Source organism: Ambystoma mexicanum, chromosome 2p, assembly GCF_040938575.1.
Source record: "Ambystoma mexicanum isolate Mex_15411 chromosome 2p, UKY_AmexF1_1, whole genome shotgun sequence".
NCBI lineage: Eukaryota > Metazoa > Chordata > Amphibia > Caudata > Ambystomatidae > Ambystoma > Ambystoma mexicanum.
Genome location: NC_090923.1, coordinates 365,989,893 through 366,134,071, shown reverse-complemented (window position 1 = coordinate 366,134,071; position 144,179 = coordinate 365,989,893).

The following is a 144,179-nucleotide window of genomic DNA, read 5'->3' as shown; positions in this document are numbered from 1 at the left end:
GGTAGCACACTGGTAAATAGGAACAAAAGTATAATGTGGTAGAGGATGCTTTATGTAAGCTCAGGTGGATGCAATATTCAATGAATGCAGTACAGAAAATACGCAATATGATTTCAACCAAACAATGTAATCACTTTTCTCTGGCTACTCCCCTCCCCCCCTTGATGCAAGGCAAGGAAATGGAAGGAAAACACACAGTTCTCAGAAATGCAATCAACTGTAATTCAGTTCAATCCAGCAAGCTTAAACAGAAGTTTGAAAACACAGGCAAATGCTTTGATAGGTGCTAGCAATGAATGAGAAATATGCTGGAAACGCTCTTAATTCCCTTTTAGAGGTTCAGGATGAGTGGTATCTAGTTAATATTAGTCCAGGCTCACACTAGCAATGATGCAGGGATAGTTAGCAGGTTAAACGAATTTCTGGCAAATAAAATCAGGCAGCAGCAGTTTTTTTACATGTGAAGAAATTGCAAATCGCGGCAAAATTCGCGGATGCGCCGAGCGCTATTACAAAGGAACCGCAAGGACTATCTCTACCGTTTTGGGGTCCTAGGAAAGCCTGGGATCTCAGCTTCCAAATGAAAGTTATTGCAAGTCTCTAGCCCAAACGGTTGCGGAGATATGAGTAATTTAGTAAAGGTCGTTTTTGGTTTTGTAAATTTTAAACGCACACTTTTTCAAAATGACAAATTTTACTAGAAATGACAGGTGACAGATAGGAGGCAGTTCTACTTAGGTTAAATAGATTGAATTAGATGAATTTAAACTAAGAGATGTGTTCTGAGTTTTGCTAAGTACTCACAAGAGATTTTGAACAGGAAAGCGACTTGGTCACGATCTTCAGTCTGGTCAGGTCTTTCCGGATTCTGCTCACAGCGCCTGGTCTGGTCTCGGCTAGGCACAGCACTGCTTTCTCTCTGGTCTGGTCTCTGCTAGGCACAGCACTGCTTTCTCTCTGGTCTGGTCTCTGCTCTGGATAGATTGAAGTCTCTAGTTTGGCTTTCTGGAGTTTGATGGAGGTAAGTATGGATTTTTCCGGCAGGGCTTCCAGCGGCAGATGAAATTGAATGTCTCTATGTGTCCTGACTCTCTGCTTTTATCTGTTTCTTGAGAATGGGTGTGTGTGTTGCATCACTAGACTTGCCCCTCTCATTCGTCATTGGTCAGGCTTCCATTCCTCCGCTTGATTGGCAAACTGAACTGTGAGTCAGATTGATGTCATTTTATGATCTCTTGAAACAACCTCCCTTATCATCTGTGCACCCAAATATATATATGATCAAAATCCATACTTCAGAGTTACACAGTTGTTTGAAATTACATATACATGGTGTGGCTGAATTTAGCCATGTCTATGTCCAAATCTGCTCATTCTCGGAGCTTGCATTCAAAGAGTGTACATAATTGACTTTTTAACTGCTTTTTCAATTTCCGACATGGACCCAACTTTACATACATGTGTGCAGGGGGTAGGGACATTAACTGATGAAGTTTCAGATTTTTAACATGCACACATTTAGAGTAATATCCACTTTTCCGCTAAAACCCCCCTGAACATACCACCGGTTCCTACCACGTCTTAAACTGTGGGCAGAAAAATCACAAGAATTATGGTATCATTTATAAAATTTTCACATGTCCGCACTATGAATTATCCCCCTTTTTATAAAACCATATCCTTGCTGCAGGGGTGTGTCTTTTCAGGTCACATGGTACAGAAACCAGTCTTTCCAGTTTCTGCCAAGCCAGCTTGCTTCTCACAGGCAGTGCCCCTCCCAGCTTCTCCAGGAGGAAGCCACTTTTTACGACGTCTGTAATAAAAACCTTTGCCTGAGTGGAGAGGGCTTTGTTCACTCTCTGGCAGAGCACAGGAAATTCAATTATCAGATAGATGGCATATCCTTAGTATGGGCAGCAAAAGGAACATTGGCCTGGGAACATAGTTGTGACTCAAGTTTCACTCCTGATGGGATCCGTTGCTAGGCAAAATCAAGTTCCTTAAGCCAGACCTTCAGCTAACTTTTTGTTGCTTTTAAAATAACTTGTAATTTTACACATGCAGCTAGAATGCTGATTCTAAGTGCAAAACTATGACATTTCAACAGTTACAAAGGCATGTGACACCAAACATAGGTCACTCATTTAATTTAACATTTTCGATTTTGGTGGTTTTAAATCCAGTTGCAGTTAGGCTTAAGCTGCTGACTCCATAGCATTTTTGTTATAAGCATTGTTTTTGGGCTCTTCATTTCCCAGATTTTGTAGGCACACAAAACTCCATTCTGCCAAATGTCTGCTGGTGTTCAGTGAATATTTTGCACATGTTGCAAGGTTTGAAATAGGCATTTTGCTTGCCTTCAGAAAAACACACAGTGGGTTTTAAAACGCCGGCTTTTGGATAGTGGTGAGTACTGGTACTGCACCCATTTTTGGGATTTTCTTGGATTAATGCATTCTAAACAGGAATGGTTCTTACATGGTAGTAAATCCTTGCTTAACATTGTTTTGATGGGGCTCCTTACAGTAAGATGGTTATGTGGAACCCCACAAAAAGGGTTGAATCTTTAAAGTGGTCCAATGAGTCACGATTTCAGCAACTTTTTGACATCAGTAAAAGTGGATTTTGTTAACAAAGACCTTTCTTTACCCTGGTGGGTGGCAAGTTAGGTAACCATTTTGGTGTGCGCACAACTGCGCAGCTTTCCTGGATTTCGGCGCACATGTGGGTTTTCCGCCATCTTGAATTTCCTAAGCCCACAGCACCAAATGTTGTAGCAGGGTAGCTTAAACGTGGGTCAGGACACCCTACACTAGGCACACTCCGACCGCTCCCCAGTGACCATCTCCCTCAGTTGGGGTCCAAATCATAACAAAACTCGATCATGGAAAATTAAGCCACAGTCCCTATTCGACACAGCCTTCAGGACGGAACTAGATACCGGCATAGATTACTATTTTGAATTAAATACGGGTTCAGTCCGCACACAAGCCAACCTCTGCTAATCATTTAAGTCCTACATTAGAGGCATAGCCATATCCAAGGAATCCGGGATTCTTGGAGTGATCCGAAGAGACACCTTTAAGAGTGAAACAGCACTTTCTTCCCTTGAGGCCCAATACGCCTTATTGCAGGACCTTGATATCATAGCTAATATTGGCATAGAATTAGACGCATTCCGCACACATGCAGAGCACGAGAGGAAGTTTATTGATAACCCCTGCCTTGCTCGAAGATATGGGGAGAGGGAGCGGCCTGGCCATGTATTGGCTAGTCTCCTCCGCCAATAGACTGGCTCTCCACACATCCCGTCTATAGAGAAATCTGATGGCACTTTAGCCCTATCGCCGCAAGATATTAATGCAGAGTTCCTATCCTTCTATGAATCCCTCTATTTGAATGCAAATAGCGTCCCTACGACAGAGGTTGACGCATAATTAAACAGTCTTCCTCTTTCCATTCTCTCTGACAAGACTAGCAGCTGCCTTGATGTACCAATTACGGCTGATGAAATATCTAAGGCCATTGACTCCCTAGCTTCAGGCAAAGCCCCAGGTTCCGATGGCCTCCCGATCGAATTTTCCAAACAATATAAATCCCGCCTGGTCACCCAACTGCATGTGCTGTGGGAGGAGTCCTGCTAGGTGGGTACATTGCCCCCTCCCTTCGCAAGGCTATAATATCTGTTCTACTTAAACCGGGCAAACCCCCACCCAATGCGGCTCATACCGTTCTTTCATTAACTGCAATGTCAAGATTTATGCTAAAATACGAGCCTTGCAATTGTCCCCATACATGTCTTACATCATTCATCCAGACCAGGCTGGATTTATCCCCAGGCGGTCCACTTCACTTAATTTGCGCCGTCTGTTTAATATTATCAGCCAAATTGATCAGAACACTCAGGTAGTGGCAGCTACCCTTGACATGCAGAAGTTATGGAATTACCTCTGGCGAGTCCTTGAGAAGTGCAACTTTGGGCCCCGTTTTTGGTCCTGGGTCAAATTACTTTACTCTGATCCGATGGCCAGGGTCCGCACTGAAGACAGATGTTCATCTCTCTTTCGAATAGCTAGGGGCACAAGACAGGGCTGTCCCTTCTTGCCTTTAATTTTTGCCATTGCCATAGAATCATTAGCGGACAGGATGCGGCAGATCCATGCACACAGAGGTCTGAGATTATCTGGTTGCTGGACATTATCTCCTTATATGCTGATGATGCCTTATTCTTTGTTCGTTCCCCAGCGGACAACATCTGGAAGATGTGGTCCACTTTGGACAGATATCAGGATTTAAGGTAAACTGTTCAAAATCGACTCTATTCCAATTTACTGAGGCCACACTTCCCCTTCCCGACCCTCTGGGGTTTACCTGGTCACAAACAAAACTTACCTATCTCGGGGTAGTGGTCGCCCGCCACCCTAATTTAGTGTTCGAGGATAATTATCAGCAGTACCTGACGGCGCTCACTAGGAAATGTTTGGGCTGGGCGAAGCTCCCAATTTCCCTGGTTGGCAAGTCAGTATTCTAAAAATGATTGTGCTCCCTCAACATTTATATCGATTTCTCAACCTGCCCTTGTGGCCCGGCAAAGATTTCTTTCAACCACTGAACCGCACAACCTACACATTTTTGTGGCACTCTGGTGCACAGTTCGCCTCAACCTCGATGCATTAACTGCTCCCATGGTTAGTGGCGGCTTCGGTGCTCCCAATTTTGGTAGCTATTGGTTGGTCGCCCAGGCACAATTCGCGTTGCATTGGTTTAACATTACAAATCCCCCTCCACATGCTAGGCTCGAGCGTCTTGCGGTCGAAGGACGGGATATCTGCTCCTTGGTCCTTTCTACCCTATGCCTTAGACGCGACTCACTTGACCCTGTAGACAGTATGTCCCTTGCTATATCTAAAATATGGAAGTTACCCAGCGCTTCTCCTCCCTTTCACAGCAGCTTGCCTCTCTGGAAATTTTTCCCGGAATCCCCCTGTATTCCCTCGTCTTTAGTACACCACTGGGCTGCTATGGGCTTTGAAACTGTTAAGGATATCTTTGACCAGGGTAACTTCCTAGAATGGCCAAACCTACCTGAGACCTTACGGCAGAAACCATCCGTTTGGCTTCAATACTCGGGCCTTCGCCGATTCCTCAAGAGGAGATATCCTAATTTCCCCACTATACCCCCTGATGACCCTATATTTGCTGAAATATTTAATGCTAACGCTTCCAAGGGGAAGGTGTCCAGATTGTATGCTTTACTGCAGACTAGAACTACTCCTCTCTGTTTGATAAACTCAAGCGCTTATAGGTGGAGGATCTAGAGGTGGACATGCCGGATTAATGCTGGAATCGCATATGTGCCTGTACCCATAACGTATCATTTAACTCTTGCTTTAAACTAATTCAGTTTAAAACTTTGCATAAGTATCACTACACCCCGATTAGATTGCACCGCATGTCACAGGACTACTCCCCCAGGTGTCCTAGGTGTGGATCCGAGAATGTAACATACATACATATGATTTGGTCCTGCCTGCACCTGGCTCAATTCTGGGAGGAGATCTGTTCCACCATATCTGATATCCTGGACTACACTATTACCCGCCCCACTGAAATGTCTCTTTCATGAACTCCCTGGGCTTGGTCGGGACTCCAAAAAACTGGCTGGGCTCTGTATGCTCCTCGCAGTACGCTGTATTCTATTGTGCTGGCTCCGTCCAGGAGCACCTACTCACGCACAATGCCTCAGCGATGGAAGAGGCCTGGTCGGACCAGCAGCCTCTGATGTCCAAACCTAGGAATATCTGGTCCCTGTTTCGCTCCTATATTTCCTCTGTTGCAGCTAATGAAGATGATGGATCAACTGAAACCTCTTCTCCCATCCGTGTCTCTACCTGAATTGAAGCTATAATTATTGTTCTACATGTGAGATTCAATTGCCATGTGATGTGACAACCCTTTCACCTGTTTGTTGATACCGCATTCCAACTGTATATGACAAATCGGTAACTGCCAAGTATTGTTTATTGCTCACGCTTCCGTTGTTATGCCAAGCTTAATAAATACAGTAAAAAAAAAAGAAAAAGGAAGCACTGCGCATCAGGATGACAACATGGGAGTAACTGTCATGATGCATGTCCCCAGTCTTCAGGGCCAAACCAGCCTTCCCAATTTGCAGGCTTCCATTGGGGCTTTAAAGACCACAAAACGTTATTAGAGGCTCTCCTGTAGCCAGTCCTGGCGCCTTTGGCACCAGGCTCATACTATTTGACCACATGGAATGAGGTTCCAGTGAACATGGAGGCACACATAGCCCAGTCCTGAAGAACTGAGCTATGCAGTCTAGTTTCTAGGGTGTGGCTGGGTCTGGAACTATTTTACCTGGGACTACTTTACTTGGGCTATGTGAACCACACCCAAAGAGCAGAACACGCTTTGCGTTATTCTGCACTCCTGCTGCGTAACGCTCACCGTGCCAGCTCTGCTCCTGCTTGCCTGGACTTCAGCCATACCCTGTTATCTTCATCGGGGACCATGGACCATCAGCACCTGTTGAAAAAGGAAAAACAAGAAGAAGAACATTAGTTAAGTTCTTACCTGAGAGAAGCAGTCTTTCCAATTCCATCCGAAGGGCTCTCTCTCCCGCCGCTCCTGAGGACCACCGCACCTGCAGAAAGGAGACAAGAAGGGAGAACAAAAACTTACCCGGAGGCATCAGTCATCTGAGGATTCCATCGAATCGGTCCACACGGTCGCTGCTCCGGAGCATCACCGCACCTGCAGAGGGAGGAAAAAGAGACACCAGGTTAGCCGCACAATAGAAAAATACCCATTTTAAAATACATCTCGATGCCGCGCTCACATCCACCTGCATAAATATTGCACAGCGCCGCATTTATGAGTCCATTGCTTAATCTGGCATCTCCAAGACTGCTCCTGCAAAATAATAAGGACAATAGGGAAACTTTGTCAACAAGAAGAAACACATTAAGCAAAAACAGTTACCATGAACCAATTGGTACCAAGACTTACTTACAGAGTCACAGCTGGTCTGGATCCCACTTACAGGCCGTAGGATCAGTGAACGAACTAGTTCCAGTGAAAGTGCCTATGAACATTAAAGCACCCCTGCATTCAGACGCAGGACGGAGAGCCCATCGTTAAAATACCTAAGGATAGCGCCCAAGCGTGAGTGAAGCAGTGGGACAGGAAGAGACGTTCATCACTCAGCTTTGTGCAATGCCCCTGTGAAGACCAGGTGAGCGTAACAGTAACAAGCAGAAAGAACAGTGATAGTCAAAGCTGGTGAAAGTGAGTCCAGATGAAGGGAACTAACCCATAGTTCTGGAGGTGACAATGTCAAGGCAGTCTGGATTTCTTAGAGGAATGAGGTGGCAGCATCATTGTGCTAAGGAGCAGGGAGGACCCCAATTAGCATCCCGTAAGCGGACACGGAGCAGACAGACAGGGAGCAGACAGGGCCCTTAGCAGTGGGCCTTAGCAGTGGGCCTTAGCAGTGGGTGGGCCTTTGCTGAGAGGGCCGGCTAAAGCCTGCCGGTCCTTGGTTGGATGGAAGAAAACACTCAGCAACCAATGGGACTGCTGCACAGGGAAACGCAGTTCAGCCAGCCTGCCTGCACAACAAAGAAAACCATGATGGCCATCTTGGAAGGGCTAGAAATCAGTCAAATAAGCAGGCAATAGTGGGAAAACTCATGCTTTCAAAACAGCAAGGCAGCATCAGGTATCAAAAAAGCTCAAAAACAGCAGCACGATAAAAATGCCCAATAAAACAGTGCTTTTCCAACAATTTCAAGCAAATTGTTGATTTTTTTCATATTTTTTTCAGGTTCAATAATTCCTTTGGAGGTGCAGTAATGCACAGAAAGTGCACCTAACTAATGGAGAAGTCAGCAGCCAGGCACAAACTCCACATGTGCAGGAAACAACAGATGGCCAGGAGGTTGGAAACAGGACCTCACTCTCAGTTAAAAGCAGATGAAAAAAAGATAGAGGTTTGGGAGGAAAGTCATCTTGTCTCATGTGGAACTTTGGTATGACCTTTTGTCTAAATGATGCAGCACGTCTCAGTACCACTGAGTACTGAAAAAACTGTAGGAAGGGCGAAGTACACAGGAGGGCCCCCACGTCCTGTAGCCGAAGTGTTGCACACTATTAGCTCCCCTTCCTGGTGTTGAACTTTAAAGTCAGTTTCATTGAAGGCCTGAAAGGATGGAAGCCCTTAACTCCAGGAAAACACAGAAATACCTCATTTCTAAGCATGTTCTAGTACGACCTCAATAAGTGGAGGCTCCACAAGTAATTTATTCTTTTTGAACTTATATTGGATTTAACAATTAATAATTTTTGACAAACAGAAGTCGGGGGACATGTAGTCAGTGAGATTTGATACATTTCTATGATATCAGTTCGTGACAGATGTATTTCTAAAACTAATATAATGGAAGATTCCACAATATTCTAAAAAACCTCTCTGTTTGCTTCTTTCCTCGCTCCTCACATGAATACTTTAATGCACAATGAAGGCTCTTCACAGCACTTTGGTTACAATACAGAATTGTATTCACTTGAAGTGTGACCAATTAGCCCCGATGACGACCCCAATGGGTTGAAACATGTGTTGGCTGTAAGGGATTGATCATAAATCTTGTAATTGTTAGGCAGGAAAAATATTTCCATGGCAGACAAAATATGCGCATAAACATTGTTTATTTGTTGTACAAACCAATGGTGCAAATGTATGACGCAAAATAATGTCAACATAAGTTTTAATCGCATGCATTTACCTGAAAATGTGATGTTGCAAGAGTATTTGGAGTATACTGTCACTGGCACATGGCCTAAACCGGCCGTTTTTTGCCATTTATGTGCACATGCTTTGAGCTAGAGAAATGTTGAATAAGATCAATGTTATAAATTAAATTCAGCACTGATTCACAGGCAACTGAATGTTGAGTACTTCCTTACTGAGTTATATTTATTGATTGAGTGTTGAGCGCGCCAGAGGAGAAAACCCAGTATTTCTTATTTGCAAAGGGTGGTAAGGGTTAGCCACCTTTCTACCTCTACCGCAGCTCAAACAGATATTGCTCAATTCCTACGCTATACCTATATAATGAGTGGTTTCTAGTCGCACTCCGCATTAGGTACCCCACTTCTAACTCCCTTGTTGTAAGTGGCCACATATTTAGCTTGGCCCTTAAGATGTGCGTTCAGCATTCAGAAGTCCTTACTTTGGTGACAATCAATAAATAGCAGTATTGAATTGACCTGGGATTATAGTGTTGTAAGGAGGATACATTCCCACTTCTTGAGAGAAGGGCCTCTAATTCAAACTCTACAGATCTTTCTTTTAGGAGAGTCCTGCGCTGCCTACGTGTTAAATATCTCAGCGCTATTGCTTCTTTAAACTTCCATCTTTTCAGAAGACAATCTCCACTATTATACCAGAGCCTTGGGTTCTTGCCATTATTTTGCACAGTCTCTCTCAAGGCAATCCCAATATTTGGGTTCACAGAGGTACCCAGTTGTACATTCAGATAACATTCTAAAAAACCTCTGCTGGGCTTGCAATCATATGCTAACAACTCCCAACTGATGCGTCCCCTGGGGTTCTACTGGGGAGGCATGTGATTCTTCGTAGGCCGGAGTTCAACAACATGTCCAGACAACTACATTGTGATGCCCCCCAAATCTCTGCACCATATGAGATAGCAGTGTTTATCTTGGACCCAAGTACCTGGAGGCACTAATCTAAGCGTTTGCCTCCGAAGTTGTGATAGAAATGTAAAATGCCTCTCAGACCCAACCTAACTACCATATTTAGATGGCTTCTCCATCCGTGCCTTCCAGAAAAAATCAAACAATGGTATTTATATTCTTTCACCACCTCCATCGGTTGATTATCCAGGGCCCAGGTGTATGATGATTTCTTCTTACCAAATTCCAAGCACCTGGTTTTTAGAGTATTCCGTTTTAAGCTGTGCTGCTTGAAATATTTATTAGAATATGCCAAACTCCTCTGAAGCCCCCTTTGCATTAGGTTCATAAGCACTGTATCATCCGCATATAATAAGGTGTTATATTTTATGCCGTTCATAAGCGGAGGGTTCAGACTGCGAGACTCCTTATAGGGATTGAAATTGCTGAGGAATAGCGAGAACAATAATGGGGCCAATGGCCACCCTGCTGTACCCCTGCATTTGTCACAAAGCATTCTGAGTATTTATGACTTGCTGCACACCTCACCCTGGCTGAAGTGGTCTCATAAAGCAGGGTTATTCATTGTTGGAGTCCTAGCGGGACCTCAATTTTCCTTGATTTTGCCCATAACTAATTGCGGTTCACTGAGTCAAAGGCCTTCGTAAGGTCTAGGAAGGTCACATAAAGGTTCATTTTTCTCCTTCCATTGTACTTCTCCACGATTGTGCTCAGCATAAAACATTGATCTTTTGTGGAGAAACCCCGAAAAAAACCTGCTTGTGTATCTGGGAGTGCAGAGTTATTTGATGCCCACGCCTCCAGACGCTCGGCCAGACATCCTGAAAAAATTGTACTTGAGACGTCTAGGAGAGCAATGGGCAGTAGCAATGTGCATCTAGAGCATTGCCCTTTTTAAATAGGGGGACGATTAGGCTATTATTCCATCATTCTGGGGGCGGAGCTATTAGCGATGGAATTAAAGACCCTATGTAGGACTGGCAACCACCAGGCCACTGATGCTTTAAATACCTCTGGTCTCAATCCATCTGGGTTCGCCACCTTACCATTCTTAAGATTTCTGACTTGCACTTCTATTTCTTCCTGGCTAAACAGCACCCCGCTATGAGTCTCCCTTCCAGTGTCTGTGGTTACTTGCATCTTAAGGATCTGACTAAAATGTGAGACCCGGTGGTCACCGGGAATCTGTTCACCAGGGCCTGCATGCGATATCCCGAAGCCCTGTTTTACCAACCCCCGAATGTTCTTGTGTTATTTTCACAGATTGTCTTATCCAGGAGATCCCATTGCTTTAGCAAAAAAAGGTTTTTTCTTTTGTTTCAATAGCAATCTACAACTTCTTTGAGCTGATGAAGCTTACCCCTAGGGGGCACCTTTTCATAGAGGCCACATGAAAGTTCCCCTTTTGCTCGCCTGCATTCTGTGTCAAGCCAAGGTGCATTCATTTTACTGCTACCTAGACTGGTGGGTCCTTTGCCAGAGATACAGAGAGCAGTACCAAGGATACGCGACTGCAGGAGAATAAAGTCATTTATCACTTCAAGGGGCAGTTTAGATCACAGCATTGTTCCCCGGAGAGATTGGGATTCAGTGTCTTGAAGCAGAGCTGTAGCCTCTAGTTCCCTATACTAAGCATTGGGTTAAACTGTGTCAGAACGTCTGACCTTTTGGGTTCCAAATTTGGTGTGTCCATCAGTGACCACTCCACAGGCTGTGTTGGACTTCAAATCCCTTTGACCTTCCATATGAGAAGCAATCTACCAAGCATTAGTCTGTAAGCAAACTCCTCTGTCCTGCCTTAAATGTAGGTTTGGGGGGGAAAGTCCCTGGCACACCTTCCATTTAGCTCTACATATAAAGATTTGTTCATAAATAAATATATTAAGCGGCCCATTGCCGAGACCCATCCGTAATACTTCTTTTGTGGATTCCACATAGCTCCTCAACATGTATTTTATCCTGGGGGGTGCCCTTATCTTGGCCCCGCTTTGCATTAAATTCCCCAATCAATATAAAATCACTATCTTCAGTATTCGGACAGTATTCAGGGATAAAAAAAATCCTCCCTTAGTGTACAAGACTGCTTGATTTTAGGGGGAACATAAATATTTTTTATTATCAATGTATTACTCTGATGAATGGCTGTGCCAGCGATCTTTACTGCCAAACAGACAGGGTTATCTAAAGACCATCCTACCGCTAGGTATTGCTTCTTTACCATAGTCACAAGACCTCTGCGCGATCTGCCTTTTGCAGATCGCACTGCTTTCACCATAAAAAACAACATTGCAAAAAAAAGAATTACAAACACTGTGCATCCTGCAACCATGTTTCCTACACACACATCACGTCATGGGTAATGAGCCAGTGAATCCATTCGATTATTTCGTAAATCTGCGATTTTCCAACTTACAATTTGTACGTTGGAATCTTCAATGCACCTCGTCCCCTGATGTGGATTTACACCTGCCAAATCATTCCTACACTTCTATAGGACACACACATACAGCATTACGTTAGACACGTTCTTTTGCTTGCTTATAAATAAGACTATGAGAGTGTCTAAATTGATTAGGACTGCACCTAATCAAACTATTCTGAGTTGTCCCTAGGGCCTCGGTTGATGCAGACTCCTGGGGTCTTTCTTGAACGAAGTTGGCCTCTAACCAGGAATCATGCTTAGGACATATATTAAAGCTTCTCAGAGACCTTAAGAGTCAAAGGGTTACAGGATAGCAGAACGGCTAAGCCAAGGTCTATACAGTGACTATGTTGCTGTAATCTGTAGGGTATTTTGTGGAGATTTGGGGCCTGACGGTATTTTATTACCGCCGAAAAATAACTTAGCAATAATCACTCTTTGTATTCAGATTTGGCCATGTGCAACAATAATACAATGGACATGCATTATTTCAGCACCCAGACCTGCATATTTGGTATACGTGGTTGGTGGTATTTTGGTGAGCATAATTCCCTTGTTTTATTTGTGGCCCCAATGTCCAGAATCCCTTATCTTTGCTTAGATTTTTCGTGTGATCACTAGAGAGACCTCAGACCTGCATTCTAGGAATACCACATTTTCCAGTGATAGTGTTGGTGTGCCACCATGGGCGAACTCACTGACTTATTTACGACAGAGAGCTATATATGGTAGTCTTGTGGTAATTTCCACTACCTTATATACGGTAGGGAGCTATGTTCAGAGAGTCTCTCTTCCCGTTGGCTCATGTACCTCCAACGAGCTATGCTACAGTCACTCACAATTATTCATACTGATTCTGACATGCATACATCTGTCTTAAAATGACCATTGCACTGTTTAAAAATCTCCCCACAACATCAGCATTGTAATGGTAAACAATAAACATCACCCGTCTGTTTTCAAATATTTTTCTGTATTATAAAAGTTGTATTTAAACACGATCTCATTCTTTACAGAAATAAAATGGTACAGTCAAAGCATTGTCTGTGACACACTGCAAAGAGAGTGGCGGAGAACAGAACTCAAATTGCAACATTAGCACTTGATTAAGACACGCACAGGAATCCTACACTGACTGCATATTACCGTACACACTCAGCTCCCACACTTCTCATTACCTTATCTTTTTAGTTGTTCTCTTTGGCTGTTCTCTTTGTGAATGTGGCTCCCTTGGATTAACTCCAGCAAAAAGGAACGCTTGCCTTCTCAAACCGGGGTCATTGCCTGGAATTCTCAGCTTTTGCAGATAGGAATGCCTCAGCCAGTGGAAAGGTCCTTCTTTCAGCTCTCCCCAATCTCGACTGCCAAATCTTGACTGTAGCAGGACGCAGGGATCTGCCTTCAGTCAGGAGTCCCACAGCCAAGTCTTCTCCCCAGTAGTGCAGAAAAATGTCTGCCTGTCTTTTTCCCCGATACTGCCCACTAAAACTTTCATCTCAGCCCTCTGTATGACGTGTCCCAATGAAATCCATCATCTCTCATCCTCCTACTCTCAACAATAGCTTCGCTTATACATTTGCAATTGTTGCAAATCTGACTTCCTTCTTCCTGCAGTTACTGTGCACAAAAACACGGAGGAGCAGGCAGAGAAGAGAAGAAAAAAAAAAATCTGCACACACATTTAAATGGCTTTCAGAGTATGCCTAATTCTGCAGTGGAGAACACATTTTTTTAGTGGGTTATGTTAAATAAGGTTTTATTAGTCAGGTTAATGGTTAATAGGTTAGCTGTTAATTTTCAAATGTGTCTCTAGCAATATAGGCATTTCAGGTGAAAATAGTGTGCATTTTTAAATGAGCACGTGTGCTTTTAACTGTAAAAATAGATTTGCATCTTATATGTTAAAATCGTTTTTGACTGAATAGTCTGTCTTTCCTTGTTAATCTGGTACCCCATATAGCAATGCACCGCACCCTTGTGGTGGTGCTGCAAAAAAAAATGTGCTACTTGTGCAGTAGTGCTGTACTCTGTGCTGTAACATGCCAAATATCCTTACATATACCCTCCTTTTGTTTTTAGAACTTGGCTATAATCCAAGCCAATTCCTAAAAACAACTTGTTCTTTCTTTTTCTTTTAAAATGCATGTGTATTGGGATATCTTTCTCTTCCTGACGTAGTCAGTAAAATCAGTAACATTTTCATTTTTACTGATAGCACAATCAACCATCCACCCATGATTAGCACCAGGATAGCCAAACCCACTATTGAGCGTTCCCCCCAGGTTCCCCAATTAAATCTTTCCACTTCTATTATGCCCAGATTACTAATTGTAATATTGTTTTTTCGCAAATTCATTTTCATAACATGTCTTTCTTTGTGATTCAATAAATATTCCACATCTGGATCTATTGGAAAAGTATCCCTTTGAAAAAAATCAATATTTTCCACTTGGCTTTCCCAAACATCATTTGTTACATGAAACAATGTTAATCCCCCAATTGACACAATTGCATCCTTTGGAACCTGTAAATAAAAAACATTATATTTTACCTGTTTAACCACGTATGTTCCATGGTTTAAATGTACTACCGTCATGTTCTTTAAACAGGTGCTGACCAACCATTTACCTCTGACCATCTTAGCCTGTGCCATTTCTTCACTCCCCATATTACTAATAATCACTTCACATCCCTCTGATATACTTGGGTCAGATTTCAACCCACAAATAGCATCTGTGGCATCAGGAACAAACGGTTTACCTGGACACATATAATTTTGTTCTTTAAATGTTACACATGTTTCCAGGTTTGGTATTAAATAAACTTCAGGTTCCCATGACTGAAATGCCACCACTTCTGGAGTCTTAATCTTAATGAATTTGTCCTCTTGCCAAAATCCCACGTTGTGTACCCACTTCGTTTGATAAATAAGTTCAGGGGCTACAAATGGGATGCATAGCAAAAATCCGATCTCTAGTCTTTCCAAGTCCACATATAACGGCATTGCATTCCCCATTTCGAATGCAATTTTTACCTGTATAAGGTCAATTTCCCTCCTGGTCAATCTTTCTATCATTTGACGAATGATATCCTGCGAAACAAAATACAAGGGAATATGTCCTTGAATCAATTGTGAAACTGCAGTTTGAACTTCTCTCATATAATTCGTTAATAGTCTATCAACAGGACTCATTATGTTCAATATTTCATTTAAAGTTCTGTCATGCTTAAGTATTATTTTAGTCGCCCGTTGCATCACATCCGCTTGTTCATTTAGAATGATTGCAGTTTCATTTATGAATCTCACTTGTTCATCCAGTCCCCCTCTAATTCCATCTAACGTTTTTTGTATTATTTCTAGGTCAATACTCAGTTGTTGTGCTTTAGTACTCAGTGTTCCTACCGAAATAGAATTGGCTGTTGATATTGTGGTACCTATTATTGCTCCAATTATAGACATTACCATTGATATCGCGAGCATCACCGCACCTCTCTTTCCTCTCTTCTTCTTAATGTCTGCTGAATTCACGAATGTTTTTTCCAATTGCATTAATATATCTCTTATTGACTGCTTAGTGTCCTCTTTTCTTATTTCCAGCCACTCTTTAGTCTGTTCAATCTTAATTCCGGTATTGTTCAAGTGTTTTTCAATCAAAATCTCAGGATTTAACGGAATGTATATATTTTGGAAAATCATCCTTCTATCACTCATGATGAATCCTGGTGCCTCTTCCACCGCGATACCAGATGCTGGTCCAGGTTCAATGACAACCTGTGCTTCTGAATTCTTGAAGATCCCTCCAAATATCATCATCATTAAACATGTCATCGGTATCATCTTCAATGCTGATCGCTTTGTAGCCTTGGTCTTCACCCCTCTTTGGGGCTTTCCCGGAATCCGTCCTCGCGGGCTCCAGGACTCCATCGTCTCCCGTGGCCTCTGGTCCCAGAACCTCCGACCAAATAATGTTAATTTTCTAAATCAAAATAGAAAATAAACAAATTAAGTACATAGCACAATACTAATTTCCACCTTTTGCCAAAAATAAAACATGCTTGGTAAAAATATTTAGTTTATATTTTTTTCTGTTTTTTTTTCTGAAATCAAATACAAGTTAAAAGAAAACAAGCATATATAAAACAGCATTCAATATTTAATACACTTTCTCTCTGCACACCAACCACGAGCTTCCGTTATATGTGCATTTATTTATTTATTTATTTATTTATATTATATATTTTTACATATATTACAGTGTTTATGTGCCATCATAACAATCAACTTTTTTTTTTAACTACTTCTTTGTCACTGCCTCCTGATTACACCCATTTATTTTCTCAAGGGACTCTATCTGTTTCTACATGCTCAAGCTGCCTGATCTCATGCCTGGGATGGCATGGTTTGATTTGATTTACATGGACAAACTGCTCTATTGCTGTTTCACCTTCATTTTTCAAAATTTTATACACTACAGGAGAGACCTTATCTATAATTCGAAATGGCCCCTGCCAGGCCGCTAGAAATTTAGAATTTTTCTGTTTACTTTTTCCAAAATGAAACTTGTACACCTGATCCCCTACACTGTATTCCTTTACTGATGTCTTTTTATCATAATATGACTTTGCACTGTCAGCAGCTCTTTCCAGATTTCTCTGCACAAAAGCAAATGCATGTTGCAAATGCCTCCTCAGTTCATCAATATATTCATGAACTGTGGATGCACTCACTAGAGTTTGCTCATGTGTTCTGTATAGTAGGTGTTTTGGTAACACCATTTTCCTACCTGTCAAGACCTCATGGGGGCTAACACCTGTTGCTTTGGCAGGAGTCGACCTGATTGCCATCAGAACCAACGGTAAACGTAAATCCCAGCTGGAACCTGCTTCTGCCACAAATTTCTTTAAAATATCCACAACAGACCTATTGCTTCTTTCAACTGTACCTGAAGACGCCGCCCGATATGCGATATGTAGTTTCCTTTTTACACCTAGTATTTGCCATACCTTACTCATTAGAGTACTTGTGAAATGACTTCCTCTGTCTGACTCAATTCTTTGTGGCAACCCAAACCTTGAGAACACATGGTTCACCAGCAATGTGGCTGCTGTTTGCGCACTACAATCTGGTGCAGGAATGCATTCAATCCACTTTGACATCAAACATACCACACTCAAAATATAACGGTGTCCCCTGCTCGACCTTTTTAAAGGACCTACATAGTCTATTTGCAAATCTGACCATGGGAGAGTTAGGCCTCTTTTCATCAATGGTGCTCTATGCATTGGTGAAGCAGGTTTAAATTGGGCGCATACTAGACATCCTCTAGTATGTAATTCCACATCTTGGGACATATGTGGCCAGTAAGCATAATCTTTTAGTATTTCTAATGTTTTTTGTGAACCTCTATGGCCTGCAGTTATGGCATCATGTGCATGGTGTAGCATTAGTCCTCTGAATGAAAGGGGTACTACCCACTGTATTTGCCCTGTTATGGACTCTCTAATCATGAGTCCATCCTGTAATCTAATTCGTGTTTTGTTCTTTAATAACACCCTCAACTCTTCTTTTCCCATACAATCTTTTTCTGTTAAAGGATTTTGTTCAGGATCTATCAAATGATTATAATAGATTCCCAAAATTTGATCATTCTTTTGTGCCTCAATCAAATCTTGGTCTGGCGTGTCATGACTCCACTGCACCACCGGTTGATCTACCTCCTTTGGTGCTTTAGAACGTGTCACTGTATCAATTTGTATTTCACCCATTAAATAATCAATATGTAGCAATTCTCCCATCACAGCCCCAATCTTAGCCAGATGGTCTGCCTTATCATTTCCCTCCTTATCCTCTCCTGGTGTTTTTAAATGCCCACGAATTTTTCTCCAGTATATTGTTAAATTATTTTCTGACACCAATTTGTCTATGGCTTGTATCATTTTTCCATGTTTAAGTGGCTTTTTGTTGTATGTAACCATGCCTCTTGCTTTCCAACCAGGCAGATACTCCACAAAGCTATTCCGTGCATAGTCAGAATCAGTCACCAGGACAATTTCACTGAACTTTTTATCAACTGCAGTAGCAATTGCTTTATAAATGGCTGCCAATTCCGCCACCTGACTGCTCCTATCTCCAATCCTCATCCCTATACTGGGAACGCCTTCACATTTCAACCAGACATTTCCTATTCCTGCCACTAATTGTTTATTACTGTCATTTTCAATGTGAAAAGCACAACCATCCACATATACAGTTGGCAAATCCTTGCATGTTTTTTCATCAAAAGCTTTGTGTGGTGATTGTTCAAATTCCTGCAAACTAGTTTCCACTTCCATTTCATTTGGTATTTGTTCAGCTGCACAGTCATGTAAGTCAGCTAACCCTTGAGCAATTGGGCTCTTTTTATTTTGTCCATATCTCACTTCTACGGGAAAACCTTGTAATGCCAGCGTCCATGAAGTGATTCTGGATTGCGCTAGATTGCCTGATCTAATTCTTTTACTCTCTAAAAATTGCAAAGGTTGATGATTTGTTTCAATAATCACCTTTTCTCCCTGAACAATGGGGCGGAAATGTTGTAGCGCCCACACAGTGGTTAATAGGGCCTTTTCACATTCATTAAATTTCATTTCAACTTGGGAAAATGCCTTACTTGCATATGCAATGGTTTTGTGATTCAAATTGTGTTTTTGTGATAATACTGCTGACATACAATGTTCAGAAAAACCTACTTCTATAAAGAAATCCCTGTCCTTTATGGGGTATGCTAAACATGGTGCCTTTACAAGACATTCCTTCAATCTAGCCACTGCATCAGACTGCTCTCTTTCCCATCTCCAGGGAGTATTTAGTTTAAGCAGTTTAGTCAATGGTTGAGTGATTTCTGCATAATTTTCAATGAACTTTCTGTTATAGCCTGTCATCCCTAATAAACTTTTTACTCCTTTCACATCTTTAGGATCTTTTAATCTTTGTATGGCCTCTATTTTCTTCCTTTGTGGATTTAGCCCATGTTCAGTCACTTCATGCCCTAGAAAGTTCACTTTTTTCTTGCACCATTGTGCTTTTTGCAAAGATACTTTGGCGCCTGCTTTCTGCAATTGGCCAAGTACATGTCTTATTTCATCAAAATGGCTTTTCAGGCTTTCATTTTTTATCAGGACATCATCCACATAAACTATTGTTCCTCTTTCCGCTGCATCCGACATGGCCTTTCTCAAAAATATGCCAAATTCACTCCCACTATTGATGTACCCGAACGGAGCTCTAAGCCAGGCATATTGAGTCCTGTCAAACGTAAAGGAAAATAAGTGTTGTATCTCCTCTGCCAATGGCACACACCAATATCCAGAGGTGAGATCTAACGTGGTAAATACATTTGAACCATGTATCTGAGCTAGGCCCTGATCAATGAATGGTAGTGGCCATCTAGATACTGGTACTCTTTTATTTAACTCTCTTAAGTCTGCACACAGCCGCCATTGACCATTTGGCTTTAACACACCTAAAATAGGCGTATTGGATGTGCTATGAATGGGCCTGATTATTCCCCGTGATTCCAAATTTTTAATAATCTCTGCCAATGATTCTAAACATGCCAGCGGTAGTCTATACTGGCGTACAAACACTGGATTTCTGCTACAACCTTCTGGTAGTGTGGCCACATGTAAATCAGTTAAACCACAATCATAAGCATCTTTTACAAATACATCCTTAAACTCCATAAATATTTTCCTCAGGTCGTCCCTATCCTTATCGCTGTCGCATGCATCCGCTAAGGAGATCTGCTCTTCTACCATTCTGGAAAATTCTGGAAACTCTTCTGGTAAAGGAATCTCAGCGCTTTCCTCTAACTGTGTGGCTGTGTCTTTTTGTAGAGCTGCCACTTTTAAATATTTTGGCATATCAGCTTCCACTTCAATGGGCTGATTTCCTGTTTCATTTTCATTTAAATTAAATATTATGCAATCCTCTTGATGGCAGCACACTGTCTCATTTGAATCATAAGGATACACAGAATGAATTTTAAATATTCCTTTGGGCTGAGAGTCCAGGTGTTCTGGCAACTCGCCCTTGGCATCTACATATTTTTCAGGAATATTCCCAATCACCATGTTATTTAAATCTGCCGTATAATGTGATTTTTGTATGGCCATTCCTAATGGGGAGTTTTCCTCTAAATGAATATCCTGATAACCTTTATTATTTACCATGATTTTTACAGATCCCTCACCAATGTCTACCAATGGAATGTATTCATAATCCAGGCCTTGCTGTTTTATGGATTCATTCAGGCATACAAATGCATCAGAGCCTTTCATCTGCTGCCCATTTTTGCATTTCAGTGTTATTGCAAACTGTTTTGTAAATGCAGGAATAATAGTATCTTTCCTTATTTGTAATTCGATGGCATAAGGAACCAGTTGTGCACAATGATAAGCCCTTCTTTTGTCTTCAAATTCAGGTGCCGGCCCACCTAGGCGTGACCATATTTTTTGATTAAGGAAATCTAACACCATACACATTCTGTGCATGATGTCATTGCCCATGTAAAATTCATTTTGTGCTCCATTCACTATCCATACATTATGGTAAATTGTTTTCTGCCCAATGCTAATTTTAAGCATGCATCTGCCTGCAATTCGGTTTTCAAAGTCTGGATTGTCCAACCCAGAAACATATTGGTTTTTAATCCTAAATTTCGGGATTTCTTCCCTCTCCATAATTTTTTGCAACAATTTCTCATTAATGAAACTCCTTTCATGTCCAAGCGCTAAAGTGGCTTTTATTGTTTTAAGATAATCATTTATACCAACATGAACCCATGGTTGCTCATCTTCCATGTGTATTTCTGCCAGAGTGGTAATGTGTTTTTCTGAATCTGTTTTAGGAACAATATTCTGTTTGCATGTTTTCTCTTTTAAATAGAAACGTAATGTGTGCTCATCTATGGCAGTCTGCCAATCTTTCCTTGGGTCCAAGTATATTTGTACAGGTAGTTTTTCATTGTCGCTCTGATCTTTGTCTTGACACATTAATATAACAGTGACACTAGGTATGCAGCTATTCTGGAGATATACCTCCACAGCATCATTTGTTTTGGCAACGGTGTGACATTCTTTTATATTGCTGTTTTGTGATTTTAGTTTCTTAGGCCTCAATGGTTTTTTGGTTAAGGACCACAGCACTCCATTCACCCCATCTATGAGAGGAGACAATCTTTTCAGGCAATCTGTCCCCATCAGAAATGGAATTTCACAAATAGATGTGATCAATACCTCTTGTTTCATTCTGTGCTTTCCTATTTTTATGTCAACCTCAGTTACACCTATGATGGACACCTCCTCCCCATTAAAGTTATGCACTGGACCTTGATTTTCCTTCACTGTGATTTGATTCTGTGGAGATCTCCCTTCATTGATACTCTTTACCAGCTCCTTGGACATAATTGTGGCCTGTGCGCCAGTGTCAATCATAGCGAAGGTGTGGCATTTTTCTTCTACAGTGATGGGTGCATAATATCTGTCCTCAACTTCCTCTAATACACATAAGAAATGTGAATTCTTACTGATTTCAGGACTCACCTTTCTCAGATCTTTTTCACTTTTGGCTAAGCACATTGGTAAATGAAAAGACATTTTTCCCTCCTTTCTACCCATTTCTGTGTGAGATATTTTATTCATTTCTCCATGTTCAGAGGTTTTTTGGAGTGTGGCCACTGTTCGCCCATCCATCTGGGTAACATCAGAGACCACATTACAACCTTCCAACTGAACATGTGTAACAACATCATTCAGCAATTTGTCATTTTTTAATTCTGTGCATTTGTGATCATTTAGTGTAATACCAGCCCTTTCAACCTCTTCAAAAATATGTGGCTCAAAGAATTCTTCATGTGATTGACTTGTACCCTCCTTGTGAGTATTTCCTTTTTCTGTCTGTGTTTGGTCATTGTTTTGCTTGCCCAGGGAAGGAGCTATGGCATCCCCACTTACTCCCTGTTCACTGGTATTCCCCATGCATGAGTCATTTTTCTTAAATCTGTTCCTTTGTTCTTTTGGAATTCCTAATGTTTCTTTTTCATTTGTGCAAATCTTTACTGTTTTATTTAGCTCTAAGTTAAACCGTACCTCTTTTTTAGAAGTATTTGCACTTTCTATCACAATTTCATTTACTGGTACTTTCATTTTTAATCCATTAGGCATCGCAGAGTCGTTATGCAGAATTATATCAGAGCAATCTGTCATTTTGGCACTGCAGTCATCATGAGTACTTAGTCACTTTTCGGAAGCCCCCCGGTCATTGCTATGGCCATCAGCCCCCTCTTTGGAAGGTTGTTTTTGCGCTGTATAGAGCTTTCCTATTTGCTCAGCTAACATTTTCACTTGGGCCTCAAGGCACTGGAACCTTTCCATCTCTCTAGGATCCTCTTTCTGTGGCCTAGGTCGATATTGGTTGTTTTCCCCCTGATTGGATCTATTCTGATACCTCTCATGTGATTGATGCCGGTTGGGATGGTTTCTGAACTCTTGATTCATTTGTGGAGGGGAGCGGGTTGCACCCATCCTTTGATTATAGTCCCCTGGTGGGGAATCATTGTACTGGCGTGGACTGTAGTTCACGTTTTGCCTCATGTCCTGTCTCTCAGATTGTGGGTACTGGCCCCTATGTTGATTTCCATTATCAGTAAATCGATCCACATATCGGGGCCTATCCTGATTACCATATATCATGGTGCTGGGATCAAATCTGCTCTGTGTCCCCAATGACTGGTAGGGACCATCATTTCTTTGATCTTGATTTTGTCTCTGGTTATTGTTCATACCTGCCATATCAGGCCGATATCCTACCCGGGGTCTATCCCCTAAATATCTAGGGCTGATGTAGCTCTCTCTATTACTAGGATCATGTGTTTGGAACATTGGTACAGGAAATGGCGATCTTTGTTGATTACCCCTTTGTTCAGGTGTCACATTATTTTTACCTTGGCTTTGAGCAGACTCAAGGGACATTTTGGCTGACCTGATTTCCATTACTGTGGCTGAGGGTTCTTTAGATTTAGGCCTAGTATCTTTCATTTTATCACTTTCTCTACCCTGACAATAGAGTACCTCATATAGCTTTGTGCTTTGATGTACAATCCATTCAAGGGACTTGTCACGGTCAAATTCACGGACCAATTGGGATATGATGTCTTTCTGTAGCCCATAGAAGTATGCAGTTTTAAACTCATTGGAATTTGAGTCAAAAGATACATCAAAGCGAGAGAATGCTCTTTTTAAGTCTTGTAAAAATTGGCGAGGGGATGTATTAGGTCCAGCAGTAATTGTGTACGCGACTTTCTTTGCCTCCTGCAATGACTGAAAAGGAGAAAAATGACGCCTAATTTCTTTTTCAAACTCCAGCCATGTCATATTCTGCTGTTCATTTAATCCCCTTATGATGCTGGCCGTCGGGGCATCTAAAGTTAAATGAAAATATTGTCTGTACTGTTCCCTAGGTATCTGGAGTGCTTTAAAAATTTCATGCACCGCTTCTAAGTGATCCTCAATGCAGCATTCACCTCCCTTTTTAAATGGTTTGATCAGGGCTTTAATGGATTTCATTATTTTTATGGGGCTACTTGTTGCAATGCATGGAATTGCACTATTTTGTGATTCAATCCTGTTTTCAGGTGTATGAGATTGGTGGCTGCCCCCAATGGGAGTATCAAATCCCCCAAGGGCGCTGCAACCAAGTTCAGTCACCGGCCCAGTCACTGGGGCACTAGCTCTTTGGGCAGAGCTAGAATTCACCTCCACTCCATTGAATGTGGTACCCTGCCGCCTCTCCTGGGACCTGGGAATGCACATTTGCTGTTCTAAGTCCTTACACTTTTTAAGGAGTCTGTTGGCTTCATCATGCAAATAATTATTTTCATCACTCATTTTATTAATCACCTCCTGCATATCGCACATTTGCATTTGGCATTCATTGAACTCTTTATTTCTCTTGTCTCTTTCTTGAATCATTTTAATCATTTCTTGTTCTGCACTCTGGAGATCACCTTCTTTTTCGCAATGTTCTTTTTGTAAAATCTGCATTTCTGAAACAACCTCATCTTTATCCTGCCTAATGTGATCCACTAAGGCTTTTAAGTGTGCCAATTCTTGCTCACTATCTTCAAATTGTTTCTTGCTTTTGGATAACTGAGTATCAAAGTCTCTGCATTTTAATTGCATGTCTTTTTGGCATACATCCAATTCTGCTCTCAACATTTCCTGATTTTTACTTGCCCCCTCTAATTCAGTCTTTAACCTGTTAATTAGCTGAGTATCATTCTCTTGCATTCGCAGGGACTTGTTTAAAATAAACCATATTTTGCCGCATTGCCGTATTAAACAGTCTTTCTCTGCACTTTTATCAGCTGCATTCAATAATCTTGTAAGGCAGACCTGAATTATGCTGCCTTCTGCAAAAATATTGTCTAGTTTTTCTTTCTGCACCTCACCCTGAATGCGGTTACTCCATTCTAACGTGCTATTCGAAGACCAATTCCCATGTGCAAATAACTTTGCCTCTAAATATTGCACTAGATCTGAGAATGTGGTTTCCCTTTGTGACATTCTGAAATTCGTTTTTAGTGGCACACTGCTATTATAAAATGGGTTCCCTTTAATGTGCAAATGGCAGTGTGAGACACGCTTGCCACGCCCAGTAGGTACTCTATGATCACTTTCCCGGCCTGCAACGCACCATAAATATGTAGGGTATTTTGTGGAGATTTGGGGCCTGACGGTATTTTATTACCGCCGAAAAATAACTTAGCAATAATCACTCTTTGTATTCAGATTTGGCCATGTGCAACAATAATACAATGGACATGCATTATTTCAGCACCCAGACCTGCATATTTGGTATACGTGGTTGGTGGTATTTTGGTGAGCATAATTCCCTTGTTTTATTTGTGGCCCCAATGTCCAGAATCCCTTATCTTTGCTTAGATTTTTCGTGTGATCACTAGAGAGACCTCAGACCTGCATTCTAGGAATACCACATTTTCCAGTGATAGTGTTGGTGTGCCACCATGGGCGAACTCACTGACTTATTTACGACAGAGAGCTATATATGGTAGTCTTGTGGTAATTTCCACTACCTTATATACGGTAGGGAGCTATGTTCAGAGAGTCTCTCTTCCCGTTGGCTCATGTACCTCCAACGAGCTATGCTACAGTCACTCACAATTATTCATACTGATTCTGACATGCATACATCTGTCTTAAAATGACCATTGCACTGTTTAAAAATCTCCCCACATCATCAGCATTGTAATGGTAAACAATAAACATCACCCGTCTGTTTTCAAATATTTTTCTGTATTATAAAAGTTGTATTTAAACACGATCTCATTCTTTACAGAAATAAAATGGTACAGTCAAAGCATTGTCTGTGACACACTGCAAAGAGAGTGGCGGAGAACAGAACTCAAATTGCAACATTAGCACTTGATTAAGACAAGCACAGGAATCCTACACTGACTGCATATTACCGTACACACTCAGCTCCCACACTTCTCATTACCTTATCTTTTTAGTTGTTCTCTTTGGCTGTTCTCTTTGTGAATGTGGCTCCCTTGGATTAACTCCAGCAAAAAGGAACGCTTGCCTTCTCAAACCGGGGTCATTGCCTGGAATTCTCAGCTTTTGCAGATAGGAATGCCTCAGCCAGTGGAAAGGTCCTTCTTTCAGCTCTCCCCAATCTCGACTGCCAAATCTTGACTGTAGCAGGACGCAGGGATCTGCATTCAGTCAGGAGTCCCACAGCCAAGTCTTCTCCCCAGTAGTGCAGAAAAATGTCTGCCTGTCTTTTTCCCCGATACTGCCCACTAAAACTTTCATCTCAGCCCTCTGTATGACGTGTCCCAATGAAATCCATCATCTCTCATCCTCCTACTCTCAACAATAGCTTCGCTTATACATTTGCAATTGTTGCAAATCTGACTTCCTTCTTCCTGCAGTTACTGTGCACAAAAACACGGAGGAGCAGGCAGAGAAGAGAAGAAAAAAAAAATCTGCACACACATTTAAATGGCTTTCAGAGTATGCCTAATTCTGCAGTGGAGAACACATTTTTTTAGTGGGTTATGTTAAATAAGGTTTTATTAGTCAGGTTAATGGTTAATAGGTTAGCTGTTAATTTTCAAATGTGTCTCTAGCAATATAGGCATTTCAGGTGAAAATAGTGTGCATTTTTAAATGAGCACGTGTGCTTTTAACTGTAAAAATAGATTTGCATCTTATATGTTAAAATCGTTTTTGACTGAATAGTCTGTCTTTCCTTGTTAATCTGGTACCCCATATAGCAATGCACCGCACCCTTGTGGTGGTGCTGCAAAAAAAAATGTGCTACTTGTGCAGTAGTGCTGTACTCTGTGCTGTAACATGCCAAATATCCTTACAAATCTCTGCCATGCAACTGCTGCACTGCCAACGCCAACTGGGAAGAGAGAACAGGGCCATCTCTAAGAAGGTTTGGTAACAGAGAAAGATTCAATGGCGGTACCATTGCAGGCCTCAGGAAAATAGGAAAACCAGCATTAAACCAGGAAAGGGTAAGAAGATTGCTGAGCCTAGAACAACTGCTAATTTTTAAACCAAAAACCACACAAATTTGGATTAACTGAATATATTGCATGGCCATAAAACTATTTGTGCCTGTACATTCTTTGAATGGACACATCTACTTTATATATAGGATGCATTTATGAAATTGCATACCTTAATCACAATAGTGTAAAGCGCTCTATAAATAAATAAATCAAATCAAATCAATAACTAACCTATTGAAATGATGCACAACAGTAGATAATTGGGGTAGCTACTGACCTTCTACTTGCATTGTAAGATAAATATGAATACTCTCATGAAATTAAGGCTCACGTAGCTTTATAGAATCCATAAATACGTAGGTTTTCCATACTTATGTTTATGCAGGCCATCTATCGACAGATAGTTACATACTAAATTTGAAGACAATCAACACCCATCATGGATGAAGCAAGAATTTCTAAGAACATCATAATATAAGATGTATCTTTAATACTTTCATTTCCACTGATAATAGATGGTATAAACGTACACATTATTTGTATTTTATCCCATTAGGTCCTTATTTATTAATTCATATGGGATTTAATAATCAATGAATAAATGAAACATACATGAACCCAGTGAATAAGGTAAGAATACATGATCATACTCCATTGAAATTCATAATCAGTGTGTATTGACAAAGAGATTAACAATTATTTCGCATTTTTTTCTCTAACATCAAATAATTATTGCACTCAAGAATAATGCAAATTTCATCACCAATTGCTGTTTCCCCTGAAGAACATCTCAGAATAGCATAGCGGATTGAAACATGTTGGGCTAGGTTTTTGTGAACTTCCCACAATTCTTGTCTAACATAACGTTGATTTTTTTGTTTTGAAATGTTTTGCCGTATTTTATTTGATTAGTTTATGTGATGTTGGTTTGTATTGTAGTTTCTTTGATGTTTGATTAATTAAAAATGAATATAACGTATAGAGAGAATTATTCTTACAACATTTCTCAGCTTATGTGTCTGAAAAATGTATGTGTATTCTTGTGTGTGAGAAAGAAATTATTATTAATAAAATTAATAACACATTAGAATCATTTACCTACGCACTCACTGATAATAGGAAAACCCGGCCAGCTGGGGCTTATAAGGGGAATCGGAAGCAAGGCATACGTAACATTTGTGATTGTGACATGGTCAACACATTCATGCCCAAGCACCCATCTGTCAGAACCCTGACCATAACCTGAGCAGACAGGCATTTGTTTGGGAGTTAAACAGATTCAGAACCTGTTGGATAAACCTTAAACCTCCTGCAAATTTGGTTTTATACTTGTGGGAGGATGTACAACTCTTCAGACACTTGGAAGACATTTATTAGGGAGTTTGACACAAGTTACTGTCTGTGACAGAACTTGGAAAAGCCCACCATAGGTGACAGGGTTTTAATCCCTTAGGTTTAGCCTGAACTACCCAAAGGTTTGATAGCAATGGCTGAGCAGCCAGGCTTAGTCTAGGAGGGGCAGGGTCTGTAGTGAGTACTTAGAGCATATAATTGGTTCAAGGAAATAAGGACACACTAGCAGTTATATAAAAATAGGTATTTATTTTATATACACTAAGGCTTTTGAAAATAAGTTGTGTAAGTACTAGCCACAGAGTAAAATCACAGTAGAATAAATTGTATCACAATTTAAATCACAAATGTAAAGCAACACAATGGTTAATGAAAACTACTTATACTAATAAGTGAACTTAAATAAACTCTTACAACTTTAGTTAACTCTTTCTTAACCACTCTTCAAAAGTCCAACCCTATACTAAATGAGTCACAAAGTGTCACAGGAAGCACTGGGGGTCCAGTTACCCAGGGTTGAGGAGGAAAGTGGTAGGTAGGCCGTAAACAAAACAACGTCTGTGAGGATGTCTACAAGATTGCAGGTAGGTAGTAGTTGTTTTGGGAATTTAGAGACCAATCAGTGGTTCACCCCAAGGGGACTCATGGTGCCTTTGAGGGGGCTGCAAGTAACAGCTTAACTGCAGCCCTCCAAGAACACCTGAGCAACTCAACAAGACCAAGGTAAGTACCTAGGGTTGGAACAGTACCTTATCAAGATAGGAACTTAGTGCAGCAGGTTGGTCCCCAAGGTGAGGTAACAGTTGTCCCCGGTAGAGGTTTTCTGGCCTGGATGGCTGAAGAAGGAACTTTGGAGGGAACAGACAGATCTACTTGAGCAGTAGAATGACCAGCTTCACAGCAGTGGTGCGTTGGAGCCCTTCACAGGCTTCGATTCAGTGATGGTTGCTGTCCGGGAGACTTTTCTTCCGTTGTCAGTCCTCGACTCAGCTGAGGGACATCAGGGAGTGGAAAGTGTCAGTGTATGCCCAGAAGAATGCCCACGAGGCTTCGGCCAGATTTGTGCTTCACACGAAATTGCACCACAAAATGGCACATGTCCCAGGACATTGGGAGTTTACAGCCCGGGAGGGTCACATCGCTTTGTGGGATGGTGGAAAATGCAAGTGGTCTTTAGACTGGTTGGTCCCACCACTCTATGGGAGGAAATCGTCTTCAAGAGATCTTCCCTGTGTGAGAAACCTGAAGGTGTATAACCCGCTAGTCCCTGGGGATTTGTCCTCCAGGTGGCCAGGTCACGGCCATCACTTTTGGATCTAGTTCCTGGGGGTGGATCAGTGCGGGTGGATCACCTGGAAGAGGGGTTCTCGGGGAGTGGAAGTGGGACACCGGAGGGTGAGATGCGGTATCCCCTTCCCAATAACACCCTTTCCCCATCCTACTAGGTAGGATACCGACAGATCACTGTGAGGGAACACAGAGTAACACCCGAGCCTTATACCTTACATGTCCGAGGACAAGGGTCAGGCAGAGTCAGGCAATTACTGATAATTACACACACCTGACTTCCATCACACTTCCCCACAATGATAAAAGGCGTAGCATGAAAGCACACTCTGAGCAAGGCAAAACACACTAGGAAACAGCAGTTCTGAGATGGCAGTTTAATACGAGGAGGAAGATGGCAAAGGAGGGAATTGCCTTTGGCCTTTTCAGAGAAAGAAAACTGCTACTTTCATGAACCCTTGAGAATATGAAATATAAGACCTGGGATTAAAGCTGAAGAAATGTGCATTGTGTGTAGAAGGGACCTGGGGCTCTCCTGCATCGATAGCTGAGGCAAGGAGGAGTGATTTCCGCTGTGGTTCTCTCCTTGGCTCCAACAAGGCCACTCCAGTAAAGTCAGCACAGCTGTTGAGTCAGGGAGGCTGATAGCAGACTGGTCCGTGTTAGAACCAAGGTTGCAAGTGGCAACATTGTATGAAGAAATATGCAAGGAACAGAGTGTAAGGCGTATGTGCTGAGTGACGCTAATATAATTGAATATCCAATGAGTGACTGAACTTTTGAAACCAATGCAGATGCCATATACAGAGTGGTCCGGCGCCATGTGTGAAAGTAACAGTAGTCCTACAATGGGTCAAGCTAAATCCTGTGCTCATTTGAAAGTGTTTGATAGCTGATACAAACTGTAATTGGTCTGAGACCGACAACGGGATACTTGTATAAAAAGGATCTGAGCCCGGAAGAGGGGTACCCAGTGTGAACCGTCAGTCACCCAAGAAAAGATATTGCAGTGGCAGATGTGAAACCAACTGAGGGATGCCAAAGAGTTGAAATTGGTCCAAGCCCAGCTGAGGGAGACTGATTGTGAAAAGGGATCTGAGCCCGGCTGAGGGGGATTCTGAGTGAAGAGGTTTTGGTACATCAGTCCCTCTGAATCAAGAGACTTTGTTAACCTAAGAGACTTTGGTAACCTAAGAGACTTGGGCACAGAAGCCCCTGATGTTGGTAATGGAACTGTGTCCTTGTGCCGAAGAAGCCCAAGAGTGTGTTATTCTCGGGTGAACCACCTTGTCCCATTCTGAAAACATGGGGTAGGGAGGCCAACGGCCTGAATATCCTGATTCTTTCTTTTTCATGAACATTTCCACTACATTATTTGTAGATTAGCGGTAAGGACTGGCAATAGGTTTTTTAGTATAGGCCTTTTATTTTGATGAGACTCCACTAGGACTGCATTATTATTGATCGTAGCTTGTTCGCATCTTTAGGTTTAGGTCTAGATAGGCCTTTATCACACCCTTGATAAAGTTCAATAAACACACTTGGGCTGTGGTCACTTGTGTCTGTCTTACTTTGATACCATTCCTTCCTTACATATCGTGTCAGAAGTGGGATGTGACTCAATTGAAGCAAATAGGGGAACCCTACAATTCCAGAAGCTTAGTCATAGAGCCTCCAACCCCTCTGTTGCCACAAAATAATCAATAGGCTTCGATATCTGTAGCAGTAGAGAGGCTACTATCCCTCCTGGGAAAAGAGGAATGATTCCCACAGACTTAGTTTTGATACCCCCTCCTTGGTGTTATATAACATTGGCCCCAATATCTGGCCTGGCCCGGAAGTTCGGTATAGAAGTTCTATCAGGCATCATCGATCCTAATTTACGGGGTGTGTAAGGAACTCATGGTCGCAACAGTAAAGACAGTCACAAGTGATCACAGTTCAAGGGTGTTTATTGAACGTTATAATCGGTGAGAAAAACGCCTAAATTAAACCTAAAGCTAAGATGTGAGCAAGCTACGACCATCAAATAATAACAAGGCAGTCCTAGTAGCGTCTTGTCAAATAAAAAGGGCCTATGCTAAAAATAAACTATTTCCAATCCTTACCACTAAGTTACAAAAAGAGTGTGGGAGAATGTTCACCAGAAAAGAGAGTGTTCACAAAATGATAAGTAAGGATGGTATGGCTGTGTCTCCCTTCCCCACGTTTCAAGCACAGGACAAGGTGGAACTTCTGAGCCCAGCACATTCCTGTGCCTCTCCAGCATGAGATGCACAGTTCCAGTTCCACAATATCAGAACCTTCAAGGGTCAAGATTCTTCCTGCAAAAGTCTCTTGGATTAGAAGGCCTGATGGATCAAAACAACAAACAAAAGTTCTTTCGGTAATCTTGTGCCTTTGGGTGATTGCGCTTGGTTCTCCCTCCGCCGGGCTCAGATTATCTTTGCCAGATGCGCTCCCCCCTCCATCAGGTTCACCCTCTGCCGGGCTCAGATCATCTTTGCCAGATGCGTCCCCCCCCTCCATCAGGTTCACTACGGCCTCTCAGATATCACTCGTAATCTTCAAGAGCTTTACTGTCCATTTAAACAAACCTCTAACGGTTTCCCTCTGGTCGACCCACTGCTCTCGGGTGTATTATTCTTCACCCCTCCTCGTAAAATAGCAAACAAACAAAAGTTCCTTGGGCGATTGCTCTTCACCCCTGGGATCTCTCTCTGCCAGGCTCCTTCTTGCAATTTGGACCTCCCTCTGCCGGATTCACTACAGCCTTCTTCAACACAGTTCATGTAATTTTAACACAGTTCGTGATTCGCTTATTTTCATCACAAAGCGCAGGTTCCCTTCTCCTAGCTTTTCTTTGGCATCCCTCTGGCAGGTTCACACTTGCCTTATTTCACAGTTCACAAGCTACGTTCGGCATCCCTCTGTCAGGTTCACACTTGCCTTTTTTTACAGTTCATTATCTTCTCAGAAAGCGGGGTTCCCTTCCCCTAGCTTTCTCCCAACCATGACTCAGAGACTTTCGATTGTACAAAGGATGTGTTACGCTCACCTGGTATCAACGGGGGCGCCACACGATACTGGATGGAGGTCTAAGCGCTATCCCGGACCCCTCTCTGCTTGGTTATGTGCCAGACGTTGGGTAGCGTCTTAGGTGTTTGTGCGTTGAACTCTCCGTCCTGCGTCTCTGTGCAGGGGCGCGTGGTTGGTGAATGTGTTCTGTGGACCTAGTTGCTTCACTGGTCCGTGTGCCCTTAGGTCGGGTCCAGACCGGCTGTGACTCGGACTCTGCTTGCTGTCTTCCAGGTGAGTTATGTCTTTTTCGTCTTTATTCTATCTCTTTCTTTCCCTCCGTTTTCTCTGTCTTCTCGATGTCTTGCTCCACTACGCTGTCCCCTAACAATGTGTCTTTTTGTTTAAACAGGTATGGTTGCGATCTCAGAGTTGCCGCGCAGATGGCAAAGACCACGGTGAGTTATTGATGCGCGGAGCGCTGCACTGTTTATTGGTGTTAATTGCTAACCTGTGTTCTCTTCCCTTCTTTGTACGGGTTGCAGTGATGTTCCGGAGTGATGAGCGATCGAAGAGCTGCTTGCCCAGGTAAGTGCTTTGTTAATGCTGACCTTGTTCCTTCTCCTTGCAGGTTGCAGTGAAACCCGGAGATGGGCGAGGTAAGAGAAGCGCAGGGTGCTGCCAGGATTCGCTGCTTGCCCAGGTAAGAATTGTTATTAATGCTGTACTTGTTTCTTTACCTTTGCAGGTTGCGGCAAACTCCGGAGATGGGCGAGGTAAGCGAAGCGCAGGATGGATTCAAGACCGGTTACTTCACAGGTAAGTGTTCTTGCTCGCTAATGCTGTTCTTGTTCTTCCAGATTATTAATGGAATCCAGATCTAGGGCTTCAGGATCGGGCCGTAGGAGAAGCAGATGAGCAAGAGCTGGACACAGTGAGCGTTACGTTGCAGGAGTGCAGAATAACGCAAAGCGTGTTCTGCTGTTTGGGTGTGGTTCAAATAGCCCAGGTAAAGTAGTTCCAGGCCCAGCCACACCCAAAACACTAGACTGCATGGCTTGGTTCTAAAGAACTGAGCTGGGTAATAGGTCTCCATGTTGGATTAAGGTCCAAAATTGGTATTGCTTCATTCCTGATAATGAGCCTGGTTCCAAAGGCGCCAGGACTGACACGTGTATGTTTCTGATGGAGTTTTAAGGCCCTTGGGGCAAGTGTGAAGGGCTTTAGTCCCACTGCTGCCAGGGGGCTGGTATACCTGAGGGGGTCAGGGGCATGGATCGTGACAGGATGTGATGTGACCTTTGTAGGACCACTCTGACATATCATGTCACCCTCTCCCAGGGCCTTTTGTTACTTGCAGTTTTCAACACTCAAGGGGCCAGCGAGAGTCCTTCGACTGAGCACTCCTACGGCGCCTGACCACTCTGCAGCTGGCACTTCTCTGGGCTTTCAAAAAAGTTGGGATACACACAAGTTCTTTGTTTCAGGCTCCTGCGTTCATCAAATGTTGCCACTTGCAATCTTGGGCTCAACACATGCTTGCTATCGGCTTCCTCCTACTCACCAGCTCTGTTGAACTCACTGGTCTTGCCTCTGGAGTCAAGGATGGTACTACGATAGCCAGCATGCTTCCAGTCTTGTGTTATCAATGCGGGAGGCCCCTGTGTACCATTGACATCTGCTCCTCCACACGCCAGTTGTAACTCCCGGTCATAATATTTCCCTTTCTGAGCCTACGCGGGTCTGAGTTGTAAAGGGCAAAGGTATCTCCCCCTTTATCGTTCTTCCAGGTCTCGCCGCCTTTCTCCTCCGTTTGAACTGCCGGTTCGGCCTCCACGCACGTTCGGCCTTGCTTGAAGATTGCTTTCGTGCTCCGTCTTTTATCCCTGTGGGAAGATAAAGGGCCGTCCGGTGTGAGTGGTTGTCAATTGCCTGACTCTGCCTGACCCATGTCTTGGGACATGGCAGGTAAACGGCTCTGGTGTTAGTCTGTTGTCTGTTACGTTTAAGAAAGTGTTTGTGTCAGAAAAGGGGGGGTTAGGTATACTACAGGGTTGGAGGGGGAAAGGTGTTACAGGGAATGTGGTACCACCTCTCGCCCGTCAGTGTCCTATTTCCACTCCCCGAACACCGTCCATCCAGGTGATCATCCCCCACTGGTCCACCCCTAGGAACTGCATCCAATAGCGACGACCGTGTCCTGGCCACTTGGATGACAGATCCCCGTGGACTAGTAAGTGAGACACCTTTGGGTTTCTTACAGGAGACATAAAGGTTCTCTTACAGGACTATGGTCAGATCCCATTTGAAGTACATCATGGAGAAAAAATTGCTTACGCATTTCTTAGAAAAGATTTATTTCCCCATTTTGGAGAATGTGAAGCAGAAGAAACAGAGAGAGGTACCTTAAGCTTTGGGGGATGGGGGTGTGGCCTGAGCTCATGCGATGAGGCTGTGATTTCAACAAGCTCCCACTGTCATACTTTTTTTATCCTGACTCACAGAGGCTAATACTGATTGCTGTGACACAACAAAGAGAAATTCTTGCACAAGATATTGGCGCCTACCTGCTCAATCCTGTTCCGACAACAATCGGAACACCGGAGCTATAGAAACTCTGATTGAAAAAGTGGTACTGGGCATTCCAAGATGGCTGACGCCACGGCTCTTTAGAACTACGGAGCAGCTGACAAAGCGGTTGCCCCTGCTGCTTGCTGCGGGCTGCCGGCGCCTGGCTCCTTTCAGCGTGGGCCCCCCTGTGGTGACCACGAGCCGCTGGGTTTGCTCTGGGCATTACTGCAATTTTCTGTCCACATCAGTGAGGTGTGCGGGCTGGGAGGGATGCTCTGCTCTCGCCTGTTGTGCTGGGTGCTCTCTTGCGCAATGTGGAGCTACTAAATGAGCACTCCCTCGTGAGGAAGACCACTGCAGCTGTACAATGTGAGCTGGAACGCTGAGGTGTAGGACTACCCTCCTTGGTGCCCCGCTTGAATTCTTTTGCTCCAATGTACCTACTTCCACGGTTTGAGAACCCTGAGACCAGCATTTTTCTTCTTGTTGCTCCCTGGGAGGCACAGGACCTGGACCTTGGTCTCCCACTCCTGGCCACCTCCTCTGGTGCCCGAACTCTATACTTGGAGACTTATGGAACCTTGCTGGTATGCTGGGTGCCCTTATTCCCCCCAGCTGATGAACCTAGAAAGTGTGTGATCGCCAGCGGGTTTACATATCTTGGAACTCCTCCTCGTGTGAGTACCAGAATTGTTGGCCCACTGCCTAGGCCTTGTACTTTACTGTTGCTGACTGGAACTTTGTCCGTTCTTTACTGTGCACTGTGACTACCTAAGGAAGCTGGGCCCCGCAAAACACTTTTAGCACCTTTATACCCCTACAGCTGCCCTAACAATCTTATTCAAGTACCCCGAGCACCACTGTCCTTTGGATTTACAACAGTCACATCTTCACGGATATAACAAACAAAGTGTTGTTCTGCCTTGCTACTCAGGGGCCACTTGCCTGATCCTCACTGCCTGCAGCCCCTTTGGAATAATGTCACTCACCAAAAATAAGGGCAAGCCAACCATAATGGATTAATTTGGTGGCCAAAATAAAACATGTGAGACCCCTCTTTTTCAATGTGGTACAGAGCTTAGATAGTTTGCTCATAAGCAGGCCATTGATCCTGTCCACAGTGCCGCTGGCACGGGGTGATAAATTGAACACATCCGGTGCTTAATGCCAAATAGTGCTGTGATCTCCTTAAACAGTTGATTGAAAAATTGTGTGCCGTTATCGAGCCTTAACACATTGCATACGCCCCATCGGGGAAAACTTCACGGACAAGAAATTTGGCAGCACATTTGGCATGTGTGCACAAGGTCCTGCTTCAACCCACCATGAGATGAGGCAGACGACAACAATCAAGTACCTCATTTTTCTCCCATGTTGACATAATCTATGGAGGTCATTACAACCTTGGTGCTAAGCGCACCAACTTTACCACCATGGTGTAAACTCTGTTTACACCATGGTGGATGGCGGATTTACCGCCCCATTCCAAGGTGAGTGGGGCGGTAAATTCCCATTTCCCATTTTCCCTTCCCCATTCCCATTTTTGCCCCATAGGGCATAATGGGAGTGGGGAAGGCGCTAATTACGCCGCCGTAAATTACGGCGGCGTAATTAGCACCATGGCAGGTTAGCGCCATGGATTTTAACACCTGCTAGAAGCAGGCGTTAAAATCAGAATCAGGCGTTAAGGGTTAACAGTGGCGTTAACCCTTAACGCCTGAGTTATAATGAGGGCCTATGGGTAGCTCGCGGTACAGTCTAATAGGGCAGGGCAAGGTGCCTCGTAAGGTCCGGAGCATCATGCTGTGCTACACCTTTGACATGTGGTGCAATGTATGATCATGTTTGTGAGGTGCTCCTGAAGATTGGGGACAAATCAATCTTCCTGTATGTCTGCTGCAATGTGTTGTTTTGAGCTGTGTGTGGGGTGGTGAAGTTAGGCAAAAGCTATTGTCAGTAGTTCATATGGCATTGCTGCCTTGGGGGTTGGGGACTGTTTGCACCCTCTCTTGGACCACATTTCCTTTTCTTCACTGGGCACTCTGTTTTGCAGCTCGATGAGCTGTGCAATAGGCAATGCTGTATATAGGGTGTTTGGATGATCGTGTTTTGGTGACGTCAGGGCATACTCTCAAATTATTGGGACTGGAAGATAGGCCAGCTTTTTGGCCGCAGCGTCTGCGGCTGCGTTTCCCAGTGAAATTTCTTCTGTGTTATTGGTGTGGGCAGAGGGTTGTGACAAAGCAGATATTAATATATCTAGGAGCGGCATGTTGTACTGAGGAACCGTCTGCTCTCCAGGAACCCCTCCTCTTCCATCATGATAACCCGGCATGCACTGTTGTAACGATGTATGCCGAGTCCAAATAGAGGGTCACGTGGCAACATTGTGACACTTATAGTGCTTTGATGAGCACCACAAGCTCTGCTGCTTGGGCTGAATAATGCATGGGTAGTCTTTTCAACACTAGTGTCTCATAGTCACCTCCCTCGAGGTGCACTACTGCGGTGCCCATATGCCTTTGGCCTGTCTGTCTCTTGATCAATTGTCGCTGACCCGTCAACAAAGAGCTCCTCCACCTCCTCCAATGGGCTATCCTTTGCTTTAGGAATGTCATCCTCCGCCCCCTCCTATGTGGCACAGTCATAGAATTTCAAAGTCTTCGTCTGTACACATTTCTGTCAAGAAAATGGCTGGGTTCACTGTTTTATATTGCACAACATAGATGTTTTGGCTCGAGAGAATAATCTCATATACTCTCTGTGTGCTCATTGTAGATTTCAATCTCTCCGAGATGGCGAATACTGAATGTCCATGTACAAAGTTACTGAGCATCCCATATTTATTGTGGAACTTTTTTCGATCACTAATACAGCCACAGCAAGTGCTTGTTCGCACGCAAATTGTGCTTGCATAACTGAGTTGAGTGTACCACTGTAATAAGCCAATGGCTTGTGGCCCATTGTACTTTTCTGGGTCAGCACGGCGGTCATAAGTTTGCTGTTGGAATGTAAGAATATGTAGAATTTCTGGGTGTAGTCTGGGGTGGCAAGGACCGGGGCTGTGGATATTACTTCAAATCATTAACATTTTGTATCATGTCTGCTGTCCATTCGAGTTTGTGGTTGTCTTTCTGTGCTTCCTTGAGAGCTTGTAGGAGTAGTCTAGTGTACGTTCTACAGTCCAAAATCCATGCTCTGCAGTAATTGCACAACCCTAGGAATATTTGCATCTCTGGTCTGGTGTGGCGCTCACAGATGCCGCTCTGTCAGGTATTATTCTTTTGCTGTTTGCTGATATCAGCTGGCCTAAATACAGTACTTCTTGTTGGCAGTACTGGAGTTTGGCATTGTCCACCTTGTAACCCTTGCAGGCCAGGAGTTGGAGAAGAGTTATAGAGTCCCTTCGGCAGTTCTTCTCACTGTAGCTACACACATGCAGGTCATCCACGTACTGAATGAACATGCTGGGCACTTCAATGTTTCCTCGGCCAGCATGTAATATTCCGCTGAAAATGCTTGGGCTCTCACAGTACCCTTGGGGCAAACAAGTGTGTTCATAGCACTTTCTGCCATGGGTAAAGGCGGTGAGGTTTTGTGAGTCAGGGTGTAGAGGTATTGAGAAGAAGGCGCTTTTTAGATCTACCACTGTGATGCGGGTTGCTTCTTTGGGGATGCTACTGAACCCTTATGGTCCTTTAATTTAGGTAACACATCGTATGATGGATGGGATGCAGAATAACTCTAACACCAAATAATAAGACCGACTCATGAAGTTGGTGAAGTGTCTCGTCAAACTGTTTTATTTTCAATTGTCTAAAACAGGGAGTTACAACGGACCTCAACGGATGTCGCACAGCATAGTCTCAATGCATTTCATAAAAAAGCATTCTTATATAGCAAGACTTGTCATATGTGACGCCATACTATGTGGCAAACAAGAAAAACCTATGCGGGTTGTAATAGGTCTAAGGAAAACATCTAAGTATACTTTCTATATAGGGCTGGGTAGTGATTGGGTCTCTACAGTTAGGTGGACAGCTCATACCCACTCCTAGTGCAAGTCATCTTCAACAGTTTGACACACAGTACATCATTGGCTCTCAAATTATAAGGCCCTTCGTTATATGACCTTCTACAATTGGTTGGCATGCTTGTACCCTTCTGGAATATTCGATTCACTAGCAGCACGTAAACCACCCAGGTGTCAGTGGGTGGACTTGACCACGTCTCCCCACCCAATTAGCCCAGCATCTTTCAACACTCGTGCCTTCTGTCATGCAATTTGCCTTTGAACTCGGCCTTGTAGTAGCTTCTCTTCTCTGGGAATATAGGGGAGTGTGAGCATATGCTTATCAAAGTTCTGGTCTGCATTCCCACTTCTATTTTCATCCTTGACTCACGTGAAGGAGACTGTGAATCGGCCCATGTTATAGCATTTAATTGTCTTGAATAAAGAAACTTGGCACTCATGGTGTTCTCTCTTTGCAACTTAATAAGGGATGCCTTGTCGTCCCACATTCACTGGACTGATAACTAGTTTTGGTTGCTTCAGCCTTTGACACCAGGCCAAACAGCTTTTCTTGGTCTGTCTTCGAGCTTCAGCTAATTTCTTTGCTTGCTGCAACACACGCATAGCTATCAATCCTTCTTTCTCCGTGGGTTAGAGCTTACTAAAATTGTGACCTCGAATATCCAGATTCTGTATAATGGCAGCATCATCTGCAGTCTATTCACTACGTATAGCCAGCCTTAGGCTTGCTTAGTCTACTTGCGTTGCTTCATCTGTATAGTTCTAAAACGGCTTGCATTTTCTGTAGTGCTCTTCAATCCGCATATGAATGTTTACTCAATTCTTTATTTTGTCATCAGATTCTATAAGGACTATGCATTTTCTTCTTTGACTACTCTTCTCAGTGCGTCACGCTCATTTCTTGTGACGTCATAAGCCCCTCCTTCACTCGTCTTCATATTCCTTTGGGGATCTCCTACAGGAGACTGTTAGTTCTCCAGGGATACATTAGATAGGGTTTTCTTAGTGGATACATTGTCTCGAAGACTCTCCTCTGAATAGTCACAGTCACTGGTGTTGTGCATGTTGCAACTTCTTGTTTCCCGCATACAGGTAGCATGGGGCGGGACTTCTATAGAGGTATTTGCTGCTCCTCTACACTCCCCCCTCTGGTGGATCCATCAACGACACCTTCATCGATCCTTACATCTAGACATCCTCTTTTGAAGAAGTGCTTCTTTGGGGTCCAGTTCTTTACTACTCCCTTCAGGAATCCTGCTGATGTCATGTGTTCATCAACACTCCAAGTCATGTAGCTGAATTGTCCATTTGGATTACAGTAGACCCATCGTCCTACGTACTTCTTATGATTCTTTGGATACAGGAACTTTGTTCCCTCAGGTGCTACAATACTAGCCTCTATGTACTTTCTGATTTCTTCATCTGTCAATTCCTTGGGTTTAAACCCTGTTTCGACATTGATCATTATCTTCATTCCTACTGCCTTCTTTGTTGTCTTCCTGCACTGTGAGGTCATTATCCTGATCACACAGAATCCAAACATCGCCATCACCAGTATTGCTCCAAGAAACTTGAAGATACTCGCCATCCAGTGTGGAATCCATGAACAGATAGATGCAAACCAACTGTCACCTGCAATATCTTGAAAGTGCACTTCAATTTACAGGGGCACCCCTTAAATACATGAGACCCATAATCACCATAAATGCACCCCTGTAGGGAATTAAAAGCCATGAGTCTATCTTTAAGGTAATAACAAGACTTTAATCTTTACAGATCATGAGGATTGGGGAAATGACAGAGGACTCTGCCATTTCAGACCAGCATTCTGTCATCATTCACTGGCTTCCAGGTCCTGAAGACTGATGCTGGACCTGGGGCATAAATACCCTTGACTTGGTCACTGGATACCAGCAGAGCTCATCCAAAATTGTCTTTCTTTCCATACAAGGGATGCTGCAGAGTCTCCAGTGTGCATGGCCAGGTTCCGTTTGGGACAAGCTACATAATATTATGCTGCATATGCAGGAATACTGTCTTGCTCTTGTTTAGCATAATTTACTATGTCATAAACATTCATACATAAACACATCTTTACGCCATGCTCTCTGCACTTAACTCAATAAACGTATGTTTGATCTGGTCCAGTAATTCCTACAAAAAACACTGTATTCCCATAGTATTCAGTCGTGCATTGAATCTTTTTTAGTCTCCATTGGCTTGTGATTGACAGGACCAGCTGCTGAGTTACCTCGTGCTCTCTGCCAGCCTGCCTGTAATCTATATTTAGCACAGCCAGACTTTCCTGTGTGCTTTGAGCAAAGCTAACTTACAATGTAATCGTTTTCCATATATGCATCCATCTGAATAGTTGTTTGCACTTATGTTTCAATCACAACTATCTGTATTTAGTGGCCCTCCTCGCCCCTAGATTCTTGTAGTGCTTAGAAAACAGTTAACAGAAATCTTGCCAGTTCTAAAGCGCTTGGAAAGTTTGGAAATGAAGGAAAGCACCAGGCTCCTTCTCAACATCCCCCCCTTTCGTTACTTCTACAGTAACAAACTCATCCCCATATCTACAACCCCAGAAATATTAGTTTGAGTTTGGATGTTTATTGTATGGCAATGTGTTTTAGGTCCCCCAATTGATACCGTCATCTTTGCACTATTAGGGACTATAGGAACACATCATTGGAGACCCCATTGGCATGTGCAGAAGAGAACCAAGAAGAACATGATCACAGGAACCAGTATTTTTACTGCTGCCCCGAGCCGTTACAGGACCCAATTAAAGGCAAGTGATAGCCTATCTGTGTTCTGAACTCCACCTTATTCCTTCACTTGAACAACTGGATTGTGCACCGCCTTGGTGACATGGGATAGTGACCCATTCTCAGCATCCTTCGGGGGTAGAAAAGTGCAGCAGCTGCTTGTACCCCAGGGAGCCAAAAAAGATGAAAAAGAAAGTATCCGCTGAGCTAAAAAGTCAATACTTGTCAGGTATTCCTCTGAGCAGTGTGGAACAGTCTTTTGACAGTTTGATCTTTTCTTTCTTCCCCGTTGTTGAAATTGTCCTTTTTCTGGCAGCATACCAAATTCTCGTGTGATCTGCAAGCTTCTTTCTGCTTCTTTAGGTGCTAGTGTGACTGTTGGCACCTCAACAGGCATTTCTTCTCCCTTCAGGTGTTCATCCAGGATAACTAGTAGCACTGAGTGCAGGGTGGCCAGTGAATATCTGGCCCTCCAAGATGGTAGGAGTTGCAAGTAGGCTAGTCAGCCACAAACCCAGTAGTAATCCATCACTGCTGCTGACCAGCTCAGGATGCCTGGTTTTACCAGACGTCCTTAGCGGGTCCCGCGAGCGGCCCAGCATGCAAAGAACAGGCCCGTCATTAACAGGCCCGTTGTTAGCATGCTTCCCATTCCCATTGAGCCCTATTGGGCTCAAATGGGAATGGGGATGGACCGGGCTCGGGTTCCCTGAATGGGGAAATACCGGGCCCTCGTAGGTCAGAATGCACAGTATTTACCCATTCAGGGGACCCGGACCAGGACCCGGGTTTGGGGTTAGCCATGCCCTTATCAAGGGCATGGCTACCTCCAGACTCGTAATGAGGCCCATAGTCTCTATTTGGGATATTGCTTCTCCGCTGTACTCGATCAGCCCATCTGCCAGGCACATCACTGTGGTGCCCTGTCATTTGCCATTGTCATTTGAGTAACCTCCCAAGGAGAAATATTGTCCTTGTTGACACTGGCGGTATTTCGTGTTGCCATTGCATAACGCTGGGTCTAGATCAATGCTTCTCAATTGCACACTATGTGCCTGGAATGTGCCCTTTATCCCTTATAGTGCAAGATGTACCAAGCATTGTGCCTCTGTAATTGGGACTGGATGTGGAACTAAAAACCTTAGGAGCCCCTGATGTGTGCCGTCATAAGTGCTTTGTAACTTAAGATGACCCTCAAATCCATTATATACTACTTGCTTCTGTAGCTTCAAAATGAGACGTAAAATGCAAATTTCAATGTAACCACTAAGATTTCCTCTGTAACCAGACATGTTTGCTGTTGTGCGCTTTAAAAATACGAATAAATAAATAAAGTGCACATACGTAACATCTTTCATTGATTTCCTTCCTGCAATGCGCATATCAGAGTACTAGCTATTCAATGTTTCTACATTCTGGACGTCAGAAATAGTGTCAAAACCCTACATCATATGTAAATCATACGTAATTCATACTTCCCGTTTCATTACTCTAAGGAAACTTGTAGGGGTGGCCGTCAAAAAGTGAGACATTTTGTATTTCCTTTTTTATAAACATATTAGCATTTTTTCTTTCCCAACTGTCCACCCTCCCCTCTTTATAAGGACACCCTATATAACAAACATCTCTTCATCCACTCCAACAACCACAACCATTGTCATACAAAACAACATAGTACTTTATATAATACATAGTTCCTAGAACAAATTACTTTTGTTTTAATCTAATCCCTACATAACAGGGAGGTCGGTCAGCCATTTTTGCTTATTCCTGGAGAGGAGAAAAATGGTTATCAGGAAAGAGAGAGAAAAAACAACAAAAGAGAGAGAAAAGAGAGAAAGAGAGAAAGAGAGACAGAGCGAAGGAAAGAGAGAGAGAGGAAGAAAGATAGAAGGTGAGAGACGGAGATGGGGAGAGAGAGGGAGTGAGGGAGAGAGAGAGAGAGAAAGAGAGAGAGAGGGAGAGCGAGAGAAGGAGAGAGAGGGTGAGAGAAAGAGGGAGAAAGAGGGAGAGAGAGGGAGAGAGAAGGAGAAAGAGGGAGAGAGAGGGAAGAGAGGGTGAGAAAGGAAAAGAGAGAGACCCTTTTTCCACTAGGGCCGACCGGATCCTGGACCTTCCGAAAAAAAATAAAAAAATAAAATAAAAAATAAAATAAAAATTGACAAAAGAAAAAAAAGAAAAAGTGAAAAAAGAAAAAAGCAGGCATGTGCCACTGCACACCACCCTGGCATGGATCCTCAAAAATGTCTCTTCTTTGGCTATGTCCTTACTAAACATTGCCTGGTCTTGGGTGCTCTTAGGAGAGATGCACCCACTATCTAACTCCTTCATACGGACGACGAGGGGAGCACAGAACACCACCTCATATGGACCTTTAAGCATGGGGCTGATCAGTTCCCCAGATAATAATGGTCCTGTATGGTCAATGCTGTGTATGGAACTATGGTCTTGCTTTCTACAGGGGTGGTCACTATTTCTTCCCCCCCATTACTGTGTCCCACTACAGCCCCTGTGTGCTTCAGTTCCGTCCCTTGTTCAATTATTTATGACCCATCACCATATAATATGTCTCCTTCTGTCAATTCATGAGCCATTCATCAGAGTGGGAAAATAATTCAAACTCTTGTAAATAATCCGGAGTTGCTAAAACAGGGGCCGTATAATAGTTTAAGTCCTCAAATTGTCTAGTCATTTTGTCTGTCCATTAAAATGTACTTTTAAGTCCTCTGTCCTTCCATGAGACTTTGTAACAGTGGCCTAGTGTAGACTGCGTAGTCCAGGATCCATGCCCTACAAAAATGACATAAGCCCAAAAAACTGCTACATTTCCTTGACAGTACTGGGCCTAGTGGCGGTGCATACTGCCGCCTCCCTATCTGATAATTTTTATTTTTTTCCCTGTTACAAAAATGAGTTGTCCCAAGTATAGTCCCTCCTGTTGGCAATATTGTAGCTCCTCTGTATCTGCCTTGCATCTTTTGTGAGCCAGCAATTACAATAATGCAACAGAATCCTTCCTGTACTGATGTTTATTTTCACTACATCCCAACCGATCATTCACATACCAGATGATTTGTGCTAAGCGCCTTACTTAAATGTAATCTGTACAGGGGCCACAGCTCTCAGTAACCCAACATTGTGTGTATTAACAGTCCATAATTGTGCTGGCACATATCCCATGTTCTCCTCAAAAATAAAAACATCTGAGTTACTACTGCCATCAGGGGGCACTGTACCTCCATATACTGCATCATAATATCACAGGGGATGCAGACGCCCAAAATAATCTCTCCATTTTGTTCACTGTCCTCAAATAACTCCTTATCTGTTATTTCCTTTTAATACACTGTCGGGTATATACATAATATTGTGCGCCACTTGCACCTGTCCTGGTCTTTTCCAATCAGGACTACTATTTTTCTGACACTACTAGTCCTTGCAAATCTAATGACAATATTGTCCCTGCCACCATCTCGGGTGGCACCATGGCACTTTGTCACAAGTTGAAGCAGTGCATTTACTAATACCTTAATACCATAACAACAAATATTATATATATATATATATATATATATAGAGGAGAACATCAACTGGACTGTGGAAAGGTACACCTAGCTGGGACCCTGACTCCCTTGCTATTGCATTGATTATTACCATTGCTTGAGTTACACACATCCATGGAGTGGAACACACTACCCCTTGATCTGTGACTAATACAGTTATATTTATTGTACTGAGCAGATATCTACCCAAGAAGTTCACAGGGGAACTCTCTGCCTATAACAAGGGGCTCGTACTACCTCCCTTCCCACTTTTATATCCAGCTCTTCAGTCTATGGAACTGTAAAAATAGCCCCAGAGAATCCCTGCATGTAAAGAGTTTTTACCTGATAATGGAAAGTTCCCCTCCATGATGCATGATTTGGTTGCACCTGAATCTACCATAAACATAAATTGTCTGTTTCCTATTTCCTCTTCCACCAAGGGCTCCTCTTCAGGGTTTGCAGTTATCAATAGGAATGGACATGCACATGCTTTCTGTGGGCTGTCCTAATCAGAATATGTATTTGGCCGGGGGAATGAAAAAGGGCCGCCCGTCATTGTAACTCCTTGGAATGGGACGCCTGTTCCCCCTGCTATTCTGTTAGACTGTGTTCCCTCACCATGCTGTAGTTGTTGCCCTTGCCTGTCAGCCCCACAAGGGAACTGATTTTGACCCCCCTCACCATATTGCTGTTGTCTCCTTCCTTGAGGCCCTTCGAACCCCTGCCCTGAAGGTGATGGCCCATAATAAAATGTCATCCCAGGCCTGCTCCTGCATTCCCTTGTGAAATGCCCCCATTTCCCGCAACACCAGCACTGTGATGGTCCCAATTCTCCTCCCCAAGACCCTATCCTCCCAAAGCCTCCTGCTCTTGCTCCTCGAAATCCTTCTTTTCCCCTTGGTGCTCCTTCATATTGCCACTGTGGGTTTGGGGTACTGCCCTCCTACCCCATTGTCCCTGTTCTCCTTCACCCCAAAGTGAAGCAGTTGTGGCTTTCCAAATTTGTTGAGTATCTCCTGTCCTTTCCCCCTGAGCCGGTGCCTTCACTGGTGCTGGAATGACAACCTTATTTAGATTCTTTTCCACTAGTTTTGCCTCGTCCATTTGCTGCTTCTGGGCTGTCTCCGTGTCCTGTTCCTTGATTCTCTTACAATTGTGGACTATTATACTTTGTATCTCTGGCCACCCTTTGGCTTCAATTCCCACAATTTGATCTAGTGCCTTCTGGACCGCTTTTGGTAGTCCCCTCTTTACAATAAAATAGAAAAATGGTACTGTCTCAACTCTCCACATTTCCTGTACCTTACGAATAAACCTAACTGGGTCTTCATCATCACCCATTGTGCACTGCATTAAAGAATGTAAGTCAGGGGTATCTAGGTACATCCTTCGTAGAGCATCCCATACCCTTGCCCTTACCTCATCCGAGGCTTTTTCATCATGTCCATTATCTGAAAGACTTACCTCGGCCCTTGCCCATATGTCCCCAGCCTGGTCCCCGACTATGGTGACCAGTAAACTCTTAAATTCTCCTACTGCTAAGGCTACCCCTGCTGTTTGGTTTTCAAATTCATAGATCCATTTACTAGCTCCATCTATAAGCTGGGGCAGAGCTTTAGTCAAATTATTTCTGTCCTTTTGAGGCCATGGCACATACTGCGTCAACCCTACTTCTTTATGTGTTAGAGGCATCTGCATATCTATTTTGCTTTCTACCCCTTTAGTATTCTTTGGATCTTGTACTACAATGATTAAATCTGGTCTATTTCTTGGTCTGTCCCTCCCCTTTGCCTCTTGTGGCTGGGGCGTGTTTCTCGCCACCTCCTTTCCTTGATCTCCTTCTTGCCCTGCCTCTTCATTATTTCTACCACCTTCATCTTCCCATCCATTATCCCTTGCTTGTTCTACTTGTCCCAGGACTATCCATACACTCTGCCCATCATCTTTTTCAACACAAACATTTCTTATTGCCAGAGGGTTTAACCTGAACAAAAAATCTCCTGGATTCCAATCCCCTGTTTTCTGCACCAGTACCCTTATTTCTGGTGATACTTCTTCAGGTTCTTGTAACCTGACCAACCTTTCCTGCAATGCTCTTAGCTCATTGTCAATGTCTACTTGTGGACCCTCTGGGTACACTAATGCTACGGGCATATTAGAGCTTGCGGATGGGTTATATGGAGGTGCAAAAGCTCTTGAGCCCCCTCCTAGTTGCTAATCCTGCTAATCCTGTTGACACTCTCTCGACCTCTGGAGGCTTATAAACTGGGTTTTTATACCCTACTGCAGGTTTAGGCGTTACGGGGTATATCCGCCTTACATTGGATCTCTTTTTCACCTTCCTGATCTCCTATAAACTCAACTAACTTACAGAGATCTAGAATCTCTTCTCTTTTTTGGGACTTGTTCCCTTCGTATTTTGTTGCTACAAAGATGGACATTTTTTCTAGCATGTTTCCGTTATGGGAGCCCTGCTCTGGCCAGGAGCAGGACATCCCCCCTTCCTTTGTTTCTACTATCAATTGTTTATTTATTCTGTCACAACACAGTGGCAGAACCCTATGCATGTGTTTTATTGGAGTTCCTTCCTCCATAATATTGCGCATGTCCCTAATCCTTCACTTAAACCCTACTGCACGTGCTTCAAAAATACAGATCAACCCACTTTTTCCCCCACCCCTTTTACACTTTCTTCACTTTGATTTCACACATACACACACACCGCGACTCACCCACCCACCTTCCTTCCTTTTTAACCACAAAAGACAGCAAGAGAAAATATAAAAAAATGACTACAATCCAGGCCCATTCCTTTATACCGAGCCACTACATAATACACTTATTGCTTTTATCGTCATAAGAAGAAGAATGTGTGGTACTGTTACCTCCCAGACCTTATATCCCTTTTCTTCCCTTTCCATTATAAAAAGAAGAAAAACTGAAATATGTGACAATTTCAATGCATAACCCACCTCTTATCCAATCTACTCCTCAACACATCACCTGAAATCCAATCTCTTATTCCTTATCACCAAAAGTCCTATTTCATACTTCACCACCAGTACTGCATCACCAAAAGTCCTATTCCATCTATTCCATTGACCTCGTACATCACCATACCATATCTTTCACATCATCATACCATATCTTTCACATCACCATACCATATCATACACATATATGTTCCTATTTTGTTATCACCTGCAAGAGTATACTCACGTGGGCGTTGTTCACTTGAGTTTCCCTATGTTACGAACTCCCCATGCCTGTTGTTCTGGAGCCACGTCCTGCTCCAGTGAGCAGAAAGGATTTCTTTTAAAATGGCTTCTACTCAAGTCACTCAGGATGCATGGGTTTTTTGAGTTAGGAGTCTGATCACTACAGTTGTGCATGGCTGACCTGCCTGGGGCTTTGCAAAGTACAGGGGAAGAAACTACGGTCCCGTCAAGATGTGACCATTGAAAGGGAACCCCAATTTACAGGGGCACCCTTAAATAAAGGGGACCCATAATCACCATAAACCAGAGTAAATGCACCGCTCTAGGGAATTAAAAGCCATGAGTCTATCTTGCTGTTGATAACAAGACTTTAATCTTTACAGATCAGGAGGATTGGGGAAATGACAGAGGACTCGTCCATTTCAGGCCAGCATTCTGTCTTCCTTCGCTGGCTCCCAGGTCCTGAAGACTGATGCTGGACCTGGGGCTTAAATACTCTTGACTTGGTCACTGGATACCAGAAGAGCTCCTCCAAAAAGATTGTTGTGAAGATTGAAGCAGTTTTGCTGAACAGCCTATGCTCATCTGGAATAGAATCAAAGGTCTCTGTTGATTTAGAAACTCAAGTGATCTTCTCTTTCTCAAATGGGCATCTGCTTTTGGAAACTCTCAAATATTCAGGTCACTCTGAGGGATCACTAACGCTGGAATATGAATGATCACTATGGAACACGTTCCTCCCCAATCTTTAGGCAGTTTCATGTAGGCTCTGGATCCACCCATTTAGGAGACATCAACTGTAGTCTTGAAACCTACCTTAGCTCCTACATGCTTCTTTCCTTCTCTTCGAAAGCACAGTGTTGCATTTGCCAATGGAATCAACATCATCAGACCTGATTCATTTTCTACCCATGTCAACAGCTTGCCATGTTCAGCCCGAGACTACAAGCACTCATCATTAACTTTTTGTACCTCTTTTTTCTGAGTTGCACCGGACATCAGTCCTTCTTCCCATCCTTTGTTTTTTTAATAACATATTTTATTGCCATTTTATAAATACGAACAGGACAACAAAAATAATACTTGGTTTACAGGGTCAAACATACAGGCGATCACATATTTTCGGTGCTTGGCTCTCTCACATGTGATATAATCATATTAAACATATTAAGTCTATGGGCTCCTGTCAGCTGATCAATTTGATTTCTTTAGTCCATCAAGTCTCTCGCTTGTTTTTATTTTTTGTGTCTTCAGTTGTCCTCCCATCTCTGCCATATCTTACTCGCTTTCCCTGGGCACCCCCTGGTGGTATACACCCTCGTCTCCATTGGCACACACATATCCACGTCTGCTACCCATTTCTTGTATTGTCGGGACGAGGCTGAGCCCCACAGTTGGGCTATATTCCTTTTTGCAAGACCTGTGGTTGTTGCGAGCATGAGTTTTTCAAATCGGGATATTTCTATATCTGCATCTATCCCCAATAGTAGGAATTTAGGGTCCATTGGTATCGTTCGGCCAATTACTATTGAGAGTCTCTCACAGCATTTCTGCCAGAAGTTCTGGATTTGTGGGCATTCTCATAGGATGTGGTAGAAAGTCCCTTCTGTTTGGTGGCAGCGTAGACAGTTGGGATCTGTCGCTCTCCCCCACTGGTGTAAGGCCTCTCTTGGGTAATATACCCTGTGTAGAATTTTTAGCTGGATCAATCTGATTCTGGCCGAGATTGCTGTCTCCCTGGGATACATGAGGGCTGTGGTCCAGTCCTCTGGTTGTATTGGGCCCATATCTCTTTCCCATTTTTCTTTAAGATCTCTGAGTTCCACTGTGGCGAATGAGGCAATCGCATTATACATTGTGGATGTTATTTTGGTGTCAATCCTCTGCATTACTATATTTCTCTCAATCGGAGTACATTCAGGTACGTCAGAGATGTCCAACCCAGTTGTAATGATTGCGTGTCTCATCTGCCTGTAATGAAAATGTTCAGTAGCTGGTAGATTGTATTTGTCTCGTAGGTCTTGGAAAGTTATTATTTCTCCATCTTGTATTATGTCTTCCAGTTTTACTATCCTGGCTGCTTCGCAGGTTGCCCATTTGGCGAGTTCCCTAAGTTCTGGCACATGCCTGTTGCGCCACAGGGGCTGTTTCAGTGTGACCTTCCCTTCCCATCCTAGATATCTGTGTGCGTCTGTCCAGATCCGTGTTCTTTGGCCCATTGTTGTGTTCGGGGTTGGTCGTGTTTTCTTTTGATAGAGACTCTCTAATGGAGTAATCCCTTGTCCCATCCGGCTGTCTGCTCTGATGTGTGGTAATAATGGATCATTATGCAGGATATCATTTACCACTGACATTTGGGCTGCCCAGTAGTAGGTTTGTAGATGGGGAAGTCCGATGCCCCCCTCCCATAAAGAACGTTGCAGGGTTCTCAGTGCGATTCTAGGATGCCCTCCTCCCCACAACAGTTTCCTGAGTGTGTCGTCTATTTTGCGGAATTCCTTTTTGGGTATGTATAGTGGTGCGTTCTGCAGGACGTATAGGAACCAGGGTAGGGCCAGCATCTTAAACAGTGCAGCTCTTCCGAGGAGGGTGAGCGGGAGGGTCATCCAATGCTTCACGTCGTCCACAAATCTATCTCTGATCGGGTACAGATTCTTAGTTGCATATAGTGTGAGATCTGTCGTGATCTGAATGCCGAGATACCAGAATTGTTCTTTTTAAATTATATTTGGGCAGTTATTTAAATCCGTTGCATCAAGGTCCTTGATCAGGAACAGTAGGGATTTATTGTAATTCACCTTCAGGCCGCTAAAGGTTCCATAACTGTCTAGTATGTTTGTGACGATGGGGTATGAGGCTGCTGGGTCGCTGAGATAGATCAACAGGTCATCAGCATACAGGGACACTCTATCTTCCCAGTCCTGGGCCCAATGGAATCCCCTCCATAACTGCGATTGTCTCAACATTATCGCTAGAGGCTCGATTGCTTTGCCGAGAGGGGACAACCCTGTCTGGTTCCTTTACCCAGCCTGATGCTGCGAGAGGTCCAACCATTCACCCTGATCTCCGCCGTCGGGACATTATATAGGAGTTTGACCCAGCCCGTGAATTGGCCACCAAAACCCATTTTATCCATTATATGCCATAGGGTGTCCCAGTGGACCGAGTCGAAGGCTTTCTCAAAGTCGATGGTGAGGAGAGCCAATGAGTCTTGTAGGGCCGGCGCTCTTTCAATGGCAGCGTGGAGCCTGTGAATGTTCATTCGCGTGGATCTCTGCGGCATAAAGCCACATTGGTCCGGGTGGACGAGAGAGTCTATCTCCAGCTGTAGCCTGCTGGCTAGTATTTTCGCCAATACCTTGGCTTCCGTGTTTATGAGCGAGATCGGTCTGTAGGAGCTACACGCATCTGGTGGCTTGCCTTCCTTGTGTATCACCACTATAGTGGCGTTTCTTAGGTCTGGAGGGAGCACTCCTTTTTCTTTTGAGTGGAGGACCATTTTTAGCATGTGGGGCGCTATTTCTCCGGAACCAATTCTTTTCCATGTTTCTACTGGGAAGCCATTTGGTCCCGGGGTTTTCCCGCTTTGTAGCTGGGCGATGGCTGCTATCAGTTCTTCCTCTGTTATTTCTGCTTCCAGATTTCTTCTCTGTGTTTCGTTCAGTGATGGGATATTCAACGTGTCCAGTATACTGGGATCCGATGGGGACACCGGAGGAGCATATAACGTCTCATAGTACATTGCGAAGTCCTCCGCAATGCCTGGGTCAGTTGAGGTCCATTCTGAGTTTGTGGTACTAATGCGGCGCACTTGGAGGTGTCGTGCATCTCTCTTTTCCAGCCAAGCTAGCATCTTGCTAGCTTTGTCCCCCGTCTCATATAGTCTGGCGCGCATGGTTCTATGTGCCTGTTTCGCGCAGGTCATCGCAACATTATGTAGCTTCTTTTGTGCCACTATTAGGGCCGTGTTGTCTTCGGCTGCTGCAGTGCTTATGTATTTTGCCTCTGCGTGTTTCATCTCTGCTTCCGCATCTTCGACCTCTTGCCTATGTGCTTTTTTATGTGCAGCCGTCCAGCTCAGCACTTCGCCTAGCAGGGTTGCCTTATATGCTTCCCATATTATCCCTCCATCATTAACAGAGTCTTGATTCAATTCAAAGTATGTTGCGGTCGCCTCTTGAATCTTCTCTGTCAGTTCTGGGAATCCCAGGTAGTATGTGTTGAGCCGCCATTTTGGCAGGGGCTGGGGTCTTTCTGTCTCAAGCAACATCGTCAATGGTGAGTGGTCCGAGATTCCTCAGGGGTGCAGAGTTGCTTCTGTTACTTTATGAATGCTTTCACCAGGGAGAAAGAAGTAGTCCAGTCTAGACATTGAAGCATGTGCGCCTGAGTGAAATGAATATTGTCTCTCCGCTGGGTTGAGGTCTCTCCATGCATCTCTCAGGCCCAGTGTTGTTGTGAAGGTAGCGGGCTTGGTTAGCGTTGCTGGATTTCTTCCCCTTATGTGTGTGCGATCCTCATTTATGTTCATCACATTGTTGAAATCTCCACCTATTACCAGAATATCTGCTGTGTTATTAACTATGATTGGGGTGATGTCTTCTATGAAGGCAGCCATGAGTGCCGGGGGTGAGTAGACCGCCAGTATGGCAATGGTTTGGTCCCAGAGCATGCCTTGTATGCATGCATATCTGCCTCCAGGGTCTTGGAGTACATTGGAGATGTCGATTGGGGTTCTTTTGTTTATCAGTATTAGAACTCCTCTCGAGCCCATGGAGAATCCTGCGTGGATTGCCGTCCTATATTTAGTTCTCTTGAAGAATTGGTACACTGTTCCTGCCAGGTGCGTTTCGGTTAGTAGCACTATGTCTGGGTGTGTCGGTTTATATACTGTATTACTAGCCTTCTCTTAATGCTATTTCCCAGACCGTTCACATTCCACGTCATGAAGGTAAGTTTCCTAGTGCTATTTCCAGTTGAGCTCATTGACTTTTTGATGCCTGTCTGTGAGCGGGTGGCCCACTCTTGCGCAGGAGGACGTTTTTACTGAGTCTGTTTGAGATGCCTTATTATCCTTTATATTCACTGTGATTGTTCGCGCCGTGTTGTTCCAAGTGCCAACTGATAACCTATTCAACTCCCAACTCCCCCTCCCCATACTCCAACCCCAACTGAAGCATCTGTCGCCCATTGAACAGAACATTAAACTAAACTATCTAATGATGAATGGTTCTTGTCACCTTGGTGTTAGGACAACTGTGGTGTGTACTTGATACTGTGCGGGGGTTGTATTGTGACGAGTCTTGGGCCACCAGCTTCCTTATGAAGTGCGTCTGTTTCCTGGCAGATGTGTGTCTTAGGCGATTTCAACATGATGTTGTGCAGAAAATTTTATTCCCTTCTTTGTCTATTGCTTGTGTTTCAGTCGTCTCCTCTCTGCTGCATTTCCTCCATCTCTTGTTGTGATGGCTCTTCCGGTGGTCGGTTTGCTCATGGCCTGTTTCTTCGGGCCTCTTGCCTCTTCCACGGGCCCCAGTCTCCCTCCAGGTTTTGCTCTGCCCAGGCCCATGCCTCTTTAGGGTCCGCAAAGTGTATCGTCGTGTGATTATGGTATATTTTCAGTTGTGCTGGGAAGAGTAGACTCTACTTCACATTCAGTGCCTGGAGGCGTCTTTTGAGGGGGTCGAAGGATTGTCTCGTCTTTTGCACTTCTCTGGTGAAGTCTGGAAAGAAGCCTATCTTGGAGCCATTGTATGTTATCATACCCTTTGTCCTGGCCATGTGGCGCACTGCGTCTCGATCTCTGTAATTGAGGATCTTGGCTATCCCTGTTCGTGGTTGCCCTCCAGGAAGCAGTCTACCAGTTGGGACCCGATGTGCTCTTTCTATTGAGAAAAACTTTGACAAGGATTTGGGAGCAAATAAATCTGCTAGCCATTGCTCCAAAAAGAGCTCCATGCTTGCCCCTTCCGCCTTCTCAGGCAGGCCAAGAATTCGGATGTTATTTCTTCTTGATCTTCCTTCCCCCTCCTCCACCCTCTCCTCCAGCACCTTAATGCGCTTGAGTACTCTGTTCATGTGTTGTCCCATGCCCCTCAGTTCGTCTTCTGCAACTGATATGCGAGTCTCAGCCTCTCCAGTACGGGACGAGAGTTTCTGGAGATCATGGCGCAGCAGGGAGACTTCTGTGCTTATACCGTCCATTTTGACTTCCATAGATTGGAGATAGCGTTAATCACATCTCTTAGGGATAGGTTTTCATCAGGGTTTTGTATGTCATCAGGCCTATTTGGTTCTGTTGTCGGAGCTGGGGTGGATGTGGTATATTGCTCCATTTTGCTTTGGTTGGCTGCTTTTCTTGCCTTTTCTTTGCCCATTACAGCTGTTGCAAGTTGGCCCTTTGCTGCTTTGTAGAGAGCAGGATTTAATGCCAGGGTTTGAGGCGAATGGGTCACCCTACGCTGCTTGTGACCATGGATAGCGTGGTATCCCAAGTTTGCTGTCCGCAGTGCGGCCGCTTTCTTGCCTGTTTGGATTTATCACCTTATTGTGTTTAGTTGATCTTGCTTAATGCGGTGAGTGCAGATTGGGTGCTTCTGTCTGTGGGTATGATGGCACTGCCTTCTTCTCCTGTCCCTTTGTGGATGAAGTTGTTACAGTGGGTTACTTATAGGGAGTGCCTCGATCCTTGTACTAATAATGGGTGTTGGTTCCAGGATCTTTCTTTCACTGGTTGGATCAAAGCTTTCCCCTTTTCCTTCCACTGTATTTCTGTTCTAGACCTGTCATCTCAGCCTCTGGACTTGTTTATCCCGCTTTGCACTGTCTATGATCAGGGTTTGTGAGGTCAGATTGGCGCTGCGGGTTGAGGCGTTTGCGGGTGTTCTCTGTTGCCCTCTTCCCTCGTTGCGGTAACTCTCCGCCCGACGTTCAGCTCATGGGCTGTGCCAGCGTAAGTAGGTAGAGGGGGGTTTGTTTCCTCCCTCCCGGCTGGTTTTGTGATCGGTGCTTGTATCCCGCCTCCCCTTCTCCTTACCGGCTAGTTCCAGCCCCATTGGGCACCTCTCGGCTGCAGCGTCCTGTTGACTCTGCGCGGGTGCTCACCATTATACGGAGCGCCCGCTGCTGCTTGTGTCTTGCCCGGCTCAGGGGTTGGGAGCTCGTGATACGTTTTGCTTTCCGGGGCCACACTTTCCGCCTGGAGTTCGGGTGCGGAGTGCAGCGGATGAGCCGGTGCGAGGGCGCCTGGCTGCTTCCCAGGGTTGTTTAGTCCCACGCCGGAGTACTGGAACCTCTCCCTCGCTCCGTCTGCCTCGGGGGCATCGGGATGTGGGGAAGCAGTTCCCTTTGGCGTTCGAAGGCTCTGTCAGCAGCGATGTGGCGCAGCGGAGAGGTCAGTGTGTCACTGCTCTTGCCGAGTCTCGGGGTGGCTTTGTCTCCCTTCTGCAGCTCCCGCCTCAGCCGTTGCTTGTCTATGCGGCTTTTCCACTTTCTTGGCGCCCAGCGGCCATCGGTTCGCTTGGATGTCGATCGCTGCGGTTTCTCCAGCAAGCTCACCCAGATCTCGCCACCGGTTTGCTCTCACACTTTATCCTTCTGTAGCCGGAGATACGCGGTCATGAATCGTGTTATTTGTGTTCGCCTTCACATTCTTTTTTCTGGAGGATTTTGCAGGATTCCGCTGGTGGCCCGGGAGCACCGAGAGATCACGTCTCCAGGCCTAGCCCCTTCCCATCCTTTCTTGGTATTCACTCATCCATAAACTAGCATCTGAGATCATTCCCAACATCCAGGTGCCCAAGGTGTTTCTATTTCATTAGGACAGTCCGTCCTCTTCATCTCTTTCATGTTCAGAAAATCAGGTTGCTGAATGGTTTTCATCTGTGTTCAGAGACCGACCCCCCCCGGCGCTTGAGTTGATCTGAAATGACAGAGATACTTGCGGTCATACATGTAAAATATGCACATAATTAATTTCCTAACATTTCTGCTGTACTCTGGGCATCCCTTCTATTCATCGATGGAGGAGTCAAAGGCGTTCTCATTCGCCTCCCTGTCACTAGTTTATGGGGTGTGCGGTTGTGGTCCGACCTGAGCTGATTCCTTAGGGCATATAAGGCAAAGGCCAGGCAATGTAGCCATCCCTTCTTTAATGTTAACTTAATCTTGGCAATCCTTTCTTTAAGGAGGCCGTTGAGTCTCTCACATAGTTCATTTGCTTGCTGGTGATAAGCAGAGAAAAGGTATTTTTAACGTTCAGTAACAGACTTATCTGTTCAAATACTTCATTGACAAAATGTGGCCCATTGTCGGATCTCAGCACCTGTTGTGCTTTTACCGGGCCATGTAGGGGAATACCTTAGACTTACCTGTACCCGGCCCGACTTTCACAATAAGCTGTTGGACTCAGACAGGCAAAAATAAGACACATAACAACCAATAGCTGTGGTAAAAATGATAAAAGGCTCGTTATAGGCCATTTATTTACTTGACATAGGTATATATATATATGAATACAACACACCAAATAAACATATAGTTAGTTATACAATAACATGGAAAGAAAACAGCATCACTGTTAATGCGACCGCAGAAGACACCTTCATCTTGGCCCCTGCAACACTGCTTAATCCCAGAGCGGGTAGGCAAAAAGATCACACGCAATAACGGGGTCTGGAGGGGAGCGTCCTCCCAACCAATAAGACTATATCACCCAGGGATGCAAGTTTTGACTGACCTTTTCTGGTGTACAAGCCTCTTCTCTTTTATGGGGGCATATCCCTGCCTCTTTCAATTATGGCTGCCATCGGGCAAAGAGCGCATCACAAGTGGAAGGGGCAAAGAGTGGAAAGACACAGCCAGAAGTGGAAACACCCAGCTTCCTGCTCCTTGCATTTATTCCCAGGACCCCTTATCACTGCACCTGGAGAGCGCTCTGACTCCTTTTTCAGTTCTTCCATCAGCGGACAATACCATAACTATTCTCCACAGTAAGTCCATTCGGCAACAATATTTATGTGACCTTGTTTTGCCTTCGCTGCCGAGATGCATGTCTACTGTGCTGAGCTCACTGAACTGAAGGAAAACATAGGCTTTATTACAGTGATGGAAGGTGAATGTCCAAGATGCTGCGTACCGGCACCATGTTATTTTAGCTTGACTCTCGCATAAGCATTACAGCACCTCACACACCCCATCTTGGGAAGACTTCACATACTCGAAACTTTGCTGCGCAAGTGGCATCAGGGTGTATACACAGACCTGCTTTGATCCACCTGGAGAAGGGCCACACCACCACTATTAAATACCTGTATCCATTACACACCTGCAGCATATCAACATAATCAACATGTAAATGCTGAAAAGGACCATTCAGTCGAGGAATTACTCCTCTAATCGTTTGCAGTGTATGCCCAGCTGTAAACTTTTGACATACGTTGCAATTTACTAAACAAAATGCAATGTGTTCTAACAAATTTGGCACAAACCAGTCTTCCGCAATTGTTACAGCAAGACTTTCCATAGTTACATGCGCAGGGTAGTGCAGCTGTTGAAGCGCTACCTTTAACAATGCTATTGGCATCACCGGCTTTCCAGTGCTATCCTGTCGCCATAATGCTTCTGTGGGGAATAAAAAACACCCCCTTCGCTTCCATAATTCCTGCCCTTCCTGTGGTGTACTGCCTTGAATCTCCATTAATCGCATTCTCGGTAAATGATTAAGGGCCTCATCACGACTTTGGCGGTAATGCGGTGGATTATCTGAAGACGTAAATAGTGCTAACGCCAAGGCCCTCGCGGATAATCTGCCAGATCACGAGGTATCGTGCACGCGCCCCGGTCCATGGCGGTATCGCAAATAGCGCGAACCTTTAAATTCGACGCACCGTGCGCTACCGCCATATCGCGCTCATAGCGCGTGCGAAACGCGTCACTGCCGGAACGGGAAATAAAGCGGCGGCCATCTTGGAAATCACAATCTGTCGGATATCACAGCCCCTGGAAGCCATCCACGCCATCCAACCCCAAAACATGTCTCAGGAGCGCACTAGGGACACGACCGCCCTGGACAGGATGCGAATGCCCAAATTCAGTGACCAGGAGCTAACTGTACTGGTCGAGTAGGCCGAGATACACCACGAGGAGCTGCAGCAGCGCAACACAAGTGGCCAGCGCAGAGCACAAATTTGGCGATCAATCAGCCAAAGGCTCAGTGCTGTGGGGCGCATGCCCCGGGATGGGGAGGATTGCCACAAGCGCCTGAACGACCTGCGCGTGCGAGTCTGTGGAATTCTGTCACAGCACCGGAGTGCAAGTAGGGCCACTGGAGGAGGCCCACCACCACCCCCACCCGAACTCACACCTTGGGAGGAGAAAATGACAGCCCTGATAGATGCTGGCACCATCGAGGGCATTGGTGGAGCAGAGGCAGGCACTGGCATCGACCCAACTGCAGGTGAGTCCCACCCCCGAATGCATGCAGCTGAAAGTAGCACACATGCAGACCCTGAGTGAATGAATGCGAAGAAATGTGTGTGAGGTACTGCATACACCCATAAGTGAGGCCTACATCCATTGAACCGTAGTGCTGCCTAGACGACCCTGCACGTGCAGTGCATGATTGACAGGGGCAGGGGATAGACATCCATAGCCATAGGACAGCTACGTAGAGTTTGTCTGTGCATGAATACACCCCCAAAACCCAGAGCGCAGTGCACCACAACCAGGCATGCAATCTTGTCACTCCAACATTCCCATGCAGTGTACCTCCATACACACTCACAACAAGCACCACATGGCGACTGAACAGAATGCAAGTTGTATGCGTGATTGATACTGTCCTCAATCACACTTGTTGGCATGAACTGCATCACACAAATATATGTAGCATTGAACTGAAACCACACCCTATGTACCCCACAGGCACATGTCGATCCCAACGGGACGAAGATGATGGGGAGGAGGCCACACCAACACAGCGCCCGCGGCAGCGCGCCTCCACCAGCACCACCACCCCACAAAGAGGCCGTATGGAAGGGAGACGACCCAGGCCAACACCCACTTCACCCCAACGCAGCCCCACCAGACAGCAGCAGCCACATGGCCGCAGGGAGGCCACCGCCAGCTCGCCCCAAGCCACCAGTCACAGCCCCGATGCTGAGGGACAGAGGTCTGGAACTAAGCCTGACATGGGAGCAACACCTCCACGTGGCCATCATGCCGGAGGACAGCACTCTCCCGGAAGCAGTGAGGCCGAAGGGATGGTCACACTCCAGGGAAGCCCAAGCCCAGGCACACACCATGCACTAAGTCGACATGTGCCTGTGCGTCGTGTCTGCACACCACAGCCGGACGTGGACACGCCAGGCAGCCCAGTCCAAGCAGGCGCCATGTCGCCATGCAGCCCCCCCGACAGCACACAAGTCCCAGGCCAACACAAGACACACCAGGGGTGCCCTTCATCACTGGGGCAGCAGTGATGGGCCGACTTGACATTATTGAGGCAAAACAGGCCAGGGTGGAATCAATGGCCAAGGTGCAGAGCCGGCACATCAAGGCTGTCAGTGCAGCTATACGGCATGGGTGCAAATACATAGCGCGGGACAATGTGCGCACACGCAGAGTCGTTGAACAGTGTACCACTGCCCTGACAGGCTTCGGGCAATGAGTGAGGGAGATGACGGAGGCAGTCTCAGCACTTGCTGAGCAAACAAGGGAGGGAAACAACCTCATGCGACAGCACATGATGGCCGCCCCTTCAGTCCCTTCGACTATCGACCACACCCACAGAGGGATCCCTTGAGCCATCTCCTAGGTGCCGGTCCATGCGCCACCTAAGGGCACGCACACCAGAGGGGCCTGGAAAAGGAAAGCGCCCACGACCATCCTAGTGGTGCATGGCATCGTTGTTGGTGCCCTGATAAGACACATGTGCCTATCTGCACAGTTGGGAGTAGTTCACTGGAGGGAGGGGGGATTGAGTGCTGGGTGTTTACTGGAGGGAGGGGGGATTGTGTGCTGGGTGTTTACTGGGGGAGGGGGATTGTGTGCTGGGTGTTTACTGGGGGGAGGGGGGATTGTGTGCTGGGTGTTCACTGGGGGAGGGGGGATTGTGTGCTGGGTGTTCACTGGGGGGAGAGGGGAGGGTGTGCTGGGTGTTTACTGTGGGCAGGGGGGTTTGTTGGACAGAAAATAAATCACGTTAGAAAAATCACAATGCATGGACAGTAGTGATTGTTACTAATGCAATTTAATGTTGAAGTGACATATTTCCAATTTACCCATTACCCATTTCTAAAAGAATCCATCTATCAATCCCTGTCTTGCCAACCTCCCCTCCCTCATCCCAATCCTTTGTGCATGTTCAACACCTTTTGGCACTTCATCGCCCTCACTACCATCCTCAGGTGGCTGCACATGAGCATCAGGGGGCAGTGGCACATTTCTGCGACAGCAGATGTTGTGCAGCATGGCACATGTCAGTACAATTTTGCCAACTTTTTCTGGTGCATACATCATTGCCCCTCCCGTGCGGTCGAGGCACCGGAAGCGTGCCTTCAGCAGTCCAAATGCCCTCTCCACGCAGATCTGTGTACGGGCATGGCCAAGGTTGTATGCACGCTCCGCCGCCGTGTGTGGGTGACGCACAGGGGTCATGAGCCACGTGTATTGGGGATATCCAGAATCACCTGCAGAGGAGAGAAAGCCGGTATGGGGACAAGGTAAGTCCAGTGGGTGTACAGTGCTCTGTCATCAGTGTGATTTTGCCATATTTGTCATTTGGCCTATGACATTGTGGCGTGTGCTGTCCTACGGGCACGATTGAATCAATGGGGTACTCTCCACTTGGGACGCCTATGTTTCTGTATGTAACAGTACTCATTCACTTGTCGCAGGATAAGGGGGCCCCTCCATCTACTTCTGCATGACAGAAGTGGCTGCCTCATGTGTCATTGCAAATCCATTTGGCTACAGTTGCATTTGCTGGTCGTCACTATTCTGTACTGTTCTCCCTGCATTTCCCTGGCCATTTTGGGGACAGTGTTCGTGGGATGTACATTGTCATTACTCGGCCTACTTATGTGTGGTGCATTTGTGGATGTGCCAGCTTATGGTTTGGAATTTCATTACTGTCGGATGGCCAGGGTGGGATTTCTTTACTGTCTCTGTGTTGGGAGCCATGGTGCTACTCACACAGGAGGCTTTATTGTGGTGGGGCTTCCATATGTCACTGTGCCACAACATGTCTTACATAATGCATGGGTGTGTTCTGCTGTGTTGGACATGTCCAAAGTTTATTGTGCAAGGTGCATGAATATGAATGCAGCAGTAATGCTGCTGCCTATTGGGAATAATGGATTCTGTGACAGGCACCATCAGTTGTGGATTGACATGCTTTATGGTATACATTTGTACTCACCCCGTAGCCATGTGTTTTGGCCACGGTGCCTTTCCATGTACGCCGGCAGGGTACTGTTGCGCAGGACCATGGAGTCGTGGGTGGATCCTGGATAGCAGGCACAGCAGTGGCTGAAGGTGAGGTCAGGTCCACATGTCATCTGCACGTTGAGGGAATGGTAATGTTTATGGTTTCTGTAGGCAGCCTCATGTGCCTGGGGTGGTACGAGTGCCACATGTGTGCTGTCCAGGGCTGCTATTACATTCGGGACTTGGGCAATGGCATAGAATTGACCCTTCAGCTGGTGCACCTGTGCCTGTGTGGCTGGCAATGCAATGTGTTCGTTCACATGATTCAACAGTGCATCAAGCGTGATAATGAGCGCTACCAATTCTGCCGTTTGCGCTAAAAAGTGAGACGGTAGTCTTGCACTTGCACTTGCTACAACCTCAAACTCACCATTTGCTCTATGCCTCACTACAGCTGTGCCAGAATGCCTTTCTCCACTTGTTTGATCAATTTGCGAAAAACCATCAATAAAGAGAATTTCCCCTCCTGCTAACGCATTTTCCTTTATGCGCGGTATATCATCATAACACTCTATGCGATTTGCACAATCATGCACATGCTCACCCTGTGTGGCAGGGTTCACTATTTTATAGCTAACAATTTTAATAGCTGAGTTTGAGATCATCATTTCATATGACAAAGCTCTCTGGGATCCCATTGTACCTTTGGGTTTCTCTAAAATGGCAAATAAAGCATATTCTACAAAAAGCGTCATAGAGCAGCCCATTAGAATATTTGCAGAATTCTCAATTGTGAACACGGCGGCTGCCAATGACTGTTCGCAAGGAAAGTGCCCTTTCATAACTGGATCTATTATCCCACTGTAATATGCCAGAGGTTTGTACCCTAATGTAGTCCTGTGTAAGCACTGCTGTCATAAGTGTCCCATTGTATTGCTGGACTTGGCTCCATTAACTCCTTTTGAATGTGGTCAATATCACGCTCCGGATGTCTTCTCTTTTGTTCCAATTCTTCATCTAATTCTCTTCGCTTTTTCCCTTCCCATCTCACTCTTTCCCACTGTAATATGCCAGAGGTTTGTACCCTAATGTAGTCCTGTGTAAGCACTGCTGTCATAAGTGTCCCATTGTATTGCTGGACTTGGCTCCATTAACTCATTTTGAATGTGGTCAATATCACGCTCCTGATGTCTTCTCTATCTTTCTCTTCTCCTATTCTCCTTTGGACTATCATTACTGCATTAAGCGGGCGGTTCGTATATTGGATTACTATTCCCCGTCACCGCTTTCAATTCCCTTAAGGGATACAACCCTTCGTCTTCTGTACTAGCACCTTTCACTTCAGGCGAGAGAAGGAGAGCAGAAGGCTCAACAACTTCCTCCTTACACTGATTAAGCATTCACTCCTCAGGTGGTAGATCCTCTCTATCTTCCTGGTACATTTTCCAGATCTCTAAAATAGCTAACCTTTTTAACAATTTCTTCCCAGTGTTTTCAGCATGCAAGTATGTGGTTATGTGGTCATGTGTTGCAATACCGCTTTTGAAAGCGACCCCCCTTGTGGCCATGGCATGAACATCTTATCTGCCATGCCTTTCACCCATTCCTCACTATACTGTTTGAGCTTGGGCATGTGTTTTGGCAATGTCTTACATAAATGCATCAGAGGAGTAATGTCTTCCATTGTGACAGCGTTTACTAAATATCTTTATGAAAACAACAAATATGAGCACGCTCCAACAATCGCCGGTCCAAAACTTTATTTCTCCAATTATCTCAATCTACGTCTGGGTCGGTACCAACAGTTTCCCTAGACAGACAATATGACTCCTTGACCTTCTTTCGGTTTCCTTACACATAAGTCGCTCTTCAACACCATCTTTTTTTTCTCTACACAAACACACAGACAGACTAGTCGACTCTTCACATTAAATCGTGGCAATCACCCTCATCATCTTACCCCTAATTAATTCCCTGATTACAGAGTTTAGATTGTCTTATTATATGGACCTGTCCATATGTAGCCTATTCACCCTGATCGTGATTTAAGGCAACCTCTTCTAAAAGCTCTTGGGTTAGGAATCTCAGACACCGGCCCTCATTCAGAGTTTGGAGGTAAGTAACATCCCTTACCGGCATGGCATAAATAGCGTGTCTGGGCTGTCACCAGTCCGCTAATAGAGGACTATTCCAACTTCGCGGGCACAAGCTTTACGCCATGCCGGTAAGGTCATTTGCGCCATGCCGTAAAAGGCACCCAAAATGCCCTTAGCGGTATCGCTCATAGCGCAGATAACACTATCGACATTGTTCAATGCGGCATTAGCGGGCACCGTAAATAGCGGTGACCGCTAACAACGGTCACTGGTATTTACTGTCACCGCTAATAAGCGGAACCGGAAGTAGCGTCAGCGCACAGGAACGGGAAGGAGCACTGCAGCCATCTTTAAAAACACAATCCATTGCCACTCTCACCACACAGGACCCCTGGGACTCTGCTGGTTTTCGGAAAAGATACACCCCCAACACCACTATGCCCAAGGCCCTGAAGAAGGGAGCTGCCCGCCAGCGGAAAGAAAGGTTCAGTGAGGGCGAGCTGCAGATGCTGGTAGACACACTGCAGGAGCATGCTGCCACAGTGTTCTCAAGCAACATGAAGAGAGAGGCTGTACTAAAGAAGAAAGGGATCTGGGCACTTGTTGCCCAGAAGGTCAGTGCAGTGGGGAACACCCCACGCATGGATAAAGACTGTCGCAAGCGCTGGGACGACCTGTGACTAAGGGTGAGAAACATCCTCTCAGTGAACCGCAGCCAGGCCACGGGAACAGGAGGAGGTCCCAGTTCCCCGATCAAGCTCACCCCATGGGAGGACATCTGCGCCAGCATGATAGGGATGAAAGGCATTGAATATTGCCTGTGTCTAGATAGTTTGTCTAAGTCAGTATGTGTACATCATATGTCTGGCATCAAGATAATCTCATTTTATGCATGACTTTTTTAACATGGCATTTACTCGAATAACATGGGGCTGCATTCACTTCTATGTGACACAATTGTTCAACCCATATGCTAAATATATGTACCAATATTGACGTTGAATATTGCCTGTGCTGAGATAGCTTGTCTGAGACATCTGGCAAGATTTGCTTTGTTAATTTTTGCCAGCATTAGCCAGTTTGTATATTTACTTCAGTTTTTGCATACGTTGTCATTACCCGACTAGCAGTACACCACAGGTTATCCCAAGTTGTTAAATCTCCTTTGGCATACATTTAATAGACAGATACGATAAGCACCTCAGGGCTGTCTTTTACATTGATCCCCCATTTTTATAATACATTTTCCAGACTTGATCGACGTTTCGCGATCATAAAACAGTTACCATGGCAACCTTTCCAAACATCCTGTTAAGTTATACCACAATTAGGGGGTTGAATAGGCGACTTGCCTAAATTTGTTTTTTAGCTATTCTGGAGCACACACAGGTTTTTAGCAGTATTATACGGCCCGGTACGACGCAGCTTTTCCAAGATGGCCACCATATAAAGAGTATAAAGAGCCTGGCAACGGCATTAGCAACGCTTCGTTTCCTAGTCCCTCGTACACACGGAATGACTCAGCAATCCTTGTTTGTTTTAGCAGTGCTCTGTCTGCTATACGCGGCCTGCTCGTTTCAGCAGCCCCCTGTCAGCTATACATGGGCCGCGAGTGCCGCGCGCGACTAAATCAAAAAGATATGCGGCACGCGCTATATGATTTTTCTAACCAGTAATACACAGAGAAGCAACACATTGATACTATGTCCTCTTCTAGGACACTTTTTCCAGACCTTTTCCTGCAGTGAGACCAAGCCTGACAACTGCCTCCACCTTGAGGTAAGCTTGCTCTAGCTGTTAGTTTAATTCTTATGAAACCGTGCTTTGAACGTGAGGACACTATATTTAGTATGTCCCCCTCTCTTATTTCACATTAGGAGCAATCCGGACCACTACTATAAGAGACGGTCGCCCATACATGTGCCTAGGGTCAATTAACCCCTTAGGTGAGATGTTCCTCCATGATATTTCTCACATGGCACATTTAATGTAATTTAAACAATTTTTTTTTCACTTGGGCACTCCCCTGATTAATTCTCCATTTCCATGTCCACAGCACTGTACAAATTTTCCTCTCATACAGCCCCCGTCCTGATGAAGGCCGTGTCAGATACGAGGCTCATTTAGCCCACACAGACGGCCGAAACACCTCGCACCTTTTAAAACCACAGTGTACCATCACTGTTCTCCGAAAGAACATTCTGTTATTTGTTTTGTTGTCTTTGTTAGAAATGTTAATTTGTTCCCTGTTACACACAGCCTATTAGACTTTGGCAGTACACTATTCATTTCATGTTCTGATACACAATTCATTGACCAATTAGTGTTTATGTTATTGTGTTTTATCTCCCAGTATGATTGTTATGGAAAACATGTATGTTTCTTGACTAAATGCAAACTGCCTAATCATAAAAAATCAAGAAGCTAACCTTACCGGGTATTGTATATAGAGTGTTGTGTGCATTCATTATGGTCATAGGACTGGATGAGAGTGTTAAAAGTGATTTGTTTTGACCTATTCAGGTGTGTTTTTGTTATATACGTATACCTAGCATACATAAGGGTTTGGTGTGCTTTATAAATTAATAAACAAACAAACAAAGGAAACTTATTGGAAGTCATCAGAAAGGTGCACACCTACTGGGTCACAGATGAAGATTGAATGTTGCCATAAACAACCAAAAAAACACATTACTTTGTATTATGCAATATGTGACTTGTAACTTATAATATATATGAAGTAATGTTGTAACCAGTTAAGCTCAGAGTGACGCTCTTTTGAAGAGAGCACTTAGAACTAAACCACTTGTAGGAAATAGCAATTGTGACAGGTACTATAAGATTAAATGAGGTGCCCAGAATCAGACATTTTGATTAAGTGGTGACGCTGGGATCTCATTCCAGTCTGCAATATTGACCCTTAACTAGAACAAGCCCAAAAGAGTTGTTCACAGCAGGTATTATTTATGGGCAGTTTGGTTTATTCACTAGACTTGGCTGATGCCTCAGATTCGACAACTCTGTCTGGAAGAAATACTTAATAAGTATTCATATAATCAAGTATTTTTTTAAAAAAAGGGGTAAAGTTTATTTAAACACATACTCGTAAGAATACTTTAAAAATGTACTGTCTGACAACAAAATTGATACAACAAATGTACATACATGCAATTAGAAAACACAAGATATACACAAAACATACACAATATATACATCAGTTCAAAAAAGCACAACAGGCCAAGGATGCCAATTGCACAGACCGTGCATCCTGTAAAGAATGTCAGGGAGCCACACCGGGCTTCAAACGTACCTTTTTGTCACCACTTCAACTGTTCAACTCAAAGAAAAAAGGGCAATGACCTCATACGCTAAAGCTTATCTAAGGGAGAAAGCGGAATTTACTGCTATATTTGTATTTAACAACATTATTTCACAGTTGTTCTTGTGCAGAAAGAAGAAATTACTAGTGAATAGTTGACTCTCGTATAATATCCTGTTTGCAGACCCTATTTACAAAGTTGACAAATCACATAATAAAGCAACATAGCAATTTATTTATTATTTAATTTCTTATTGTGAACTCTCGTTTATTTCAAACTTTTTGTTACATTTCTTATTACAATTCATTTACACCTCCATAAAATATTTATCTACTCCCCTTTGTCAAAACATGAATTCAAGAGTCCGCTGATTGGGAACCATCGAAAAATGTAATCTACTCAACAGTTAAGATTTTGGGCCTCATTACAACTTTTCCGGTCCGGACTGCGGTGATTCCGCGGCAGCGGTAACAAAGTTTCCGCGTCCGCAAGGTTGCGGAAAGATCGGGCGATTACGTGCTGTCAGTCGCGTGCACTAACCGCCGCCACGAAAACACCCATGGAAATGGACATAGCGGCGCCACAAGTAGTGTAAAAACCGTATCCGCCACTGTCGCAACGGATCGCCAAACAGGAAACAGAGAGGTGGCCATCATATAAAGCACAATCCTTTGCCATCCAGAGTCAGCACAAGCAGAATCCACACTGTGAGAAGCCAAAAGGGACCACCAGCATGTCTGCCAGGATGCCAGCCCAGAGGCAGCGCAAACAGCGCTTTAGTGAGGCGGAGCTAACTGTTCTGGTCGAGCACATAGTGGAGCATGCTGAGATGCTGTTCAGTGCCGATCAATGGCGTGCTACACAGCAGCGGAGGAAAGAAGTGTGGGCGGAAGCAGCACACAAGTGCACCGCTGTGGGCGTGACTGTGAGGAGCGTAAAGGACTGCCACAAGCGGTGGGGCGACCTCAGGTTGAGGGTGCGGAACCTGATCTTCACACACCGCCAACGCAGCAGTGGGACAGGTGGAGGACCCCCTTCCCCACTGAGGCTGCAAACATGGGAGGAGCGCTGCAGCAGTGTCCTCCACCTTGAGGGCATCCATGGGATCGGGGATGCTGAGGCAGGAGTGAGTCCATGTGCAGATGCTGGTAAGTGCGCAAATATGAATGCCATATGAGTATATGTTGAGGCCAGGAGTGGGCCAAAGGACCCATTAACAACCCCCCGCCCCCAGGCAATGCATGACTGGGCCAAAGGAACCATTAACAACCCTCCCCCCAGGCAGTGCATGACTGGGCCAAAGGACCCATTAACAACCCCCCCTCCAGGCAGTGCATGACTGGGCCAAAGGACCCATTAACAACCCCCCAGGCAGTGCATGACTGGGCCAAAGGACCCATGAACAACCCCCCACCCACCCCAGGCAATGCATGACTGGGCCAAAGGACCCATAAACAACCCCCCTACCCTAGGCAGTGCATGACTGGGCCAAAGGACCCATTAACAACCCCCCCCACAGGCAGTGTATGACTGGGTCAAAGGACCCATTAACACCCCCAACCCCAGGCAGTGCATGACTGGCCCAAAGGACCCATCATGAACCAGATGGTGACCCATATCACTACAATGCATTTCCGGCAACAAGCATATGCATGTAAATGCTACTATTAAATGATCAACCTGTATGATGCATGTGATGCACCCATCAGGCACCACCACAAAACTAATTGCATGCCCTCTTTGTCCCCACAGGCGGATCAAGTGACAGTGATACCGCACAACAGCCCAGGCAATCCGCTCCTGCACGTGTGCAAGCCAGCGCCCCTGCCCAGGAGGATGCTGCCAGCAGGTCTGCATCTCTGTCCCTAGTAGCATCTGCCACACATGTGCCGGCCACCATCACCAACATCTCCACCATCTCCATGGTGCATGGTGCAACACAGGTGTCACGGGTACCCATCATGCCCATTCAACCCTCCACAGAAAGCATCTGCACAGCAGAGGAGGCAGCATGTAGCGACAACAGTGCCCCGGTACTGTAGTCTGATACAGGGCCACAGGGGGAGGTGCCCACCCTGGATGACTTGGCATCGTTCCATGAGCTGCAGTTCAGCCCCACATCAATCCACAGTTCTATGAGGTCACCTACCCCCTCAATGGCAGAGCTCAATTCCCTCATCCACCGGATGGAGGAGCAGCAGGCTACCCTCACCCAGCTGGTGGAAAGGCAGCTTGAGGAATCCAGGCGGCAGCAGGAGTTTTACAGCACATCTGTACGCCGCCTCTCAAGGTCCATTGGACGCTTTGCCAGCACAATAGTCACCCTGGCACGCCATGTGCGGGAGGGCAATGACAACACTTCGAGGATTCTTGAGTCCATGTTGATCGGCCAACAGGCATATCTTGCACATTTTCCACCAATCCCAGCTTCAGTGCCATCCACTGCATCCACCCCATCCAGCTCCACCTCAGCCAGTCCACGGAGGTGCTTGAGTCGGCTAACAGGGCCCTCGGGCAAGGATGTATAAGCGCCGAAGCGCACACGGAAATGATGGCATGTGTGTCAGGCACTGCATGACACATGGGGACTCGAAGGGTGTGATGGGGGTGGGTATGTTTGGATGGTGGGGGTGGTCCATTAGGGGGTTTGTGTCTTGGGGCCTGGTAGGAGGTGGGTACGTTTGGGTGATGGGGGTGGTCCATTATGGGGTTTATGTCTTCGGGCCTGGTAGGGGGTGGGTACGTTTGGGTGGTGGGTGGGCACAGGTGTACAGTTTCCCTAACCATTGCACCTCCACCCCTGTTGTGATTTCATAAATGTATCCTCATTTGAAAAAAACACTAACATGAGTGGACATTCATCATTTCATTTGCAGTTCAACAATTTATTTACTGTCATCACCATATCCATGCAATGCTGTGAATGTGCAGTATCTCAAAAGTATATGCAAATCAGTGCATCCCGTGTTCGTTGTCCATCTAGTGGACCCCCAGGAGGAGGTTGAGCCATCCCCATCTCCATCCCCATCTCCATCCCCATCTCCATCCCCATCCCCATCTTCATCATCTGCGTCTGGGGGCATCGGAACGTTCCTGCGCAGGCACAGATTGTGCAGCTTGGCTCACACAAGTGTTATTTTACCCGTCTTCACTGGGCCTTCAGTAGTCCAAATGTCCTCTCAATCATGCCATGTGTGCGGACGTGTGCCCTGTTGTACACCTCTTCATGCCTGTTCCTTGGCCTCCATACAGGCGTCATCATTCATTCATCATACATGGCGTGAGTGCATATCCAGCAACATCTACATGGGATGGCCGGTGCATTGGCAGCTGTACTCACCCAATAGCCATGTGCTTTGTCCAGCATAGCGTTCCATGTACGTGGCAATGTGGAATTCCGCAGGACCATTGAGTCATGTGTTGAGCCTGGGAAACGTGCGCAGCAATGTGTTATCACTTGTGTGGCATCACATACCATCTGTACATTCAGTGAGTGGTACTGTTTCCTATTGCGGAACACCATCTCAATTGTACGTGGTACTGTCAGCTCGATGTGGGTGCAGTCAACTGCACCTATGCAGTTTGGCATGCCTGCAATGGCATGGAAGGCCAATTTCGTGGCTATGACCTGGGGGAGGGTACGGGGTAGGGCAATCTGTTCAGACACATGGCGCAACAGGGCATCCAGTACCTGTACCAGTATTTTGGAGAAACGGGGTTGTGATAGGCCGTGCAGTTCACCAACTGTGTGTTGATAGGTACTGGTGCCAAGAAAATGCAGTACTGATACTACCTTCAGAAGGGTGGGGGTGTGGCGGTGGGGGTGTCTATGTGGCTGCTGATGTTGTCCTCTATCATGGCGGTGATGTACAGGATTGTTGGACGGTCCAGCCGGTATAATGTGTGGATCTGTCCTGGGGTTAGGTTCCAGGGTGAGGCCCTGATGCGTGGTATTGCAGGCTGCCTGCGGGGTGGTGCCGGCTGGATAATGGGGTTTGCCACGGGTACAGCGTTAGCTAGTTGGCGCCTGCGCCTCCTACGCCTCCGCCTCCTCCTCTGCACCATTACTGCCATCATGTGCAGTGCTGCCTGTTGGTTGAGTAGGACGCGTCCCAATGCTACTAGAGCTGCTGCCTGCATGGCTCTGTTTTGAGTTGGCCTGGGTGTGGTCCTTTTGTAGGCTCCCAGTGGCCTGCTGGGTCCAGCTGGGCTGATTTGGTGCACCTGTGCCCTGATTCAGGTCACCAGGCACTGTTTAACATCTTGTTTGCGATGGCGGCGGTACCGCCACCGTGGTCATGGTTTTAGCACCATTTTTATGGCAGTGTTTCCATGTCCGTGCTACTTGTGATGCTCGCTGTGTTTAGTATTGCCGGTAACGGAGGGGTTTCTGTGCAGGCAGAGTTTACGGGTGCTTAAACTTCGCGGTGGCGGTTTATGGTGGTGCTATTTCTGGGTCCGCAGGTCATGATTGGACGGAAGCGGAAACGATGCCGGTTCGGTTATACCGGCAACATTCAGTCCGGACCGGAGTAGTTGTAATGAGGCCCTTTGTCTAGAAAGTCAATCACTGCACAGTTTAGCTTAAAGTTATTGGGCCTCATTATGACCCTGGCGTTAAGGGTTTAACGGCGCTGTAAAAGGTGTCGGCGCCGTTAGACCCTTAACGCCTGATTACGAGTTCCCTTTGCGGGACCCGACCTTAACGCTTGCATCTAGCAGGCGTTAAAGTAGAGTGCTGCAAAGGGACTTTGGAGCTAAGTACAGTGCCGCAATTTGCGGCACCGTACTTAGCGCCTTCCCCATTCCCATTGAGCCCTATGGGGCAAAAATGGGAATGGGGAAGGGTCCATGGTGAATGGGGAAATACCGCCCTGCCAACCTTGGAATGGGGCGGTAATTCCGCCATTCACCATGGCGGACCCCGGCATGGACCATGGTGCTAATAGCACCATGGTTTAGCGCCGGAGTCGTAATGAGGCCCCTTGCCTGCTAATAGCATGGACCACCACTCCTCCATGTTGCTATTAGGGGGGCGAAAGAACTTTAAAAAAGTGTTCCTTTGACTGTTCAGGCTTAAACATTCTGTGATTAGAAACATGTTATGCAAAAGGTGAACGTTTGTAGTATTATTATCTTCACCTTACATGGATGTCTACAAGTATACCAAAATGCTAATGGATGTGAACCTGACAAATCGCATGTCATAAATCCGACCCAATCTTGCGGAATGTTATTCATAACACCCACCCCCACTTTTTCTCACCCACTCACTTACACACCAATACCAAGCCTACACCAAACCTCTCGCACTATGCCCTCCCTCTCGACCCCACCAACATAATCCCCTCCCTCTCTACCTCACCCACAAACCTACCGCCACTCTCTCTGCACTGGCCACCCTACCACCGCTCTCTACCACCACCGACCCTGCACCGACACTCTCCTCCACCACCCACCCTACCCCACCCCCTCTCACTCTTACTCTTTCTTTCTCGTATTTCCTCTTGCTCATCACGGTGGCACCAGCTATCAATGGCTTCCTCCCTTGCTCTATTCCCCTTCTCGTTCTATTGTACACCTGCACCCCTTATTGCATCCTCCTTTCAAACTTTGCACTCTCCACCTTAGACCCTGGTGCCTATAATTGCAAATGCAAAGAAAAGCAGTAAATGCCAAAACTATTGGCATTGCCGATGCTTGTTTGGTTATAGTTTGTCTCCCTATGATAGCAAGGGTGTGCCTAGATGTGGGTCTCTTGCTCGCTGCTACATAGAGAACCAAGCTGCTCCTCACTGATGAGGCCCAACAACGCTGAAACATGTCTGGGGTTGCTTGTGTTTCTATAGCAACACCACTTTTGCCTATGAGAGTGCTCTCCTCTGTGCAAAATTGTTAACTTGTTCAAATTTCACTTCTCGTCTGCTTGCTGAGAACTGTTTGTCTTCCCACCACGGGTGAATACCCATTGTCTAGCTCAGCCACCTCATGTGGTTGAGGACCACAAAATTGAGCTATTCTGGTCTATAATTTTGAGGATTTATTCTGTTTTTCTGCAGTGGCCCCTTGTCGTCTTAAGTTTGGAATGTGCTCCTTGTCTCTGACCTTGGCTGCAAGCTCTGGCCTGGCTGCTTTGTGCATCCTGGTTCTGCCAGGGAGAAAGGATAGACCCCTAGGGAACACCACAAGTAGAGAGAGGGAAAGAAAAGAGGAAAGACCCCAGTTGGACACTCCTATCGCCCACAATGAATATGGGCGATAGGAGTTTGGGGAAGGGCCCAGGTGCTGATGCCATTCTGCATCAAAACGGGGTGACATGTTTGTTGGAATTGTGACTCTGTAGATTTGCGAATGTCCTGTTTGACTCCTATCGGATTGCCAGGGAGAAAGGATAGACCTCTAGGGAACACCACAAGTAGAGAGAGGGAAAGAAAAGAGGAAAGACCCCAGTTGGACATGAGAGGGTCGGTCGGTGAGAAAGGTCCACCAGGCCAGGGCTTGATCAGTGATACCCAGGTTGTAATGGCAGTGATTGAGCAGGATGGCATGATTGACCATGTCAAAAGCAGAGGATAGATAGAGGAGAATGAGGGCAGAAGGAAGATTAGATTCGAAATTGGAGAGCAGATCTTCACATGTGTTCAAGAGAGCAGTTTCTGTGCTTATGGTAACTCTGAAGCCAGACTGGTGGTCATGGAGACAACCAACAGATTCAGAATGCAGATTGAGCTGGGAGAGGGCCAGCTTTTCCAGGAGTCTGCCCAGGAAAGGAGTGATGGAGATCGGGTGATAGTTAGCCAGAGAGGAAGGATTGGCTGAGGGCTTCTTTAGAAGGGGGTGCACAAGGGAGCGCTTAAGGGGTGAGGGGAAGGTTCCAGTGGCAAAGGAAGGATTTCAGAAATCGGCCAAGGCTGGGGAAACGGTGTCGATATGGTCCTTGATGGTTCTGGATGAGCAGGGGAGATTCTGCTTTGACAAGACTTTCATAGGTCGGACTTGTCTAGAAACATTGTAAGGGGTGAACAAGGAAAAGGAGGTGAAAGGAGGAGGAGAGACGCCTCAGACGGGTCAGGAGTGATAGAGGACTAATATTAGTGCACTCCTACTAACACTTTCAGTCCATCTGCAAGCCATGACGGCATCCAGGAACATATGTATGACAACCAGCTCTGGTCTTCTCCTGTGCTTTTGGCTTCTTCCTCCAGCTTGGCGTGCATCGTTGATAATCCTGTCAATACTGCTGTTAGTGTGCCATTCTCTCTGTCATTGGCAGGCACAAATGTGCAACAGGAACGCCTGATCTTGGCTTAAACTCCTCCTTCCATTGCTGTAAGAAAGTCTAGAACATATCTGTTTTGGAGTGCCATCAACCTTACTACTCGGAGCTCTTCTTTTATCGGATTGAAGCAATTAACTGTAGAGTTTATTGTCTGCATCAGCTCCTATCTTGTTATCTGCAACCATTTCGCGTTTGTGCATGCCTGGACACCTGGAACTACTGGCGCGAAAAAAGTCTCGGTCCTGCTGAACAACTGATGCTTAGGTATTATGCATCGTCTAGTAATGCTTCTGATTCTGGTGAGAAAGTTGTCTCTTTTCACTCTACTCATCTTTCCTTCCTTCCCTTTTCCTCCACTTCTATCAATCTCGTCTTTCTCTTTTTAGTATCCGTCTTAGGAACGTTGTCTATCTTCACATCCTTCTGTGGTACTACCAGTGCTGGCATATTGATGTGCACCAACGAGCAAACTCCTCCCCAGTTGGGGGGCAGCTTCTTACATGCCCTGGATCCACACGCCCAATAGTGGTCCATTAATACTGCTGTGCCAACCTTCATTGCTGGATGCTTCTCTGTGAACTTACACTCAGTGGGCCTCATTACGACCCAGGCGGTAAGTTACCGCCTGGGTCGTACCTTTACCACCATGGCGTAAACTACGTTTAAAAGCAGGTGTTAAATCCTCCATGGCGCTAAGGGACCTCGGAATCAGGCGGTAAGGGTCGGCGCTGTTTACGCCGCCGTAAACCCCTTACCGCCTGGGTCCTAATGAGGCCCAGTGTTATCTCCAACCTTTACAGCACCTTCATTCTGGTAACATAATGCTGGTTTCTTCAGTGGTATTATGCACATTGGTCCAGCTTCATTGTCTACCCAAGTGAGCAACTTGACGCTCGCATCCCATTCTTTCAGGCACTTGTTGTTTTCTCCTTGCACTGTTTTCACTGGGGCTTGTACTAGGGTGTGTGGTTAATTCCTAATACTCCCTCTTTCATCCTTCTGCTGTGTTTACTTGGCTGTACACAATCATCTGTGGTCTTTCCCAGCATCCTGGTTCCCCTCCTATTTCCTTTACCCCCCTCTTCGGGCAGGGAAGTTTCTTCAGTGTTATTGTTTTTGTCTTTACTTTCTGTGGGCTATCAGTTATGTATTGCATAGCTTGGTATAACTGCCAGTAATTGTTCATCATGTCAAGAGTCTTTATGCAACTGTCTTCATAGGGGAATGTTGTCTGAGCCATCCATCTCAATGTTGCTGTTTTCCCTTGGAATCTTCCTCAGGTTGTAACCATGAATAGGTACATGAGGCATTGTGTCCTTGATGCTGGTCTTTCAGTTTCTATAAACGTTCTGGAGGCACTCATGGCATAGGGCATTAGTGAGCAGACATCGCAGCTCTCCCCAGTGGTCTCTTTACCTACTTTGGTCATGTGCTTGTACCACATATTGTTAGACACTCGAGTAGTGTCAGTTAGATATAGGTCCACCCCTCCCATGTCTGTGTCAGCACTGCACTTACCTCTCCTTACCATGCTTACAATGCTCCCCTGTCAACCTGAAATGGCTGTTCCTCCTGCTGGAGTTGGGGTAAAGGTAGTAGAGGATACAGTGGTTTCACTATATACAGGAGATATTCCCAAAAAAAAATAAAATACAAAAACCCCACTTGGAAATAAGAGACAAGACAGGATAAGCATATTGTTAATAGTCCCCTCCATTACCTGTGCTGCGTGAATCCTAATGCAGCTTGAAGATATCATTTGTCCGCCTGAAATGTGCAAAAATGAGCCTTAATATGTTAGTGTTGTATTACTTCAAGCCCCGTTAATCATATAATCTGTCATGGCAAAAATGAATAGCTGTTCCCACACAGTTTTAATTCTATGATCTCTGAGGGCTATGATGACAGGTGAGTTTCCTTGTTTGAGGTGTGGATAAGCTTGGGTCAAATATGCTATGAAGACGTGATAATACACATTAGGAGGACAAGCTCGGAATCTGTTGGACCTTCTAATAAATTGGACAAATTGGCTTTGGAAGGTATCAGGTTGAGGATCAGAGGGCATCATGGAAGAAATGCAATAAAATAGTCGCACTTTCATCAGTGGCAGATTTAAGGCAAAGGGCCCCATGGGTAGCACCTGACACAGGGCCCTAAGTGGGCGGGTCATGGAGGCGGAGCTTTGGGTGGGCGGAGTTAATTGTGGTAACAGTGCACAATGGCAAACTTTAGGGACACAAGCAATTTTGTATTAAGTTGTCTTCATTACAGTTACCTAGGGGTATGACTAACTGGAAACAGCTGGGCCTCCTCAGCAGGCTTTGCTATTAATGCTAAATATTGTAAACCTATAGAGCATACGCGTCCTTGTAGAAGAAAAGTGATGTCATTCTGTTTGTGCGGGCGTTGCTGCAGCCATGCATTGCAAAATGGCAGAATTGCATAGTGTTAAGCTTTTGCTGCACTGGTTGGAGAGTGAAAACCTCGGATCTGTATAAAGGTGTATTAGTATGGAATTACAGAGCCCTTTACAATATTTTATACCTGCGTGTACTTTAGATGCAAAACAGATCAATGTGGACAGTGTTAAAAAACAAACAAGAAGATAATTGATGTTTGTGACAATAGTGTGATGAGCTGCTTGTGATCACTGCAGGACCAGATGCTGTATCTATTAGTTTATTAATTTGATTTTTTCCCCAAAAGATGATAGAATGCTGTGACACTCCCCAACCACACCCACACCCCTATGTGCCCGATTTACAAAACGTTTCTAATGGGATTTTTCCACTGAAAAGTGATTTTGTAAATCAGGCCATATGGCACCCTCTAGGGTAGGGCTGTGCTCCGTAAACTTCCTAAATAAAGGAAAAGTAAAAAAAAAAAAGCAACACAGAACGTGCTGATATGGATTGTCGTAATATTTTAAAACCTTTGCATTGCAGCATGTATTTTGAAGGAGATACTGAAATTTTATATAAAAAAGCCCTACCCCTGTGACAACTAACATGCAAAACACGCCACTAGAACTGAGTTTATTTTTTCATCAGTGACCAAACCCCTCTTCATTTTGCACCAACCTTGTTTGGCTTTGTTTATGCTGTGAAAGCTGTCACATAAAAGCCTGCCATGTTCCCTCAGGGCTGACAAGCAGTGTCAAGATCCACAATGAGCCACACAGCGATGGCACGTGTGCTCTCTGGGAGCAGTCACGGGGAAAGCAAGCAGAGAACTTGCCGCCACAAAGCAGGCCCTCCACAGTATAAAGGGCCCTGTACTTTGTGGAAGGGGCGGGCCCTACCACAGGGTCCTGCTCGTCATTTCTCTGGCTGACGACTGTTAGATCCACCTCTGACTTTCATGATGAATGTGTGCAGAGAGAAAAATAACAAACAGACAGTGTAACCTCACTCTGGATGTGTAGGAAGTCCTTGCCCTAACTCTGCTGCCCGTAAGCGAGTAACCATTGGGTGTACTCTGCTCAGCAGTGCTTATTCCAAATTGTCTCTTTGCTCTTGTTGTTGTGGATCGTTGGCCCTGTTGATGTCATTGCCAGGTGAGGCCACAACTTTGTAGGGCATGATGTTGCCAATATGATTCCAAACATTTTCCCAATTAGTTTAACTGCTCTCTCAGTCACTGTCTCCACTATATGGAGACCCGTGAACCTGGGTGCCTCCCATCGTCTAGTGAAGTTCCTATGGAGGACCTGGTATCCTGGGTATACAGGTGGCGGCTTAAGTAAGTCCTCCTGGCTGTTGACGCTGTCGTTATCCTCGCCGACTTCAGGCCTCACCTGGTGTCGTTGTATCTGGCGAGAGATAAAAGAGGCACTAGCAATCAAGGACGTTGCATATTCATACATTTCCCAACCCAATACAGTTGCTACACTCTCAGCGTCCTTCCCTGTTCTAGTGGGAGGAGCCAGGGGAATTTGCATGCACTGTCCCGTTATCACCTCATGTGGGGTTAAATAGTGGTCGGGCCCGGTCTTGCTGCACAGTCTGAACAGGGCTAGGGGTAGGCAATGCAGCCAATTCTTGTTGAGACTCATTTTAGTCTTGGTTATGGATTCTTTAACCAACTCATTGAGGCGTTCGCACAACCTGTTTGTATGTTGGTGGTAAGCCTAGGAAAATTTGTGATGGATGCCCAGCAAGGTTGTAATGTGCTAAAATATCTCATTGGCGAAGTGAGGGCCATTGTCAGACCGCAGGACCTCACACGCACCCCATCGTACGAATACTTCCCGGACCAGGAATTTCGCTGCTATAAGGGCGTCAGGATGAGAACAAGGACCAGCTTTGATCCAATGGGAAAATTGACACATGACCACTATCATGTAGTGGTACCCTTGGCAGACTTGGATCATGTCAACATAGTCAACGTGGAGATGTTGGAATGGATCAACTGGGCGAGGTATGGCTCCTCTCACTACCCTCAATGTATGACCTGCAGTAAACTGCTTACACGTCAAACAATTACTCATGAATTCAGCAACATGTTCCGCCAATTTAGGACAGAACCATGTTTCTCCAATATGGGCAGCACGCACCTCCTTCCCTGTATGGGTTGGATAATGTAATTGTGTCAGTGCTGTCTGCAACAATGCGAGTGGCATAACCACTTTCCCTGTGTTGTTTTATCACCAGAGGGTATCTGTTGGAGATGTTGTACATCCCCTTCCAAGTCACAGTTCCTTTTCCTCCCTGGGTGCAGCTCCCTGCAGCTCCATAATTTGTGTTGCTGGTAATATGTGATACCCCTCTTTGAGCATCATTGTTCTTGCATAATAGCATGCGTGTGATGAAGCCTCCATTTCTAAAATGTCCCCAAAATATGCAGTGCATTTTGCTTCCGCGAGAGCCGCTTCATTTCCTCTTGAGATATGATCCTCCCCTTTTGTGTGTGCTTGGCATTTCACAATTGCCAGTCGCTCTGAGAAATGTATGACATCTACAAATCTGCCCAATAGGATTGTGTGTTGTACTGGTGACCCCTCAGCAGGTCTGAAGAATGTCACATAAGCTGAATCTGAATAAATCATCACTTCCTTCCCCCTGCTGTGCTCCAATGCCAAGATTAAGCCCACTATTTCTGCTGCTTGTGCTGAATAATGTGATGGCAGTTGTGCGCTTGTCACTACCTCACTTGTCCCGTACTCTCTCTCTCACTACTGCTGTCCCAATATGTCTTTTCCCATTTGTCTGATTGATTGTTGAAGACCTGTTAATGTAAAGCACGTCTCCCCCCTCAAGTGCATGCTCCTGTACCTTGCAAGTGTCACTGAACTCTTCTAGGTTTGCTGTGCAGTCATGTGCGTAGTCACCCTCTTCTAGAATGTCAGCAATGAAAGTCGCCGGGTTGACAAACCTGCATCGCATCTTGAGAGCGGGGTTAGATAGTAGCACCTCATACCCAAGGCTCTCTGTGTTGTCAGTGTGCTCTTTGGTCTTTCCAGTATTGCAAAGAGCGCATGCTCCACATAGATCGTAATGCTGCATTCCATAGTAATACTCGCTTGATTTGTCCACTGCGAATGCAGCTTCAGCCAAAGCTTGTTCACATGGGTAGTGTCCTCTCCTTACTGGGTCTAATTTCCCACTGTAGTAAGCTAGTGGTTTGTGCTCCAGGCTGGTCTTCTGTGTCAGCACTGCGTGGGAGTGAGAGAAGAGAAAGAATTCCTTTTGATAGTTTGGGATCCTTAATACTGGAGCTGTGCATATTGCTTCCTTCAGCTCGTCATTTCTGTTGTCCACCGTAATATCTTCTCCCCTTTCTGTGCTTCCTTTAGTGCACAAAATAAAGGCTTGATGTAAGTGTTGTAATCAAAGACCCATGCCCTGCAGTAATTACATAACCCCAAGAACTGCTGCATTTCTCTATTGTAGGTTTTTCTGCCTTTCGTATTGCCTCTGTCCTCTCTGGTGTTTGTAGATCATCTGTCCAATGTATAGCACTTCTGTCCTCAGTTTGGACTTGTCCACCTTGAGACCCTTGTCTGCTAACACTGTCAGCAGGTGTACTGAGTCATTTCTACACTGTTCTGCTGTCCTGCTGCAAATCAGTATGTCATCTACGTACTGTTTGACTATGCTCTATACCTGCACGTTGCCTAGGTCCATCTGGAGGACCCTATTGAATATGGAATATTCATAGTACCCTTGAGGAAGTCTTGTATGTTTCCACTTCTTATTTCTATATAGAAATGAAGTTAATTCTTTTGAGTATGGGTGTAATCGTATAGAAAAGAAGGCATTCTTTTAATCTATGACTGTGAAGTAGGCAGCTTCCGTGGGGATGCTGCACAAGATTGTCGCTGGGTTTGGTACTAAAGGATATTCTGCTTTTACAATATGATTAAGAGGGCGCAAGTCCTGTATAAAATGCCATTACCCCACTGTTGCCTTTTTGACAGGGTACACAGCTGTGCTGCATTGTGATTCTGATGGCACTGGGATGCCTTGCTTCACTGGTGCTGCAATGGTTTCATAGATACCTTAGTCTGCCTCCCTTGAGAGTGGGTATTGTTTAACTCTTGGTAAAATTGCTACTGGCTTCAGCTTTATCTTCACTGCTCCTATCGCCTTCATAAGCCCCACATCATAGGGACTCGTTGTCCTTAAGATGCTGGGTAACCTTGCCATGTCCTCGAGAAATGTCGGTGGTGCTTTCAGCACCATCGCCATTCTCTGTAGTACTTCTCTGTAATGTATTTTCACCCAATATGTTATGCTCTTTTCGAACACCATCGTGTGGTCTGATCTGTTGTCTCTGAATAGTTCTTCATCTTTGACTGTGGTGACCCTATACCCCTCTGCTATGGTGATCACTGCTCACCATGTTCGCCCTGTGTCATCTGTCCCATGCACTGCTATCCAATCATCGCCCACGATCACTGGCCTGAATAAGTACTAGTTCAGAAGGCGCCACATTTTCCCCATAATCCCTGAAAGCCATACTATTATGATTTCAGTCCCATATTGGAACAGCTCCTCATCCACTGGCACCCCCCTCTACTCTTCGCCCACCATAGGCTTGGATGATTTCTCTCCCATTGAGAAGGTGCATCCCTGGTCTAGAACACACAATCCCTTGTCAGTGAATGAAATGATCACGTTGAATCTGCTTATAATGTCTCTCCCCAGTATATTTACAGATGTATGTTGGGAATAAAGTAGGGGCAAGTATAGATCATGTTCACCTATAGAAGGTGCAATATTGTCTTAAAAGGAACCACTACCATCACCCCAGAGAATCCTTGAGCATTCATGGCATGGCCTGACATACTATATGTCCCTTCTGGATGCAGGATTTAGTCGCCCCTGTGTCTACAAGAAAGGAAAAAGTCTTGTCACCTATTGTTACCCATATGCGTGTTTCCTCTGCAGGGTTGGGTGTAATCAATATGATGGAACTGTAACACTTACCTGATGCCCTGCGGCAGTGTCATGACTTCTGATGACGGGTGCGTGCATTTTCCTAACCACTCCTTCCCCACTGCTACACAGATGGCAAAAACAACCCTACGTGCGGTGTAATAGGGAGTGGTTGGATGAGATCCCCTCAGCGTAGGTTAGTTAGGTCCCCGTGCGGTTGATGAAGGGCCCTGATGTTGTGGTTTTGTAGCTGAGGTGAAGAGCCTAGGGGTAAGATAAGGGATAATTACTGACTGCACTCACTTATATTCTTCCAAACCTCCCCTCTCCTCTATGCCACCTGGTATGCTGGCTGGTAGACTGGCTCACCTCTTATTGTGCTGATATGCACCCAAGCGTGCAAGCGAAGGCTCCTGACAAGTTTCTTCACTGGTGGATGTGCGGTTCAGTCCAGCTGCGGCTCGCGTGTTGCTGGGGAAAGGAGCAGCCCCTCTGGTGTCCTCATGTTGGTGGGCAGCGCAAGACTGCTTTTATATCCGTTAATGTATGGCAAGCACTATGCACGACTATATGCCTCTTGAATGTCTGGCATGCCCTGCGCAGAGAAATGTCCTGCTTGCTTAATGTCCCGTGTTGTCCTTTGCAGGTGGACATATGGATTTGCTGTCACTGAAGACTCAGAGGGCCGAGATTGTCACGTAAGGTGGGAAGTAACTGTGAGATGCTGCGGTGTCCCTGCGCTGAGTGATTTCTGACCAGATTGTCTTTCCTTCCGGGAGGGCACCGGCAGAGCCCCGAGGAGGAGCGTAGCAGAAGTTGGAGGCAGGTGAGTAAACGGAATGAAGATCCGGAATGAAGATCAGGTATGTATAGCCGGAAGGCACGGGCCGGGAAGCAGAATCTGCTGGTCGCGTTAGCAGTAATAACGCAAAACGCAGGGTGTAGCCCAGGGCGTGGTGTTATGGGCCCTGGCTGCACCCTGTGCTTCTAGACCATGCGGCCTGCAGGAGCAGCACTGGAGACTTCTTGGGGCCATCTTAGTTTTTGGGTAGTGTCCAAACCCAGTGGCAACCTTGGTTGTGGCACCTTCCATGCCTTTTCATTGATCAAGTGCCTCATGGCCAGCCAGCAACTAGATAAATCCAGCCTCCCTCCCTCCTATGCTTGCGAACATCTAAGGGTGCATGCATGGTATCCTGAAGGATCATGACAGGAACACATCGAGTCTGTCTGTGGGCTGTCCTATTGTGGGTATAAGGACATCCTGTTCTCCAGAAATAGGTTGCTTCCCACTACAGTGACCCCCAGGTTCCTAATTGGAGTCGTTGTCATGGTGTCTGATCGTGCCACTGTCCCGTCATTTGGCTGTGTACTGTTCTGTACCATATGCATTTGTCTGCTGTGCTGTGTATGCGTGTTGTGTGTTGCCCTGCATCTGTGGCACCTGCGGTGCCTGAGAATACTGCTGCATAGGTGCTTGCATTTGTGGTGCCTGTGCCATGGGCTGGCATGACTACAGGTATGCGTTCTGTGCTTGTCCTGGTTGTGGTATCTGGTCATGCGTGTAATACTCATCCTGTTCCCCCTGCTATGCTGGCTGGTATGTTACGCTCACATGGCTCCCACAGAGGCATCGATCGGAACTGGACAGCTGCGGTCTCCACCAATGTGACGCGTAGGGCCGAGATGACGGACTAGACTGGCCCACCTAGCTTCATTTGCTTGGCCCGTAGGAATATTCTTCTGCAAATGGAGAAAGGGAATTAAGCACCCGTGGAGTTGAGCGTAAATCCCCCCACCCCCGCTGTTCTCCTCACGGATCACCTTTGATGTCCCCTCTTAAAGTCTCACCTGATGGTTTGAAAAGATGAGCTCTCCATCCTGAACTGAGCGCAGGGGTGCGTTGATAACCAGTTGCTTCACTGGCTCGAAGGAATTGGTGAGTTCCAGAACAATATTGACTCCGAGATTCTCGGCAAGACGCCCTAAGTATAAAGTTCGTAAGAGTTCAAATGCCTGACTTTCACTCTTGGCCGATTCCTTGCAGGTTTCAGCTTGACCCTAATGAAGAGTTCCTCGTGGCAACCGGTAGTATTCTAGTAAGGATTTGTATTTTCCAACACAGTTCGATAAAATAATGTCGATATGTAACCTGTTGCTTTCTCCCTTATTCAGGTGCTGAGAGAAAGTATGAAGTCTCGGGGAATAATACCTCCGGCGGTAAAATCAGATAAGTCCATTGTGGTGAGGAGGGTTCCCCTTGTTAGTCCCTTTGTTTCACCTTGCTGTCCTTTTGTTTCCCCTTAGGGATCGGGGATCAGCAAAGATGCAGTGGAAGCTGCGCCGACCCGTGAAGAGGAATAGTACCCCCGGTGGTAAAATCAGGTAAGTCTATGGGGGGGGTAACTAATATTCCTCTGTGTTTTGGCTCACCTTGCTGTTCTTGTCTTCTCCTTAGGTGCCGGAGTGCGGCGGGAACATGCAGGAGGATGCAGTGGAATGTGAAGATGCTGCGAAGGCCGGTGAGTTCAACGCGCCGCTGCAGCAGGCGAGGCGACGCACATAAATAGCATCTTTCTTCCAGCTCAAAGGCGCGATGAATCGGGAATTCAGGTAAGGATCAAAGGTATTGCTCTTGTTCTAACCTTTTCTCCTTCTTTCTCCCTTTTTCTAGGAGCTCCAAACTCGAGGCGGGCGTGGCAGAAGGCTGGATGCAGACTTGCAGGCACGGTGAGCGTTACGCTGCAGGATTCAGAATAACGCGAAGCGTGTGCTGCTCTTCGGGCGTGGTTTAAATAGCCTCCAAAGTAGTCCCAGGTAAGTATTCCTCCCCAGCCCCTCCCGAGTAAAAAAATAGTCCCTAAGTAAAGTAGTCCCTTCCAAGCCTCTTTTGGCTTGGAGCTCTTGCAGCATGGTCTGCATCAGGTAAGTTTGCAGCATGGTCTGCATCAAGTAAGTTTTAATCTATGAGCCTGGCACCTATGGCGCCAGAACTGACTCTCCATATGAGCCTGGCACCATAGGCGCCAGGACTGGATCAAAATAGCCCCTAGCAGGGGTTGTTGGGCTTGCTTAGGATAACTTGATGCCTGCTTCCGGGGTTGCTGGACTTGGTCTGGGTCTAGGTATCATGACAGCACTCCCCCCCCCAACGCCCCTCCTAAAGTCGTTCTTCCCTGTGGTTTTGGTTTGTCTGGGAAATTTCTGTGGAATTATTTCACCAATCGGGTGCATGAACATGGTCACTAGGTTCCCATGACCTTTCCTGTGGTCCGTAACCTTTCCAGTCGATTAAATAAAAGAGTTTTGACTTTATCAGCTTGGAGTCCAGGATGTTCTTAACTTCAAATTCGGGTTCTCCGTCTACAAGGATAGGGTCTGGTGGCTTGGTTAGTCTTGTCCCTGGTTGCACTGGCTTCAAAAATGACACATGAAAGACGGGGTGAATTCGCATATTAGCAGGTAAGTCCAACTTGACAGCCACCGGGTTGATAATGGCCTTAATAGAGTAAGGTCCCAAATATCTGGGGTTAAAGGTCCGTGTTACCTTTAGAGGTATATGTTTTGTGGCTAACCATACTTGGTCCCCTATCTGGTATTGTGGAGTATCACTTTTATGCCGATCAGCATCTTTCTTGTATTTTTCTTTCGCCTGTTTTAAATGTGTAGTTGCTTCCTTAAAGGCTTGTGTGATCGTAGCGTGCAGATGGTCCACTGCGGGCATTTCTAAGTGTTGGGGTAAGTCAAGGTCGAATAAGATATAAAAGGGGCTTTGTCCAGTTCCAGAGTGTACTGAATTATTGTATGCATATTCGGCGATCCAAAGAATGTCTTTCCAATTACTCTCAGAATGATGTAACATACAACGCAGGTATTTTTCGAGAGTCTGGTTGGTCCTCTCCGTTTGACCATCGCTCTGGGGGTGGTAACTGGTCGATAACCTCACATCGATTTGTGCCAATTGACAGCATTTTTTCCAAAAATGTGAAATTAATTGACTCCCCCGGTCAGAGACCAATATGGACGGAAATCCGTGTATGCGACCAATGTTTTCGAGGAACTCCTTGGCCAGGATTGAAGCTGAAGGTAATCCCTTTAAAGGAATAAAGTGGGCCATCTTGGAAAAAAGATCCACAATAACTAGAATGGTGTTAAATCCATTGCATGGGGGTAGATCAGTAATAAAGTCTAACGATAAGGTGTGCCATGGTGTAGGCGGAATGTCTAAAGGTTGTAAGAGTCTAACTGGTTTTTTCTTTTGACTTTTGTTTTGGGCGCAAATGCCACAAGACATCACAAATGATTTAATATCCTTTCGCCAGGTGGGCCACCAGAATTGTCTTTTAATTTTAGCTTCAGTTTTTGCAATACCTGGGTGCCCCTCCATTAGGGTATAATGATAACGGGAAATGACTAGCTCTTGTAGTTCCTTGTGTGGCAGAAATTGCCGCCCTTGGTAGTAAGGCAGATCATTGGTGACAGAGTAGTCCGGGCCTTTCTTTACCCAGTCCTGCAGGGCTGTAGGATCGAAGAGTTGCTGGATCTTTACCTGAATGTGCTCTAGTGTCTGTAGAGTAGTCATGCCAAGAATCCTTTGTTTGGAAATTATAGGTACTGGTTCTGGGTTCACTTCTGCCTCTCCCATCCCCATTCGGGATAAGGCGTCTGCTTTACCATTCTTACAACCCGGTCGATAGGTTATTACGAAATCGAACTCGGCAAAGAACAATGCCCATCGGAGTTGACGTGACGATTGGGCCTTGGCTGTCTTTAAATACTGTAAGTTCCGGTGTCGGTGATCACAGTAATGGTATGCCTGGCACCGAGAAGATAGTGCCGCCAAGACTTAAAGGCGGATTTAATGGCTAATAACTCCTTGTCGGTAACCGCATAGTTCAACTCGGGTGCCGAGAACTTTCTGGACCAAAATGCTACTGGATGAAGCTGGCCAGCTTCAGGGTCCTTTTGAGACAGGACGGCTCCCATGGCTAGACTGGATGCATCAGTTTCCACCATGTATGGAAGTTCAGGGCGCGGGTGCTTTAATACAGGTGCAGACGTGAATTTCGCTTTCAGCTCTTGGAAGGCATTTTCAGCTTCTTCAGTCCACATAAAGCGTTTATTTTTTCGCAAGAGTGCTGTGATGGGATGTACAACATGTGAAAAATCCGGGATTAATCTGCGGTAGAAATTGGCAAAGCCGAGCATGCTTTGTACTCCTTTAACTGAACGTGGTGATGGCCACTTAAGGATTGCGTCCACCTTTCGTGAGTCCATTCGGACTCCCCTTAGGGTCAGGATAAACCCAAGGAATTCAACTTATGTGGCATGAAAAACGCATTTTTCCAGTTTTGCATATAGTTTGTGCTGGCGCAATTTCTCAAGGACTGCTCGGACATGCTTCACATGGTCAGATTCTGAAGAGGAGTATACTAGAATATCATCGATATATACGACAGCACAAACGTCAATGAGTTCACGAAGGACATCGTTCATGAAGTATTGGAAGGCTGCTGGTGCATTGCAAAACCCGAAAGGCATCACCTGGTATTCGAATAACCCATACTTAGTGCGGAAAGCAGTCTTCCATTTGTCGTCTTCTTTTACACGTACCAGATGGTATGCCCCCCGGAGATCTAATTTAGTGTATATACAAGCGTCCTTCACTTGGTCTAGTAGTTCAGGGATCAGAGGCAATGGGTATCGGTTCTTAACAGTTATCTGGTTCAATGCGCGGTCGTCTATGCACGTTCTGAGGTCACCTTCCTTTTTGGGCAACAAACAGAACAAAGCTGAACATGCAGGGGACTTGGATGGGCGAATAAAGCCATTGGCAAGGTACTGGTCTAGGTATTGTCGTAGGTGAAGGTTCTCAGGTTCTGTAAGGGCATAGATCCTGCTACAAGGGGGTTGTGCACCGGGTATGAGATTGATTTGACAATCGTGCGATCTGTGAGGAGGTAAGGTGTTTGTCTGTTCTTTTTGTAAGACATCTTGGAATTCTTGGTATTCTGGAGGTAGTTGCATGACTGCTGTGGTTACTGTGGCCAGGCCTGCGTTCTGACTTTTCTTTGGGTAACAGGTTTGTGCACAATCCGGGAAGGTTATTCTCTTCTCTCGCCAATCAATACAAGGATTATGTGTTTCCAACCAAGGTATCTGCAGTATTATTTGGAACTGTGGGGCTTTGATTAGATCAAACACAATAGTCTCTCGATGCCCATCCTGACCCAATAGTGTCATCTCTGCGGTGGAATGAGTTGCAGGTCCAGAGGCAATTTCAGTTCCATCGACTGTGGTGATGACATCTGAGGTGGTTTTTCGACAGAGAGGTAGATTCATCCTGGAAGCCAATTCATAGTCCACATAGTTTCCTATGGCCCCGCTATCAATGTATGCCCTTACTGCGTGCATACGCGATGGCTGCCCTGGATCTACGAGGACCATTGGTATGATGGAATGCGAGGTCTGAGTATCCTTCTTCAAGCTCAGCAAGCAGACCTCTACGCTTGTCAGGCGTGGTCGTTTCTCGAGTCTGACTCCATATGGCTTTTATCAGCAGCTCCTATCACCTTCTTGGGTGGTTTTACAGGGCAATCCTGTAGAAAATGCCCAGAAGTTCCACAATATAGACACAATTGCATTTGTCGTCTCCTTTCTCTTTCCTTCTGGGTTAAGGATCCTTTAACCCCTCTGATTTGCATGGGTTCTGAAGCATCTGCTCCTTTGGGGTTAGCATGGGTTTTGACCAACACCCGATTCTCAAACTTGGCTCGATCAGCCTTTCTGTTCTGAAGTCTGTGATCTAACTGGACCACTAAGTCTATATATTCAGCACAGTCTTGAGGTGGGTTTACGACTTGAGCGAAGACATCCTTGAGTTCTCCTCGAAGCCCTCAATGAAATAACGTGATTCATTTTACTTCAGGCCATCCAGTTTCCACTATCAACCTATTAAAGGTTGCGATGTAGGGTAGAAGGTCCTGGTTACCCTGTCGTAGGGACAAAAGTTCGTTATCCAGGGCCTGTCCTTGGGAGTGCCGGGCAAATAGTCTTTCCATGCTTGCTTGAAAGCCCTGAAAATCCCGAAGAATTGGGTCATCCTGAGTAACTATTGGAATTGCCCAATCAGCTGCACTGCCGCTGAGATATGACAATACAAAGGCTACCTTGGCTTGATCATTTGGGAAGGCTCCAGGTCTGCATAAAAAGTGCAAGCGGCATTGGTTCATAAACACAGCGAACCTTTTGGGATCTCCGGCAAAGCGTTTGGGTGGAGCTAATGGAATATTTCCTGGTAGGTTTATTTGCACAGGGTTACTCGATAACACAGGAGCTGGATTTCCCCCGGAACCAGGTAGGGGTGCTTGTCCAGCATGGCTTTGCAACAGTTGCCTAGCAAGGTCATCAGTTCGCTCCTTTGACACAATCAGTTCTCTCCTAAGAGCATTGGTTTCTTGACGGGCGGAATGCACTTCAGCCCTCAGTTCCCCCAGTAATTGGGCCAATTGGTCAGTCTCTGAGGTATCCATAACGCCCGGGATGGAATTTGTGGGTAGGCTTCGCGTTCTGTTATGCTCACCTGGCTCCCACAGATGCGTCGATCGGAACAGGACAGCTGCGGTCTCCACCAATGTGATGCGTAGGGCCGAGATGACGGACTGGACTGGCCCACCTAGCTTTGCTTGCTTGGCCCGTAGGAATATTCTTCTGCAATTGGAGAAAGGGAATTAACCACCCGTGGAGTTGAACGTAAATCCCCCCTCCCCCGCTGTTCCCCCCACGGATCACCTTTGATGTCCCCTCTTATAGTCTCACCTGATGGTTTGAAAAGATGAGCTCTCCATCCTGCATTGAGCGCAGGGGCGCAGTGATAACCAGTTGCTTCACTGGCTCGAAGGAATTGGTGAGTTCCAGAACAATATTGACTCTGAGATTCCCGGCAAGACGCGTAAGTATAAAGTTCGTAAGAGTTCAAATGCCTGACTTTCACTCTTGTCCGATTTCTTGCAGGTTGCAGCTTGACCCTAATGAAGAGTTCCTTGTGGCAACCGGTAGTATTCTAGTAAGGATTTGTATTTTCCAACACAGTTCGATAAAATAATGTCAATATGTAACCTGTTGCTTTCTCCCTTATTCAGGCGCTGAGAGGAAGTATGAAGTCTCGGGGAATAATACCTCCGGCGGTAAAATCAGGTAAGTCTATTGTGGTGAGGAGGGTTCCCCTTGTTAGTCCCTTTGTTTCACCTTGCTGTCCTTTTGTTTCCCCTTAGGGGCAGCGGTTCGGCGAAGATGCAGTGGAAGCTGCGCCGACCCGTGAAGAGGAATAGTACCCCAGGTGTTAAAATCAGGTAAGTCTATGGGGGGGTAACTAATATTCCTCTGTGTAGTCCCTTGGCTCACCTTGCTGTTCTTGTCTTCTCCTTAGGTGGCGGAGTGCGGCGGGAACATGCAGGAGGATGCGGTGGAATGTGAAGATGCTGCGAAGGCTGGTGAGTTCAGCGCGGCGCTGCAGCAGACGAGGCAACGCGCATAAATAGCTTCTTTCTTCCAGCTCGATGGCGCGATGGATTGGGAATTCAGGTAAGGATCAAAGGTATTGCTCTTGTTCTAACCTTTTCTCCTTCTTTCTCCCTTTTTCTAGGAGCTCCAAACTCGAGGCGGGCGTGGCAGAAGGCTGGATGCAGACTTGCAGGCACGGTGATGCAGAATAACGCGAAGCGTGTGTGTGCTGCTCTTCGGGCGTGGTTTAAACAGCGTCCAAAGTAGTCCCAGGTAAGTATTCCTCCCCAGCCCCGCCCGAGTAAAAAAATAGTCCCTAAGTAAAGTAGTCCCTTCCAAGCCTCTTTTGGCTTGGAGCTCTTGCAGCATGGTCTGCATCAGGTAAGTTTGCAGCATGGTCTGCATCAGGTAAGTTTTAATCTATGAGCGTAGCGCCTATGGCGCCAGGACTGACTCTCCATATGAGCCTGGAACCATAGGCGCCAGGACTGGACCCAAATAGCCCCTAGCATGGGTTGTTGGGCTTGCTTAGGATAACTTGATGCCTGCTTCCGGGGTTGCTGGTCTTGGTCTGGGTCCCCCGGGGGTAGGCATCATGACAGGTATTGCATACCCCCTTTCTGTTGTGCCATTCCCCTGCTCCTGCACACTCTTGAGACATGCCCTAAATGACCACACACTCAACACTGGGGTGGCTCTCTCCCCTGCCCTTGGAAACCCCCAGGAAATCCCTGTGGTCCCTGCTGCATTTGCTGCCCATATCCTTGAAACCCCCTGGTAATCATCCTTGATTCTGCTGCATCTGTTGCCCAAACCTGCATCCTCTAAGTGGTCCCCCCTTCCTCGAAACCCATGCAGCGTATTCCTCCACCCCATGAATCCTCCCCTTGTGGGTGGAAGTGCATACTGCGTCTGTGGGGCCCCTTGTCTTCACGTGTTCGTCAAGACTGCCCCTTCCATGGCATATTTAGATAGCTTCTTCTGTACTAACTTCACCTCCTCTTTCTTCCTTTCCTCGCAATTTTGGTGTACTATCGTGAGCTGTATTTCTGGCCAAGGCTATGCCTCCATTGCCACCAGTTTCTTGAATTGCTTTTACACTGGCTCTGGCGCAACCATTGGCATAGTGGGAGGGTAGCTCAGCGGCAACGTGCTTGCCTTGGAAGCAAGACGATACGGAGCAACACAGGTTTGATCCCTGGGTCTGTGCTTAGAAACCTCTGGGTATTAAGCGCATTATAAATAACCTATCATATCATACTATGTGGTAGAATAATGCTACTGTTTTCTCCCAGCTCTTCAATCACCTGAATGTAGTGTAGGGGGTCTTCGTCTTGCCCCATTTTGCGTGCCATAATCACACTAATGTCTGACGTGTCTGGGTACTGTGTCCTTAGAACTTGCCTTAGGGCCGCTCAGCAGTTTGCGAATGGCGCGCCATTGTGCACCGTGTCCTGGGTGTTTACTCTTAGGTACCCCGCCCTTCTCCATACGTCATCAGCAGCTTCCACAAGGATTGCTACTAGTAGCTCCTTTACGTCCCCACGGCTAATTTCTGTCCTGCTGTAAATCTTTCCATCTCATATATACATTTCCCAGCACCGGCGGTTAACAACGGTAGCCTACACCTCATGTTTTCCTTGTTTATGTGCTTCAATGGTATGTACTGAAGTCACCCCCCTCCCTTCTCCAGCAGAGGCAACTGTGTGAATCTGATGTACCAGTTCGCTCCTCGTTTCAATTGGATCTCCCAATTTTGTTGCCCAGCGTCATTAATGTCAGTACATGCTATGGCCGTCTCCCCCTTCTTTCGCCCTGGGAGATCCCTAAAACTCTGCACGTATGAGAGCAAGCCGTCCAGACTGTGTGATTTATTTTTAAATGTATTTATTGAGCAAAAAGTGATAATATATCAGCACCAACCCATATGCAGTAATTAAAAATATAACATTGTTCGTTCTAGGTATTGTTATGATAACAAACAGAACCTCAAACATGAAGGAGAGAAAACATTTGCATGGTAACTGAGAGGTATTATGCTTTGGGACTACAAAGTGGCTGAGTGTGGAGCATATGTTTAAGCGTGGGTGAGGGTAGGGGTGTGGGAATCATCGTTACTCGCAAACAAGGATGCAGCACTATGATTAGTCGGGGAGCTCATGGCAGTTTATCGTCTGGCAGATTGAACGCATTGTGGATGAGGGATTTCCAGGCTACAAAAGTGTTAGTGAGGTAGCCCTCGTATGAATGCAGCGCTGTAGCCCATGCTCTTGATTCGGCTTCACACCAGGTTTCAAAGTCATTTAGCCACAGTTTTAACTGGGGCTTCTTGGGGATTTCCAGGACATGGCAATTCTCTTCTTCGCAAGTATAAATGCTAAGTCCATAAGTTTAATTACATTTTTATATTTGCCCAGCCTAGAATATGTTCCCAACAGACACTCCTCCGGGGACCGGTCGTATCTAGCAACCCCAGCCACCCTGCAGGTCCGTTCCATATTGTCCCAGAAATACTGCACCTTTACGCATTTCTAAAACATGTGCATCAAGTTTGCTTCATCTTGTAGGCACCAGGGAAAGGTGGACAGCATGTTTTTATTAAATCTGGCGACTTGGCTGAGGGTCATATAGGTGCAGTTAAGGACGTTGATCTGCAGTAGCCTGTACCTAGCGTTACGGGAGACATTTTTAGGAAAAACAAGTGCCCGTTCCCACCTCTCATCACTGATTGCAGTACCTATATCAGTTTCCCACCTAAGTTTCAGACCAGGGTTTCTATTACTAGTGCTCTCAAGTAGGTAACCGTATAATCTGGCTACCGGTCTCCAACCATCTTCCAACATGTAAACCAGGGCCAACAATGTGTATTCTGTTGGTTCTTCAGGCCACCCACTCCACCTATGACTTGCCACCCCTTTCACTCTAATGTACCTGTGGAGTTGTCCCCCATGTAGGCCCACCTGCTGTCAGAACTACCAAGTCTTTGAATGTATCGTTCTCATTCAAATCTCCCCAAGTGTATATGCCATATTCCTCCCATTGTCTGGAGGCGATCAAGTCCTCCCTGGTTGCACAGATGTCCGCAACTATTGGCACATTGGGGGCGTGAGGGCGGGACATAATGAGCACCTTCAATGTCCTAGACCAGATCTGTCTACCTATCTTGACAAGCAGGGGTAGGGAGTGCATGCAGTTTTTCGGAAGCCACAATATTTCTTTAAGTTTGGCTGGTGCCACTAGGTTTTGTAGCATTGCCGATTCTGAGGTAGGACCGTCAGATAGCCATTTCGTAACAAAGCTCAGTTGGGCAGCTAAGTAATACAGCTCGAGCCTTGGTAACTGCACATCCCCATCATTGTAGGGCAGGTTACAACACAGCTAGGGATAGTCTATGATGGCCCAAGCCCCATAGGAATTCTCTGATCAATGTTTTTAAAAGACGGAAAAAAAGCTACCTGTATATAGTAGTGAAAATTTGTGAAGAAATAAAGAAACCTAGGGAGGACAATCATTTTAATTATGGCAATCATTCCCATGAGCGAGAGTGGTAACCAAGACCAGAAGGACATAGATTTCTTAAGGCCTCCCACCACCTTAAGTGTGTAATGCTCATGTGTAGCAGCCAGCGTATGTGTAATCTGGACACCCAAGTATTTAAAGGAATACGTCTCCCAAAGGAGGCCTAGGTCAGGTAGATCTACCATGTCTACCCTACGAAGTCCGCCCAGAGGAAAGACACAGGATTTCCATCTACTGAAGGAGATCCCAGATAATTCCACAAACCTGTCTAGCACATCAAGGACCATGGGGAGATTGTGATGCGGCTCACACTGGTAAAGGAGTGCGTCATCTGTGTAAAGTGATACCAAGTGTCGGGGCTCACTGATCAAAATACCCATGTTCAGGTACTCCCGGCGCAGAAATGCTGCCAGTGGTTCCATGGATAATAAATATAGCATGGACGAAAGTGGGCAACCTTGACGGGTGCCCCTGCATATATTCCACACTCCAGAAATCTGGCAGCCTGACTTCACTCATGCCGTTGGCGGGGTGTACAACCACACCACCCATCGGAGGAAACTTTCCCCTAGCCCAAAGCTCTGCAATGAAGCCAGCAGCCACTCCCATTATACTGAGTCAACAACCTTGATGGCGTCCAAGGACACCGCTATGTAGGGCTCCTCTCGAGCATTAGTTTGGTTGATAATGTGTTGGAGTCTGCAGAGGTTCAGGGTGGGGTTGCGGCCTGATACAAAACCAGTTTGGTCTATGTGTATGAGGGAGGAGATGTGCATACGGAGGCGCGTTGCCTATACCGGTGTGAGTATCTTAATATCGTAATTGAGCATGGCAAGGGGGTGGTATGAGTCGCAACTGTCCATCGGTTTCCCTGGTTTGGGGATGGGTATAACTAGAGTTTCTCTTATGCTGGCTGGTATTAGGCTTTTTCTGTATTCTGCCTAGAAAACCTTCAGGAGTATTGAGGCTAGAGTAGGGCCGTATGCTTTGTAAAACTCTGGGGGAGTCAGTCCCGTTGCCAAGTGTCTTACAAGTGGCAAAGGACGCAATAGCCTCCCCCATTTCTTCCACAGTGATAGATCGATCTATGGAGGCTCGTTGGTCGGGGGCAAGCTTTGGGAGCAAGCTTCGGAAGCCAAATCAGAGAAAGAGCTTCTATTATGTCTTTTTGAGGAACTAGGTGGTCGTAGCTGTATAGTTGCATACAATAGGTAGTGAAGATATTGTTGATCATCTGTTGTGATGTCCACGGTGCACCATCCAGGAGCTACGTGGTCAGGGGTCTGGGGTGTTTCTGCTTACAGAGCCGCACCAATAGTCTCCCAGGTTTGTCTCCCTCTGTATGGGCTCAAGCCGCCTGTGTGACATAGTCGAATTTAGCTGACCTCCCCCATGCCTCATGACAACGAGAGAGGATTTCAACTAATCTATCTTCGGTCGCTCAGCAGTTTGGACCTTGGGTTTCTAGTGTTTTAATCTCCTCCTCAGTAGCTTCTAGCTCCTCCCACAGTTTCCAGCGAATGCCGCGGCACTCGCTATGACCTCCCCTCTTGTTACTACTTTTATTGTTTCCCAGATAGCACCCCAGCTATCCACACTCCCGACATTACAATCGAGGAAGTTAGTCAAGGATTTTAACAGCTCACTCCTAAAGGGTTCATCAGTCAGTGCGCTAGTAGGCAGGCGCCATGTCGGGATAGGAGGTCGGGGGCTGGTAAGGTTCCACTCTGCCATAAGGGGGGGAGTGATCCGACAGTGTGTGGCCCAAGAATTCTACGTTGTGGAATTCAATTAAATGCCCTGGCCCAGTAAAAAAAATAGTTGATTCTAGTGTGCAATTTGTGGGGAGGAGAATAGTAGGAGTGCCCTCTAGCTTCCGGATTCATTTCCCTCCAGACATTAACCAAGTCTAGGTCAGTTAAAATGGTAAGTAGTGCAGTGGTAGCTGGGGAGAATGGTCAGAGGGGATAAAGGATTGGTCAAGTGTTACATCTCTCACACAGTTGAAGTCACCACCCCACAAAATGAAGCCTTCCCGCCTGGGTATAATAAGGGAGCAGAGTTTAGGTTTACCTGCATGAGATGGGATTGCGTGGTTTGGGAAATATGAATTAATAATGCAGATTTCTCTATGGTTGAGGTAACCCTGTATGATCAGGTGTCTCCCATCCCCATCCCTTTCCCCCTCCAGTAGTTGGAAGTGCAGCAATCTGCTGATCCAAGTCAACACACCTCTTGCGAACTTAGAGTACGTTGCTCCGTAACCAGTTCTGCCCCATCGATTCAGGAGCACCTCCTGTTCCTCAGCTAGTAAGTGGGTCTCTTGGAACAGAGCAATGGAAATCTTCTTGTGCTGCAAGTAGGATTTTACTCGGTTTCTGTAGAGGTAGGAGTTCAGACCACGCACATTACAGGTCAATATTTTAACTGTGGCCATGGTGTTGTTCCATGTTGGACAACTCCAACAGGCTCATGAGGGCCCTTCAGTCACTCAGAGCGATCTTCACGCTCAGTCCCAGCTCCTTCCAGGCAGGAAGTTTAAGAGATTGGTTTTCAGTGCAGAAAGCGTTATTCCAAATAGTGAATAGTAGCATCCATATCGTCTACTCATCATACCGATCCTATGACCCTGTAAGCCGTACTGTGTGAATTAAACAAAAATTTCACGTAAACAACACAACTTTGTAACAGTGCACAACAAACCCATGTTGGTCATGCATTCTGGTATTTTCAAGGCCTAGGGCAGCGTGTTTGTACCAGCTAACGGGACCAGGAGCGGGCCGGTGCCCAGTGTCACCTTGTGACCGGGTGTCTAAGACCAGCAGTGGTTAACAGGATTTTGCCCACTGTTCAGAGAAGGACATTCAAGGTGTTTTCTGATTTGATGCTTCACAACCATACTTGGGGGGAACTGGTAAAGTAAACCAGGAGACATATGCTTATTGTTTATGTATCTGAGCAGCAGCGCTTATGTTTGGCGTAAACTCCACTCCTCGTGTGGGGGTATCCTGTTTCTTTGGGGGGGGCACAGATGTAGTATGCTGTAGAGAGAAGTAGTGGAGCCCAGCAGATCCATTGCATTGTCAGGGGTCAGGGTCGCCTTTGACGGCCAGGTTATTGTTCTCAATCCACATGTTAGCAGCTTCGGACTGTCCATAAAATACGATTTAACATTGTGAGTATCTTCAGCATAGCGGGGTAAATGCGCATATATTTAAGCCCCAGTTACTTAAGCCTCGCTTTGGTAGGTACAAATGTATTTCTGGCACTCTGACTGGTAGGAGTATAATTTGGCTAAATTGCAATTTTAGAGTTATCACATTTTATCACACCCCCTTCTGTGAAGAATCTCCAGATTACCTCTCAGTTTCGAAAATTAAGGACATTCGCTATAAGCTGTCTGGGGTGGGATCCTGGGGGGTGACCTCTTCTGGAGGGATTGGTGAGACCTTTCGATTGCAAAGCCCTGTGACAGTTTTCCCGTGCCAACCTCTTGTAGTAGCAGCTTTTCGATGTAGGAGGTCGGATCCGGCCCTTCAGTTCCTCCCGGCACTCCCAGCACGCCTATGTAATTCCTGTGTGACCCGCCCTCCGCTTCCTCTACACGCATCTCCAACGTGGCATTTTGTCTCTCCAGATCCATGACTCTCACCTCCAGATCTTCAGCAGTAGTAACAGTGGCATTTAATGTGGATTCAGCAGTCGTGACCCGCTCAGACATCTGACATCTTGTCGGAGTAATTGTACATCCACTTTCACCTCATCTATCTTATTCTCCAAGGAGGTTTGCAAAGTGGCAATCACAGCCAGTATTTGGTTGTCCTGTGAGTCATAGGTGGGAACCAGTAGTGTTGCCTGTTCGATGTTTGTCTCTCAGGGGGTCTCAGTATGTTTGTTTTCGGCCTGCAAACGAGTCCATGATGTTTGCTTTCTCCTTATGTTTTGTAGGCAACATCATTGGAGCATTATTGCAGGGGCAGCGCGTTGTCAAGAGGACCAGGTTGGGTAGCTGGGAAAGTACAGGGTTCAGCAGTCGCCACCTTCCCTTAGCCTAAACAGCACAGGTTTTATTGCTTGGTGAGTCTCACTTATTCCAGGTGGAGGGCTCAGCAGTGAAGACGCCGGACAGCAGTGGCAAGGTAAAAGAGAGGAGGGTATAACGTTGCAGTGCTGTTAGGTGGTGCTGTTTAATGCCTCAGGTGTGAGTAACAGCCATGCAGGTCTGCAAAGCGCCACCACCGCTGCAGATGCGGCAAATTCAGGCCAGGAGACAGCGGTGGACTTGGGGGCAGTTTATCAGAGATTCCCCCGCTGGATTACCGGGACGTGACTGCTGTAATTCTAATTGCAGGATCAAGGTCCTTGCGGGCGTTAGATACAGTGGTTTCAAGTCTGGGCCCCTCGGACAAGCACACGGGCACAGCTGTTGTACCTGAGGTGCTGGTCGTAGTCACCACGTGTTGATGAGGTCACAGCTGTTGGCTCGTCGCCAGTCGTCCTTCAAACTGCTTCTCTTACATGCGCGTGTAGAGGCGCCCAATGCGGATCAGCTGTGCTGCACAGCAGCCCACCAGCAACAGGGCTTGAGGGGGTTTATCGGATCAATGGATCCACTCCGTGTCTCCGCTCTGTTTTCACTCCACCAGGGGGGACTTGCTTATCTATCCTCTCACCTCGCATTTGTGCACATCAGCTGCTGATTCTGTAGGAGCTTGGCCATCAGCCCTTCGTGGGACAGGCAGCCCTCAGAGCGTCAGGAGGGTGTTTATTGTAGGTGGAACATTTTGTTTACAGTGGCGAATGATGGTCTGTAAGTATACTATGAATGGCAAGTAAGCGTGACAATGTTTTAGCCAATTTTAGGCATTTGGTTGCTGCTGTTTTGCTGTATTAAAGTGATCAGCATTTCATTATTTGTGATTGATTCACCATTGTTTAAATTGTTGGTATCACTTTCAATACATTTTGATACACATTTTTTCAAATATATTTTTCTCTGGACATTCCTTTCTGTTTTTTCATACACTGGCGAATGAGCCTTTGTTGTTCAGCCTCGAAGGAGCCACCATCTTGTATCATGAGGGACTCCTAGCAACAATGCAGTTTTCTCTGTCGTACCAGCTCCGATTCGTGTCGTGCGAAGGGTAATCAGGTGAGTGCCAGCTTCCCAGCTCAAAAATGTGTCTGTGCTGTGATTTCAAGCAGGTTTACCAACCACTTTTAGGATCATGCCAGGATCTCAGTGGGAGCTCCGGGCAGTTACGACCTTACTGTATGAGCTCAGGCCATGCCCCCCATCCAGACTGTCTGTGCATCTCCGGTCCATTGTGATTGCTCGTCCTTGTCACCCCTCAAATCCACTGTCTCCTTCCCTGCTTCCCATGTCATGCTTCTCTCTGAGCATTCCCAGTCAACCTATGCTTGGGTTGCTGTCATGATGTCTCCAAGTACCACCAGTAACTCCCATCACCCCCCTCGTGTGACATTCCCCAGTACCACCTGTAGCCCCCATCATGCTACTGTTCATTCCAGGGAAACCTCGCCACACTGCCAGGAAGGGAGCCCATCATACCATTACACGAGGGGGAAGTCTGGACTCGGTTGCTGCGCGCCTTGCACTTACATCAGCCACTGCCTACATTAAACGTAGCTTAACTGGGACTTCCAATATGGCCACCGCTTAGGGCTGTTCTGCTCACCTCAATGTGGCCGACAATGTGCCCATTTGGACACTAAGGAAACTGCAGGCTAGTTGCAAGGGTGTGCCTCTCCTATAAAAGCCACACCCATACTTCCTTCACTGCTTAGCGTTTTTCTGCAATTTGCAGCTTAACGCTTACCGCCGCTCCCGCAACAGAAATCACAGCTCTGAAAGAAAGAAACAAGAAAGGCAAGTTAACATCAAGATGCACACTCAGCACAATCGTGAACAGCGATACAACGGATTACTTACCATCCGGAACACACCTCGATCTGCGGTGGTCATTGCGAGGTTGAATGAACTTATCCCTGGAAGCAGCAGCAATCCAGCTCCTCCGCCTGTTCCCCGCCACCAATGGGTTAACTTGCTTAGCCCCCGCCGTTGGAGAGGCGGAGTTTATAACGGGGAGTTGGGGAACGAAGGGAGTTCTGGGTAAGGCTCGAGAAGTGCCAGTTACCGTTTGTGAAAGTGAAATAAAGATGTGTTGAGAAATTCCTCCGTGTGCGCGTCCTCCTTTCAGGCCTTGTCAGAGGCAACACTGGCGACGAAGGCTGTCTGTGCGCACAACGGAGTCCTCCTTTGGCAATCCGTCTTATCCTCTCTCGGATGTCCTCCGAGTCTCCTCCTACTCCTCCTCCTTCAGTACGAATAACGGCAATCTGCCGCGTGCGCGTGGGCGTTTACTTACACGCCGATCTCCTCTCCTCCTCCATCGTCACGCCTGGGACGGCGTTTCAGACAGCTGCGCGAGCACTGGGAAGTCCACATCTGGTCCTGGCAGTCCGCCAGGTCTGCTCCAGCGACGCGTGCCGGTGATCCCACCCACGCCCTACGGCTGCACCTCTGGCCTCTTTCTCCTAAGGGCCCATCCTTGTCGCCAGACTCTCAAGTGAGTGCAAGTCCATGCTCACCTGCATGTTAGGCCTGCACCAGCGTACGCCATCGTCTGTGGCGCGGTCGCCACTCCGGCCCAGAGAATTGAGGCAGCATTTGGACTGACTGTACGCCCGCGGGCTCCCACCGCCCTGCAACATGAGCAACCCTGTGTCCAATCCTGGATCCCCCCAACTGGCCCGCGAGACGAAACCAATACAGCTGCGGTTACCCCTGCCATTCACCATGGCGCCCCAAGCCACCAGACTCCACATCGACCCCTCAGTGAGACCGGTGCCACAACACCCCAGAAGAGTTGGATTCCACATGCAAGCGGCAGTGTCAGAAGCCCTCCAACAACTACTTTCCGATGGTATCATCGAACCGGCAACTGGGCCAACGCCATGGGTATCCCCTCTTGTGGTCGTGCCCAAGGAAGGAGACAAGATCCGGTTGTGTGTGGACATGAGGGTAGCGAACACCGCCATTCAACGGGAGAGGCATCCGGGCCCGTGCATTGAGGACATGATTGTGCAACTAAACAATGCCCGGATGTTCTCCAAGCTCGACCTAATCCAAGGCTACCACCAGCTGGAGCTGCATCCTGACTCCAGGCCCATCACAACGTTCGCGACGCACGACGGTCTCTTCAGATACCAGAGACTGAATTTTGGCATCTCGTCCGCCGCAGAGATTTTCCAGGAAGCCATACGTCAGGTCATCAGGCCCATAAGAGGCACGCTGAACTACAGTGACGACAATCTCGTTTTTGGGTCTTCAAAAGAGTCCCACGACAAAGCACTACACGCCACTTGTGCAGCACTTCAGGAGGCGGGCCTCACACTCAACATCGCCAAATGCCGATTCAGCAAGACAAAACTAAAATTCTTCGGAAACATCTTCTCCAGTGAAGGGATGATGCCGGATCCCGACAAGGTCGACACAATCACCAACCTCGGCGAACCACAGCAGGTTGCAGATGTTCGCTCCTTCCTCGGCATGGCGGGATACTGTGCGAGGTACATACCCCATTACGCCTCTCTCACTGACCCGTTGAGGAAGCTACTGCAAAAAGAATCAACCTTTGAGTCGACCCCCGCATGCCGCCAGGTTTTTACCAGCATCAAACACGTCCTAACAGAAGCCCACCGCCTTGCCTACTTCAATCCCTCATGGCACACGGAAGTGGTGGTTGACGCGAGCCTGGTTGGCCTGGGCGCCATCTTAGCCCAAACCAGCGGCGAAGACATCAACCCCAGGCACGTGGTTGCTTATGCAAGCAGGGCATTGTCGACCCCGGAACTGGCCTATTCCCAGGCGGAGAAGGAGAGTTTGGCAGCGGTCTGGGCATGTGAGCATTTTCACAACTTCCTCATTGGGAAACGGTTCACATTGATCACTGACCACCAGGCGTTGTTGTCGTTGTTCGGGAACCCGCACACTAAGATGCCCCCGAGGATTGAGCGGTGGGGCATCCGTCTACAGGAATACAACTATGACATTATACATCGTCCCGGGGGTGACCTCAACCCCGCTGACTATCTGTCGCGACATCCAGTCGGATCTCCAGTGACCCGGAAAGGCGATGACGCCTATGTGCAGTACGTAGCATCCAACTCGCTACCTCCGGCCCTATCCCTTGAGATGGTCGCCAACGCATCAGCTGCTGACCCTACGTCAGCCCTCGTTATCAGCCTCACGTTGACCAACAAGTGGAAAGACCATCACAGAGCAATGCTGGCACACCTGGGAGTGAGCAGGCAGGAGATCGAAAGACTGGCTAGGGTGCACAGGGACTGGCTGTCAAGGACAACAACATTCTTCTCAGAGGGTGCAGGATTGTCATCCCTGCCACACTAAGGAGCGAGGTTGTCCGAACGGCCCATGAGGGGCACAGAGGGGCCGAAAACACCAAAAAACAGCTGAGGTGCCACGTCTGGTTCCCTTTCTTAGATGCAGCAGTAGAGGAATGGGTGAAGAACTGCCATGCCTGCCAGTGCACAGCCCCGGCTGAAAACCCACCACCACTCCAGCACACGCAAATACCCGATCGCCCGTGGGAGCGAGTAGCCATGGACTTTTATGGGCCCACGGAAGCGGGTGACTATCTCCTGCTGCTAATAGACGAACATTCCAGATTCCCGACCGTCAAACTGGTTACCACCACAGTGTTTTCCCAAGTAGCAGCGGCGCTGGAGGAAGTATTCAGCGAGGGGGGAATCCCCAAAACAGTCAAGTCCGACAATGGACCACCGTTCTGTGGCCACGACCTCGGGGCACTGGCGAAGCATCTGGGCTTCACACACATGAAGATAACCCCCCGCCACCCGCAAGCGAACGGAATGGCAGAACGCTTCATGGCGTCAATTAAAAAGACGATACAGAGGGCCAGGGTCGAAGCAGTCAATCCCCACCAGGCACTGTGTCGACTCCTACAAGACTATAGAAACACACCCCATGAAGCCACGAACAAGACACCTGCCGAGCTAATGCTCCACTACGAAGTGCGAACCCGCATACCACGCAACCCGTCAAGCAATGAACCTCCAGACATGGACATACTCCAAAGGGATGCAGAAGCCAAAGGCAGAGCAAGACAAGATACCGACACTCGCCGCCCAGGCCTTGTCAGAGGCAACACCGCCCTCTTCAGTACCGTGTGCACGAACCTGCAAAACCAAGGGAAGAAATCAGAGAGGGAAAGACAAACGTGCATTGTAAAGAACTGGCACGCATCCTATGCAAGTGAAAGGGAAATAAACAAGAAAATAGAGAAGTGAGGCGAGCCCCTGCAATGAAAAGCTAAGGCAAGGGCCTATTTGGGCAGAGCAGGTGCACCCACCAGGGGCAAGGGACTCATTTGCTGGTGCAAATGAACTTCTACAGGCACAAAGATATTCCAGCCGGGAGCCCAAAAAGCATCCAACTGATAGACAAAATGAACTATAAAGTTACAAGCTAGAAGCAACAGCATCCCACATCCTGCAGCTGGTCTGGGCATCCCCAGTGAAGTAACTGACACGGATCCAACCCGAGTCTACCTGTGCCTGTGATGAGTACAACAGGTCAGTCCAGCCTTCCATGGGAGGGGTGTAGACAGGGCTCATCCATCCACAGGGACCCATAGATACTTATACCCATGTTTTGGTTTTAGGGACGCCATCTCCAGCGTTCCTGAGGGTGCAGCATCCAACAACGAATTCCCACTCTTTCCACTCCACACCCGGTTGTGGGTTACAACTGCTGTACATGGGAGTCGTGGGGAGGGTGTGTGGAGCTATCATCGGGGAACTCCGGACGCTCCCGCAGGGACCAAAGGTAAGTGTTACACTCGCCCCCTTCCCTCGTCCTCACTTCCCTCTGTGTCTCTGTCTGTGTCGGTGTCAATATCACTGCAGAAATGGTTCACGAAGCTCAGCCTCCTTGAGGCAGTGTCTTCGCTGGGCTTCCCTCCGAAGTCAATCAAATCCTCACTACCCCTTCCCCACAGGACCCCATGTACGTCATGTCGGATAAAGTGACAGTCCTGTCGGGTGTGGTGGTTTTGTCTGGCTCAGTTTGCCTACCTCCTCCCATTTTGTTCTCTCTCGTGCCCATTTCCAACTTTGTCCTTATGTCTCTGATTGCGCGCTCCTTCTCCTTGTGTTTGCGCTCTCTTACGTGTCGCTCTAGTTCCCACTTTCTCCTTTCTGTCTTTACTGAAACTTACTTTGCCTTCTCGTCCTCTTGTTTCCCCTCTCTATCTCTTCAAGCTCCCTCCTCCTCTATCCCAGCTCCAGCTCTTTCTCTTCCTCTCTTTTCTTGTCCTTATGCGCGCTCTCAAATCTCTCTTCTGCTTCCTTTTCGTTTCGTTCTACTTCTTCCATTACCTCTGTCCAATCTCTTGCTTTGCTGCTCCCCTTAACACCCTCCATTTCTTTGATCACCCCCATTGCTTCTTCCTTTGCCTTCCCATCCACTTTTAGGAGTATCTGCCCTCCTACCCACTCGTTCAAGGCTATGCCCTCTAGCCCATCGTTAGTGCTTGTCTGCACCTCGCACTCCCTTCCCACTGTCAACCTGTCCAGCCCCCTTCTGCCCCACCTCCTTGGTATACGGTGGAGGTTTGAATACTGGATTTGCGTACCCCTCTGCTGCCTTTAGCTCCTGTATAGGGTGTAATCCCTGCTCGTCTTCCGTATCCCCTTCTTTCTTGCTCACAGGAGAAGGTGGGGGAATGGAGGGCAGGGACGCTGGCCCCGGTGTCTCCTGTTGGCAGAGCATCCATTGACGGCTCGCTACTTCCCCCTCGTCCTCCTGAAAAATTCTCCAGAGTTCAAATATCGCCATACGATTGGCTCATTTCTTCCCCTTAAAAGTGTCCTGTAAGTGTGTCAGCAGTGGTTTCTGCACATTTTTGGAGAAACGTCTGCATTGTGGCTATGGCTTAGTCAATTTACCCTTTGTGCTTTTCATCCATTCCACGCTATATTTACAAATCTTGTCCTTATACCTTGATACATTGCGTTTGTACTTACTTGACCTCGAATCGAGGCTTTCAACAATCCGTTATTACAGAAGCACAATGAATAACAGTTCAAACACATTTTTCTCCAGCCTCTCTGGCCCCGAAACAACCTGCCAGGCGTTCTCTGTGCACCGCACCTGTGCAGCTCTCTGCCTCTTCAGGCACACCCACCAATCTCACTCATGCGCCTTCCATGCAATACCGCTGAACATCCTCTTCTGACACCCTTAAGGGCCTCATTACGAGGATGGAGGTAACCATGCCGCTTTTAGTGGCATGGCTACCCCCATACTGGGTACCGGGTCCGGGTTCCTTGAATGAGGAATTACCGGGCCATTTCGACCTTGGAGGGCCGGTAATTCCTCATTCAAGGAACCCGGACCCGGTACTTCTCCATTCCCATTCGAGCCCCCATAGGGCTCAATGGGAATGGGGATGATGCTAACAACGGGCCCATTAACAATGGGCCCGTTGTTAGCATCCTGGTCTGCTTGCGGGACCCGCTAAGGACGCCTGGTAAAACCAGGCGTCCTTAGCGGGTTCCCGCAAGCAGACCTCGTAATGGGGCGGTAAGGGGTTAACGGCTCCAGCACCTTTACCGGCGCCGTTAACACCGCTTGCACAACACCTTGCCAAGTCTCATGCACAGACCTACTGGGTGACATCACCAACTCACTGAACAAGGTAGTGCTAAAGATCATTTACAACACACACAATGCTAATGTCCTATTACACAAAAATGTGCACGACCCCAACATGAACCCACAGCTGTCTTTCTGCCTCCTAACAGGGGATACCAATATTTATTGTGTTCAATCTGTACCTGCAGCGTTACCTTGTAGATAAAACGTCTCTGCGAGACTTAATCAGACGAACACCTTCTGCAATCTAGGCCAGCTGCCTTTGCTAAACCTTACACAGTGATACCATCATCTATGACCTGAGCTAAAACGCCAAATCCACAGGAAATCCAATATTCACATAACTTCTGTCATCCGTACCCTTAAGTCAATGGTATAGGTTAGTCACCAGAACCTTTTCCCTTAAGACCGAATGTATCCTAACCACAAAAATGGCATTGACCTCCGCTCCTTTATCTACTATGCTTCACTAATACTCAACATTACTAGACAATACTCAGCAGTACTTCCAGATACTCGACAATGCTCAATACCACTCTTCCACCCCCTGTTACTTTCCCAATGCACTTAGTTGCCGTGTGGTTGAGTCAATATTTACATTCCGTGATCAGCTGATGCTATTGGGCTACCGGGTTCCCAAAGCTGCCACGCCACCCTTCTGGTCTGCTGGACTCCTCACATACCACAGACAGGATATTCCCAAGCTGGCTCTTGACGGCCTTTGTGCAGGGGTGCACTTACCCGCCAGACTCGAAGTCCGCAAGTCGCCCCGCAGCCCTCCAGGCACTGCAGCGACAGATGCGTCTTTATGCCGAACGGGCGTAGTGAACCATGCTCTGCTACCAACTTGTTGGAGGGGTATGCCAGAGGTCTAGGGGTTGCTACGAGCTCAACCGTTCAGCTCCCAAGGCCCAACAATCCTGCCCCCAGAACAAATGGAGGACTCAGCCAAGGGCAAGTTAGAACTGTCGTTTATTACAAAAACTGACAGAGATCATACAGGACATTTGCAAAATCTCCAGAGTCACAATTTCAACAAACATGTCACCCCGTTTTGATGCAGAATGGTGTCAGCACCTGGGCCCTCCCCCAAAAATCTGTAGCCCATATTCATTGGGTGCACAGAGTGGCAGACACTATGGATTGCCCATATGTATCTTACTCTATTGATTCTTTGATGTCATGTGGCTGGCCTGCCCTTTCCTCATGAAACTATCTATTACATTGTTGCACGATTGCAGGATTACCATTGGCCATTGTCCCCTGCCTTCCACCCATTGATTTCTGTCCCCTGGTTGACTAGAACTGGTCTCCTCAGGCCTGGGACCCAGTGCGGTTCTCAGCCTCTGTGCACCTCTTCAAGGTGATGTGAAATGACTATGTGTTCCCAATGTATCTGTTAGCAGCACCAGTTTGGCCTAAGAGAGTGCAACATTGTTAACTTGTTCATGTTTCACTTCTCATCTGGTTTGCTGAGAACTGTTCGTCTTCCCACGGAGGGTGAATACCCATTGTCTAGCTTGCCCCCATCACGTGGTTGAGGACCACAAAATCAAGCTCTTCTGGTCTGCAATTATGGGGATTTATTCTGTTTTTCTGCAGGTGGCTCCTTGCCATGTTTAGTTTGTAATGTACTGCTTGTCTCTGAGCTTGGCTGTGAGCCCTGGCCTTCCCGCTTTGTGCAGCCTGGTTCTGCTTTTCTTCTTGTTTCTCATCCTGCGGTTGAGGCCTTATATGTTTTCCATTACACTGATACTATGATTTCTGCACACTTATATAATGCTATATTTGTTGATCGGTTAGTCCTATTTGGTCCTGCAGGTCTCCTTATATGATCCTGTAGTTCCATAGGGTTAATCGCCATCAGAATCTGCAAGCTTGCTCTGCATCTCTTTGTTGCCTTACATTCAGCATTTCTGCAATTAGTTTATGAGAAAACTAATAAAAGCTTTGACAGTATGTATATGTATCTGTGCTCTAGCTACAGAACTGTGTAAGCATGTTCTTCATGTATATGAATGTGTGTTTGTGTAAAGCTGTGCATGGTTGCGAGTGTACTTCATGACTAACGTGGCTTTGTCGTGGTATCACTAATGACATCAGCACAGTGGTTTCTCTGCATTTAGTCAACGTCATTCATTATGGCATTTGGGTCCATGACCACTATTGAAGCACCTGTATCCATAAAGACATTCACTGGATAAGGTTGGAATGGTTTTCTAAGGGAATACCTCTCTGCATACGTATCAGTCACTGGTGCTCCTGGGGGTTGTCCGAATTATGCGTGTTTGACTCTTCGGGCTGTCAGGTTCATGGGGATGAGGAGGAGCATTCTTGGGACCCTCTCTTCAACTGTCCCTAACCTAGGAGGTATTTCCCTACCTCAACGAAAACTAAGGGCCTGTCGTGCATCAAGATGTCCAAAGCAAAAAATGTCCTTTGTCCGAAATCCTATCCTAGCTTTCACACTCTAAAAGTAACTCTACGGTGCGGAGGGTAATGTCTCTGACTTGCCAAGTGCGCAAATGTTCAAGTTTGACAAAACGGCATAAATCCAACAAAAGTTCCAAATGAATAATGTTCACAGTTCCAGGGACTGACTCCCCAACCCAGGTTTCTCTCCAATTCACAGTCACTGTAATTCACTTCGCCCACTTGGCTTTGCCTGGTATACTCTCCTGCCAGGACTTTCTTTATGTAGTTTGCTTTATACACACTCGCCTTCGCCTGGTATACTCTTCTGCCAGGTCTTTTAACATTAATTTTATTTCAGTCCTTTCTGCCACACTGTTTTCCCCACATGTAATTTGTAATATGGCTATGGGTCCCAGACCCTTTCTCATGAACTTCCTATCTTGTAATCAAATGTCCCAGGGCCCCATTATCTTGATTATGCTTCCTCCAGCTCTCACACTGCATTTCCTTTAGTACACGGTACACCCTACAAAGCTCCCTCTCAGCGGGCTCACCGGTTCTCAGCAGTGGCTTCAGGGTCTCTCGTGTCTCCCGTGTCACTCTTTACTTTACTTTACTTTGCTTTATGCTTGTTACGCGCCGATAGCCCGCAGGCATCAGGGCGCGGCGGAGCGCAAAGAGAACCACTTGCAGTTTATAACTCTCAGTAGTTTACTTGGAGTAGGACTGCTCTGGGGTAAAGAACCAGATGACTCAATTATTGGAAAAGTCGGGTTTTCGAGGCTTTTCTGAAAGTGGTGTAGTTTTCTTGTTGTCTTAAGTTAACAGGGAGCTTGTTCCAATATTTAGTTGCCTTGAACGGGAAGGATTTGCCCCTTCCCGTTTGGCTTCTGGGATGTTTAGGCTCTGTGGCTAGTCGCTGGGTCTGCAGAGTGCTTCATTCACTTGTCAGCTTCCGCCCTGCCCCTGGCTCCCCTTGACAGCATCTTCTCCTCCTGGCATCTCGGTGGCAGGTCTATGACCAGTGAGATCCTCCGAACAACGTCTTTCCCAGGCTACCTCTGACTTGACAAGATGGAGGTGGCCTGGTGGCTGTTCCGACAAGGGTTGTACCGAATAGTATATTCGGCCGGAGCCGAACAGTGAGACGAATAGTAGTTTACTACTAGAAATGTGTCAATATATGCACACTGTTGTTTGCAGGTAATTCCCAGTGAGAATATATTATGTGCCAAAGATCACACACTTTGTCAAAGCAATATATTTGGGATCTTTTCACACAAACTTCCAGTTTGTTGTTATGCATTGTGTTAAGAAAGTTTGAATATCCAAATCAAATGAGACTTGCATATCAAACAGCAGATATCATAGCTGTAAACTAAGTTTTAGAAGGGGAGGTTTATTATTGCTTGCTTTCATTACCTAATAAGAAATTTGGTAGGGAACCAGGGCCGTGTGTGAGTTTTCAGTCACAAACGTTCCATCACAACTCCAATTACTTAAATATTTATCTATTAGAATAGGCACTGCTAATACCAAAGAAACAACTTAAAAAAGTAATTTCCCAGGCTTTCCAAATCAATCCATGATCCATCAAGTAACAGATAAAGCCCACTTAGAGAAATAGTGTTCCACAGCTCGTGTGTTGAGAGCACATTCGATGCATATTTGTCTCTGCTTTTAGTTCTGCATGGTGGGCCCTAAAGGAGACATTATGGGCACTGCGGGTGGTGGAGACAGAATTAAAAAGGTGGCCTTTTGTAGAGTGGCATTTGGGTGGAACTGCTGTCCTTTAAGAGATCTGGGCTGCAATTGTTCTTATCTAATAGATGACCCAGGGAGTGAGCAGCTCCTCCCTCTGCCATTATGTTTCTGCATAACCCATGCTGGGGATGGAATGATGGCCACGTACTGAGTTTACACAGTTGCCTCCATTCAAAGACTGAAACTGCGTTGTGAAGATCCAGCAGGTGCCTTCTCCTTAGGGGTGTACCAAACTTCAGCTTTGAGTAAGTATTGCAGTAAGTATTCGGACACAGACGAATAGCTGGTTTTCAGACGAAATTCATCCGAATGCTTATTCGATGCGGAGGTTCGGTCCACCCATAGTTCCGACCAGTGTCGGACGCAGCGAATCTCCTGCGCCGCCAGCCGCTGTACTCCTGGTCTCTCTCCTCGGCTGTTCCCAGCCCAGCTCGGTAACAAGACAAACTCAATGCTTCTTTTCCTGGCATGGTTTTAAACCATGTCAGGCCAATCACATTCTTCCAGCTATTAGAATTAGGGAATTTGAAGCTAAACTTGACATGTGAAAGCTTAAACATATAGACCTTACCAATGTTTATTTGTGTTGCAGTTAGATGATTTTGTGACTTTGATCAATAAAGGTGATCAGCAGCTCAGACAGAACACTGGCCTCACAAGAACTCATACCTCTAACCTATCACTGTCCTATTCATCTTGACTTTTCTCCTCTGGAAGCTGCAGTGATTGGTCAGGCCCAGTTCCTTCTCTTCCCTGTTTGCATTAGGCTGTGTTCGGTCCACGTTGCTCTATAGTGATCGTCATCTGGGGATCTGACCCTCATATGGTTTTGTGCCACTCCATTTCCAAGTCCCTAAACCATTATAACTTTATGTTACACATTTTCTTCTCCTGCTTCAACCTTCCTCTAGCATTGCCACGCCAATGATAAAGAGCTCAATCATTGTGTGCATCCGCCCAGTACAGTCGCATACAATTCACATGGTACTGCTAAGACCCTGAAGCACTGAGTGTACTTTAGAAGGAGGTTCACTTTGCTGGAGTCCTATACCACTGTCACTGCATCACACCACTGGAGGAAGGGCATAGTGATAGAGGCCTATTCCACTGGCAGTGTACATCATGAGGATTGGCACTGTGGGGGGGTCACAGTGAAAGGGTCCTATTGCAAGGAATGTCGCACTGTCAATTTCCTATAACACTTAATACAGTACAGCCGGGAGAAACTCAACAGACTGAGACCCTATATGACTAACAAGGCATATAGTACTGGCCCTGGCAGTGTGCTTCTAGCGGCGAAAACACTGCTGGGGGTGTGTTGGACTTACAGGACAGGGGTAGAGGAATCTCTGGCTCTTATAGACCATACCATTACTAGGCTGGTGGGCGGCTTACACTCTATTGTACTGATAAAGTACTTCTGGAGTCTAACCGTGCTGATCTGGCACTAGTATGGGAAGTTCAAACTACTTGAACCTTACATCACAGACAGTGGTCCTCTGTTCTCCTATAGCACATAGATCAGTGTTGCTCAGCGGCAACACGTTGAAAGCAAGACGGCACCGAGCATCACAGCTTCGAATCCTACCTCCGCGCTTACAAACCTCTTCGGTATTAAGCGTGTTATAAATAACCAATTAGCCAACACACAGTTCACAAAAGGAGAATGTGCCAGGAGTCTATTTTTAGCGCAGCACCAACGCGCCATCACCTTTTCAATCTATCACCTTTTCAATCTAAGACCATTTATGCCAATGAAGTATTTTTTTTACTGCAATGTATTCATTTCTGCATAGTCCCTTCCCTTCTTGTTCTTCCACGTTCACATTCAGTGATGGAAGCTTATCTAACAAGTAACCGCGTGCATTACAATAGGCCCTGTCAGAGGATTTTGCTCAATTATTGTACACGGCAAATGAACATCAGTACTCATGCTCATGCACGTTTAACACATGAACCAAAGCATGAGCAAAATGCTAATCCTTTGTTTCGTTTCTATCAAAAAGTGAATATTAAGAAAAATGTACCGTAGGCTGGGCTGAAGAGAGCACATTCCTGAATGGTATTTGTAACGCATAGGAAAATGTTTGTAAGACGTGCATACTTTTGTGGTCTACATTTCACTCGAAAGATTGTAGGTTAAAGATGCATTTATCTTTCGTCCCAAATACAGTCTCATCGACTGTGCGTGTGTAGAGCGCCATGAGGCCTATATCCTTTCTGCTGGAGCGCTGAAGAAGGAAAGTTGAGGTGGCAAGTGCCTGGGGTTCGTAAACAAGAATCAAACGCTATTCTGCTCCATGAATGCAAATATTCTAATCGCTACAAAAGGCGAAAAACAATATGGGATACATCAGGGTGCTCAATGTGCACCCGCCGTCTAGTGCTAAATGATTCTTGGCGAGTAAGACATGGTGTGCTGCCTGTATCTATACATCTGAGGTTGCAAGTGAATATTTATGTCTGTCCCACTGAAACACTCTGAATGTGCTTTTTTGTAATCGGACTTCTAAAATATGTCAGAGGGGAAATGTTCTCTTGATTGACAAAATTGTTTTAACTCACTTTCACCCATGTGAACAGAGCTGTTGGAAATATCTTTTCATGGTGCGAGCACGCTTTCCTTGGCCATTTTGAAGAATTACATTAGCCATTGAAATCAACCGAGTGTAGTATATATAAAACAGGCGGATATTAGAGGCCCATGGTTCTCTTCTTGCTGAATGATCCTGACCTTGGGTGGTTCCTGTCCAATCCGAAAGAGTTTCCCGATCTTTTAATTTCGTGAAGAGTTAATTCTATACTTGGGGGTACTGAGCAATTCTTCTCCTGACATACATGCAGGTTCAACAGACTCCTTTTCCTGGCTGGCATTTTCTGTATGTCAAACAAGAGGATTCTTTTTGTCATAAACAGCGTATTGATTTTTATATAAAATACTACGATGACATACATTCAAAGAAACATTAATTCCCACAACAACTGTTTATCCTGTTTCCCTCACCTACCGTACCGGTATCTGCAAGCACAGTCTCTTATGGTGTATTGTTGATCAATCGTGATAATGAAATGAACAGACCTCAGTTGATCCTTAAAAGAAGACATAGCGAGAGGAACTGAGCAAGAAAGAGAGTGTTCAGTGTGACCGATTGGTCTGGTTCATGTTCCTCGTCCCATGCATGCTCAGTGTGGAAACCATCTGTAGCACAGAGCTTGGCTCCCAGAGGGACATGTAACTGTAGGCTCATTTTCAGTGTCTTATTTTTCTTTGGCACTTGGCCACATCCTGCTTTGCCAGAGGACCCTTTGCACAATCTGAGGATCCTGCTTGCAAAAAGAAGTTCCCTGGGCCTACAACACCCAGGGCTCTGCCTGCAAGTGTGGAAGCCACCTTGAGCACTGTGATTGGCTCCCAGAGGGAAACGTGACTGACTGCCTCCCTTATTCAATCTTCCCTGGCCGTTCAGCTCGGGCTTCTGCAGCTAAGGGCGCAAATCAGCAAAGGGTTGCTCTCTGTTTGGGCCTGTTACGGCCTGAAAAGGGCCTTAAGTAGAAGCCCTGCTCAAGCTAAGACTTTGCCAAGCTCACCCTTTGCCGGACTTCTGCTCCATGCATAGGGATCCTACCATGCATTGACTATCGTTTCACTGCAGGGCTTCTGTTATCGCACAAGACTGGGGAACGTTGCTGTTTTGGGCCTGTTAACTGTCATTTGGTTACTTGTAGCCCCATTATAGCCCAACTCAGAACTTACACCTGGTTCCTCTCAGCCAACCATCTACCTCTTCCACTTCCACGGTCCCATCTACCTACCCACTCTCTCTTGTCCTGCATCCTTTATTCATTGTCTTCACTTGCCTTTTTCTTCTATCCGTCATCATGTATCTTGACTTCACTCCATTGCTCCTTCTACTCACTCTTTTCCTTCCCTCCTCTTATAGACTTCAGCCTCATTTGATGGAACTTTTGCATCACTCACTGGCCTCCCCATCTTCCTCCTTTCCACCTGCAACTGCACCCCTCACATAAGACATTAGAGTGCTCCCAGGGTCTCCAACGTCATCTATCCCCTCACCTACCGTACACATTCTCCTCTCCCCACCTCCTATCACTCTTTCACTTGCCCTGTGGAGTGCACAATCTCTATGCAAAAGTCTCCCTACATCACTGACCACTATGAGTCTTATCACCCTTAAGTTTCACTTCTTGGTTTCACAGAAACCTGATCTCCACACTGACTCTGCTACCTTCTCCAACCCTCCCAGGCCTATTGGGAAGGGTAATAGTGTGGGCTTCCTTATCCATACCTGTCTGATATCAACTCTTCCTCTTTTGATTATGTCACTATTCACTATGCCACTATTCAATTCCTCCCACCTACTACTCCCACGGGTCTGGCACTCTATCAACCTCTTGGTCCTCTCAACTATTTCTTCCCTGGTCTGAAACTTCTCCTTGGGTCCCTTACTATCAACATCCTCATTGTCATGCTGGGGGGGGGGGGCTTTAACCTCCCCAAGCCCACTGCAGCCACCTGCCTCGAACTTAACTCCCTCCTATCTGACCATTCCTCCTATTCCCTTCACGACCAGCCTACCCACTTTGGTGGGAACTATTTTGCCATTGTCTTTCTCACTAATTCACTCTCGTCCTCTGACCTCTACATTGATCTCGCTACCTCTGATAACTCTATTGTTCAGTTTAACATCTAGGTCCCTTAACCTTCCAATCCTCATCCCCCCTTTTCAATGACTAAGTAAAAGCCAGGCAGGAAGTTTTACCCCTTATTTTGATGATATGAGGACCTCTCGCCAGTCTCTTTTCCCTATTCATGCCTCTTCCATTGACCATGCTTTCTGTGACTTTCACTATCCACTTATGACTCCATTTTACAAACACTATCTGGCTCACACATTCACATCTTCCCATCCCCATCCACAGCCTTGGATCACCTCTGAAATTCAGACCCTGAAAACAAATATGTGCAATGACCTATGATGTCAGTGCAAATTACGGACACCTACCCTACTCTTACAAACATTCCCTTGCTACCTTAACGTCTGCACTGGACTCTGCCAAATCCTCCTACTTCACAAACCTAATCTCTGCCCTTCACATTCAACCCCGCAAACATTTGTCTTCCCTCCTATCTTTGCTCACACCCACTAAGCAATATCTCTCACCGCCTAACTTTCTGCTAATGACTTTGCTCCCTACTTTTCCTTTAAAATGTCTAAAATGTGTGATACTTTGCAGCCTTCAACTCTCTCCCAACCGTCCTGCGTCTGTCAATGACCTCTTCCCTTACACCTTCTACTCTCGACTACTCTCCTACATCTCCTATTGAATGAACACAAATCCTTCACAGTGCCAACCCATCTCGCGCTCCTTGCTGCCCTTTTGCTTTGCAAATGGTCAAAGACTTAGGGCCTCATTCCGAGGTTGGCGCAAGGGGTTAACGGCGCTGATATTGGTGCCTGTGCCGTTAACCCCTTACTGACACATTACGAGGTCATTTAGTGGGTCCAGCTAAGGGCGGCTGGTTTTACCAGTGGGAGCCCCTAAAGGACCAGCATGCTGTCATGATCTCTGCTTCCAAAAGGTCAGGGTTTTCCCAACTCCCTTGGAAGCAGATCCATAACCCAGGTTCCGAGTGCCAACCAGTCCCAATTGGGACCTTTTGGACCCAGTCCTGGCGCCAGTGGCACCAGGCTCATAAATATGCCCAGTCCCAGCGCTGGAAGCGCCGGGCTCATAATGCTTGGGTGGACTTACCTGCAGCAGACCATGCTGCTTACTTGCCTGCCAGTTGAGCCTCTGATCCTCTTCTGTTTGGAACTACTTTTCCTGTTGGGTGGGGCATGAGCCACTCCCTAGGTTCAGAACACTGGAACTCTTCTGGAAAGCAGGAACTCTTTTCTTACCTAGGCGTGGCTGTGGAAGGAGACACCTAAGCACTACAGGAGGCTATTTAAACCACACCCGATGGATGAATCTTGCTTTGCGTTATTCTGCATCCTCTGCAGCAGAACGCTCATCATGTCTTCTGCATCTGATCCTGGGCCTAAGGAAAAAGGCTTACCATCCTGAATCCAGTCTTCAGCAACACCTAGAAAGACAAGAAAGAACAGGTTAGCATTACGGTCTTCAGTGACAGCGCTTCACTTACCTGGTCCATCGGCTGTCACCAACTCCTTGCGCTGCATTCCGTCATCTGAAAGACAAAAGCTTACCAACTCTTCGCTCACTCCGGAGGCCTTCGGCGCTGCATCCCGCATCTGAAAGACAAAACAAGGTGCGTTTAAAGACATTGGGGAACTTTAATACTCACGTGCCATTACTCCTTTCCACATCTAACCCAGTGGGTATTCCGGCACCCTGCAGCCACTCCGAACTTGTACCTGCAAAATAAAAAGACAGTTAGAGCGCATCGTGAAGCAGGCAACAAGCGCTTACTTACGTGCTTCCAGGCGCTTCTATTCATCACACGGGCTCCATCTTCAACTCACTTCAGCCCGTCATCCGCCATCGCCGGAACCCTGCAAAACAAGAGACATCATTACTAAAGACTTTTAAAGACATTAGAATTACTCGAAACTTACCGTTCGTGCAGTAAACGACGGACAGCAGTCCTCTGAAGTCAAGAGGCCTGCTCCCCTTATCCAGTGAAGAAACTGGTTACAACACCCTGCCCCGAGGCATATGGAGAGCACGGCGTTCACTTACCTAAGACATCTTACCCTTCGAGTCAGACATACAGTGCACAGAGGTCCAGCCCAAAGAGTCAGCCGTGTGTTACACATCACCTTTGAAGATACGGTATACGCCCAGTCAAGACCGGCGCCTCTACGGGAATCAGGTGAGCATTACACATGCTAACAACGGGCCCGTTATTAGCATGGTCCCCATTCCCATTGAGCCCTATGGGGATGGGTTTCCTGAATAGAGAGATACTGGGTCCTCCAAGGTTGGAATGGCCCGGTAATTCCCCATTCGGGGAACCCGGACTCGGTATGCAGTAAGGGGGTAGCCATGGCGCTATTAGCACCATGGCTACCTCCAACTTCGTAATTACACCCCTTAGTCACAATCACTTGCCCTTATGTCTCTGAGCTCTTTAACCTCTCCTTTCCTCTCCTTTCCTCTCCTCTCCTCTCCTCTTCTCTCCTCTCCTCTTCTCTCCTCCTCTCCTCTTCTCTCCTCCTCTCCTCTCCTCTCCTCTCCTCTCCTCTCTCTCTCTCTCTCTCTCTCTCTCTTCTCTCTCTCTCTTCCCTCTCTCTCCTCTTCTCTCTCTCTTCCTCTTTATCTCTGCAGGACACTTCCATGCCTCCTTAAAATCAGCAACTGTCTTATCCCTTTTGAAAAAACCCTCTGTGGACCCAAATGCCCCAGCAAATTATCAGCCAGTTTCTCTCCCTCCTGGCCCATTAATCAAAGGTCCTTCAGCAGATGATCTTCGACCAGTTCACAAGTATGTTGTGGATAATGGCCTTAGAGATCCAACTGGCATCCGTAGTCAACACTCTGTGATGCTGGAAATGCATTGGAGGGACAGGGCCTCCATATCCTTGTCCTTTATTGCTTTTTATCATGTGTTCTGACTTGTTTTCCGCACAGGAGTCCATGTGGGACTCCTGGTGTAGCTGTATTTGGTTTGGTGAACAGACCCTTGGGATACCCTTATGGCACCCATGGGTGGGAGTACAACCCTGTACTACTAGTGTATGTTTTTGGGCACCTGTGTGTGGCCCACAGAGCAGGGTACGGGTTGGTGGCAGCTCAGTGCTGAATTGACAGGTGCCCTGAGCGTCCTCCATTTTGTGATGCTCAGGCCCTTTCATTGGAATCAGTGGATTCCTGATAGGAAACAAGATGGCCCCTGTGGCCTCTTGCTTTTTATCACCTGTTACCTTACATTTCTTGAAGTGCCGGGAATCCCTGACTATGTCCCTTCCCCCTGACTAGTTGTTGGGTGGAAGTTCCATATATGGTAGTGTGGGGAAGTCCAGGCCAGACTGGCTGGTGCCTTCCCAATGACTGTATGTTGTAGGTACACCCGTGGGACGGGACCTGGGTGAATGGTGTGTGTGACGAATACGCATTCTGGGTTATGGGTGTCTAGTATCTGGTGTTTGACACAATGACTGAGACAGCCCTGCCCGAAACTGATATGAATGTAGTTTGTAGTGCTGAATGGCAGAGTGCTTGTCTGAATCCACATTCTGTGTTGCGAGTGTCTGGATGTAGAAGAATGGCCTGAATGCACCGTGCGCCTGATTGGCTGCCTGACTGCTTGAATGCCCTTCTGAAATATTGGTTGCCTGAATGTGACCCAGCAGAGTGAATGGGAGATCAACAGTAAATCTGGGGGCCTCTCACTGTTAGAAATTGTTCAGAAGCTGAAGTTGATACTTGATGGTTACTCTCGAAGTCCAGCCAGAAGAAGAAGGTGAACCGCTGTAATCTGAAAGCTGCTCTGCCTTCAAGAACTGATCCAAGAGAGGACCTGGCTAGGAAACCTCTCCCCGAGCTATGAGGGACCATCGTGCACCAGCTGATCTTTGCCAAAGCTGCCTGGTTGACAGACCTATGAAAGGCTGCCGACTGGAGAAGGGGATTGCCGAGGAGAACAAAGAGAAACACTAGACAGCCGTCCACCGTCGACGACTGCTGTCGCTGACCGGAGCCGCTGTGCTTCCTTTGCCTAAGAACATTTGATCCAAGGACTCCCTTGTTCCTCATCGTCGACCGCTTTTGTCCTGCTGGAGAAAGTCAAGGCCGGCGAAGACTGAGGAGAATCCGCCGGTGGGTTTCTCACCACACGAAGATCTCAGAGACGCCGACGACTTCACACCCTTTTTGGGCCAAAGTTCTTCATTGACTCTTTGCGGCAACGAACTATCGTCATCGAGGTGCACCGCACGCCTCCCCTGTTGCAGGACGTTTTCGACTGATCGTCAACGAGCACAACAAGGACCGAAGTTGAAGCCCAATGACAACGTTCACCTTTTCTTCATCTCGGAGGTTCGACGACCCGTGGCTCCTTCCTGAAAGGGAGTGCACTCAAGAAGGGCCCGTCGATTCCCCGGTGAAGAACTCTACAACACAAGGTACATTTGGGTTGAAGAACTAGAGAAGAAGATAAGACTCTAATAGATAATATATGGACTGTGCTTGTGGTGTATCTTCATTTACAGGTTGCCCAGGTGGGTGGATACTCACTCAGAATTGTGCCTATTAGTAGGGGCTCAGTGGTCTGCCAATTGTATAACCAACTTGTCTTCCTCCTAAGTCTATGGTTGATAGTGTTTTGCTGTGTTGATTCGTATGCTATATGAACTGAGTACAGTTGATGCATTTTAATGGAACCAGAGTAATCATGGTACCACCTAGAACTGTATATATTTAACATTTTAGAATTGTCGGAACACAAAGTGTATCATTGTGATTGCGTATATAATCTTGAACCTTATTTATATAAAGACTGTGTTTTAGCTAACATAGTGTGTGGACATTCCTTTGTGGGTGCTTGGGGACTACACTGTACTTAAGAGCCAGCCTGCATCGCCTCCGGAGAAGCTAGGCCTTGATTGCTCGACTACATTACCAATAATAGAGAATCTTGGATGGGGTCCGCTGACATGACCCTTAATCATGGCCCTCACTGGCAAGTCAGCCTTCCAGTTAGGGCCAGGTCAAAGGCCTTAAATTCTTATCCAAGACTCTCTTGGAGTCGGTCCTGGCTCCTTTGGCACCAGGCTCATAACCATCATGAAGACCAACATTAGAATGGGACTATTTACTTGGGACTATTTAACTTGGGGGGTTCAGCTAAAATGGAGGCACACACATAGCTCAGTTACAAGGAACTGAGCTATGCGGTCTAGTCTTTTGGGTGTGGCTGGCCTGGGACTATTTTACCTGGACTACTTTACCTGAGACTATTTAAACCACACCCAAACAGCAGAACACGCTTCGTGTTATCTGCTGTGGGCAGCGTAACGCTCACCGTGTCCAGTTCTTTGATGCCAGCTTACCTGAAACCAAGGACCTGCAGAGAGAGAAAGAACACTACGAAACTGACCTGGAATAGTATCCTGTCTTCATTCCAACGCCGACTTCAGTTCCACCCACCTGAAGGTACGAACTCCATCATCTGGCACTGCATGCATCCTGGAATACCATAACCGGGAAAGAGGAGGAAAAAAGACAGTATTAATAAGCGTTTACTCACGTTTCCTCCCGAACGAAGAAAGCCACACAATAATTACCTGGGTAGTCATCTTCTGGTCAGTATCATTGCTGGGAACATCGCGACCTGCAAGGGGAGAAAAGACACAGGTTAGCAATAGAAAAGGCGAAAAAGCGATGCGCATCGCGCATTACTCACCGGACAGCATCGCGCACACAGCTCTTTTGCCTACAAGCCCATGCTCATCTTCAAACTGCATGACAACACCAAAATACCTTTCCATACCTAAAAGGAAAGAAGCAAGACATTATTATTCCAACTAAGAGGGACATAAGAACTGCATATAAGGACTGTAAAGCAGCAAATCTACGGAGTCGCAGCAGGCCTAGATTCCCACAGGGGGCTTGCACCAGTGAAGTAACTTGGTCGCTACTTGCCCCCCACATTGTCGCACCCCTGCCACGAGGAGCAGGATGGAGAATCCACCTTTTACAATATTAAGACCCACCTTTAACCAGAGGCCTTACCAAGGGACCGGGAGAGGGTTCGAGAGGGCAAATCATCCAACCAGGGCTGAGTGGCGTCCCCGTGGATACCAAGTGAGCATAACAGAACACGAAGCCTCAATAATATTATCCACCTGGGCGTCATGGAGACTTCAGAGATTGATCAGTTAGCTCAGTTGTTGGGACAATTACGCGCTGAAGTACATTCAGCCAGGCAAGAAACCAACGCTCTTAGGAGGGATTTGATTGTTACTAACGATCGTACCGATGAAATAAGTAGACAACTGCTCCAATCACAGGCAGGACAGACCCCATTGCCTGGTAACATTCCACCAGCACCTGTACCAACTTCTTCCACCAATCCAGTACAAATAACCCTTTCTGGGGCAGTTCTTTTAGCTCACCTGAACGATTTACAGGGGACCCCAAGAAGTACGCAACGTTCATGAACCAGTGTCGTCTTCATTTCCTTTGCAGACCTGGGACTTTTCCTAACGACCAAGCGCGGGTTGCTTTTGTCTTGTCATATCTGAGTGGCAGTGCTGCAGATTGGTCGGTACCATTGGTAAGTCAGGATAACCCGTTGTTACATGACTTTGGGGGTGTCCAGATGGAAATGGAAAAACTCTTTGCTCATCATACCCAAGGCCAAGCATTAGTCAACAAACTTTTGTCACTCCGTCAAGGAAGTCAAGACTTGCTTACATATATACAACATTTAACAGACTAGTCGTTGAAGCTGGGTGGCCTGAGAAAAAAAGTACCACACTATTTCATCGGGGTCTACGAGAGGAACTAAAGGATGTCCTTGCTCAAATGGTTAACCCGCCTAAAGACTGTGCAGAAGTCATCAACCTTGTGGTTCAATTAGATTACAAATTACAAGACCGAAAAGCGGACCGGATAAAGTTAGACACTCGAGCTGTGTATGTCCGGTCAAAGAATAATATTCCATGTACATTGGAAAACACGGTAGAACCCATGCAGATCGGAGGTGTACGGCCCCCTTTAACTAAAACTGAAAGAGACAAGAGAAGGCAACAGCAATTATGCTTATATTGCAGAAAATCTGGCCACTTCCTCAAAGAATGTCCAGTGAAACCACCAAGGAGAACTGTTGGAGCCACAGAGAAGGAAGATAATAACAAGGAATCGGAAAACTACCAAGCCCGGCAAGATTAGAGGTCCGTTTGTCATGCGAGAAGGATGAGCCACAGACCTCACATTTTGCATTACCAGTAATTTTGATCAATCACCAACAACCATCTCGGATGCATGCTGTCGAAGCACACATAGACAGCGGAGCAGTTGGGAATTATGTAGACCAAAATCTGGCAGCAGAGATGGGGCTTCCCTTATGCTCTAAGTCGACTACTAAAAGGTTACTACTGTTGATGGGACAGAAATAGCTTCTGGACCAGTAACCCAATGTACAGCAGCACTAACCAAACTGTGCCAGGATGGACACAGAGAATCTATTGCATTCAATCGCATCAAAGCTCCTCAGTTTCGACTAATCTTAGAGATGCCATGGTTGGTAGCTCACAACCCTCTAATAGATTGGCGTGCCAAGAAGTTGGCATTTTCTGATGATTGTGCTTGCACCTGTTATTACCAAGAAAAGGGTAAAACAGACTTATGTACATCTGCTACTCCCAGTACGGCCGAAATCGTACTAGGTGTGACTAGTACTCTACCAAATGAATACCAAGATTTTCAAGACGTGTTCCAGAAAGAACAAGCCAATACTCTACCACCGCACAGGCCCTACGATTGTCAGATCGACCTCATACCTGGTGCACAAATTCCTTGTGGCCGAATCTATGCACTTACTGAACCAGAAAACCTCCATTTGAAATCTTATTTTGACCAGTACCTGGTAAATGGATTTATCCGCCCGTCTAAATCACCCGCAGCCAGTCCCTTATTCTTCGTACCAAAGAAGGAAGGAGATTTGAGGACTTGTATTGACTATCGCGCATTAAACCAGAACACAGTAAAAAAACGTTATCCACTGCCCCTTATTCCCGAATTATTGGATGAAGTAAAAGACGCCCAAATCTATACCAAACTGGACCTTAGGGGGGCATACCATCTTGTTCGAGTGAAGAAAGGAGACGAATGGAAAACCGCCTTTCGTACCAAATACGGCTTGTATGAATACCAGGTAATGCCTTTTGGACTTTGCAATGCTCCCGCTGCATTCCAGTACTTTATGAATGATATTTTGCGGGAGTTAATCGACGTTTGCGTCCTGGTTTACATTGATGACATCTTAGTGTATTCTGCTACAAAAGAAGACCATGTCATGCATGTCCGCTGCGTCCTTACTAAACTCTGCCAACATAAACTGAATGCTAAACTCGAAAAATGCTCTTTTCATGTCACAGAAGTGGAGTTCCATGGTTTTATCCTAACACCAAAAGGTATCAGAATGGATAGGCACAAGGTAGATGTCATTCTTAACTGCCCGTCACCAACTTCATTTAAAGGATTCCAGAGTATGTTGGGCTTTTCAAACTTTTACCACTGATTCATCCCAGATTTTTCCCAAATAGTGCATCCAATTACATCACTATTGCAAAAAAACAATAAAAGTTCCATTGGACCCAAGAAGCAGAGAAGGCCTTTCAAGAATTTAAGAAAAAATTTACTTATGCTCCAGTTCTACGGCATCCTCGCCCAGACCTCCCTTATGTAGTTGAAACAGATGCCTCTAGCATGGCTATGGGAGCTGTTCTCTCACAAAGGGACCCGGGAACTGGCCAGGTAAACTCTGTGGCATTCTGTTCACGAAAATTCTCACCTCCCGAACTCAACTATCCTATCACAGGCAAAGATCTCTTGGCTATAAAATCAGCTTTCAAGGCATGGCGACACTATCTCCTTGGTGCTAGACATACTGTCATGGTCATAACTGATCATCGAAACCTGCAATACCTAAAAACAGCAAAGGCTCAATCATCCCGTCAACTGCGGTGGGCTCTTTTCTTCGCTGAATATGACTATGTGATCACCTACCGGCCAGGATTCCAAAACGGAAAGGCAGAGGCCTTGTCCCGCATGGGTGTTGATGAAAAGGTATACATAACTCCAGATCCAGTAGCCATCATTCCAGAAGACAAACTCCTGGGTCCTACGACAACATTGACACAGGGTGAACTCCAAAACAAGATCCAACTCTTAATGGATCCCACGTTCTCACAAGAGTGGTGTACTCAAGGAGAACATTACACCATTAAAGACCAGTTACCGTATTTTAGGAACCGTCTATACTTGCCAAGTAAATATTTACAAGAGCAGGTTATTTCGGATTATCACGACTCCCTGATTAAAGGTCATCCTTGAATTTCCAAAACTCGAGCTAAAGTGAAACAAAACTATTGGTGGCCCACATGGCGTAAAGACATCATCCAATTTATCCAATCTTGCGGTGTGTGTGCACAAAACAAGTCCCAAAAGCAGAAACCAGCTGGTCTTCTCCATTGGAAATTCCTCCCGCACAATGGCAGACACTGTCCCTTGATTTCATTATAGATCTACCTCCCAGTCAAGGATTCAACACCATCTTGGTAATTGTAGACTTGTTCTCTAAAATGGCACACTTTATTCCTTTTAAGGGTCTTCCAAATGCATCCAGTTTAGCAAAAGTATTCTTGGAGTAAATCGTACAGCTACAGGCTTTCCATCGGTCTTGATCTCAGATCGAGGTAGTCAGTTTGTATCCATCTTCTGGAGGAAATGCTGTTCAATGACCCAAATTGACATTCGACTATCCACAAGTCACCATCCTTAAACAGATGGCCAAACAGAACGAACAAACCAAACCCTCGAGCAATACTTACGTTGCATGTTATATCAAGTGGAAAGAAATTGGAAGGACTTGTTCTGGATAGTTGAATATGCCGATAATAATTCATTACACACCAGCACTGGACAAACCCCTTTCTACACTATATATGGTAGACATCCACGTACTTCAGAATTGGATCTCCCAACCCCTTTGGAAATGCCAGTGGTTAAAACCCTACATATGACTATTTCCCAGGCCTTCAAAGACGCAGCAGAACAAGCCAAGAACAGACAAAAATAATTCACTGACCAGCATCGTAGTAAAGCCCCCGACTATCAAATTGGAGACAAGGTCTGGTTAGCATCAAAATATGTGCCCATAAAAGGGACTCGGACCTTTCGTCCCCGATATCTGGGACCTTATTCTATTGAATCCATAATAAATCCAGTGGCAGTTAAATTAGCCTTACCACCCACTAAGCAGATTCATCTTGAGTTTCACGTATCACTTCTGAAACCGATACAAACTGGTACTCGGGTTACAACACCACCAAAACCACTATTAGTTGACGGAGAACCAGAGTTTGAAGTAAAGGATAGCCTAGACTCTAAATACACCAGATCCAAACTATACTACTTAGTTGATTGGAAGGGATACGGCCCTCAAGACAGATCATGGGAACCCAGTGAATACATCCATGCACCTCGCTTAATTAAAAGGTACCATCAGAAATACCCAGCCAAAACACGACCAGGCAGAAGTGCCACCGTGAGAGGGGCCTTGGGGGGGAGTGCTGTCATGACCCTTAACCCTGGCCCTCACTGGCAAGTCAGCCTTCCAGTTAGGGCCAGGTCAAAGGCCTTAAAACCTTATCCAAGACTCTCTTGGAGTCAGTCCTGGCGCCTTTGGCGCCAGGCTCATAACCTTCATGAAGACCAACATTAGAATGGGACTATTTACTTGGGACTATTTAACTTGGGGGGGTTCAGCCAACATGGAAGCACACAAATAGCTCAGTTACAAGGAACTGAGCTTTGCGGTCTAGTCTTTTGGGTGTGGAAGGCCTGGGACTACTTTACCTGGACTACTTTGGGTGTGGCAGGCCTGGGACTATTTTACCTGGACTACTTTACCTGAGACTATTTAAACCACACCCAAACAGCAGGGCAGCGTGGGCAGCGTAACGCTCACCGTGTCCAGTTCTTTGATGCCATCTTACCTGAAACCAAGGACCTGCAGAGAGAGAAAAAACACTTTGACACTTACCTGGAATAGTATCCTGTCTTCAATCCATCGCCGACTTCAGTTCCACTCACCTGAAAGTACGAACTCCATCATCCGGCACTGCATGCATCCTGGAATACCATAACCTGGAAAGAGGAGGAAGAAAGACAGCATTACTAAGCGTTTACTCACGTTTCCTCCTGAATGAAGAAAGCCACACAATTCTTACCTGGGTAGCCATCTCCTGGTCAGTATCATTGCTGGAACATCAAGGCGCTCAGCGAGGAACATCGCGTCCTGCCAGGGGAGAAAAGACACAGGTTAGCAATATAAAAGGCGAAACAGCGCCGCGTATCACGCATTACTCACCGGACAGCATCGCGCACACAGCTCTTTTGACTACCGGCCCATGCTCATCTTCAAACTGCATGACAACACCAAAATACCTTTCCATACCTAAAAGGAAAGAAGCAAGACATTATTATTTGAACTAAGAGGAACATAAGAACTGCATATAAAGACTGTAAAGCAGCAAACCTACAGAGTTGCAGCAGGCCTGGATTCCCATAGGGGGCTTGCACCAGTGAAGTAACTTGGTCACTGCTCACCCCCCACATCTACGCGCCCCTGCCACGAGGAGCAGGACAGAAAATCCGCCTTTTACAATATTAAGACACATCTTTAACCAGAGGCCTTACCAAGGGACCGGGAGAGGGTTCGAGAGGGCAAATCATCCAACCAGGGCTGGGTGGCGTCCCCGTGGATACCAGGTGAGCATAACACCTCTGTGCCTCTCCTCTACAATATAGAGAGCAGGCGTACAGACACCCCCCTCCGGTGCTTTACACTGGTGGCAGCAGTGGGATCCTTATGGTTTTAAGAATCAGTGTGTAACCTTGCCACTTACAAAATATCTACACTTTGTTAAATTGAGGCTTAGTTGTGTATAAGATAACTATATTACAAGCAATGGAATCTATTGCGAATAGTAAATTGACTCGGATGAGCTTAGAGGCACTCCTGAGTGCTTGTGAAGCCAGGGAATTAGACTTTGTGGGTAAATCTATGGCTGAGCTGATAGCTGCGCTGGTGTACTACCAGACGGATTGTGGAGCTCTTGAAGGGGGGAATACAACCAATGAGGACTCTGCCCCTGGGGTTGTTACAGAATCTGATTCAGGGAACGCCACCACTCCTGCTGCCTCTGTTCCGACCTCCAGCAATTCTGTGGAACTTGAGTTATTAAGGATGTAGTTAGCCTTTGAATACAAAAAGTTGGAAATAGAAGCTGAACTTAAGAAAAAGGAGTTGGCACAGCAGGTGGAACTTAAGAACCGGGATCTTGAACTGAAAGACAAGGACACTGAATGTCAGCGAATCCAGCTAGAGAAAGCTAGAGTGGAGACTTCAGCGAAACCAGTTGAGAGTGTCGGGTCCCCAGCCACCAAGTTTATGAAAGATTTGGCTGATGTGTATGTGGAGGGTTCTGATATCCTCCAATGGATTGAAGTCTTTGAGATGGCTTGTGCAATTCATGATGTTGATAAAAGAGATTGGGCTAAGTGTTTGTTAAGCAGAGTGCCACAGACTGGATAGGACTGTATTCTGAAACTGAGTGTGGAAGAAAGGGATCAGTATGAGTTTATGAAGTCTGCTTTGATTGCCAAGTTTGGCAGGACACCTACCCAATATCTTAAAAGGTTCAGGGAATTTAAGAAACGAGAGAATGTGTCTTGGGTTGACTGGGTGAGTGCTGCGCATATGAACATGATGGGGTGAAATGATGGTTACAAAGTGTTAATGTTTGTTGAATTATCACACCTTTTGCTTTTTTTAGCATTTTCCGGAAGCCTGTCCTCAGAGCTGCGTCAGTATGTTGCTGACCAGAACATTTTAAATCCCTTTAAGCTGGCCAGTCTGGCTTACAAGTGGGTCTCCCACTGGGTGTCCCCTAAGGACTCCAGTGGGAAGGACAAGAACAAAGAAAAGGGGACATCTCAGAAGGCTGAGGAGTTCCAAAAGCAATCACAATCGAGTTAACCAAAACCTTCCTCTCCTAAAACACAATGGGCCTCATTACACGGTAGGCGGTAGGGATTTACCGGTACCGGTAAAATACCGGTACCGGTAAATCCCTGCCGCCTTACTACGAGGTCCCTTAGCGGGTTGGAGTTTTAACGCCTGCTTTTTGCAGGCGTTAAATACCAACCTGCTAAGGGACCTCGGAGCTAATTACGGCACCGCTAAATTGCGGTGCCGTAATTTGCGCCTTCCCCATTCCCATTGAGCCCTATGGGGCAGAAATGGGAATGGGGAAGGGCAATGGCGGAAGGGGGATTTACCGCCCCTCCAACCTTGGGATGGGGCGGTAAATCCCCTTTCCGCCAAGGCGGTGCCGGTATTTTACCGGCATGAGCCATGGCGCTAATAGCGCCATGGCTCACCGCCTACCGTGTAATGAGGCCCAATATCTAGTGGGGATAAGTCCTATGTGGGTTTGGAGCAAGAGTAGTGGTCCACCTGCTGCAAAGCAGGCTCCCAGTGGTTCCAGTACCCCACCCCGCATTCCTGGCACTTGTTGGGACTGTGGGGCTCTGGATCACAAGAAGGGTGACCCCAATTGTAAAGGTAAGGCACTTGGAGTCCAGGCTGTCAGCCTGACCTACACTTACCCCATGCCTGAGGTGGATGCCACTGTCCTCCCCATCTCTACCGGGATCACATTCGGTGCTCCTGTAGAGCTTTCCCTAGTGTCCCTTTTGGCCTGGGACCAGTACGCAGAAGTACTGGCGACAATCCCACAGAACACCCATAGGGTTTTGTGAAGTGTCCTCTTGAATAGCCAGTCTTCCACTGGTTTGAGAGACAATGGTTCGAGCATGACAGTGGTGGACAGGACCCCGCTCAAGCCAGAGGACTATATAGGTGCTCTTCTGAGAACTACCAGGTTAGCTTGTGGGCCTCCCAAATTATCGCCTGTAGCCTTAGTCAACGTTACGATTGGAGACAAGACAGCAAAGCCTCCTGTCCTGGTTCAGGAAAACGTGCTTGCTAACATTTTGTTAGGAAATAATTTGGTAGAGATGGGGATGATCTCGGACCGTCTACCCATGGCTACTACGGCAGTCCCCTGATCACAGGTCACAACGGGTTCGGCTGCGAGTCCGGTACCCTCGCTGATGGGGAAACCCAAGGCACAACGACGAAGGAAGAGTAAGAAGGCCGCCTCTGCGAAGGGGACCTCTTCTCTTCCTGCTCCTCCTACAGCACCCACTGGCATTCGTGCTGCGGACGGGGTGGATCCAGTGGTAAACCCAAACTCAACTCCTCAGGGAGATGAGGCAGAAGACCCTCTTGCGGGAGAGGTGCTCAACCCAGATGACCACCCTGACCTTCAATGCCTGTTGGATGATGGGGACCCTCCCGGGCGGACCTCTGTAAGGGCCAGCGAGAGTGCCACTCTCTCGAGGGTCTGAGGAAACAGGCCCTGTCCCAGGCACAGGGAGAAGTGCCTAGGACATTCCAGATCTATTGGGAGGGTGAGCTCCTTGTTAGTGAGCCCACTAAGCCTGAACATGGTGCCTTCAAGAGGTTGGTGGTACCCCAGGTTTACAGGCCCTTCCTGCTGCAGTTGGCGCATTAGGTGCCCTTAGATGGTCATCTTGGTACCAAGAAGACTAAGCAGAGGCTCTCTGCCCATTTCTACTTGCCCCGGATGGGAGTAGAAGTGGAGTCCTGCTGCAGGACCTGCCCAACTTGTCCGTTGTCCTGCAAGACTGGAAGAAGTGTCATTGCCCCACTGCAACCATTGCCAGTGGTTGGCACACCATTTGAGAGGGTGGGCATCAACATTGTCGGTCCCCTTTACCCTCCCACTTCAGGTGGACATCGGTTCATCCTGGTCTTGGTTGATCATGCCACTAGGTACCCTGAGGCTATACCCCTTCAGACTATTACTGCCAAGGTGGTTGCCAGGGCTCTCCTGTGCATTTTCACCCGAGTTGGATTCCCTAAGGAGGTTGTCCCTGACAGAGGATCCAACTTCATGTCGAGTTACATGAAAACAATGTGGAAAGAGTGCGGGGCAACCTACAAGTTCTCCACCTCTTACCATCCCCGACCAATTGTCTGGGCGAGAGATTTAATGAAACTCTCAAGAGCATGGTAGGAACTTTGGAAGAGCCCCTAATGGGATCTCTTCCTACCATGCCTGCTGTTTGCCTACAGAGTGGTACCTCAAGAGGGTGTTGGTTTTAGCCCCTTTGAGTTACTCTTTCGCCGTTCAGTGAGGGGGGACCTCGCATTGATCAGAAAAGGTTTGGAAGCCACCCCTCCAGGTCCTGCCAAGCAAGTGGTGGACTATGTGTTAGTCCTCAGACGGAGGATGACACTGATGATGGGTCAGGTGACAGCAAATCTTAAGGGCAGCCAGGAATTGAACAAGTATTGGCATGACCTTAAAGCCTTGCAAGTGGATTGGACTCCAGGACAGGAGATCCTTGTGATGGAGCCTACCAAGCCTCGAGGTTTGGCAGATAAGTGGACTGGACCCTTGAGGATCATCTCCAAGATGGGCGAGTCAATTATCTGGTTGACCTGGGAGTCCTTGAGGTAGCCCCTCAGGTATTACATGTTAACAGGCCAAAGCCTTTCCGTAGGCGAGCAGAAGTCTCATGCCTCTTGCTAGCTTCAGAGCAAGAAGAGGATGTGAGTGAGCTCCTTCCTGATTTGCTGCATAGCAACCCACAGGATTGCTCAGTGGAGGGAGCGCATCGCTCCCCAGATCTGACGACACAGCAGCAGAGGGCCTCCAGGGCTTTGCTACAGCAGTATGCCTCTCTGTTCTCACTGACACCAGGCCTTACACCGTGGTGTAGGCACGAAATTGACACTGGTGACCGTGTGCCTGTCAAAAGCAGGCGCTACAGTATGCCAGATACAGTTAAGAACCACATCCAGACTGAGGTTGCCAAGATGTTGGATATGGGTGTTTTTAAACCCTCAACCAGTCCCTGGTCCAGTCCAGTGGTCCTTGTCCCCAAGGCAAGTTCCCAGGCAGGCACCAAGAATTGGAGGTTCTGTGTGGACTATGGAGGGGTCAATGCTGTCACCAAGACTGACGCTCACCCATTGCCCAGGGCTGATGAGCTTGTGGACACCATAGGTGCTGCCAAATTTGTGAGCACCTTTGACCTTACCTCAGGCTATTGGCAAATAGCTCTGATTGACCATGCCGAGGAAAAGACTGCATTCTCAACACCTGTGGGGCTCTACCAGTTTAGAGTCATGCCTTTTGAGTTGAAGAATGCACCTGCCACTTTCCAATGTTTAGTCAATCATGCACTCAGTGGGCTGGAGGCCTTTTGTGTGGCCTACTTAGACGACATCGCCGTCTACAGTTCCACTTGGGAGGAGCATTTGACTAACTTGGATAAAGTGTTGCAGGCCTTGAAAAGGGCTTACCTCACTATCAAGGCCACCAAGTACCAGATATCTCAGGGGAAAGTCACATATCTTGGTCATGAGGTAGGAGGGGCTGAAATCCAACCTCTTCCCAGTAAAGTACAGGATGTACATAACTGGGAGACTCCCACTACTCAAACCCAGGTGAGGGCCTTTTTTGGGCCTCACCAGGTACTATCGCAACTTCATGGCAGACTATGGAACCATAGCTGCCCCTCTGACAGCTCTGACTTCGCCCAAACAACTGAGGAAGGTTAATTGGGCAGAAGACTGTCAGAGGGCCTTTGTTGGCTTGAAATAAAGTCTGTGTAGGGCACCTGTGTTGTTTGCGCCTGATTACAGCAAGCCCTTTATCGTCCAGACGGATGCCTGCGACACCAGAATTTGAGCTGTCTTGTCCCAGTTAGATGACAAAGGGAGGGAACATCGGATCATCTTCATCAGTCGACAACTCAAGGGTAGAGAATTTAGGTGGACTACTGTTGAAAAGGAATGTTTCAGCATAGTTTGGAGCCTTAGGCATTTTAGGCCCTACCTTACAGGGTCTACCTTTAGGGCCCAAACAGACCGTAAGCCCCTGAAGTGACTTATGCAGATGAAGGGTGAACACCTGAAACTGCTCAGGTGGTCCATTAGCCTGAAAGGGCTAGACTTAACCATAGAGCATAGACCAAGGAAGAGTCATGATAATGCAGATGGCCTTTCCAGAAGGTATGTTGACCGTCTGGATGAGGGTGTCTATCTCGTGGGAGATTAGGCACCCTAACCTCAGTCTGGGGGGGGGGCGACTGTGATGCTGGAAATGCATTGGAGGGACAGGGCCTCCATATCCTTGTCCTTTATTGCTTTTTATCATGTGTTCTGACTTGTTTTCCGCGCAGGAGTCCATGTGGGACTCCTGGCGGTGCGGCCCTTCCTGTATTTGGTTTAGTGAACAGACCCTTGGGTGGGAGTACAACCGTGTACTTCTAGTGTATGTTTTTGGGCACCTGTGTGTGGCCCACAGACCAGGGTATGGGCTGTTGGCAGCTCTGTGCTGAATTGACAGGTGCCCTGATTGTCCTCCATTTTGGGATGCCCAGGCCCTGTCATTGGAATCAGTGGATTCCTGATAGGAAACAAGATGGCTCCTGTGGCCGCTTGCTTTCCATCACCTGTTACCTTACTTTTCCTGAAGTCCTGGGAAGCCCTGACTCTGTCCCTTCCCCCTGACTAGTTGTTTGGTAGAAGTTCCATATATGGTAGTGTGGGGAAGTCCAGACCAGACTGGATGGAGCCTTCCCAATGACTGTATGTTGTAGGTACATCTGTGGGGTGGGACCTGGGTGAATGGTGTGTGTGACGAATACGCATTCTGTGTTATGGGTGTCTAGTATCTGTTGTTTGACACAATGACTGAGACTTCCCTGCCCGAAGCTGGTATGAATGCAGTATGTAGTGCTGAATGACAGAGTGTTTGTCCGAATCCACATTCTGTGTTGTGAGTGTCTGGATGGAGAAGAATGGCCTGAATGCACTGTGCACCTGATTGGCTGCCTGGCTGCTTGAATGCCCTTCTGAATGATTGCTTGCCTGAGTGTGACCCAGCAGAGTGAATGGGAGATCAACAGTATATTTGAGGGCATCTCACTGCTAGAAATAGTTCAGAAGCTGAAGTTAATACTTGATGCTTCCCTCGATGTCGAGCCGGAAGAAGAAGGTGAACCGATGTTCCCTTCCTTGTAATCTGAAAGCTGCTGTGCCTTCAAGAACTGATCCAAGAGAGGACCTGGCTAGGAGACCTCTCCCCAAGCTACAAGGCACCATCGTGCACTAGCTGATCTTTGCCAAAGCTCCCTGGTAGACAGACCTACGAAAGGCTGCCGACCGGTGAAGGGGACCGCCGAGGAGAACAAAGAGAAGCACGGGACGGCCATCCGCTGTCGCCGACCGCCGTCGCCAACCGGAGCTGCCGTGCTCCCTTTGCCTAAGAACATTTGATCCAAGTAATCCCTTGTTCCTCATCGTCAACCGCTTTCGTCCTGCCGGAGAAAGTCAAGGCCGTCGGTGACCGAGGAGAATCTGCCGGTGGGTTTCACGCCACCCGAAGACCTCAGAGATGCTGACGAAGCTACTGAAGCCAGCCGTGGTCATGTCCCGTTTCCCGATGCCAGACACCTACGACTCAATGCCCTTGCTGGGCCAAAGTTCTTCATTGACTCTTTGCGGCAACGAACCATCGTTGTCGAGGTCCACTGCACGCCTCCCCTGTTGCAGGACGTTTTCGACCGATCGTCAATGAGCACCGCAAGGACCGAAGCTGCTGCCTCAATGACAACATTCACCTTTCTTCATCTCGGAAGTTCGACGACCCATGGCTCCTGCCTGAAAGGGAGTGCACTCAAGAAGGGCCCGTCGATTCCCCAACAAAGAACTCTACAACACAAGGTACAATAGACAATATATGGATTGGGCTTGTGGTGTATCTTCATTTACAGGTTACCCAGGTGGGGGGATCCTCACTCAGAATTGTGCCTAGTGGTTGGGGCTCAGTAGTCTGCCAATTGTCTAACCAACTTGTCTTCCTACTAAGTCTATGGTTGATATCATTTTGCTGTGCTTATTCGTATGCTATTTGAACTGAGTACAGTTGATGCATTTTAATTGAATCTGAGTAATCGTGCTACCACCTAGAACTGTATATATTTACCATTTTAGAATTGTTGGAGCAGAAAGTATATTACTTTGATTGTGCATATAATCTTGAACCTTATTTATATAAAGACTGTGTTTTAGCTAACATAGTGTGGGGACATTCCTTTGTGGGTGCTTGGGGACTACACTGTACTTAAGAGCCAGCCCGCATCAACTCCTGCGAAGCTAGGCCTTGATTGCTCGACTACGTTACCAATAATAGAGAATCTTGGCTGGGGTCCTCTGTGCCTCTCCTCTACCATATAGTGAGCAGGAGTACAGACACCCCCCTCTGGTCCTATAAACACTCCACTGAGACTGCACTCATACATGTCTCCAACTTTCTCTCTTATGCTCACCACTTCCAAACTCTTTCTGTACTCATCCTTTCGGTCCTTTCTGCTGCTTTCAACACTGGTGACCACTCCTCTCTCCTTCTCACTCTGCAGGACCTTGGGTTTTGCAAATCTATTCTTGCCTGGATCACCTCGGACCTGGAAGGTCGATCATTTAAAATCTGTTGGAACTTGCAAATCTCAGTCCCCACTGCTCTCCGTCGGTATCCCCCAAGGATTATTCCTTGGGCCTCTGCACTTTACTCTCTATACCTCTGCCCTATGAAGACTTATCCCATTCTATGGTTTTCACTATCACCTTTCTGCTGATGACACACAAATATTTTTCTCATTTCTCACCTTCACCCAGCCATCTCGGAACAGATTATGAACTTTCTCACTGAAATCTGTCACTGGATGGCTCTCCAATGCCTCATGCTGAACTCTTGAAAATGGAAGTCATGCCTATGTCAACTTTAACTTGTTAATGTAAGTCATTTCTGTTTGAAATTGACATCACTGGTCTTCAAGTAAATACAAATGCAAAAAATACATCCTGCAATCTACATATCAGAGGTGTCCCACCAATTTGTCAACTTATCTTCTGGCCTACATATCTCATTATCCAGGTATCTCCGCAACAGTCTCAATTTCTCGTGTAATATAATAGGGATATTATCTATATCTGCCATCAGTCGTTGCTAGGGAAGTATTTACCATATTTTATACCACAATTCATTTATGTGTGGTGTGTCGGGTCTGGTCCATTGTACCCCAATGGTTAGTTTGGCCACAAGTGATAGTGTAAGGATAATCACCCAAGTGTTACCTACATAACATTTATCCCCCGGTGTAGTAATCCTAATAAGAGCAGTCCTGGTTCCCTGGGTATGTATAGAACCACTATGTTTGTGACGGTCTAATGTTATTTATTTATGCATTGGGTATTTATAAGGTGCCTATACAACAAATGGTGTTTCAAGGTATCACCAAAAAAGGGGGTGGGAACAAGGGAGAAAGATAACAATAACAGTCCTACTAGGCCTTGTGACATTCTGATCGTACAAGTGCAGTAACAAGAAGTGCGAGGGAGAAGGGGAGGGTGCCGATCTGCGTGAAATGGGAAGTACTAGGGTGGGAAGGGAAGTGCAGGGTAAATAGCAGAGAGTGCAAGTGAAGACAGGGGATGGAGGCGGGAGAAAGCCACCTGGGCTAGACAAGTGGTGAGGGGAGGCCAGGGGGCAGTGCCAGGGATTGCATGGGGTGCAGGAGGAGAGGGTCCACATGCTAAATGTGAAGGAGGGAGGGTGGACTGGGAGGCGGAGTCTGGTGCCCTGTAGAAATCAGAGAGAACCAGGCAGCCAGTCACTGTGACAGACAGGGGTCTTAGCAGGAGAGGGGGAGATAGAAGGAAGAAGAGAAAAGGAGGGTCTTGAGGAGCTTCCAGAACTTAAGGAGATCCATCTCAAGTCTGAGAGGGGCAGAGAGACCATTCCAGATGGAGGCTCCTGTGGAGGAGAGTGATCTACCCCCACTTACTGCTTAGAGAAGCTTCTGATCTGCTGAGAGTTGGAGCTAGAAGACTGAAGGGCTCTATCAGGGAGGTATTTAGGGAGAGTTGGATGTAGCAGGGTCCCAGGCCCCAGAAAGTCTTGTGGATGATACAGAGGGTCTTGAACAAACTTGATCCTAGCAGCAACTGGGAGGAAGTGGAGAGATATTAGGGCTGGAGAGATGCAGTCCCTGGGCTTGAGGCCAAGGATAAGTCTCACAATCCTATTCTGGATTAGTTGAAGGGGGCAAAGGGAGGATAAAGGAAGATTGAGAGGAAGAGACTGTTGCAGTAGTCCAGCCTAGAGAAGACCGAGAGACATTGCGTTTCTGGGGGAAGCTGAGGAAAAAAAGGGTGCCTCTGAGGAGGTGCAGCTGAAAGTGGGCCTTCTTGGCATGGTCCACGATATGAAGAGATGAGGAGAGAGAGGAGTCAAAATTGACACCAAGGTTTTCTGCCTCACAAGAGGGTGAGGCAAGGGGACCCATAGAGGGTGCTAGAGGGTAGGAGGGAAAGAGGGAGCTGGGGTCCCAATGCGAAAGATCTCAGTCTTACTGGCATTAAGGCAGTGATCATTGGCAGCATACCATGCCTGAATAGCAGTCAGACAGTCAGGGGTGAGAGAGGAGGAAGAGGAGGGAAGCTTGAAGGAGAGCTGTGTGTCATCTGCATAACACTGGATGTGAGGAGAGAAGGGGAAGATCAGTAGGCAGAGAGGCAAGGTAGATATTAAGAGCCACTGCGGGAGGATAGAGCCTTGAGGGACCCACACATGGAGAGTGTGATAGGGGAGCTAAAGGGACCTAGTTCAACCAGGGAAGGCTGGTCGGAGAGCAAAGAGGTCAGCCACTCCAGTGCCAGACCTGCAATGCCAAGGGTGTCACAGAGCCGATTTTTCAGGGTGGCATGATTAACCGATCAGAAGGATCAGAACAAATGGAGAGTTGGAATCGAGATTTGAGAGCAAGTCTTCACAGGTGTTCAGTAGAACAGTTTCTGTGCCTCTGGTTGCTCTGAAGCCAGACTGGTGGTCGTGCAGACAACCAACAGATTCAGTGTGTTGGATTAGTTGGGAGATGGCCAGCTTCTCCAGGAGTTTGCACAGAAAGGGGGTAATGGAGACAGGGTGGCAGTTAGCCGGGCAGGAAGGGTCAGCAGAGGGTTTTTTGAGGAGAGGATGCACAAGGGAGTGCTTGAGGAGTAGTGGGAAGGATCCAGTGGCAAAGGAGTGATTACAGAAATCGGCCAAGGCTGGCGCAAGGGAGGCAAGGCTGTCCTTGATAGTTCTGGAGGAACAGGGGAGATCCTGTTTGGAGGAGATTTTCATGGACACCTCATCCGGTGAAAGAGGAGAGTAGAATGGAGGGAGAGAGAGGGGTCCAAGGGAGATCTGACGGCTGGGGAGAGAGGGTAGTAGAGTAGAGTGAGGACAGGATGTCCTGATTTCTGGTTAAGAAGTGGGAGGCCAGTGAAATACAGATGGTCATGGTCATGGATGGCAGGGGAGAAGTGGAGACTGCAGTAGGATTGGCGGGTTCCTTGCAGATTTTATACAGTTTGCCCGGGTTGTTAGTGGCCCTAGAGATGCAGGCTTGGATATGGGCCCTATTTTTCGAGCGGATGGAGAGTCTGTATTGCCTTTGGAGCAGGCAGCAGGCCAGTTTGTCAGAGGATGTGCCTGATGCCCGCCACATCCGCTCAGCAACTCTGTACTTGTGTTTCAGAAATGCTATTTTAGAGTCATAACAGGTGTTGCGCTTGGATGTAGACTTCATGAGGATCCTCATGATATGGGCAAGGACGTTCAGGGTGTTGGTGATAGAGAGATGACGATTAGCAAGGGCAGAGTCAGTGTCGGAGTCTGTGGCAGGAGTGGGAGGGTGAATGATGGTGGCGGCAAAAGCAGCAACTGACACTCGCTTCATGGGTCAAATGACAGAGAAGGAGACTGGCAGTGCAGTTTGTGGCTTAGCCAGGGGACCTAAGAGATCCAGGTGAGAGGATAGGAGAGCATGGTCAGACCAGGATAGAGGTGTAGTCAGAGGGTTGGAGATGGGGATGTCTGCTGAGATGAGAGCATCCAAGGTATGTCCGGCTGAGTGCGTAGGACCGGAGGAATGAATGGTGAGTGGATCAAAGTCACAGAGGCTGCAGAAAAGTCCAGTGGACGAATCAGGAGAGTCAAGTTGAATATTTAAGTCTCAGAGGAGGAGAAGCTTGGCGTTGGAGGCAAGAAGAGAAGATGTGAGGTCAGACCACTCAGAGAAGAGGGAGACCGGACCCCGTGTCCTATAGAGGGTTGTGAGAGTCAATGAGAGATTTGGAGAGACACCAAACCTGCAGATGAGGCATTTAAAGGAAGAGTAGGTCTGAGTGGGAATGATAGTAGCAGGGATGCATTCAGGGAAGATCAAGGCAATTCCGCCTCTAGACCGGTTAGGCCTGGGCTTAGAGAGGATCTTGTAGCCCTCAGGGACGAGTGTGTCAAAAGCAGTGACAGAGCTGGCAGTGAACCACATCTCAGTGAGAACAAGAACAACACGGTGAAGAAGAAGAGAGGTATCAGAGGAGTTTAAAAGCAGAGTGGGAGTTGAGGGAAGTTGGTGAAGCTGGTTGCCACCTTTGAAGGTCTTCTGAAGAGGGGTACAGAGAAGTGGTATGCCCGTCTGTGGTGGAGAAGGGGCAAGAGGGGTCGCAGACTGCATGGCAGAAGAGGGGAGGAAGTTGATGAGAGATGGAAGTTGCCAATCCAGAAGGAGTAGGTTGGGCTGAGAGCCCTGTGCCATGACAGTGCCATTCTGATAGGCATTAATGATGCACCTAGAGGATGAAAAGCATGCCAAGAGTACTTTGGTGCCACCACTAATGGGCGAGGAACGGTACGGTAGAGGTCAAAGACCATGTGGGGAGTCCATAGGTCCAGAGAAGGAGTGACAAATATAATGTCTGCGATGGTCTGCCTGCAATAAGCGTTGATGTGGGTGTCAGCGATGGGCAAGCCTGGATTGGAGACCAGGAGATCTTTTTTTAACGTTTTCCTTCCAGCCTTTGAGAAAGAGGTATGATAGGTGATAGAGTAGCAGTTAGAATATATAGGAGAGATGAGAGAGAGGGAAGAGAGATGGAAAAAGGGAGAGAGGGAGCCAGAGAAACTGCACAATACACACAGAAACTGCACAATTCACAATGAACTCACCAGGAGGTCGAGCAGCAAAACAGTTTCAGACAAGTCAGGTGCACGAGAAGTCCCAAGTCACCCAAAATAGGGTGGGTTGCTTGATGCAAGGAGAGAATCCACTTATTATATGCTTATGGTAGCAGGGCCTGCCAAGCTTTCCAAGCTCACCATCAGGAAACCTCCATCATTAGGGGCACTTCGCCAGGCACAGATGAATTAGGAGCACAACATCACACAGGTCACCGAACAGGGTGTTTTGCTGCACCAGCAGCAGAAGAGGAAGGAAGGCGACTCAGGTGGGATGAACACTTCTTCGGAATACAAGGAAAGTACCTTTAACTACCAGTCAGAAGGCACTTCCTGTGATTGCATTGTTGCTGAAGAAAGCTGTTAGGCAGAATTATATGCAGTACCCTTTGGGAACACCACACAAAATTAGGACTACAAGTGACAGTAAAAATTCACCTTTGGTAAAAGCCTGTACTACACAGTAAAGTGGTAGCGATGGCTCCACAGCCAGACTTATCTCAAGAGTAAAATGAGCAGTATCAATAGTTACACAAAGGACAGCAATTACTATGATTCAAACAAACACTGACTCAAGGTTTCTGAGTAAAAGAATATACATTTATTTACACATCAGTTATTAAACATTTCACTATTATTAAGCAGTAGAGAATCACGTTGCTAATACACTAAGCCGCACCCAATATATTCTGGACAAGTTAGGCTCAAAATGAAGTGTGAGCAAAATGGCACGCCAGCAACTTAAAAAGGGAGGGAAAGACAAAGTTAGACAGAAATTGAGCAGCACCAACAAGTAAGTAAGCAGGGCAATCTAGAAAAAGGAACTACAGTGAGGAAATCAAATTAAAGGGGCCTGGCCCAAAGTCAATGAACCAAAGTTTTTGCAGAGGATCACACAGTTCAGAGTAGTTCGCAGTTAAGTCTTTGCCAAGAGTTCAGAACGAGGTTGGTCAGATGAAAAGTTACTTTAAAGAAGGAAGAAGGACAAGCCCGGCTGGATGAAATGAACAACCGGGTTAGCACAGTACTTTTAAAGCAGAAGAATGCTGTAGTCGAGGCAGACGTTCCTGGCAGGTCCTGCAGGGTTACGGTTCCTGAAGCGACTGTCGGACTGACAAGAAGGAGGAAGACTGGAGGGTCCTGCACTGCCCAGGGAAGAAACCAGCAGCAGAGCAAAGCGATGAATGAAAGGTGCGCTTCCTTAAAACGCAAGCAGGGTCCGTTCCTCCTGGCTATCCGGTTAAGTGTAGCTCTGTACAGCAAATTCGACCAGAGAAGGGAGGCCTGGTGAGCAGTTTGGTGAACTGGTTGTTTCCACCAGCTCAAGGGGAGAAGATTCCTTGCAGATCTTCCCTGTCGTTGTTTAAAGATTCAGACCCGCAGCAGGGCTTCACCGGGAGGTTCAGTTGTGGTAGAGGTCCTTTTCTGTCAGCTTCTCTTCGGTTCTCTCGATCCAGTGACGACTCTGCATTTCCAGCCTCAGAGACCTGCTTTTTATGCAGTTTTCCCCCATTCACCCAGCCTGGCTGTCAATCACACAGCAGGGTGGCTGTCCCGCCAGGACAGTCACCACAGCCAATCATACCAGAGTGCAACATGCGTCTCCAAGGAGACCCTGTGCAGGGAGTCTCAAACCGCTCCCTCAAATCCTGTCCCCCTCAGACATTCAGGCGCCTAAGGAGGGCTTCTGTGCAGTAGCAGGCAAAAGGCCAGTGAACAAAGGAACCATACCTGGTTTGGCGTGCCGAGTAAACCACGAGAAAGACTTTTACAAAAAGAAATGGCGAATAAACCCAGCCGGAACCGTATAAAAACGTATACGGTCTAGCGGGTTTAAGTTCAAGGCTACCAAGATAGCCTAAAACAATTGCAAGGCTATTTAAAATAACAGCGGTAGGAAAAATAGGGTAGTTACCATGGCCACCAGCCAAGTCTTAATGAAAAGGGAACAAAACAATGTTCCATGAGACACAGACAAAAAGGGATAAGTATTAACCCTTTCCAGAACTCTATGTAAGATAGTTTGTACTGGGTGTGTGGGTTTAAAAAGATGAATAAAGTCAATGGCATCTTTAAATGTTCTGAGAGACAGTAGTCAGTCTCAGAAAATGGAGTCGGAGTTGGGAAGTCTGAAAAAGACAACCCTCTGTCACTGCACTGAAGGTGCTGTGTAACACACAGTAACACACAGTAAAAAGATGATGCCTATGGAGTAGGTGAGGCTCCACAGTCTATGAACACAAAAATGTTAAACACACACAGCAAAACACAGGGAGGAGTGGGAAAAAAAGGCTCACGCTCTTACCAGGTGAAAAAAATAAATCCTAGAAATCCAGCAAAGCTGCTGAGGGACTCAGTAGGTAAGGGAAATTAGCCCTTTTGGAGAATTCTCCCTAACAAAACTGACCCCGCTGGATCGCTGTCCCGCTCCGGATTTCTGCTCTCTTCAGGCTGCTCCCTCAGTGTTGTATAGGAGGAGGGAAGCAATGTCTGTTTGTTTGGACCCTTACAACATCTTAGCCATATTTATAGCTGTGCATTTATGAGAAGGGAGGGGCCAAGCAATATGGTAGGTGTACCATCCACTAATGCCTTCCCATTAAATCCAATCCCAATGACCACCTTCCAATATAACTGGATGCTAAGATATTCCCATTATACTTGTATTAGTGTGCCTATCAATCCGGAGCCCTTCCATCCTTCAATTGTAGCTTCGCTCGTGACCGTTGCCTTTCTGTGAGAGGTAATATAGTGGTATCCAGTGATTATACTGAATAAAAAATAGAGAATGACATTTTAACGAATAAAAAATTAGAAAATACAGAATAAGAAAGAAAATATATATATATATATATATATATATGTGAGGGTGGGGCAAGGGGTTAAATCTGATGGGCAGGAGGGTGGGGCTTTAAACACAGGGAAAGAAAGGGATTGGCCCCCCCCAAAATTCGATATTCTTTTGTTATTTACGTTTCGTTCAAATTTCATTCTCTATTTTTTCATTAGTTAAAATCACAGTAAACCATAGCGGTATCCAGTGATTATACCAAATAAAAAATTAATTTTAACGAATAAAAAGGAATGAAAAAATAATACTGAATTTAAAAATGATATATATGTGTGGGTGGAGTAGGGGGTTAAATCTGGTGGGGAGGTGTTTGGGGTGTGGTTTTAAACATGGGGAAACAGGGAGGGGGCCCGTGGGTAAAATTAAAATAAAATCTATATTTTTTCATTATTTATGTTTCGTTAAAATTTCATTATCTATTTTCTCATTCATTAACATCACAATAAACCAATATTGCTACTTATTGTATAATAATGTATGGTTAGTTTCTCTAAACTGTAAGCAGCTTGATGGGATCCTGATTGCTTTCCATATCTTTTGCAATTGGTATATAGAGATTTTAATTTTGAGGTTGTTCTCCAATTTACTCATGTAGTCCCAATTAGGGTTACTCCTGGCCAAGACGAGGATTTCGTATGTTAGAAATCATCCTCTTTTGAGTAATCATCAAAGGGCAGAAACATGTTGCTAATTCAACACCCTTGCTTTGTCTTCAGCGAACGAATGACCCTTTGCCTCAGGCTGGTGTGAAATCTATATTTTCATGGGTGGGTTTAAAAGGGGAAGGAAAGTTATTCAAACCCAATTTTCCTGCTTATTCATCTCAAATGTCACAGCCCAGCTTGTTCTTGTTGACAGGATTGATATAATGCAAGGGGACTGCTTTTTGTTTTGGCTGCCACAAGGCTTCATAATTGTACTCCTTCTACAGCTTCATCTATTCCTCTTCATTGTTTTTCCAAGTCTAATTTACACCATCTGCCTAGTATTCTAAGTTGTGCTACCTGGTAATATTTCTGTAAGTCAGGTAAGCCTAACCTGCCCTTTCTCAGTGTTTTCTTAATATTCGCTGGGCTACTCTCCCCATTTACCTCTCCAAATAAATTTGATCATATCTTTTTGTACATTCATGAGACCCTTCCAGCGGATACCCTACCGAGATTGCCTGAAAGAGGAACAGGAGTTTTGTCAACACCATCATTTTAATTGAGTTCATCCACTACAGCCACAATAGTGTGAGATCTTTCCATGTACCCACATCATAGAAGAGGCCTTGTGTCACTCAATCAGTGGGGCTGTTTTCCTGCAACATCTGTCTTTCAATTTTGGGACTTTTTCAAGCAGATACTCGCTGGTCACACTCTCACTGAAGCAGACTGCCGGATAGAACGTCAAAGCAGAAAGCAGGCAGGTTATCTAAACTAGTGAACATTGCATGTTGACTCTCACAATCTCACTCATGGACCCATAGCACTGACCACAAATATCCAGGATGACCCAAACCTAAATAACTCAATTATACGTAATCAATGCCTGGCCAAAGAGAAGGGTGAGTCAAATTCCTGAAAATGTTCCAGCTCAGTCTATGTGTCATGAAGGGGTGAGCTAGAGTAAAAGATAACCCCAGGCCAGTTTTTTATATTGTAAATATAGTCCCAAGGGCAAAATAATGTCTTTAAAGTTTGTATTCTTATTTGGTAGGTAATTGAGTAGTAGATTACTAACTAATTTCAATACTGGGATTTATTTGATTGGTTATAAAGCGTTAATACACAACCTGATTGTATGTTGAAAGATGACGTGACAGAGTCATTCAGTGTTCTCGGTCTTCCATGAAACAGTTGGGAAAGGTAGAGTAATTCAGCACTAAGACTGTGATTTTATGATTAAGATGTCTATTCGGATTTCTCCAATAACAATGCATATTACATCAGAAATAAAACACCACTTGTTAAAACAATTCTGCATCTGAAATAATATATTAACACAACTTCAATTAATAACATATTAAGTTAAACTTAGGGAGAGGGTGCCTCTAACATTCTCAACCAATCTATGTATAAAATCCTGATAATCGCAATTGATTCACTTTATTATAGAATAAGTCCCCTGCTAGAACCTACAAGAGCTAAAAAACTAAGGCATATTAGGAGAAAATTAATCCGATCTTCCTTCCCATTTCCCATGAGCAAATCAACCCTCCACTTCTCTACAAATGTCCCTTTTGAATTTCTGCTATATCCCTATATGGCTATACATGGCAGTTTACTTATGTAACTAGGGAGGGCAATTAATATATGTATTGCTTATCCATTACCTTTCACCCACCTTAGCTTTGATTTCATCTTTCAGCGTGCTTAGTGATCTAAATGACTTAAATCATTATTTCTCGCAAACCACTCCATCCACATTCAAATACC